General features: G+C 51.3%; 2 protein-coding genes across 3 annotated transcripts; one reads left to right on the top strand and one right to left on the bottom strand.

Annotated features, from left to right (window-relative positions):
* Nucleotides 1-4121: 4121 nt before the first annotated feature.
* Nucleotides 4122-99871, top strand: ARHGEF18 (Rho/Rac guanine nucleotide exchange factor 18; the record flags this gene model as incomplete). 2 transcript variants are annotated; one of them, XM_082651753.1, is made up of 29 exons in its annotated part: nt 4122-4179; nt 21466-21587; nt 27835-28100; nt 29022-29172; nt 29802-29916; nt 30601-30658; nt 30988-31032; nt 31526-31603; nt 32528-32630; nt 32778-32919; nt 73613-73751; nt 75222-75334; nt 75493-75633; nt 76967-77217; nt 77961-78086; nt 79739-79856; nt 80747-80995; nt 82242-82318; nt 83755-83933; nt 84726-84817; nt 92543-92725; nt 93814-93951; nt 94359-94483; nt 95253-95309; nt 95400-95450; nt 95572-96051; nt 96433-96766; nt 97545-97661; nt 97748-99871. In XM_082651753.1, the coding sequence occupies 29 exons, from the start codon at nt 4122-4124 to the stop codon at nt 97900-97902; spliced, it is 4263 nt and encodes a 1420-aa protein (XP_082507879.1). In that variant the 3' UTR covers nt 97903-99871. The 2 variants fall into 2 exon arrangements, with proteins under 2 accessions (XP_082507879.1, XP_082507880.1); XM_082651754.1 differs by lacking the exon at nt 4122-4179 and adding an exon at nt 12893-12968 and having other exon boundaries at nt 95403-95450.
* Nucleotides 99872-101812: 1941 nt separating this feature from the next.
* On the bottom strand, nt 101813-109545 carry PEX11G (peroxisomal biogenesis factor 11 gamma). Its single transcript, XM_082651069.1, has 5 exons — nt 109465-109545; nt 108021-108209; nt 105456-105634; nt 102992-103054; nt 101813-102374 (listed from the first exon to the last, which is right to left on the bottom strand). The coding sequence occupies exons 1-5, from the start codon at nt 109522-109524 to the stop codon at nt 102068-102070; spliced, it is 798 nt and encodes a 265-aa protein (XP_082507195.1). The 5' UTR covers nt 109525-109545; the 3' UTR covers nt 101813-102067.
* Nucleotides 109546-116415: the final 6870 nt, after the last annotated feature.

The following is a 116415-nucleotide window of genomic DNA, read 5'->3' as shown; positions in this document are numbered from 1 at the left end:
TCCAAATCAGAAAAGAAGAAGTAAAGCTGTCACTGTTTGCAGATGACATGATGCTATACATAGAGAATCCTAAGGATGCTACCAGAAAACTACTAGAGCTAATCAGCGAATTTGGTAAAGTAGCAGGATACAAAATTAATGCACAGAAATCTCTTGCATTCCTATACACTAATGATGAAAAATCTGAAAGAGAAATTAAGGAAACACTCCCATTTACCATTGCAACAAAAAGAATAAAATACCTAGGAATAAACCTACCTAAGGAGACAAAAGACATGTATGCAGAAAACTATGACACTGATGAAAGAAATTAAAGATGACGCAAACAGATGGAAAGATATACCATGTTCTTGGACTGGAAGAATCAACATTGTGAAAATGACTATACTACCCAAAGCAATCTACAGATTCAATGCAATCCCTATCAAACTACCAATGGCATTTTTCACAGAACTAGAACAAAAAATTTCACAGTTTGTATGGAAACACAAAAGACCCCGAATAGCAAAAGCAATCCTGAGGAAGAAAAACAGAGCTGGAGGAATCAGGCTCCTGGACTTCGGACTATACTACAAAGCTACAGTAATTAAGACAGTACGGTACTGGCACAAAAACAGAACTATAGATAAATGGAACAGGATAGAAAGCCCAGAGGTAAACCCACATGCAAATGGTCACCTTATTTTTGATAAAGGAGACAAGAATATACGATGGAGAAAAGACAGCCTCTTCAATAAGTGGTGCTGGGAAAACTGGACAGCTACATGGAAAAGAATGACATTAGAACACTCCCTAACACCGTACACAAAAGTAAACTCAAAATGGATTAAAGACCTAAATGTAAGGCCAGACACTATAAAACTCTCAGAGGAAAACATAGGCAGAACACTCTATGACATAAATCACAGCAAGATCCTTTTTTGACCCACCTCCTAGAGAAATGGAAATAAAAACAAAAATAAACAAATGGGACCTAATGAAATTTAAAAGCTTTTGCACAGCAGAGGAAAACATAAACAAGACGACCCTCAGAATGGGAGAAAATATTTGCAAATGAAGCAACTGACAGAGGATTAATCTCCAAAATTTACAAGCAGCTCATGCAGCTCAATAACGAAAAAAGAAACAACCCAACACAAAAATGGGCTGAAGACCTAAATAGACATTTCTCCAAAGAAGATATACAGATTGCCAACAAACATATGAAAGGATGCTCAACGTCACTGATCATTAAAGAAATGCAAATAAAAACTACAATGCGATATCATCTCACACTGGTCAGAATGGCCATCATCAAAAAATCTACAAACAATAAATGCTGGAGAGGGCATGGAGAAAAGGGAACCTTCTTGCACTGTTGGTGGGAATGTAAATTGATACAGCCACTATGGAGAACAGTATGGAGGTTCCTTAAAAAACTAAAAATAGAACTACCATATGACCCAGTAACCCCACTACTGGGAATATACCCTGAGAAAACCGTAATTCAAAAAGAGTCATGTACCACAATGTTCATTGCAGCTCTATTTACAATAGCCAGGACATGGAAGCAATCTAAGTGTCCATCGACAGATGAATGGATGAAGAAGATGTGGTACATATGTACAATGTAATATTACTCAGCCATAAAAAGAAACAAAATTGAGTTATTTGTAGTGAGGTGGATAGACCTAGAGTCTGTCATACAGAGTGAAGTAAGTCAGAAAGAGAAAAACAAATACCATATGCTAACACATATATATGGAACCTAAGAAAAAATTTTAAAAAGGTCATGAAGAACCTAGGGGCGGGCTTCCCTGGTGGCGCAGTGGTTGAGAGTCCGCCTGCCGATGCAGGGGACACGGGTTCGTGCCGCGGTCTGGGAGGATCCCACATGCCACAGAGCGGCTGGGCTTGTAAGCCATGGAAGCGGAGCCTGCGCGTCCGGAGCCTGTGCTCCGCAATGGGAGAGGCCACAACAGTGAGAGGCCCGCGTACCAAAAAAAAAAAGAAGAACCTAGGGGCAAGACAGGAATAAGACACAGACCTACTAGAGCATGGACTTGAGGATATGGGGAGGGAGAAGGGTAAGCTGTGACAAAGTGAGAGAGTGACATGGACATATATACACTACCAAACGTAAAATAGATAGCTAGTGGGAAGTAGCCGCATAGCACAGGGAGATCAGCTAGGTGGTTTGTGACCGCCTGGAGGGGTGGGATAGGGAGGGTGGGAGGGAGGGAGGAGACATGGGCACATATGTATATGTATAACTGATTCACTTTGTTATAAAGCAGAAACTAACACACCATTGTAAAGCAATTATTCTCCAATAAAGATGTTTAAAAAAAAGAAGATGTGGTACATATATACAATGGAATATTACTCAGCCATAAAAGAAACAAAACTGAGTTATTTGTAGTGAGGTGGATGGACCTAGAGTCTGTCATACAGAGTGAAGTTAAGTCAGAAAGAGAAAAACAAGTACTGTATGCTAACACATATATATGGAATCTTAAAAAAAAAAAAGTTCTGAAGAACCTAGGGGCAGGACAGGAATAAAGATGCAGATGTAAAGAATGGACTTGAGGACACAGGGAGGGGGAAGGGTAAGCTGGGATGAAGTGGGAGAGTGGCATGGCCATATAAACACTACCAGATAGCTAGTGGGAAGCAGCCGCATAGCACAGGGAGATCAGCTCCATGCTTTGTGACCACCTAGAGGGGTGGGATAGGGAGGGTGGGAGGGAGATGCAAGAGGGAGGGGATATGGGGTTATATGTGTACATATAGCTGACTCACTTTGTTGTACAGCAGAAACTAACACACCATTGTAAAGCGATTATACTCCAATATAGATGTTTAAAAAAAAAAAGAGAGAGCATAAGTAAGAGAAAAATGTAGCAAAATAATTAGGAAGTGATGAGTTTTTATTTTATTGCAGTAAAACGGCGTGACACAAAATGTACCACTTTAACCATTTTGAAGCGTGCAGTTCAGTGGCATTAAGTACGAGGTGATGGATTTAAGTGGTTATTACTTTTGTTCTGAACAGAATTTATTTAACCATAAATTCATATCATTAAATTTTTATGATGCCTGTCTTTAACGACTTGCTGGCAAAATTCCTAAACATTTAAGAACAGGCTCCTGTGAGCCAGGACAGCTGGCCCCGCATGTCCCGTCACAGGCTCCTTCTAGCCTCAGCATCCAGGTGTGTGTCCCCACGTGAGTGGTTTCCGGGCTCTCCATGACTATGTTGTGTGCGCCTATGCACCCACATGTCTCTGAGTGCAAAAGAGCCTAGGTGTGCCTTGCACGCACCCAGGTGTGTCTGCAGGCAGACCGCTCTGTCTGCACACCCCCATGTCTTCGAGACCCACAGTTATCTACGCACCTGCGAGTTTGGGGGCCCGTGTCTCTCCAAGAGAATCCACTTGCCTGGGTACCCACTCCAGGGGCGTGCGGGAGGCAAGTCTGAGCATCTCTTCGTAACCCCACACCAAACAACATCAGGTTGGCAGTTGAAATCAGCCATGATGGGAGTATTTACACCACAGGGATCTGCAAATGCTCACATCATGGCTCTTTTTGTGTGTGTGGTCAAGAGAGGTGGTTGGTAACCCTTTAACAACACACCATGGGGACCCATGTGCCCCATGTAACCTCGTGTGTGCCCACACACCAGTGCCTGTTCATGGGTGTGCACGAGTGCCTGTGTCTCCGTGAATCCACATGACTGGTGTGTCCCCGTGCATCTCTGTGTGTGTACCCACGTGCTCGGGTGAGGCCCCAGCACCCCGTACCTCTTCGGCAGTTGGTTCCGCAGGAAGTTGTCTGGGTGGGGGGAGGGTTCTGAGGCTCCCCCCCCCCGCCCCGTCCCCTACCCCAGCTCCTCGAGACACCTGCATGCACAGGTCTGGGCGAAAGAGGAGGGCTCCCTCTTCTAAAACCAGTCCTGTGCTGTAGGCAGACCCCGGCCTCAGCCCCCGGCTGGGAGCGGAGGCGTCAGCCAGCCAGGCAGGTGGCGATTGTGGAAGAGGAAGTTAGGGCAGAGTTGGGTCACCCTGCGGTTTACCCTGGGCTCTGGCCCACAGATGCTCCCCGCCCAGGCTCAAAGCCCAAGCCATGGGTCCTGGAGGATGCAGGAGCTTGTAGCCAAGCTGGATACCCACAGCGGTGAGGGCAAGGCTCCATCTGGTGAGTGACCATCACTGGGGAGTGGGGGACAGGTGGACCAACGGGGGCAGAGCGGCAGTGGGGTCTGCGGGGGAGGCCTGAGGGGCCGCAGACAGACCATCCAGGATTTCTGTCCACCTTCCGGTCAGCCTGCTTCCCGAGTGGGCGGGGGGAGGCTGCTTGCCCTTCTGCAAAAGTCTGTGGTCGCAAGAACTTATACCTCAGGGGGGTGGGGTCCACGATGGGCAACAAAGCCAGACAGAAAGATGGAGCCCCTTGTAACCAAAGTCTGCACAGGGAACAAGGGACAGGGGCTGAATGGTGGGGGGGTGGGGTGGGGGGGTTGGTGGATCAGGCTCCCCGTGGCAGAGTCGCCAGGGGCGCTTTGCTTCTCAAACGAGAGATTTGGCGTGAAGAGAGAGGTCCCAGACCTCCCTGAAACAGAATCCGAAGCGTGGCGCTGGGGAGTTTGACATTCAAAACAAATTCCCGCTTAAGACTGAGGTCTGAGAGCCAGTCCTGAGGAGAGCCTCACCCTGATCTTCCAAGCTCATCCAAGAAGGAGGACCCTCCCCCCGGGCAGCCCTGCTGGTTGGAGCCCTCCCGGTGGCCCACCGAGGGGAGTCTCACTCCCCCGGCTGCCTGGGGTGGGGCGAGGTGGAGTGGGGAAGGCTGTGGTTTCTGCAGGGCACACCCAGGCCTGCAGCTTCCTCCCTGCCCTGGGTGCCAACAAGGCCATCAGGCGGGTTTCAGGCACTCTGCGGTCAGGGAGGGTGGCCCAGGAACAGCCAGGAGAGGGTGAATTGGACTGGACGGCTGGGGCCAGGGACGATGGAGCTGGTGGGGTTAGCCTAGGGGGCACATCGGGGAAGGCCCTGAAGCCCGCACTCAAGAGAGTGGACTGTCCACGGAGAATTCCACTGGCTGGGTCACCCGCGGTTCTAAGGAAAGGGTTTGACAACCAGTGACAGCCAAGGGAATGCCGTCCCTACTCCCAGCCCCCTTTGAGCTCCCTGGTCACCACCGCAAGGGAGTCCCTGTGGGAAGGCTTCCCGGCAGAGGCAGGCTTTTCACTGGACCTTGAAGCACCAGTGGAATGTCAACCGCAGACCCATCAGTGTATCTAGTCTGGGACATTCCCCGCATGCGCCCTGGCCCCCCAGCCCCCGACACAGCACTCAATACTGACTTAAACGGCAGAGGAACTCCATCACAAAATCGAATCTTTCTTTGCCTTTAACAGTGAATTCAAATCCTCCCTGGAGCTCCCCTTTTCCCATCAGTTATAGTCTGGGGCAGGTCTCTGACATGTAAGTTTCACATTCCAGGGAGGGGTGTTGGTCAGGACACCACTGTCACCACTCTGGGCTTCCGTTTGTTCCTCTGTAAAAAGGTCGTTGTAGACCTTGCATGTGAAATCATGGCACAGTGCCTGGCATGCAGTAGGTGCTCTGAAACATTGTCAGCCTCGCCTGTTCTCTCTTATTCTGTCTCTGTCCCCAAACCTGGCTTCCCTGAGCAATCCCTGCCCATGCCACAAGTGTGCAACCTCAGGAACTTTCTGTGCCACACCTAGAAAGAGGGACAAATGGTGGGTCTCAATCTCTATGAAGTATGTGGGGTAGACTTGTAAAAAACATGGCGACCATCTCCTTGGACTCTGCTTGAGGTGGGCTCTTCCTCAAGAGGGGTGGGGTTTTAGCATCCACAGAAGCATCGGAACACAGCAGTGAGGTTCATTTTAGAAGAGCCCTTGGGACCACACCCCCATGGAGAAGCAACTGGGTGGAAGGGGATATACTGGGGGTAGGGAGACCCTCTCAGGAGATGAAGGTGGCTGGACCAGGTCAGGGCAAGAAGGATACAGATGCAGTAGGCGGACCAGGGACAGGACTTGGGGACCATTTGGTGGCTCTCGATGGGGTTCAGGCTAAGAGGGAATCCAGGACAAGGTGCTGATTTCCACTCAAATGAGGGGATGGAGGTGATTTGAGAAGAGGCTGTGTTTAAGATGTTTGTTACTTACCCTCCTTGTGTCTCGGTTTCCTCACTTGGACAATGGGAGTGATGGAAGTGTCACTACTACCATCCCACCGTAGAGTGGCTGAGAAGACTAAACGAGCTATTGATGTAAAACTGTTGGACTGGAGCCTGGCACAACACAAGCTCTTGTTAAATGTTGGCTTGGGTTGCTGTTACTTCATCCCTGGCCTTTAGACTGGCATGACCCCCACAGCTGGCCCCCTAGTTGGCACCCCCTCCCCATACCCACCCTCTTAGCCTGTCCCTACACCTGCCCACACGGACTCCAGGCCCACACACTCTTCCAGAATCTCTCCTCTCCACATCAAGAGGTGGAATCAAGGTGGAGTTCCTTGTGCCTGGACTTGGGCAGACCTTCATGGGTCCCTCAACTAATAAAGTCTAGCAGAAGCAATGTGAGATCATAAAGGACAAGGCCACTTATACCTGGCTATCTCTCTCTCTCTCTCTCTCTCTCTCTCTCTCTGTCTCTCTCTCCCCCCGCTTGGGAGCCCTGAGCCTCCAAGTGAGAAATCTGGCTTCCCTGAGGATGACATGCAGAAGAGACTATGAGAAAAGACCACAGAGAGACGAAAAGAGATGCCCATGGAACCCCAGCTCTTTGAGTTTTCCCAACTGTGTGAACAAAGATGCCTTGGCCCCATACAAATACAAAGTTAAAGAAATAGAAAAATAAGGGGCTTCTCTGGTGGCGCAGTGGTTGGGAGTCTGCCTGCCGATGCAGGGGACACGGGTTTGTGCCCCGGTCCGGGAGGATCCCGCATGCCGCGGAGCGGCTGGGCCCGTGAGCCATGGCCGCTGAGCCTGCGCGTCTGGAGCCTGTGCTCCGCAACGGGAGAGGCCGCAACAGTGAGAGGCCCGCGTACCGCAAAAAAAAAAAAAAAAAAAAAAAGAAATAGAAAAATAATTTTTTTGTGATGAGAATGCTTAGGATTTACTCTCTTGACAGCTTCCATGTATAACATACAACAGTGTTCATTATATTTATCATGTTGTACGTTACATCCCTAGTAGTACTGATTTATCTTACAGCTGAAGTTTGTATCTTTTGACTGCCTTCATCCAATTGTTTAGCTCATGACTTGTTGGGTCAGCTGGGTGGTTCTTCTTGCCTCAGCCAATCTCTGCTGGGTTCATCAATGGATTCATGGGACGCTGTCCTGGAGGCTTCCCTGGAATCTGCCCTTTCTAGGGGTCAGGACACCGTTGTGTCAAGAGAGTACCCTTACCAAGGGTACCCTTACCAAGATGGCAGCCCCCATCAACAAGATGGTAAAAGACCTCACTAAAATGGCGGAGACTCTCACCAAGATGACAGATGCCCTCACCAATATGGAGGCTATCCTTGCCAAGATGGCAAATACTTCTATAAAGATAGAACACATTCTGGGACTTCCCTGGTGGTCTAGTGGTTAAGACTTCGCCTTCCGATGCAGGGGGGGTATGGGTTCTATTCCCTGGTCAGGAGCTGAGATCCCACATACCTCGTGGCCAAAAAGCCAAAAACATAGAACAGAAGCAATATTGTAGCAAATTCAATAAAGACTTTAAAAAAAAAAAAATGGTCCAGGGACTTCCCTGGTGGTGCAGTGGTTAACGGTCCACCTGCCAACGCAGAGGACACGGGTTTGATCCTTGGTCCAGGAAGATCCCACATGCCGCAGAGCAGCTAAGCCCGTGCGCCACAACTACTGAAGCCCACACACCTAGAGCCCGTGCTCCTCAACAAGAGAAGCCACTGCAATAAGAAGTGCGCGCACCACAACAAGGAGTAGCCCTCGCTCGCCGTAACTAGAGAAAGCCCGCACGCAGTAACGAAGACCCAAGGCGGTTAAAAATAAATAAAATAAATTTTAAAATAATAATAATAGGGCTTCCCTGGTGGCACAGTGGTTGAGAGTCCGCCTGCCGATGCAGGGGACACGGGTTCGTGCCCCAGTCCGGGAAGATCCCACATGCCGCGGAGCGGCTGGGCCCGTGAGCCATGGCCGCTGAGCCTGCGCGTCTGGAGCCTGTGTTCCGCAACAGGAGAGGCCACAACAGTGAGAGGCCCACGTACCACAAAAAAAAAAAAAAAAAAGAAATAATAATAAAATTTTAAAAAATTAGAAAATTGTCCACATCAAAAAGAGAATCTTTAAGAAAAAAGATGGAACACATTCCATACCTTGCACCTCCATTCAAACTCTCCACCAGCTCTTTCTACTATTACCATCCAGGACCAGAAGACCACCCTTTGGCAGGCCAAGGGGCTATTTACAACTCACAGGAACTAGCGTCAGGTTAGAGGAGGCAGTCCAAGTGGTAAATGCCATCAGAGCCTCCTTCTGGCACAGACACACAGTAAAATCAGAACACTTTAACCTGAGACATTCAAGGTCACTTGGCCCTCTGCCTCTAATGACTCCCACACATGCAAATCCACCCAGCCTTCCTCCCCTCCCCACAACATCACAATCAGCTCGACAGCTCAAGGTGGGAACCACGGGTTCCTAACCTAGTACTCGAGCAACACCATGGTCCACTCTGGCCCTGATGAAATAAGAGAAATTGGGGGGTTAACCACAGTAGAAGTCACCTCCCACGTCTACTCACTACATAGTCAACCCTCCGTATCTACAGGTTCTGCACCTGTGGATTCAATTAACTGCGGATCACGTGCTATGATTATGATCTGCGGTTGGTTGAATCCGTAGATGCGGAGGGCCAGCGATGGGACTTGAAGATCTGAGGATTTGGGTATTCACCGCAGGTCCTGGAACCAATCCCATGCAGGTACTGAGGGATGGCTATATATCAGAACTTTCCACTAAGTGGGTACCCTTGATACTGCCCGTGGAGAGGGTACCTGGAAATATCTCTTCCCCGTGATGTTTTACACCAGACCAACCCATCCCTGTGTCACATTCTGCTGTACTTTTCACTGCAGTATCTGTATCTTCTGTGGGTCTGTTGCTATTGTCGGTTTTTCTTCTGATTTTAGGTCACGAGATTCTATCTTCTGTTGTGCTTCAATCTTGATTGAATGCCTGATAATGTTTATGAAAGACTGTAGATATCATTGGTGGTTCTTTGTGGTGTTATTTCCCTCCAGAGAGGTTTTACTTTTTGCTTCTGGAAGGTAGTGAAAGTAAAGGCAGGTGACTTTAATCAGGGATGAAGCTGACTTGAACCTGGATTTTGGTCTGGGTGAAGGTTGGTCCATTTCTGGTCTCCCCTTGCTCCTAGGGTATAGTCTTTGGTGACCCCAGCCCTCTCCTCTTTGTGAGCCCTGACTTCCAATGTCTATTTCTCCAGCCCCAGAAGATTGCCAGAAGCTACACTCAGTTTCTCAGCCCCTTTCTGGTCTGCTTCACACTTAAGAACTGCATTTAGGGCTTCCCTGGTGGCGCAGTGGTTGGGAGTCCGCCTGCTCAATGCAGGGGACACGGGTTCGTGCCCCGGTCTGGGAAGATCCCACATGCCGCGGAGCGGCTGGGCCCGTGAGCCATGGCCGCTGAGCCTGCGCGTCCGGAGCCTGTGCTCCGCAACGGGAGAGGCCACAGCGGTGAGAGGCCTGCGTACCACAAAAAACAAAAAAAGAACTGCATTTATATCAACGATTCGCTTGTAAGGGAAAAAAAAAAAACACCCAGCATTGCATTATGTCTACCTCACTTCTCTAGGATTCTGACACCTCAAACCTTGGCTGCCAACGCCTTCAAATTGAGGGTGTTTTTTTTTTTCTTCTGATTTTATCCAGATTTTTTAGCTGGATTTACCCTGGTGGAAAGGTGAATCTGCAGTAAGGTAGCCTGCCATCGTTAGAAACAGGTATCCCTGTTGTATTTTTAACACAAGACTTTTATCAAGCCTCCATTGCTAACTGTGCTTGACTCACTGTGTTTCTCTGTTCCTGAGCTCCTGGGTCCCTGTCTTTGTTGTCGTCAGTTTGATGGAGGTCCCTCCTGGCTTCTCACTGCTTTTAATTTCCCTGAAGTTCTCATATCTGCTCTCCACCCAAAGGTCTGGAAGATCCAAGAGGCATCTGTAGTCTGTCCAGGGAAAAGTATGTGGTGGGAGATGAGGAATTAAACCCTGGAGCACAGCAGAGGAGGTGAGTTTTTAAATCTCCCTGAGCTGGTATCTGGATTTCTATGTATGTATGTGGCTGTTTGTGTATAATTGTGTGTGTGTGTGTGAACATATGTCTGACTATTTGCGTGTGTACGTTTGCCATTGTCTACATGCACTGGGAAGTGTATTGGATGGTGTTGGTGTATAGAGTGTGTGTTTTTATATCTTTTTGTGAGTGAAAGAGTTGGAGGCCACCTACTCATAATAGGATGGCGGAAGTGATGAGAGAGGTGCAGATGGGGTCACCAAGGCCAGTGGGGAGACCATGAAGTGGCTAAGGACAGAGCCCTGGGAACACAGAGTTTAAAGGTCAGGCAGAGAAAGGAAGAGGAGCCGAGTCAGGAAGGGATACTGAGAAGGAGCAGACAAAAGAAGAAAAGGCATGAGAGGAATGGATTTCAAGAAGAAAGTGGTCATACTTGTCCAGTAAAGGGGAAACTGAAAAGTGCCCATTAGATTTAGCCCCAGAGAGAGCTAGAAGACTGGAGGGGATGGAAATAAGACTTCAGTGGGGCTTCCCTGGTGGCGCAGTGGTTGGGAGTCCGCCTGCCGATGCAGGGGATACGGGTTCGTGCCCCGGTCCGGGAAGATCCCACATGCCGCGGAGCGGCTGGGCCCGTGAGCCATGGCCGCTGAGCCTGCGCGCCCGGAGCCTGTGCTCCGCAACGGGAGAGACCACAACAGTGAGAGGCCCGCGTACCGCAAAAAAAAAAAAAAAAGACTTCAGTGGATGATGGAGTCGAGTAGGTATGTATAGGTAAAGACAGACTTGTGGCTAACCCTTTGAGAAGGGAGGGTGGAGGATGAGAGGTCACTGAAAAGAGAAGGGACAGCCAGGAATTTTTCAGGCATTAGTGAAAATGCAAGTAAGGAGGCTTCCACCACCAGGCGGCAGCACTTGTACAGATAGGCGCTGGCTGGCACCCACACAGATGCACACAGAGATAAAGACACAAAAGTAGACACAAAGAAACCCAGGCAGATACAAAAACCCCCACAAATACCGGATTCAGATCTCCCCAAGTCCCAGATGAGTCATGTAGACCCAACCCCACAGATACTGATGGGCATTCAGATACACACACACACACACACACACACACACACACACACACACACATACACGATCACAGAGATTTTTAAACTACGAGGATAATATTATTCAGCCATAAAAAAAGGAGGGGAATCTTGCCATCTGTAACAACATGGATAGACTTTGAGGGCATTATGCTAAGTGAAGTAAGTCAGACAGAGAAAGACAGATACTGTGTGATCTCATTTAGATGTGGAATCTAAAAGAAAACACCACCACCAGGGACTTCCCTGGTGGCACAGTGGTTAAGAATCCACCTGCCAATGCAGGGGACACGGGTTCGAGCCCTGATCTGGGAAGATCCCACATGCCACGGAGCAAGCAAGCCCGTGGGCCACAACTACTGAGCCTGCACTCTAGAGTCCGCGAGCCACAACTACTGAGCCCATGCGCCACAACTACTGAAGCCCACGCACCTACAGCCCATGCTCCGCAACAAGAGAAGCCACCGCAATGAGAAGCCCATGCACCACAATGAAGAATAGCCCCCGCTCAGCGCTAGAGAAAGCCCCGCACAGCAACGAAGACCCAACACAGCCAAAAATAAATAAATAAACTAATTAATTAATTAAATTAAAAAAAAACACCACCACCAAACTCATAGAAAAAGAGATCAGATTTGTGGTTATCAGAGGCAGGGGGTGAGGGTGGGGGAATTGGATAAAGAGGGTCAAAATGTATCAACTTCTAGTTATAAGATAAATAAGTCCTGGGGATGTAACGTACAGCATAGTGACTATAGTTAACACTGCTGCATGGTGTGTTTGAAAGTCGCTAAGACAGTAAATCCTAAGAGTTCTCCTCAGAACAACAACAAGAAAACATTATTTTCTCTTTTTTTTTTTTTTTTTTTTGGTATCTGTATGAGATGATGGAAGTTAACTCCACTTACTGTAGTAATCATTTCACCATATATGTAAGTCAAGTCATTATGCTGTACACCTTCATCTTATACGGTGCTGTATGTCAATTATATCGCAATGAAACCGGGAAAAAAAACCCTAAAACGCTTATATACACACCCCCCCCATAGACAAGTTGACACTCAAGACTTGAAAACACACACTCTGTGCTAACACACAAATACACTGTCAAAAGCACAGAGACAATGAAACACACACACACACACAAACACTCAGACATTCACGCATACCCAGGTCCACCTCAGGACCCAGTCTATACTTGTTTTCTGAGGAACCCTCACTGCATCCTTCAGCTCCTCCTGGGAATGTCTTGTCCAGCCAGGGTGAAAAGCCTATAAGGCAGGGGAGGTGGGGGTTAGTACTAAGGACTTGGCCTCCTCCAAGGCTGGAGTCCCTGGGGCCCCCCCTGCCCCAGCCCCAAGCTCCCATCAGCTGATGTATCTGGCAGCCCCTGCAGACAGGCTCCGCCCCTCTTGCTGGCAGCCCCGTCCTGGCAGATATTCCCAGCCGATCGCCTTCTTCATCCTGCTGTTCACTCACATGCTCGCACACGGCCCCCATGGCTAGCTCAGCGCTCAACCACACCTGGCCGGCCCTCTCCAAGCTCTGGCTGAAGCGGTGGGCCTTCAAGAGAGGTAAGGGGGCAGGCAGTGAGCAGTGGGTACCGGCCACCCAGGCAGGGCTCCCTGGACAACCTGCCCAATCATCCCACCCCAAGCCTTTCCTCAGCCCAGGGGCACAGAGTCTGCCTGAACCAGCCCCAAATTTCATGATCTCTGGTTCCCTGGGACCCCAACAGAACATCACAGACTTGTGGGGTCCCTCTTGTCTCGGAGGAAACGTGTCCCCAGGCTCAGCCAGGATCTTGTCTTGGGAGGTAAATCTGTAGAAGGAGAATCCACCCTAGAACCGGGGCAGCCTGGTGGCTTCCTGGGGGCTCCTGACGCGAGTTGTTCCAGGATGGCTGCAGGACAGAGGTTCAGAGAGGCAGCAAAAGGAAGGAGGTTTGAGACTTCCAGAAATTCTGGTAGACACCTCCCTAGAACACACACACACACATACACACACACACACACACACACATTGGCTGGTAGCCCCCGGGTCCCAGGACTTCAGTTTACTACGTGGCAGCTGGAGAGACCCTTGTATCATATCACCCTTGTATCATATCCCCCCCAGGACTTCAGTTTACTACGTGGCAGCTGGAGAGACCCTTGTATCATATCACCCTTGTATCATATCCCCCCCAGGACTTCAGTTTACTACGTGGCAGCTGGAGAGACCCTTGTATCATATCCCCCAAGGTCTGGGTGAATTGCTTTTGCAAAAAGGCATTTCTTAAATCTCGGCAGGAGTTTAGTCCTGGAAGATAGCCAGATGGTGTCCAAGGCCATGGGGCACGGGGGATAGTGTGATAGGAGCCCCCTGTACCCCCTGCATAAGCCGGGTACTTGTTCACGAATGAGTTTCCATGCAGGAGAGCAGTCAATAAGAAGATTCGTTAGCTTGTTCATTACGTACGCTCTGGTTGAGGACCTGTCGTGCGCCAGGCACTGTGCTGGAGGAGACTGGAATATCGAGAATCGGGAGACCTGGAGGCTGGGGCTGGGGAGGGAGACGGTGGCGTGCGGACTGAGATGCAACGGAAGAGCAGTCATAATGGTGGGAATTGCTGCCAGTTACTGAGCCCTTGTGAGGTTCAGCTCAGAACGGAGGACTGATGATCTCAGGGTCACACGGCAAGTACATGCTGAGGGAGCCAGGATTTGAAACCAGGTGTGTCTCGAGGCTACCTCTGTGGTGTGTTCTGACCAGTGAACAAAGCTACCAGTGTGGGCAGCTGGAGGGCTTGGGGAGGGTTTTTTAATCCACCAGTGGATGGTAATGTTAGAGAATTAGGGTATCAGCCTCGGATCCCACCTGGGACCCAGATCCTTACGAAGGTCTACCCACTCTTGGCCGCCCAGCCCCCCCGTCTCCCTGCCCGGGAAGGTTGAAGCTGTGACTTATAGGCCGACAGGTTGGGGATGAGCTGTGGGAACCAGTGGGAACTCTTAAACCCTTTTATGGCTGATGCTGCAGGGGCTGCTGTGGGAAGAGGCTGCCTAGAACTTGAATACAGGCTGGGAGGTGGCTCCTTAGCGAGCAGCATGGGGGTGGGGCGCAGAGAGGGACTCCCTCACCGAGTCCTTCCATTCTCTCGCCTTTCTGTGCCCTTCTTAACCTCTGTAACTGGCTGCCTGGGCACCAGATGGAACCTCCTGGGAAAATAATGGAGTGGATTTGGAGAGGCAGACAAGACTATGGAAGGGGGGTTGGGACCTGCAGGAAGTTCCCTGGGGCAGAGCCCCACTGGCCCTTCCCCTCAGGTGCTCAATTACCCATTTCGGCCATACTTTTTCACTCATTCCCTGGTACATAATAAGTGTATATATAATGTGTGCGTTCTGTGTCTCAACTTGGTGTCCTTCTTGCCTGGCCTCTCTGCCACAATTCTGCCTCTTTCTATCTACGTTTCTCCCCTCTTCATCCCCTCAGAATACCAAGTAATGCATCACTGCCACTGGACACTGACACACCACTTATCCCAGCTATCCACCCATTCATCCATCCCTGCATGCACACATCCATCCATCCATTCGTCCTTCTAACCATCTACTCGTCCATCCATCCAACCACCTACCCATTCATCCGTTCAACCAGACAGACAGTCAACTATCCATCCATGCATCCACGTATCCATGCATCCATCCATCCACCCATCCATCCGTCTAACCACCCAACTATTCATCCATCTAAGTATCTACTCATCCATCCATCTAACCACCCATCCATCCATTTATTTAACCATCCATTCATCCAACCACCCAGCCAGACAACGTTCCCTTCAGCCAGGCAGCCAGCTAGCCAACTATCCAACCACTCGTCCATCTATTCGACAATTCATTCATTCATCCATACCACCGTCCACGCTTCCCTCCAACCATATATTCACCCATCTATCCGTTCATCTGCTCACCACAGGATAGCTCTGTGGTTGTGAGCCCTTGCTTTGGAGCAAGAAATACTTGGGTTCACATCCCAACTCTGACTCTTGCCAATCCAGTACGACCTTGGAGGAGTCAGTACGTCTCTCTGAGCCAGTTTCCCCTTCCATAATGTGGGGACTCAGAGGGTTGTTGTGAGGATAGAAGAATGCAAAGAACACGACAGGCTTAGCACAAGGCAAGGCATATTGGAACTGATCCACACATGTAAGATGTTACCACTTGGGACTCGGGGGTGTAAAAGTGTGTTGGATACAGAACTTGCCTCACGATCTGGAGCGGGGGACAGCAAACCGTTTCTGTAAAAGGCCAGAGAGTAAGTGTCTTCAGATTTGCAGGTCATATGGTCTCTGATACAACTACTGAACTCCGCAGTTGTAGCATGAAAGCAGTCAGACAATACGGACACGAATGGGTGTGGCCGTGTGCTACTAAAACTTTATTTACAAAATCAGGTGTTGAGTCAGATTTGGCCTGGGAAACTCCTGGTCTAGAAGCGAACAAGTAAGCCAGTTAAAGTACAACAGGGAGTAGAAAAGGGGTGCAGACAAATCCAAAGTCCCCTGGCTAAGACGGTCTGCAGAGGATCAGAGAAAAAGTCCTCGGCTGCCAAGGCAGGAAGAGTGGAAAAGGGTGGTGGGAACAGCACAGGGGCACACAGGAGAATACTGAGTTAGGGGCTCAGGTGTGCGTGGGGAGTTGAGAGGGTAGACTGAAAAGGGCTCGAATGTCATTCTAAGGGGAGTCCAGGGGTAAGGACCAGAGGAAGGGGGGGTGACTCTCTGAAATGTCATGCCAAGAAGACATACCAGCTACTGCAACAGAAGAAGCCAATTGTGGTTGGCTATTGTTTGTGCAGGAAAATCCCAACAAGAGTTGTGGTTGTGTAGGAAGAGCTATAATGGAGGCTGACATTAAGATAGTAGCAGAGGCAAAAAGAAAAGAGGATGGAGTAGAGAAATGTCGGGGAGGTGAAATTGACAGGGCTTGGTGTCCTGAGGGGTAGTAAGGAGGCAAGGCTCATCTCCGGGTCTCTGGCAGGGTCACTGGGAAGACTGGGAAGACACTGATATGGGGACACAGAAGGAGGAAGGAAAACAAAGAGTTTGGCCTTGACAGCTTGAGATTGGAGCGCGGGTGGGAGGGTTGGGGTTCAGATTGTGGCTCTAGGATGGGAACTCAGTCTATGACACCAGGATCAGGGCTCAGTCCATGACACCAGGATCAGGAGTCAATCCATGACACCAGGATCAGGGCTCAGTCTATGACACCAGGATCAGGACTCAGTCCATGACACCAGGATCAGGACTCAGTCCATGACACCAGGATCAGGGCTCAGTCCATGACACCAGGATCAGGGCTCAGTCTATGACACCAGGATCAGGGCTCAGTCCATGACACCAGGATCAGGAGTCAATCCATGACACCAGGATCAGGGCTCAGTCCATGACACCAGGATCAGGGCTCAGTCCATGACACCAGGATCAGGAGTCAATCCATGACACCAGGATCAGGGCTCAGTCCATGACACCAGGATCAGGGCTCAGTCCATGACACCAGGATCAGGGCTCAGTCCATGACACCAGGATCAGGGCTCAGTCCATGACACCAGGATCAGGAGTCAGTCCATGACACCAGGATCAGGGCTCAGTCTATGACACCAGGATCAGGACTCAGTCCATGATACCAGGATCAGGGCTCAGTCCATGACACCAGGATCAGGAGTCAGTCCATGACACCAGGATCAGGGCTCAGTCCATGACACCAGGATCAGGGCTCAGTCTATGACACCAGGATCAGGTCTCAGTCCATGACACCAGGATCAGGAGTCAATCCATGACACCAGGATCAGGGCTCAGTCCATGACACCAGGATCAGGGCTCAGTCCATGACACCAGGATCAGGACTCAGTCCATGACACCAGGATCAGGGCTCAGTCCATGACACCAGGATCAGGAGTCAGTCCATGACACCAGGATCAGGGCTCAGTCTATGACACCAGGATCAGGACTCAGTCCATGATACCAGGATCAGGGCTCAGTCTATGACACCAGGATCAGGGCTCAGTCCATGACACCAGGATCAGGGCTCAGTCCATGACACCAGGATCAGGGCTCAGTCCATGACATCAGGATCAGGGCTCAGTCCATGACACCAGGATCAGGAGTCAGTCCATGACACCAGGATCAGGAGTCAGTCCATGACACCAGGATCAGGACTCAGTCCATGACATCAGGATCAGGACTCAGTCCATGACATCAGGATCAGGGCTCAGTCCATGACACCAGGATCAGGGCTCAGTCCATGACACCAGGATCAGGGCTCAGTCCATGACACCAGGATCAGGGCTCAGTCCATGACACCAGGATCAGGAGTCAGTCCATGACACCAGGATCAGGAGTCAGTCCATGACACCAGGATCAGGGCTCAGTCCAAGACACCAGGATCAGGAGTCAGTCCATGACACCAGGATCAGGACTCAGTCCATGACACCAGGATCAGGGCTCAACCCATGACACCAGGATCAGGGCTCAGTCCATGACACCAGGATCAGGAGTCAGTCCATGACACCAGGATCAGGAGTCAGTCCATGACACCAGGATCAGGACTCAGTCCATGACATCAGGATCAGGGCTCAGTCCATGACACCAGGATCAGGGCTCAGTCCATGACACCAGGATCAGGACTCAGTCCATGACACCAGGATCAGGACTCAGTCCATGACACCAGGATCAGGGCTCAGTCCATGACACCAGGATCAGGAGTCAGTACATTACACCAAAGTCAGGGCTCCATCCGTGACATCAGGTTGAGGTTCAGTCTATGACACTGGGGTAGGGGCTCAGTCTGTGACACAAAGTTTGAGGCTCAACGTGTGACACTGAGATCAGAATGGAGCCTGTCATCAGGGTCAAGCCCGGCCTGTTCCTGGGTCAGAAGCTTCCATGCAAAGAATAAACTCAGGCCTGGACTCTCACCTTTAACCTTTGGATCCCAGACTCTGAGGGTCACAGATGCAAGGCATAAGGTTCTGCCTCTGGCCTCTACAGGCTGCAGGAGGCCTCAGGCCTCTGTGAGGTCCCTGCCCAGGGAAGCAGACAGACCCTTCATCCTCTCCTGAGGCCCCCTGGGGCCTCGGCTGAGGGACGGGATGGCTCCTCCAGGCGGCTTCCCCTTCCCTTCTAAGCTCCCATCAGCCTCCAGGACCCAACCCCGCATCTGGCTTTTCTCGTCCTTCACAGCCCGCTTGTCGTGTCCTATATTTCCCTGAGTCATGGAAGCTGCCTCACGGGAGATGCAAGGTTGAATGAGGGCAGCGGAACAGAGGCCCTCAACCAGGTTGGGAGAGTAGCTGGGAAAGTAGTGATGGTTTCTAGAATATTCGCAGCGATGGGAATTCCCTGGCGGTTCGGTGGTTAGGACTTGGTGCTTTCGCTTTCACTGCCAGGTCTGGGTTCCATCCCTGATCAGGGAACTGAGATCCCACAAGCCATGTGTCGTGCAACCACCACCACAATCCATTTTAGAACATTTGCATCACCCCCAAAAGAAATCTGTATCCTTTAGTCATAGCCCAGAGTTTCCCATTTCTCCCCAGCCTTAGACAATCACTCATCTATTTTCTGCCTCTATGGACTTACCTATTCTGAACATTTCATATAAATGGAATCACATAGCATGTGGTCTTTGGTGGCTGACTTCTGTGATGTCACATCATGTCTTTAAGGCTCATTCATGGTATAGCAGGTGTCAGAACTCCATTCCTTCTTTTTTTTTTTTTTTTTTATTTGCTGTGCCGTGCGGCTTGTGGGATCTTAGTTCCCCAACCAGGGATCGAACCCCAGGCCTTTGGCAGTGAAAGTGCAAGTCCTAACCACTGGACAGCCAGGGAACTCCCAGAACTCCATTCCTTATTATGACTGAATAATATTCCACCGTATGGATGGACCACATTTTGTGTATCCATTCATCTGTTTATGGACATTTGGGTTGTTTCCACCTTTTGGTTATTGAGAATAATACTGCCATGAACTGTCATGTACAAGTTTTTTGGGTGGATCTATGTTTTCCATTCTCTTGGGTATAGACCTAGGAGTGGAATGGCTGGGTCGTATGGCAACTCTATGCTTAATTTTTTGAAGAATTGCCAAGATGTTTTCCAGACTCCTTGAGTCTTTTATGCCCATGTGATACCTTTTCATTCATCTGTTTATGAAATGTGTTTATTTCTGCCTTGGCTATTTTCTGCTGTTCTTGCTACCTTCCAAAAGCCCCAGCAATTTTGCATTCACAATTTTGTATTCGTTGTCTTAAAGAAGGCTCCCCAAATTATACACCTGTCAGCACCCCCAAAACTTGGGGCAGTGTTTGTATTTACACAGCTGGGAGGAGAAGGAACAGAAGTGGGTACAGACAGCTCACCCCATGTTGGGATAGAAAAGGACAGCCTCACCCCTTCCCCTCTGCCAGCTGCAATGGTCATAGGCAGAGTGGCCACAAAATAGATCACCCCACCTGTACCCTTTGGAGGGTGACAGTGGGCTACTGGTAATCATTACTTGACTCGGTAGCATAAACTAGGACTGTCCCCAGCGAGCTGAGACATGGGGTCCCCCAGCCACAGGGGACCCAAGCTAAGGAATGGATGAGGACCTAACTGCCACTGTCCAAAGGCATCGCCATCCCTCTCCCCACCCCCACCTTGGCCCTTCCTGAAGCTGCTATCGCTCTTACCGCAAACGTGCTGTTCAAACCTCCATTGGATTCCTCGCCTCCACCTTCACCCACATCCTCCAGCTTCACCTCCAGGCACTCTCCCCTCAGCTCCCTGGTTGCAGCAGGACCCAGGATGTTTTTGCAGGGGGTGTGGAGGAGCGAAGGGAGTCCAGATGCCAAGGCAACGCAGTGCAGTGCAGTACAACACAGTGCAGTGCAATGCAGTGCGCAGGAGAGAGGCACCGTAGATGGGGGGGGGCGTGGACGAAGGTTTCTGGAGCGAATAGGATGAGGTCTTTAGGCAGGCGGCCCTACAACAGGAATGGGGGGCTCTTAGGCAGTGGGTCCTGCAGCGGCAGGGACAAGGCACAGGAGGAAGATCCTGGTGGACACCAGTGGCTGGACCAAGACATTTGACCTTCTTCCTGCAGGCGGTGGGTAACCTCCGTGGGGATTCGGATACGCAGGGGTGACGCGCTCTAGCTGCAGTGTAAGGGGTAGGGGGAGAGAGTCGGGGGTGCCTGTTTCTCCCACGGCAAAAGGCTCCATCCAACACCCAAGATCAAGCCAGGGCACCCTCCTGACCTGGAGGGAAGGAAGGTGACCAAGCACCCCAGGATCGGGCCCTGAAAGGTGGGCACCATCACACCCACCTTCCAGGTGAGGAAACTGAGGCGCAGAGAGGTGACTTCCCCAAAGGTGTGCAGCCATCAGGGGCAGGTCCAGGCAAGGACACAGTCTAGTTGACCCCAAACCCCTTGTTTTCTCCTCTATACCATGCCACCCAGGGGTCCCTGGAACTCAAAGTACAATATAGGGACAGAGACAGCCTGAAGTTCTACCATTAGAGACCCTCTAAAGGTGGGCACTGGGTACTTGCATTTGGTCTTAGGGACCCATGCTAGCAAATGAGGGCTTCTTGCTAGAGCAGGCATGACAAATCGATTTCATCTCATGAGCTAACTCAGATCAGCTGGAGACGGCTTCCCACCATGATGCAGCGGGAAGCGTTCCGAGGGGACCATGGCTCAGGAAGAAAGAGCCCTGGGATTGAATAGAAATGTCTGTCCCAGGCTCAGCATGAGTGGTGTCGTGTATGTTGGCTTAAAAAGGGAACTCCTTGGCGGTCCAGTGGTTAGGACTCACTCTTTCACTGCCGAGGGCCTGGATTCGATCCCCGGTCAGGGAACTAAGAGCCCACAAGCCACAGGGTGTGGCCAAAAAAAAAAAAAAAAAAGATCATGGGGACCCTCCTCCCCTGCCATCCCATTTTACAGATGAGAAAACTGAGGCCCAGATGCAGCACTCAGGCCCTGACTCTTCAGGCCTCCCACTCGGCCATGACACCTTGTCCCTCCTTTCCCCACAGGCTCTGAGCCCAAGCCCTATGTCCAGCCCTTTGACTCTGGAGCTGCAGACTCAACCACCAAGAGCAGCAGTGGACCCTGGAGGCCTGAGGACCCAGACGTCCCCGCCATGGAGGATGAGCAGGCATGTGTCTGACTGCTGAGACGGGCAGGAGCTGATGACGCCTGCAGCAGCAAGTACACACTTTTAGCACCTGCAGGAACACTGTGTGCATAATTTCAGGGAACTCTCCTCAAAACATGGCAGAGTAGTTATTATCCCATTCTACAGAGGAGGAAATGAATGCTTTCTGGAACAAGAAGAGGGAGGGTGGGATGAGTAGAGGGGAGGGTTGATGGATGGATGGAAGGAAGGAAGGATTGACAAAAGAGATGGATGGATGGATGGATGGATGAAAGAATGGAGGGAAGGGAGGGAGGGAGGAGGGAAGGGTGGCTAGATGGGTGCATGGGTGGGTAGAACAATCAATGGAAAAGGAAGAAAAAGCTCCCATGGGCACCTCTGAGCTAGAACAGCCCTGCAGAGTGGTCCTAAATCAGGCTGAGATGGCCAAGCCGTTACGTCCCCACATCAATCAGTCGTGGCCTGTGGACTGCCCAGGAAGGGATGTATGTGACTTCCCAGAAGGAGACTGACAGCTGACAGCCATCTGCTGGCAGCCCTCCTCCAGCATCTGGGGCAGCCCATTCTCACTGAAGTGGGGGGTCTGGGTGGCATTTTATAACACCCACCACACTAAGGAAGGAGGGTCCATTACAGTCAAACCATATGTAGGAAATTCTGTGTATTTGCCTATCATTTTACGGAGGAGCATACTGGGGTCCAAGCAGGAAAAGAATTGGCCTAGGTGTCAGGGAGAATTCAGGGTAAATGAAGACAAGACCAGGACTTAAGTTCAGCTCTGGACCTTCCAGGGCTCTGGACCTCTTGGAATGGGAACTCTGGGCTGCAGGCAATGGGGCAGATAGGATGGCAATGGAGGAAGCGTGTACCTGGAGAAGCAGGGAGCCCTGGGTATATACGGGGAGGCTCTACCCCACCACCACCAAATATGCCCCACCACCCACATCCGTGTCCTTATCTCGTTGGTCACCAGAGCTGGAAGCAGCAGAAGGCAACATCCTTGCCCTTCCTTCCCCAAGCCCTGTGAACACTACATCTGTACAACCCTCAATTCTGTCCATGTCTCTCCTTCCTTCTCCACTGCCCTGGTGGAGGCCACTGTAATTGCTCACCCAGGTGATTTGCACAAGTGTCTTCACTGCTCCAACAGCCCTGCCCCTGTCCAAGCCTATCTGGGCTCTGCATCTTGCATAATCTTTCTGAAGGCAAATCACAGCCCCCTGGCCTCCATACCACCATTGTTTGGAACTTAGAGATTAAATCCTTCCTTGGCCTACCAGGCCTGCTGATCCAACCCCATTCCCTCCCCCACACAAACCCCTTCAGCCATAAGGAAATCTTGCCAGTTTGCGGGGGAAGCACCATGAGCTCTCAAGCCAGCAGGCTTCTGAACATCCTGTTCTCTTAATGCCTGGAATGCCCTCAACCAGAGCCTCTACCTAGCTAATTCCTACTCATTCCTCAGGGCTTCCCTCACTGTCACTTCCTCCAGGAAACCCTCCCTGATTTCTTCCTTCCTTCCTTTCTTTCTTCCCTTCTTCTTCCTTTCTTTCTTTCTTTCCTTCTTTCTGTCTTTTTGTTTTTAAAACATTCAGTAGGACTTTTCATTGAAAAAGATATATATACTGATAAGATGTAAATTATTTTAAAATATATGCAACTTGACCTATATAGCCAGCTCAAGAAATCATTTACATGTCACATAGACACTATTTTATGTGGTTGGAAGTAGGGTTTGGGGGTTTTATTTTGTTACGGAAACTGTCTAAAGATGGTCTAACCTGTCCTAGTTGAGTTGTCCTTCGTAGATTTTGCACACCAACGATTACCCCAGGGTTTGTCCCTTTTTAAAAAAGGAATTTTCTATATGATCTGGCTTAGACTAAATCTTATTTTTCAAACTTAAAAAAATTAAGTTTAAAATAATAATAACAAAAAAGGGATTTTCTAAGGATAACTCCAAACCAGAATTCCTGTCCCTTCAAACAGGGTCAGCTGGCCCCCCTTCAGTTCTTTTCCAGCCCATTTTCTAGAACATTCACTCATCCTTGATTATAATCGCTGGATTTAGTTGTCAGTCTACTCCAATTAGCTCCATCTGGCAGGGTCATCAATTTGCCCAGAGGAAGGGCCCTGACTCCTGAAGTATAAAAACAATAACCATGGTTGCAACAACCAATATCTACTTCCATTGATCGAGGGCTTGCAATGTGTAAGCATCATCTCATTCTACCTGCCCAGCAATCCTACAAGAAGGCAGCATCACGCCCATTTTAGAGATGAGAAGACTGAGGCCCAGAGAGGGTTAGAAACTTGCCTGAGTTCACACTGAGCTAATAAAAGACACGCGAGGGATGCAAACCTTGACTAAGGCCTTTCTATCATTCCAGCCATCTGAAAACTGTCTGTCCCTGTCATTTATTTGCTCTTTTGTTTGAAATCAATTCCCTTTTTACACGATGAAATGGAACCAGAGAAACGATATGCTTGAAGTTGCTTTGGTGTGCTATTTTTTCTTAATATACAAGGAGATAAATAACTATTTACATTTTTAAGAAACGTGGACCCATGTACTATCTCAATCTGCACGCAGCAAGCCCTTTGGTAGAGTGGGATTCCTGGGACATCTCGTCTCTGGGTCTGCCATTGAGGGGGGACCCGTCCCTCAAGGTTCCCCAGGGTTCCGGGAGCAGGAACCTGGATTTACTGTATCCTCTCTGGGGCATCAGGGCCAGCATACAAATGTTTAGGGAGATGCCTCAGTGGGCCGGCTCCCATTTCTGACCCAGGAAATGTTGGAAGAAAGATACAAGTTCCCCAGCAAAGGACAAAGCCCCCTCCCTCCCCCCTCCATCTCTGTACCTGCCACAGCTGCCCACCATCCCCTTCCACCCAAAGCTCTGGCGGGGTTCCCACTTCTGCCTCCTGTGAGGGAGGCCAGATAGGAGAGGGAGTGGGGAGGGCCCGGCCCAGGCCAAGAGGCTGTCCTGATGTATTTATATTTATAGGAGGATGAAAACCAGAGAGGCAAGGAAACTTTTGGGGCCGTGGCAGAGGAGACAGGAGTTGGCAGAGGTTACCAAGGCACCAGGGATGGGATTGGAGTGATCTCGGGAAGGCTGCCGCTGAAGTCATAGGAGAACCAGGGGAACCTGGACCAGCCAGGGCCAGAGGTGTGGGCTTTTTGGACGGAGACTGAAGAAGAGGGACCCTGGTATATGAAAGATACAGGGAGGAAGCAGCAGGCAGAGAAGAAGCAGCCAGGGAGGTTGGGGGGAGAAAGATCAGTGGGTGCAGGTACTTCCCTGGCAGTCCAGTGGTTAAGACTCTGCACTTCCATTGCAGGGGACATGGGTTCGATCCCTGGTCGGGGAACTAAGATCCCACATGCCACGCAGTGCAGTCCCCCCCCATGGCCGGGGTTCAAAAAGCCAATCAGAGAATTGCCGTATGATCCAGCAACCCCACTTCTGCAGATCTACCCAAAAGAGGTGAAAGCAGGGACTCAGACAGACATTGTACATCCCATATTCATAGCAGCATAATCCACAAGAACCAAAAGGTGGAAGCAACCCAAATGTCCATCAAAGACTGAATGGAGAAACAAAATGTAGTTTTGTTTATAGCCATACAATATGGTCCATCCATACAATGGAACGTTAGCCTTTCAAAGGAAGGAAATTCTGACCTATGCTAAAACACAGATGAACTTGAAAACATTACACTAAGTGAAATAAACTAGACACAAGAGGACAAAGATTGTATGATTCCACTTATACGAAGTCCCTAGAATAGGCAAATTCAATAAGACACAGTAGAGTCGAGGTGACCAGGGGCTCAAGGAGGTGAGAATGGGGAGTTACTGTTTAATGGGTACAAACCTTCTCTGGAGGAAGATGAAAAAAAGTTCTGGAGATGGACAGTGGTGACGATTGCACAATAGTGTAAATGTACTTAATGCCACTCAGTTGTACACTCAAAAATGCTTAAAATGGTGAATTCTATGTTATGTATACTTTACTACGATTTTAAAAAAGAAGGAAGGTGTCAAAACTGTAGAAAGCTCCAAGTGGGGGAGGTGAGAGAAAAAGCCAGACCCTGCATAGCTCTTCCACCCTCATTCCACGGCAGGTGTGGACACTGCCACCTGCATCCTGCCAGCCAAGATCTGCAGCCGACCAAGAGCGTGGCTCTTGGCTGGCAGGTGTTTTCCACTTTCAATTGGCTGCTTCTCTGAAAATTCCCCACACCAAGTGTTAGCAGGGACCTTCCTGTTACCCCTCCCCTAGTAAAGACTGGCCATGGCCGGCCAAACGGTCCAGGGATAAATAGGGTTGCAATATTGAGCAGATAAAATTAAAGGATGCGCAGTTAGACTTGAATATTGTGATGTTTGGAATCTACTTACACTAGAAAAAAGATTCGTTGTTTATATGAAATTGGAAGTTCACTGGGCGTCCTGCATTTTATCTGGCAGTCCTATCCTGGGGCCTCTTATAGAGCTCATGAAGGGGGCCAGGTCTGCTCAGTGGGCCCTTCAGGCCACCAATTGGGACAGTCCATCAAGGGCTGCCTGAGCTCACATAGATGTCTGGGGTCACATCTGAGGGCTGGTTTTGCATGGAGCACTTGTAGAGGACTTCCCACCTACCCACAAAACCCTGTCTGAGGACAGTGCTAACAAAGGCCTGGAAAAGGACAGTCCCTGTCCTGCAGATCCTGACAGCCCAAAGGAGGGACATCTTATTTAGACTGGAGGAGTCAGGAAGGCAGCCTGGAGGGCATGCCCAAGTTGGGTTTTGACGGGTGAATAGGAGTTCACCAGGCTGCCTCTTGGTGGCTTGGGAGAAGATGTTCTCCAAGGAAAGGAAAAAAGCAGGTGCTCTGGGGGGGACATAAATGACAAATAGAATGACTGGGAGGGAGAGAGAGGAAAAAGAAATAGAAGAGTAACAAGGGTAAGAAAGAGGATAGAGCTTTGGATCCAGACAGATCTGAGTTTGGGTCTGGCTCTGCGGTTTACTGACTGTGTGGCCCAGGACTGTATGGTCCTTTCTCCTCCCTGAGCCTGTCTCCTGATCTGGAAAGTGGGACAACAGCGCCCCCTGGTGGAGCTTCTGTGGGATTAGGGTTAACACCCGTGTAGTTCTGGGTGCAGATTGGTTGCTGCTTTGGTGGATGTGGCAATCATCGTCCACCCCTGTGTATCTTCCGTGTCCAACAGCGCCTGGCACATCGATGCCTCATGGGTGGGTTGCGACGTGAGGCTGCAGACGGGCCAGAAGCTGGAGGCAGCCTACCCTGGAGCCCTTTGCACTGTGCTCACGAGCTCAGGCTTCTGCTGTCCGGGAGCGGAAGTTATTGCAGGGGATTTAGGAGCGCAGAGGTTCCAGGCTACCCTCTGGTAGGACGGAGCAGGGCCGGAAATAGGGGGAGGCAAGCGAGGTGCGGGGTCCGAAACTGTCATGTCTTAACATTTTGATAATTTGCTCATCACGGAACTCTTTGCACCGTATTGAGTTCTTTTTCTTAATATTATATTAAAGTACGATTTTCTTTATTCTTGAGTTTTGGGGCACCCCCTACAATTTTGTGTCCGAGACGAGTGCCTCACTTGCCTCACCCTAGGCCTGGGAGGGAGACTTAGGGTACAGGAGACCCATGAGTACACACCCTAAGCAGCCCCGGGAAAAGACTAGGAGCCCCTTGGGACTTCCCTGGTAGTTCAGTGGTTAAGACTCCGCGCTTCCACTGCAGGGGGTGCGGGTCTGATCCCGGGTGGGGGAATGAAGATAGCGCATGCCACGCAGTGCAGCCAAAAACAAAAAAGACTACGAGCCCTGACACTGCCTGAAATTCCACCAGTAGCAGTGGCACCAAGGATAATTTACCTCCGTGCAGCGCTTTTGCAAATTGCGTTCACAGGCATGATCTTGCGTGAGGTTTAAAACAAGCTGGGTGAGCCGACAGGACAGAGGTTATTTTGTCTGTTTCATAAAACCATCAGACAGAAATTCAGTAAGGGAGGTGGAATCAGGTCTGCCAGCCCAGATTTCTGGCCCCTTTTGGGGGGATAAAGCCTTGAAGGCCTGGGTTAGACATTACACTGAGGGGACCACCCCCATTCTACCCCACCTGCCACTAGATGGGCGCTGAACCCAGGTTAGACGGGAGGGGGGTGGGCAGGGTCTGCGAGTTGGGGGCCTCTGCTGCCCTCGGTCAATGCCTTTTCCCCATCCGTCTCCAGGAGGATGGAATTCCAGGGCTGCTCGGCAATGGCGAGAGCTCGGAGGACTTCAGCCTGGACTTGGGGGACCTTCAGGGCAGTGAGTATATCCAGGACCTGGGCCTTGAGGTCCCTTCACAAAGCCAGTCTAGGGGGGCCAGGGGCAGTGGGCCCCCTAGCGAAGAAGCCGGAGAAGACTCGCCCTTCTCCAGCCTGGCAGGGTCCCAGGGCCTGCCTCGAAGACGCAGCTGGGAGAGGTCGCGGAGCTGCTCTGAGACCTGGCAGAGGTCAGTCCCGCCCCCTCCCCCAACGCCTTCCGGGACACACCCCCAGGGCGGCCAGGCTACGCTGCCCCCCTGCCTCTCAGTCATCTAGCTCAAGGGCCACCAGAGGTGTCTGCACTGTCAGAAGGCAGCCCCAAAAGCCCTCTCCGGAGATGCAAGCCTGCACGCAGAGCTCACGTGGGCACATGAATCCGTGTGCATGGGTAAGCACGCACACGCTGAAGGAGCGTGCACCAGCCCAGACTGGAACTGCGTGAACCCGGCCGGCAGGCTCACACCTAGATGTGCACACCCGCCCGTGCACCCTGGGCGTACATGCCCACGCTCAACACGCAGGCGTGCATCCTCTCCCTGCTCAAACCCAGGGACGCATGAACATGTCACTTGCACATGCGTGCACAAAGCCACAGATGCACTTGTGATCAAAACACAGATGCGTGCTCAGTGCCACCCACAAACCACAGTGGCAGCCCCAAACAGTAGAGAGGGGTGCTTTAGCTTCCCCCTCCACCCCTCACGGGTCCCCCCAGATAGAAATCCAGTCTGTGTAAAAAAAAAACAGTGGGAGGGAGGACTTCCCTGGTGGTCCAGTGGTTAAGACTCCGAGCTTCCAATCCAGGGGCACGGGTTTGATCCCTGGTCGGGGAACTATGTTAATACCACATGCCACTGGGCCAAAAAAAAGGTAAAAAAACCCAAAACACAAAAAACAGTGGGCTCGCGATGCAAATGGAATTTCAGCATCAAATCCCCCAGCCAGACTCCCCACCCGCCTCTCTGGTACTGGGAGAGCTGGACCCCTCTCTGTGCCCTGTCCCCCCAGAGGGCTACCCACGGGTTCCCTCCAGGCCCCCATGCTTCACATGCTGGAGCTGGGGCAGCAACCAGGTGGAAGAGACCCGACTCCCTCCCTTCCTCCACCAGGCTCAGCCTCGAAGCCTCAGCTGCAAATGAGGGGTCCTGTCTCCCTCGGACACTGGCCAGCCTTGCTCTGAACTTGCCAGGAGAGGGCCTGCAGGCCTGGACCAAAGGGTGTCTGTCTGGGGGCGGAACCCCCCCAGAGGCACCAAACAAGGTGAGTGCAACCTGCAGCCACCCCGGACGATACCACACCTGTGGGCCCAGGCACTGTCTCTGCAGGTTCCAAGGAGTGCCTTGCCCATAGCTGGGGGGACTGCTTTATCATGGCAGGTGTAGCCCGTGACTGGGGAGTCGCTGGGTCCTGAGATCGCAGCCCAGACCTGAAGGTCCTTTGCTGGGCTGGGATCCTTGGCCATAAGTTCACCCCTGGGCTGGGGAGCAGAGTCATGTCTCTGCATCTTTGCAGCTGGAAGGAGGTGCTGCCTGTGACTGGACTTTGGAAGTAGGGAGGGCTCGTCTGAGGTCTGGGATTTTAGCCCAAAACTGGGGAATGCATGCTCGGAGCTGTTGCCTCTGCCTGGGGCATCTTTGCCCATGACCGTGACCTGGGGGGAAATGACTGGCCACGGCTGGAATTTGTGGCTCAGAATTCCAGAGCTGCAGCCCACAGCTGGGGTGGGTATGGCTCCAGCCCTCAGCTGCTGTGGAGTCCCAACACTGTGCTCATGCCCCATGGCTGGGGGCTGCCCCTGTCTGCAGCTGAAGGCTGGAGACCCTCGACCCGGCGAGCCTGCCTGCAGCCTGGGCTGTCTCCAGGCTTAGCGAGATGCTTATTCCCTGCAGGAATGTGACAGCCCCGAAAAAAGAGTGAGGTCACGGTCGGTTCCCGTGTCCTTCGATGAGATCAGCTCCCTGGAAATCTTTCCGGCTTTGGAAGTACCCACTCCAGCGGTTCAAGGTAGCCCAGGCTGGGGGTTTCCTTCATTCAAACCAAGTGGAGTAGGGGGTTTCTGCTGGAGGGTCCCCTGGATGGGGCTGGTGGAGGGGGCTTAGGGTCCCCTGGACAGGAACTGGGCAGAATGCTGAGGGGGTGGGGGGGATTCCTGCATCATATGCCCTTCCCCCACCCCTACCCCCCCCCACCCCCCGCCCCGGGATCCTCCAGCCAAGGTGGACACAACACTGCAATGACCCGCAGGGCTCCCTCTTCTCCCTCTGACTCTGTCTCTTTCTTTATCTCCTTCTTTGTCTCTGAATCTCTATCTGAAGAGCTTGTGTCCCTCTGGTGTCAGACAGACCTACAGGCCAAACCGGAATCTACCACTTTCTAACAAGTCTCTAAGCCTCCTTAACCTTCTCACGGAGAAGGGGACAATTACTGTATCTCCTTAGGGTCGCTTGGAGGGTTCACTGACCGCATATGTGTAAAGCGTTTAGCCAGTCGTAAGCACTCATGACCCGCCGGGGACGCTTCCATCCCTGGCTCTCTGCCCTCTTTTCACCTCTCCTCCCTGAGAGTGGCAAGCCACATCTGGACAGCCTCCATTTCTGCAGGGGTGGGTTCAGGGGGCACCATGCCGGGCTGGTCCTGCCCCAGGGCCCCCTTCACGCCTGTGCCTCTTGGGGTGGGGGCTGATTCCAGGCCTGGATCCACCGGTGCTGGAGTGCATGGAAAAGGACCACGTGGAGCCAGATCATGTGTGAGTGTCCACCTCTGGGTCACGGAGGGACCCCCTGGACAGCCAAGGAGTCAAGGCTTGGGGAGGAGGGAGGCAGGCTTTAGCATCACTGTCTGTACGTGACCAGCCACTGTCCCCCTATAATAATCTCGATCTTCTCTACCACACCATCCTTCTCCCCGGAGAGGGACCCAGACCCCTCAGAAAGGTTCTCAACAGCATGCGGAGGGGCTGGGGACCCAGTTTAGCTGCTGCATCAGCACCCCGGACCGGGTCGGGCAATCACAGCTCGCCTTGGGGAATGTCTGTCATGTGGGGCAGCTGTGGGCTGTTTTTATCTGCCATTGCAGGCTAATTGTCCAGCAGGTGCTTCAAGAACTCCGACAGTACCATGGGTAAGTGGAAAGGGGGCTAGGTGTGAGGAAACAGGTATGTGAGGACAGATGCGGAGGACAGGTGTAGGGGGACAGGTATAGGAGTGAACAGGCATGGTGTGAAGACAAGGAGAAATGGGAGGAACACGGTGACAGGAGAGGTGGGAGGACGCCCAGGTGTGGGAAAGGGCAGGATGCAGAAGCGAGCCGCCACCAGTCCATGCACTACCTTTGTCCAAATGGGAAAAGGTACCTCTTTCCCAAAATACTGCCATCTGTTAGAAAAACGTCCTGACATGCAGATTTTGTTTGACCAAGACCTGTTATCACCCTCTGCTGGAAAACCCATCGCAATGACCATGTAAACAAGCCCACATGTGGAGGGATGGTGGGATCTCAGACATGGCACGGGGGGGCACACCTATCCACAGGAGCCCAGAGGGAGAGGGGCACGAGAGGGGGCATCTGCGGGAGGAAGGAAGGGCTGTTGTGTCTGTCCCCTCTGATCTTGCAGGGCCCGGGAGAGGGCTCGCTTGTCCATCAGCTCCGGAGGAGCCCACTCAAACCTCACCTGGTTTGAGTTCCTGTCCGAGTGAGTACGCAGAGCTGCTGGCGGGCTGCCACTGGATTCCCACAAGAGGTTACTGTGGGCCCTGAGCTGGGGGCCCTGTCCTCTCACTGGAACCGTCAGGGCAATCAATGGTAGGGGTGGTAGGGGGGCTCCTCATATGCCCTGGGAGGGCAGAGGAGAGCTTCTTGGAGGAGGTGACAGCTTGAGCTGGATTCCGATGGAACAGTAGGAGTTCACCCATACGAAGAAATGAGGATGGGGAAAAGAAATCGGTGCCTTCCTCAGGAACGGTGTCGGGGTGGGGCTGGGAGGAGGGGAGGGAGGGGGGAGTCAGCAGAGGCCAGAACACACCTGGGAAACACAGGAGCACAGCTCTGTGGTGAGCGATGATGGTGAGCACTGAGGGGTACAGACTGGAGGTACGGACTCTCCCTCCAGGGACTAGATTCTGCGGGGGCTGGGTTTCTTTGTCAATGACTTAATACATATTTATTAAATGAGGGTGTGCCAGCCATCCAGGAGAGGCACGATCTGGGGCTGGAGCATTGGATGGGAAGAGGGAAGCCGGGTTTGACAGATATCCCACAGGAAGAATGGGCAGGATTTTAGGCTGATGGAGATAGGAAGGGGGCATGAATCAGAGGGAGGAGACTGCGATGGACAGGGCCCATCAAGGGACCTCAAGTTGGAGACCATGTCACCTTCCCCTCTGCAAACCTGGTCCCCAAGGTTCCTGAAATTTGCAAACCTCTGTAAATGTTTGTTCAGTGAATGAGTGAGTGAGAGAAGGAGGGAGAGAGTTAGGGACCACAACAGGGGTGAAACAGGATGAAGGGGCCTCAGGGAGACAGATTCCGGGTGGATCCCAGAAGCGACCTGCAGGACTGGCTCAGAAGGGCCTTCTGGGTCTGCTGCGCTCTCCTCACTAAATTTTCTGCCCCTCAGGAGCGAAGACAGAGCGGGGAAGATGGAGAGAAGTGACAGGAGTGCCAGGGTGAAGCGCAGACTGAGTTCCCTCCGATGTCGAGTCACCAGGCAGAAGGAGAAGGTCAGGGGGCCGTGCCGGGGGTGGGGGTGGGGGGAATCCCCCTCTGCCTTCTGCTGCTTGTCAGGGTGCGCCTGGCTCCAGATCTCTATGCTTCGAGGCGAGACTGGATGCACAGGGCATTCTAAGGCCCACCTCTGTCCCCAACAGGGGAAGAGCCCAGTGCTTCTGAAAGACAAAGGACAGGATGCTCGAGAGCAGAAAGAATGTGTCAATGGGCACCAGCTGGCTCAAGGAACCTTCTCTGGCCACTCCAGCTGCCCGCTGTGTGGCAAACCTTTTCTGAACTCTGGTAAGTCTGCTGGCCCAGCCCATCCCCCTGGATGGCAGCCACTTCCTCTCCTTCACTTCCCCTAAATCATTCTCACGGTATCCTTCTCTCTTTGCATCCTCGTCCTATTTCACCCTTTCTAAGCTCGAACCAACCCTGGCTTCCTGGATGTTCACCAGGAATCCATCCCTAAGAGCAGGGACCATTTGGTTAGCTTGGGCGCCCCCCTCCCCGCCGCTGCCAAATTCCCTTTGAGTCTCAGCTTTCGTCGTTGCAAAAATCCTTTGGCAAAATCCAGACTCGGGCAGTATATTAGTTAGCTAGGGCTGCGTAACAAAGTAACACCATCTGGTTGGCTTAAACCACAGAAATGCATTGTCTCACAGTTCTGAAGAAGTTCGACATCAAGGTGTCAGCAGGGCCAGGCTTCCTCTGAAGGTGCTAGGGAAGGGTCCACCCCAGGTGTCTCTCCTGGCTTCTGGGATTCTGGTGGCTTGTGCCAGCAGAACTATAATCTTCACACGGCATTGTCCCTGGATGCCTGTCTACGTCTGAAATTCTCCCTTTCCTAAGGACGTCAGTCACATTGTATTAGGGGCTGACCCTACCGTAGTATGACCTCATTGAACTAAATAAAATGGCAATGACCCTATTTCCAAATAAGACCACCTTCTGATGTACTGAGGGGGGTTAGGACTATAACGTATGAATTGGGGTCGGTGGGGGGAGGCACGATCAGCCCGTAACAGGCAATTTCCTGCCTCCCGGGGCTGTCTGGGGGGTAATGGTGTCTGCTCAGGAAAAAGTACTGGGTTCCAGAGGCCTTGGAGGGAGATGACTCTGGCCTTTTCTGAGATTTAGCGTATCACCTTTTTGAAAACAAATCGGGCTTTGTAAGGGAGAGAGAAGAGGCACCGGCAACTGCTTGTTAGTTGCAAATTCAGGCTAGTGCAGGGTTCCTCAGCCTTGGCCCAATGGCTATTTGAGGCCTAGTAATTCTTTGCTGGGGGAAGGGGGAGCTATTTTGTGCATTGGAGGACGTTGACCGGCATCCCTGGTCTCCACCTACTAGACACTTATTACCCCCCCATCCCATGAGTCATGACAACCAAAAATGTCTCTAGATGTGGCCAAGTGTCCCCTGGGGGCTAGGATTGTCCCCAGTGAGAATCACTGCAGAGGGCCGTAGAGAACCGGCCCCAGGATGGGCTGTGCCGTGAGAGCTGTCCCTCCACCTGCAGGGCAGCTGCCTCCCTGTGACCTGAGCCACAGGTTTTGCATTTCCTCCTTGCCCGGCCCCACACATGGGCATCTTCCTTCTTCCTGATTCCTCCCTCTTTCCGGAGCACTGTTTTTGCTGGTGGTGGGACTGTTGCCTGCTCTTCTCAGGGGTGTCCCCTTCGGAGCTTTCTCTGCATTGGAAGATTTCCAACCCGCTTCCTGACACATGGCCTCAGTTTTCAGCTGAGGCCACCTGGGCTTTGCCAAGTCTTCAGCATCTTAAAGTCCTTTTAAGCAGCAGGTGACTTCCTGTTTCTGTTGACTTCCTAATCTCTTCTTCTGGGGGTCGGGGGTGAGGTCTGCTGGATACAGGGACTTCCCTGGAGGGCCAGGATCAAGCCCCCACGGAGCTGTATCTGAGGCATCAAATTCAAGGGGCAAGTGGGAGGTTGGCAGGAGGAAGAATGAGGTCAAAGATCCGGGACTGGGCCATGGACAGTACAGAAATGCATCCACGCTATAATGACAGGGTTGAGTATTTTGCAGCACGTTCTCAAAGCTGAAAATATTTACCTTACGGTTCTTTATAGCCAAAGTTTGCCGATCCCCGAGCTAGCTTTCCCAGCAGCAAGGAAGACCCAGGGAAGTGACTTACAGTAGCCAACAGATCAATGAACCCCTTACACATCTGACCTTGAAGATGAGGGTTCCAACAGGGACTCATTTCCTGAAGGTCACTTTACAATCACAGAAGACTTTGTACAAATAGAGAGTAACATTACTATACTGAGCAGATACAATATCCCAAACACCAAGTCCTTTAAACAGATTTCCTCATTAATCTTCGCAACTCTGTAAGATAGGCACTAGTATTCCCCCTTTCTACAGATGAGGAATCTGAGGCCCAGAGGAGTTAAGTTCTTGCCAAAGGTCACACAGCAGGGTCTGAACTCAGAGCCTGAGCCCCTGATCACCAATCCACTGCCACATGACGCCATTTAATATTTTTTTAACTTTTTTTTTTGATGTGGACCGTTTTTAAAGTTTTTATTGAATTTGTTACAATGTTGCTTCTGTTTTATGTTTTGGTTTTTTGGCCGCGAGGCATGTGGGATCTTAGCTCCCCGACCAGGGATCAACCCCGCACCCCCTGCAATGGAAGAGGAAGTCTTAACCACTGGAGCGCCAGAGAAGTCCCTATTTTTTGTTTAATAAAATTAATTTTTAATTCTTTTAGTTGTACCAAAGGCAAAATTTTATAGTTTAAAGGAAAATTAAATTACAGATACATGAAAACCAAAAGTTTAATATACCAAAGACACTCTGTTGTTTGATGCGCTTAATGTCAATATTTGGGGCAATTTTTAAGGTTTTCCCACCAAAAAACGGCATTAATAATAGCTCTGTACAATAATATTTAGAGTAATAGGAAGATGAAAACACTTTCATACCATATTTTTGCCAGCTGTTCTAAAGACAGCAAACACGTGCTCAGTTGGTTTTCCTTCGCTTTGAAATAAGCTACCGGTAATTCTAAACCAGGCAAAAATGTATTGTTGCTGGATGGAATACAAGCGGTCATCCTTGCAAAAATGTTTTGCAATGAGTCCTTGGCTTCTATGAAAGCCCTAAAATAGTAAACGAGAGACTAGAGTTTATTTTCAGATTCTGTGACTGGCTTCCAATAATCTTTTATCAGTAGACTTACAGGCAAAATACCAGGTACAAAGGATCAGATTCCATTCTTTGGTATAAGCATGAAACTGTTGTGGATTGCTGTCCGTGGCTAGCATAAAGCAACGAATTACCACACGTAGAATGCAATGCAAGGCAGGCAGGAGGGATAACTTAAATGTTTTGTTACTTCAAAAAGACCAGACCTGGGACTTGTAAGTGGAATCTTTTGCTGCATTTTGGCATTGTACCCTAACTTAGGATATACAACTATCTATCTGAGGACTCCCCTAACCCTCCAGTGGGCGGCAGATCCCTTTTCTCCCCGAAACTTTTCATTTTATTTTTTTAACTTTTTTTATTTTTCTTAATTTTTTTTTTTTTTTTTTTTGGCTGCGCTGGGTGTTCATTGCTGCGTGCGGGGTTTCTCTAGTTGCAGTGAGCAGGGTCTACTCTTCGTTGCGGTGCGCAGGCTTCATTGCGGTGGCTTCTTTTGTTGCGGAGCACGGGCTCTAGAGCACGTGGGCTTCCGTAGTTGTGGCTCGTGGGCTCTAGAGCGCAGGCTCAGTAGTTGTGGTGCTCGGGCTTAGTTGCTCCGCGGCATGTGGGATCTTCCCGGACCACGGCTCGAACCCGTGTCCCCAGCATTGGCAGGCAGATTCTTAACCACTGCGCCACCAGGGAAGTACTTTCATTTTAGATTTACAGAAAAGTGCAGAGAGAGCCCCCTTACGTGGTTCACCTAGCTTCCCCTCATGTTAATATCTTATATGACCACAATATGTTTGTCACAATTTAGGAACCAACATTGGTACAGTACTATTAACCAAACTCCAGACTTAATTCAGATTTCACCAGTTTGGGGTTTTTTTTTTCCATTAGTGTTCCCCTTCTGTTTCAGGATCCAATTCAGATACTACATTATCTTCAATCACCCTGTCTTCCCAGTCTCTCTGGTCTTTGAGGGTTTTTCTCCATCTCTTCTTATTGTTCATGACCTTGACAGTCTTGAGAAATGTTACCCAGGTGTCTTGTACGATGTCCCTTAATCTGGGTTTGTCTGATGTTTTCTTATAATTAGAAAGGGGTTATGGATTTGGGGAACCTTCCCGGCTGATCAGATCGGGGGGACGTGCTATTGACATGACATCTGTGGAGATGTTCACCTTTAACACCTGGTTAAGGTAACATTTGCCGGGTTACTATTTTTCCCGTTTCCCTACTCTCTTCTTTGGAAGCGAGTCCCTCAATCCAGCCTACTCTCAGGATGGCAGGAGTCAAGTTCCACCTCCTGGAAACATCATTTGACTTTCGGGACAACCCTTTGAGGTCAGGGAAGATTGGAGCTCGTGTCACAGAAAGGATGTGGCTAGCACTCAGCGTGGCGCCTGGTACATACAGGCAATGGTAGCACCTACTGACATCATCATTATTTCTTGTTGTTGAGGAGGCAAAGCTAGCATCTAAATCACAGACCCTAACCCTGGGCTCTGACCACAGCCCCACACCTGTCTAAGGAAGCATGTGAGGCCAGAAAGGCTGTGTCTCGCTCCCAGCAGGCGGAGAGCAGGCACTGCCCAGGTATAATTCGTCACAAGCCTACCTCCCATCGCAGGTATTCAAAGCCAGATGTTACTGACTTAAGGAAACAGCCCCACAGTAAGTTAAACAGAACAGTGAATGAGTCACGCTCCAGGTAATTATGGAAGGTGCGTCTCCAGGGTAAAGCTGAGATGCTTTACCTAGAGACCAACCCCACTGATGGAACACAATTCCAGACAGTCCTGTTCCTGGCCTTGACCTCTGAGGTCCCTCCGGGGTCTGACCCCGCCTACCCCTCCACCCTTCTCTCCCACTACTCAGCCACCGGGATTGCCCGCCGCCGCCACCCTGAAGTCTTGTGGCTGCCTGTGCCCATCACCTGCACCTTGCTCATTCAGCACTGTTCCTGGAACTCCCTCTGCCACATAACTCTTACTCACTCTCTAAAACAAAGCGAAGGGCCACCTCCCCAGGAAGCTGGCATTAGGTGACTGTAGGTTCTGAGCGTCTCTGAGGCCAATTGCTGTCAGCCAAGGGCCATTTTGTCCCCCTAAAGAACATTTGGCAATATCTGGAGACATTTTTGGCTGTCAGGATTAGCAGTGCTATTTGCATCTAATGGGAAGAGACCAGGGTTGCTCAATACCCTCTGATGCACAGAAGCCCCTGACGACAGAGAATTATCCAGCCCCCATTGTCATTAGTACCAAGACTGGGAAATGCAGCTATAGACATATAGCTCCTTAGCTCTTAGCAGAGTCCCTGGCCCATGATAAGGACTCAAAAAAATGCAGAAAATGGTTGGATGGATAAAAGGAGGACAAGAGATACCTCTCCTTCCTGACAGGCCCCTTGGAAAGGTTTTAGGGGAGAACTTTGTCAACCTGAAGGTTTCTATAACCCAGGGGGCTATAGAAATAAGGCTCATGCCATTCTTCCTGCTTAGAATCGTCAATGGCTCCCCATTGCCTTTCGGATAAAGTCCAAAAGTCATAGCAATTCAGAGAGTGAACATTTACAGATCCATCGAGACCTCTGGGCTTCTGACCTCAGTTGGGGTGGGGTATCTGATGGCCTCAACTGGGGTGGGTTTTTTGCACTTCTGGGCTCCCCAACTCCCTGGACATGCTCCCTCTCTTGATCATGAAGCCTAAACTTAAAGTGAAGGCAGGTCACTTGGGAACTTTGCCACCCAGTTTCTGAACTGAGAGCTCTCAACCACAGATTGTGTGTGTTTTGAGGTGAGTTTGGTTTGACCTGGTTGAACAACTTGGGCCTTAGGTGAAAGGTGCTTGGCTTCTCTCCTGGTTCCTGCCCACCCCCTCCACTTATGGGGGACCTGGGTTAGACAAGAAGCCTCAGGACCCGGATGGCTGATGGCACCTGAGGGGTGCTGACACTTGGAGAGACATCTGGCGTGGCTACAGGTGTCTAAAAACATCTGTGTGGGGGTGTCTGGCATGTGTTTCAGACTCTGAACACCTGTTTGGGGGTATCTGATAGCATCTGTGTTGGAGGGTGTCTGAAAGTGTCCATGTGCGGTATGTTTCTGGGTGTTTCTGGGTGTCTGAAAGCCTGTTTGGGGGTGTCTGATGGCTCCTGGATGAAGGTGTCCGGTACTTTTGAGATATTTGGCGTGTTTTTCAGATTTTGAATAGTTTGGGGGCATTTAACAGACCTACGTGGGTGTCTGACCTATTTGAGGGTGCCTGAAAGCGAGTATCTGATGGCATCTGCCTGGGTGTCTGGTATGTGTTTGGGGTATCTGGTGGTACCTATACTGGGGTGTCTGGGACCACTTGAGAGATATATGACTCATTTTTCCAAGATCTGTAATCTTCATTTCCTGTAATCTATGCTGCCACGTCTTCACAGGAGACAGCCCTGTTCTCTCCATTTCTCGTACTCTCCCCTCTCAAACTTCTCGTCCCCGGACTCATCCCCCTTAGATGTCCCCAAGCTTCCACTGTACCCCAACTCCCGCATCCAGACACCCCCAACTCCCCAAGCCGCCCCCCCCCAGTACCGCTATCTTCTCCCAGGAAACCCCTCCCAGTTCCGCTAATCACCCAGGCCCCCGTTGACCCCACAAAACGCCCCTCAACCCCGCTGATCTCTCCTTAAGATCCCCTCTAAGCGCCCCCCAGTCCCACAGATACCCCAGCGCCCCACTGACCCCCTCCCCAAAAAAGCCCCCCACCCCGCGGATTTCCCCTCAGGATCGCCCGTAGCCCCCTTGCTCCACTAACCCGCCCTTCAAGGATCACTCTCACCCTCCTCGCAAATACTCTTCAGTCCCCTCGCCCCGCGTAAACCCGAGCGAACGACCCCTGCCTGAGGCCACAGGTACAGCTTCAACCCAAGTCCTTAGTTACCCGGACCCACCGATCCTCGCGGCCACGCCCCCTTCCGGGCCCACACCCTCTAGTCCGCCCTCCGGGGCGGAGCAGCGCGTGCGCACCTCGCCCGCGCGGCTTCCCGCTTCCGGCTCCGGGCTGAGGGCGGCAGTGGATCCCGGGAGGCCGGGCGGCAGAGGCGGCCGGGACACTAACGAAGCTGCGGGCGGCGAGTGACCAGCGGGGGACCGAGGTGAGGCCGGCGGGGCGGGGCTGAGGAGAATGGGGTTCGGGCCCCGAGGAGGCGCCGTCGGGGCCCGGGGGCGGCGTCGGGCGCTAGACCCCCGGGGCTGCCTGGGCTTCGGGCCCGGCCCCCATGGGCTCGTCCAAACTGGCGGGCGGGTCCTGCAGTGCAGGCTGCCCCTTTCGTGCATGTGGGCTGTGTTTGGCGAATGCAGAGTGCAGACGATGCCCGCCGGTTCTGTCCGAGCCCCAGCGCTTGGGCGGTGCAACCTCCGTGGTTCAGCCGGGAAAGGACACGGGTTCTAGGTTCTGGAGCTCCCCGGGGCAGGACCTGGGATGTGGCGATAACCATAAAAATACCCAGCACCGGGGGGACTTGAAGCCTCCGAGCAGCACTTATTCCGCGGAGCAGACGTCCTCCTGACAATTGATCGTTGGGGTAACAAAAACATACGAAGTGTGTGTGCTTTGGGTCTTTCTTAGTTCTCTCTCCAGTTTCTCTCTTGTGGGAGAATTTAGATGGTGCGGTGCAGGAATGAGAGGCCCTTTGGTCCTTGCACGGTTTGTTGTAGCTGTCCTCTTGTCTTTTCTACCTGGCGCTCTGTTGAGATCGAAGCGGTAGAAGAGATGGCTGGCCCAAGGGGTCAAAAGTGTTCGCGAAGTTTTACCACAGAAGCGAAGAACACAGCTTTTCCCCCTTTTGCCTCCGTTCGGGGAGAGTGGAACTCCAGCCAGGAGCGAGGAAGGGCGGGTCCCTTCTTGTTGACCAGAGAGAGTTCAGGACAGGTGAACAGCCCTATGGCCAAGGGCGATCTGGGGATGATTTTGCAGGTATCCGGGTGAATGAGTAATTCTGGAGCTGTACGGAGAGGTGTCCAGAGCCCAGGCTTGAGTGTCAAATCAGATCTGGGTTCTGGTGCCAGTTTCCACCACTAAGTCTCAGTCTCCCCACCTTTAAACCGGGAATAAGGATTGGTTGGGGATTTGATGGGGTCATATGTGTAAGGTGCATGGCACAGCGCCTAGCATATGGTGAATGCTCAATAAATGTTATATACTCCGTGCATATGGTATGCCCCCAGGCCTGTATTTTAATTTTAATTTTTTTTGAAGTACAGTTGATTTACAAAGTTGTGTTAGTTTCAAGTGTACAGCAGAGTGACTCAGTTATGTATATTCTTTTTCAGATTCTTTTCCATTATAGGTTATTACAAGATATTGAGTATAGTTCCCTGTGCTATACAGTAAGTCCTTGTTGTTTACCTGCTTCATATATAAACAGGTAAACAACAGGTGTGTATATGTTAATCCCAAATTCCTGGTTTATCCCCCACCCCCGCCATCCCCTTTGGTAATCATAAGTTTGTTTCCTATGTCTGTGAGTCTACTTCTGCCTCCTAGATAAGTTCATTTGTATCATTTTTTTTAGATTCCACATATAAATGATATGCGATATTTGTCTTTTTTTAAATTTTTATTTATTATTTATTTTTGGCTGTGTTGGGTCTTCGTTGCTGCGCACGGGCTTTCTCTAGTTGCGGCGAGCAGGCGCTACTCGTCATTGCAGTGCACGGGCTTCATTGTGGTGGCTTCTCTTGTTGCAGAGCATGGACTCTAGGCGCACGGGCTCAATAGTTGTGGCGCACGGGCTCAGTAGTTGTGGCACACGGGCTCAGTTGCTCAGCGGCATGTGGGATCTTCCCGGACCAGGGTTCGAACCCGTGTCCCCTGCATTGGCAGGCGGATTCTTAACCACTGTGCCACCAGGGAAGCCCTGTCTTTCTCTTTCTGACTTACTTCACTTAAATATGATATTCTCTAGGTCCATCCCTGTTGCTGCAAATGGCATTATTTCTTCCTTCCTTCCTTCCTTCCTTCCTTCCATCCCAGGCCTGTATTTTTAAGTTGACATTCCAAGTAATAAAGAGTCTGGAAAGTTTGAGCATCTCGGTTGTTTGGACTGGGTCAGAGTTTTATGCTTTATCAGTAGCTTGCTAGCTCTATGGCTCAAGCCCTTTTGAGTGGGAAAGAAAAAAAAAAAAAACGTTGCTCTAAATCCAGTAAGAGCATACAGCCGGCGGGCATACTAAATTTAATTCTTGTAAATTTAACTTGTTTGGGGTTTGTATCGCTTATGTCCCTTTTCAGTGGCATACCTGAGAGAAAGGAGAAAGGGATTCTTTGGTTCCTTTCTTTCTCTTTTTTCCTTCAGTCGACTTGAGAATGCCCCCACGCTGAAAGTTGTGGTGGCATGTACGTTGTTCCTGGCAGAAACTGTGGTATAATTTTCATTCTTGTCACACAGTAACGATTACAGCTGGCTGCAGGGCCCGTTGCCCATGTCACCAGCGCCCGGGACTAGGGCTGTAGTCACCAGCTGTGCCTCCCTGGGTGTTTACCTTCCACGTGTTTAGCATATTTCTGATCCTTGTGTCAAGGTCCCCTTCATTTTTCTTCACTCATCCTGGGTCCTGTTTCCATTTCCTCAAATTCCATCGATGACTTTTTAAACACTTTCATCTAAACATTTTCATCGGGACTCTCTTAAATCATTTGAAGGCCAGAGGTGTTTGTTACGTCCAGCCCAATCACTGTTTCTTTGTTAGTTAAACTTTACTTTTCCCCTGAAAGTGGCGAAGAGCCGCTCTGTTCTGAAAACCCTCTCTCCAGGTGCAAAACAATTCCAGTCACAGTTCTGGAGCGGCCCGATAGGAATTTTTTTGGAGGAGGAATGTGGCTGACGGGGGAGGGGCAGAGTGATTAAAATAGTGTCCTTGTGGAAGTCTCAGGGAAAGGACCCCTGCAGTTATGCTCATTTTTTGTGTGGTTAAAATTGCCTTGGGTGTAAACTAAATTCTACTGGCGTTTCTCTGCTTTTGTTCTTAGGTAGATTCATAGTTTCCACCGAGATTAAAGTAGTGTTTGGTTACGTTCAAAGTAGCAAATACACAGCCGACTTGCCATCGTGTCTTGAAAAAATAATGTTCTAAAGGTTTAATTTAGAGTATTTACGGTTAATGCATTGTGGGTGGTTACATTTTATTTTATTTTGTTTTCATTTTTTTTTAATGGCTGCGTTTGTTGTTGCACGGGAGCTTTCTCTAGTTGCAGCAAGCAGGGGCTACTCATTGCGATGGCTTCTCGTGTTACGGATCACGGGCTCTAGGTGCACCAGCTTCAGTAGTTGAAGCATGCAGACTCAGTAGTTGCGCTGCATGGGCTCAGTAGTTGTGGCGCATGGGCTCAGTAGTTGTGGCGCACGGGCCTAGTTGCTTCGCGGCATGTGAGATTTTCCCAGAGCAGGGATCAAACCCGTGTCCCCTGCATTGGCAGGCGGATTCTTAACCACTGTGCCACCAGGGAAACCCTTGACCTGTTTTAGACTTCAGACCTCCAGAACCAAAAGAGAATAGATTTCTGTTGTTCTCAGCCAGCGTTTGTGGTAGTTTGTTACAGAAGCAATAGGAAAATCGTGCACCTGGTTTTCCTTCTCATTTGACTTGGGAGCCTCCTATGCACACCCCTGCGCCATCTCATTTCCCTTTCCGTCTGTCCTTCTACCACGGAAGCTTCTAACATTCCAGGCTTTTTAACATTCCCCAGCAAGCCGCTGTCACCCCACCTTCGCTGACCTGCCCTGCAGCCCCTTCTCTGCACACATAGCCGTGAGCACCGTGAACACAGAGGTGGCAGCAGGGAGCTCAGATCTGCTTCGGTGATATTGGAGGTGCAACTAAAACTCTCTAATCCTCAGTTTCCTGTCTATCAAATTAGAAACATAATACCACTCCTTATTTCCTAGGGTTGTCATTGCGTGTGGAGTGCTTCTGCAGTGTTTGCGTGTGTTCGTTCATTCCTTTATTAATTCATTCAGCAGATTATTACCTGGCACCCTCTGTGAACCAGGTCCTAGGGTTACAACAGCAAACACAACTTTGCTTTTTTTTTTTAAATAACTTCTTTCATAACAAATATATATCTACATATATATACATATATATATATATATATATAGTATTTTTCTTAAACGAAGTACAACCACAGTGGTCTCCTCCAGAAATCCGAGGCCCAATTATAAGTCACACCTGGTAAATCAGTGCTTCTAAATTTGTCACCAGGTTCCCCCTGCACCCCCTCCCCGCTTATGATCAGGAAGCTAAAACCTTCCTTGTGGTGTTTCTCCCTCTTCTAGAATATTCCCAGAGCTCTGATCAAAGGGGAAGGCCCCCAGCTTCCCCACCTGCTGGGGAGAGCTCTGCCATCCACAGGGTCAGCCATTCTGCTGCTGCTTTTTTTAATTGGGATATTATAATTCATATACCATAGCATTCACCCTTTTAAAGTGTATGAGTCAGTGGTTTTTAATATAGTCACAGAGTTGTGCAACCATCACCACTAATTCCAGAACATTCTCATCACTGGAAAAGGAAATCTCCTACTCATTAGCAGTCACCCCCCATTTCCCTGTCCCCAGGCACAAATCTGTTTCCTGTCTCTATGGATTTTGCCTGGACAACTGATCTCTAGTCAGTAAGCAGAGGGAATTCTCTGGTGGTCCAGTGGTTAAGACTCCGCGCTTCCACTGCAGGGGCGCGGGTTCCATCCCTGGTAGGGGAACTAAGATCCCACATGCCGCAAGGCAAGGCCAAAAGATAAACAAACAAACAAACGAAAAGCAGAAACGGAGTTGAGGTGAAATCTGAAGGCCTTCTAGATGGTAAAACTAAACACTGTCCCCGGAGATTTTTAAAAACTGGCGTTGCTTTCCGTTGGTCTGGAAGTTTCGCCTTGTAGATGGGCGTGGATGGGGGGCTTCTGGGACACTGTGTGTTTGGTTTTGACCACGATCATAATGAAAACTACCATTTTACACAGTGATGCCATAAGCATGCGCACACGTGCACACACACACACACACACACACACACACACACACCCCCCATGGGATCCAAAGTTTTACTCTGGTAGTTTCTATTCTATTTTATTATAAGCTGTCTTCCCAACTCATGAATGGGCCTGGTCCTCAACTGGTCCTCAATGTCAGAATGCCACACCGGGGTCCCAGTGCACCAGACGCTAAAAAAATGTTTAGAAAAGGATGAAGCACTTGGTGACACAATAACTCTGACTTTTGAGGAACTGTATTAGTTTCCTAGGGTTACTGTAACAAATGACTACAAAATGGGTGGTTTAAAGTGACAGAAATATATTCTTTCGTGGTTCTGAAGGCCAGAAGTCTGAAATCAAGGTGTGTGCAGGGCCATTCTTCTTCAGAAGGCTTTAGGGAAGGATCCTTTCTTTTGATGGACTCTTTCAGCTTCTAGAGGTGGCCAGAGGTGATCTTTGGCTTTGGCCAGCTTTTTTTTTTTTTTTAATTGAAATATAGTTGATTTACAATGTTGTATTAATTTCTACTGTACAGGAAAGTGATTCAGTTATACATATATATACATTCTTTTTCATATTCTTTTCCATATGGTTTATCACAGGATATTGGATATAGTTCCCTGTGCTATACAGTAGGACCTTGTTGTTTATCCATCCTTCTGCCTCCATCTGTTTTTAAAAAATAAATTTATTTTATTTATTTTTATTTTTGGCTGTGTTGGGTCTTCATTGCTGCGTGCGGTTTTTCTCTAGTTGCGGTGAGCAGGGGCTACTTTTCATTGCAGCGCTTTGAAATTGCGGTGGCTTCTCTTTTTTTTTTTTTTTTTTTTTTGAGGTACGCGGGCCTCTCACTGTTGTGGCCTCTCCCATTGTGGAGCACAGGCTCCAGACGCGCAGCCTCAGCAGCCATGGCGCGCAGGCTCAGCGGCCATGGCTCACAGGCCTAGCTGCTCCGCATCATGTGGGATCTTCCTGGACCGGGGCACAAACCCGTGTCCCCTGCATTGGCAGGCGGACTCTCAACCACTGCGCCACCAGGGAAGCCCCGCGGTAGCTTCTCTTGTTGCAGAGCACAGGCTCTAGGCACATGGGCTCAGTAGTTGTGACTCGCAGGCTCAGTAGTTGTGACTCGCAGGCTCAGTAGTTGTGACTCGCAGGCTCAGTAGTTGTGGCGCCCGGGCTTATTTGCTCCGCAGCATATGGAATCTTCCCGGACCAGGGCTCGAACCCGTGTCCCCTGCATTGGCAGGCAGATTCTTAACCACTGCGCCACCAGAGAAGCCCCTGCCTCCATCTTCACATGGCCTTCTCCTCTCTGTGTGTCTGTCTGTCTCTGTATCGGTGTGTCTCTCTGCGTCCAAATCTCCCTCTTCTTTCCCTTATAAAGACACCGTCCTTTGGATCTAGGAGGGCCCACCCTAAATCCAGGATGAGCTCATCTTGAGATCCTTGACTTGATTACATCTGCAAAGACCCCGTTTCCAAATAAGGCCACATTCTGAGGTTCCGGGTGGACATGAATCTGGGGGGGACCCTATTCCACGCCCCTCAGGAACTTTCTATTTCCAGTGACGTGTAAATGAGAACAAGTTTACAGGGGTTATTAGTACTTCATTCTTACACTCTTTAGAACACATTGTAATTTTCAGGTATTTTAAAGCTAAGTGTTGAACTTCGGCTCACTCTCAGGAACCCAGTAAGTAAGAAGAGGAAAGAGGAGATCTTCAGGAAAACTAGTTCCTTGTTGGCAGCTTCTAAATCTGAATCTGCTGTGAATATAATTTGCTACAAAGTATAAAGAGGTGCCTGATATGTTACAGTGGGTCAAAATGTTTGGCTAGTTGCCTGTACTCTGAATAACTCCTCCTTCTCTGTGCGTTCAAATACCACCCTCATCAAATACACAACTCTTGTACCTTAGAGAGGGAGAAGAATGTTCCGTCTGCCTAGCCCTGCACCTAGCTTACATAAGTACATGAAAGTGTTCTCTTCCTGACCTTGAGACATGAGATATATTCAAATATATTCGAGCTCACACCGTGGCAGCACTAAAAGGAATACTAATGAAGGTTTTGCAAGGTTCTGGAATTTTCCTAATATAGGAGCTGGTTAGAGCTGGCATTCTTAGGACGGTGAGGATCTTGAGATGGTCAGAAACCCACCTCGTACCTGTTTGCTGCCAGCATGGGCTATTTCAGGGCTCTGGAATTTAGTAATGACTCCACACAGTTAAGCCACTTTGCTGCTTCCCTTGTTCCATTCCCTTGTGTGTGTCGGGGATTAAAAATGGGAGCTTCCCATGCCCCGTGAGCCCTGCTGGGTGCATCTTGATTGTTGGGAATAGGCCCTTGTTTCCAAAACAAACCAACTAGATACAGTAGACCAGGGCTCAGCAGACTTTTTCTGTAAAGAGCCCGATAGTATATACTATAGTCTGCAGGTCACACAGCCTCGGTCACAGCTACCCAAATTGCTAAGGCAGCCCCAGACTACGTGGAAATAAGTGGGCATGGCTGGGAGTCAGTAAAACTTTATTTACAAAAACAGGTGGCTGGCCCGCAGGCCAGAGTCTGCCACCCACTACAGTAGACTCATGACTTTTCCTGTTCTCTTTCTAGGCCCGTGACTCTGATCTTGTAAATTTGGCGAGGGACACAGGTGCAGGGGGGACAGGAGTTCCTCGCAGGTGTGAGTTTACACTGAGAACTCCCCATGGAGGGTCTCGCTAAGCCTCACCTACCCCTCAGACCATTTTGGTTGTCCTGTGACAGAAATGCAGCACCCTTGAATAATTTCCCAGGCCATTGCAAGCAAACAGGTTTTGTTTTTTTTTTCCTGGCATTGTAGGTGCAAGTTTTTCTTTCCTCCCTTCCGCCTTTAACAGAATGCTTTTTATCTGCTGAAAGAGAAACCCACTGGCCACTGTCAAGTGTTTGATTTCCTCTGCCCTCCTTCCAGCCACCTCTGCTAACATTTGCTCTGTGTTTCCTGCATTGAAGGTTTTGAAAATAGTAATAATATATAATAAGGCCAGTTGGGGTTTTCTGGAAGATTTCAGATGTGTAGTAGCTACACCTGAATTAATCTTTTCAAAATCATCTGTTTTCATTGACAGGTTTTTCAGTCATGTCATTTTGATTTCTGGACAGTCAGCTGAATTAACATAATTGTTTAAAACACGCCAGTGATGAAAAGCCGGCTGCCCTTCTTGGCGGGGCCTGAGGGGGTGGAATGGTTTTGCTGGGCCCAGTACAAGCATCTGGCCTCGTACTCAGAGGGACGAGAAATACTTACCCACGAGGCATATGCTCCCTGTGGATGAGACTGAAGGTGCCTCCTTCCTGACACCAGAAAGTAGTGTGAAATGGAGCAAAGGGGAGTGGATAAGCTCTGGGACAAGCCTGGACAGCGCAGGGGTGTCTTCCTCATGTTCTTTCCCAGCTGTGTTCTTACCAAAGTGTCAAGGTCATACCTCTGTCCTCCCGACCAGATTTGCCCTTTTTCAACCTCATGTTGGAAGGCCATTTCCGTTGGTGGTCAATGTCATCCTTTAGGTGTGATTCTTACTGGTTTACTCTTTTTTTTTTTTAATCACTATAGAATTTCTTTTTAATTGAAGTATAGTTAATTTACAATATTGTGTTAGCTCCAGGTGTACAGCAAAGTGATTCAGAAATATGTGTGTGTGTGTGTGTGTGTGTGTGTGTGTGTGTGTGTGTGTGTGTGTATTCTTTTTCAGATTCTTTTCCATTATGGGTTATTACAAGATATCGTATAGTTCCCGGTGCTATACAGTAGGTCCTTGTTGTTTACCTGTTTTACATATAGTAGTGTGTATATGTTAATCCCAAACTTCTAATTTATTTCTCCTTCCCCCCCACTCTCCCCTTTGGTAACCATAAGTTTGTTTTCTATGTCTGTGAGTCTGTTTCTGTTTTGTAAATTAGATCACTTGTATCATTTTTTTAGATTCCACGTATAAACAATATCATATGATATTTGTCTTTCTCTCTCTGGCTTCCTTCACTTAGTATGATAATCTCTAGGTCCATCCATGTTGCTGCAAATGGCATTATTTCATTCTTTTTTATGACTGAGTAATATTCCATTACTTATTATATATACCATTACGTATACCACATCTTCTTTATCCATTCGTCTGTTGATGGGCAGTTGGGTTGCCATGTCCTGGCTATTGTAAATAGTGCTGCTGTGAACATTGGGGTGCATGCATCTTTTCGAATTAGACTTTTCTCTGGATATATGCCCAGGAGTGGGATTGATGGATCATATGGTAACTACTAGTTTACTCCTGGTAAAAAGTTCCAGGGACACCCCCGCCTCCCTGCTCCCCACCATGCAGTGGTTAAACTTGTTCATCAGAATGCCTCACAACACTAAACGGAGCGATTTTTTCCGCTTATTTCCATGAACCATCCTTGCCAAATGCTAAGGGAGCTCTGAGGAGTGAGCACCACAGGGTGCCTTCCAGGCCACTTACAGAACACCGTGGGGGTCCCTGGGTGTCGGAACCAGTTCCTCGACGAAGCTCTCAGGGTCCCAACCATCACGCAGGACAGCTGTCAGTAGAGAAGGAGGAATGAAGCTCTTAAGTGCTGTTTGAGTGTCTCCTGCAGCTCTAGTTTTGCTTTTTTTTTTTTTTTAAGAAAACATTTTAACCATTTTTAAGTATAGATTTACATTGCTGTACACCCATCCCCTCCACCCATCTCCTGGACTTTCTCATCTTCCCAAATTCTGTCCCCATGAAACACTGACTCCCCAGGCCCCTGTCCCCCACCATTCTACTTTCTGCCTCTAAGAATTTGACTACACTGAGTCCCTCGTATACATAAAATCATGCAGTATTTGTCCTTTTGTGACCGGCTTATTTCACGGAGCATGATGTCCTCACCCAGGTGTAGCAGGTGTGAGCATTTCCTTCCTTTTTAAGGCTGGATACCATTACATTTTACGGATATATCACATTTTGTTTATCCATTCATCTGTCAACGGACACTTGGGTTGCTTCCACCTTTTGAGTGTTGTGAATCATGCTGCTATGAACATGGGTGTGCAAGTATCTGTTTGAGTCCCTGCTTTCAGTTCTTTCGGGTCCATACCCAGAAGTGGAGTTGTGGGATCATATGGTGATTCTGTGTTTGACTTTTCTGGGGAACTGCCACGCTTTTCCGCGGCAGCCGCACCGTCTTGCATTCCCACCGGCAACACGTGAGGATTCTAGTTCCTCTACAGCCTCACCAACCCTTGTTATTTTCCATCGTACCATCCTAGTGCATGTGAGGTGGCATCTCATTGTGGTTTTGATTTGCATTTTCCCAGCAGTAAGGATGTTGAGCATCTTTGCACGTGCTTATCGGCCACGTCTGTATCTCCTTTAGAGAAATGTCTATTCCCGCCCATTTTTGAATCAGATTGTTTGTTTTTTTAATCGTTAAGTGGTAAGACTTCTCTACACTCATTGCATCTGACACCAGAGGGTTGTAAGAACTTAAAAGCAAGTCTTAGATACCCATGACCTCTGACATCTCCAGGCATTCCACCAGAAGACTGGTGTCTGGTAAGTATGGTCCCAGGCCTGGGAAGGAAGCAGAAGAATTGGCCCAGGGCAGTCGCCCAACTAGAGACCAGCCAACCCGCTGTCATCCCCCTGTCCCCCAGAAGAGTAGGTTATCAGAGCTGAAGTCATGAGCCTGAAAGCCAGCGTGAATCATTAGGAAGAAATGGTGTCACATCAGCCTCATTTCCTCTTCTGGCAGGTGACCGTCTAGTCAGTAGACCAGGAAAACGGGGTGGAACGTGGGGAGATGGGAAGCGTCAGATCGGGTCCTGGACATCATTCTTGGGGGCAGAAGTGAGAAGCACACAGAGATGTTAAGATAATTCTGAGCTAATCACCATTTAGCCAGGCTTATAACTAGTTGGATGAAAGTTCCCAAACGGCATTAATTAGTGAGTTAATTAGAGGGAGATGCCCCCCCGGGTTCCGTCCTCTGCTCTGTCCACCAGCCATTTACCATGTAATTTTTTTTTTTTAATTTATTTTGGCTGTGTCTGGTCTTCGTTGCGGCATGCAGGCTTTTAGTTCCCTGACCAGGGATCAACCCCACGTCCCCTGCATTGGAAGGCAGATTCTTTACCACTGGACCACCAGGGAAGTCCTTACCATGTCATTTAGAAAAGCAAAGATGTGGAAAGTTTGCTTATCAAAGCTGGAGGGGTGGCCTCCATCTCTGTGTCATAGAATCGGGGCCCCCAAATCTCAGCGACTGAAATAGTTAGCTGAAGCCAGCAAGGTGGGCTTCGGGGCAAGGAATGTTTCGGTTCCCATGCCTGTATCTAACTCGGCATTTCCTGGCCTGGACGCCATGGACATTGGGGGCCAGCTGATTCTCCGTGGTTGGGATGCTGAACAGCATCCTTGGTGGTGACCCACTCGATGTCAGGAGCACCCCCCATAACCCCTGGTAGTAATGATCAAAAATGTGTCCAGATGCTGCTGAATGTCTCCCAGGGATCTGAATCAACCACTGGTCTCAGTAAGCAACTATGGAAATATAGGATGGGAAAGGAGGACTGAATGACAGCCTGTGAGAAAACAACCTAGAGATTTCGGTTGGTTCTGAGTTTCCCAGTGGTTCTGAGATGAACTACTCCTCACCCCCCTTTCCTGTTCTGGTACTACTTGCAACAAAGCAGGGCCCCTCAGGGCTGTAATTTCCGTGTCTTGTCCCGTTCAGTCTCCAGGCAGCTCTGCAAAGCAGTCTCCCTAGCCCTGGAATCTCGTAAACTCCTTGGCTTCGGGTACCGTCCTCTGCCCAAATCTCCATCCCTCTTCTAGACCTGTCTCCTGAGCGCCCCACTCCTGTGTCTAGCTGCCACCTGCCATCACCCCGAGTCCTCCCAAGCAGCTTGGGTCAAACCCGCCACTGCTCCCCCCGACTCCGGCCCTAAGTCTGCCCTGCCTGTCCCCGACCCCCAGGTCAGTGGTCCTGGCACCCTCCACCCTCGGCCCCTTCCAGTCTGCTGCCCGCTTGCATCCGCTACTTCCAGAGGCAAATCTGAACTAATAACCTCATGCATAAACCTTTCTGTAGCTTCAGTTTCAAGGATAAAGTATAACCCCCAGGGGCCCCCTAAGGCCCACCACAGAACCGTTGCGCACAAGGCATCCCCTCCCCGACTGCCCCTCCACCCCACTTTGTTTCTCCTCGTTTCTCCTCTTCTAAACCACAGACCAGGCATCTCCCTTACTTGCCTGCCTCTCTCTCTCCCTCCCTCGAACAAATATTTATTGGGCATCCACCCTGCACCAGGCCCTGTGCCTATAACCGACAACACAGAGATCCCCACCTGCGTGGAGTTTCCTAAGTAAAACATGAGAATGCAGTGCCCTCCTCATTATTTGTGGATTCTGTATTCACGAACTCGCCTACTGGCTAAAGTTTCTCTGTAATCCCCCCAAGTCAGTGCTCACAGAGCTTCCTCCGCCATTCAACAGCGCTCCGGGCTGAGGTTGAACTGCACACTCGGCCTTCCCGCCTTCCCCTTCCCGCCTTCTGCTGTCTCAGCTTGTTCTGTAAACAAGCATCCTTTTTGTGGTGTATTTAGTGCCACATTTTCTGCATTCTTGTGCTTTCTGTTGGCAATTGCGCTGTTTTGAAAATGGCCCCCAAGCCTAGGGCTGAAGCACTGTCTAGTGTCCTAAGCCCAGGGAGGCCGCTACGCTCCCTCTTGGGGAAAACACGTGTGTTCCACGAGCTCTGTGAGTTACAGAGCTGTTGGCCACGAGTTCAGTGTTAATGAGTCAGAGATATATATTCAGTAAGTCGCCTTTCAACAGAAACACACATCACACGAGGTTCTGTATTAATGGCTTGATGAAAATATGACCAGAGGCTCTTGGAATCTAACCCCAGATTTACCCTAGAAGCAGCGGCTCGGTAACCACTAACTCAGTGTTCGCAACAACTTTATAGACGTAACCAGTGCACGAGTGGGTGCAGAAACCTCCCAGATTGGGCCTCCTTGACCTTCCCCTTCACTTCTGCCCTGCAGGTGTGTCTTCTCTCCAACCACGTTTGTCCCCTGCACCCCAGGGGCATCTGCAGCCTGGGATCCCCAGCCACTGTACAGGGAACTCCTCATCCCCAACCTGTCTCGGGAGCACACCCTTGCCCTGAATTGGAGGCCCTGCCATGCCTGCTGCAGGACAGGCATCTGTCTCCGAGTCTTACTCTCCCGACCCTTGCTCCTCCAAGCCCCTTTTCACTCAGGACTCCTCATTTCAAGGAGCCACCCCAGCTTTTCCCCATGCTCTGGACCAGCCAGCTGGGGTGTACAGGTGTGGGACATGAATGAGTCACACGGGGGATCTGGGGCAGAGCCTGCCCTGGTGGTCCTTACCTTGTCAGTACGGGTTTTCTGAACTCCACACACTGCACGATGGGTGGCTGCCCGTGGGAGGACCGAGCCCAACCCAAGGCCTCACCTCCAGCCTGTGAGCACTCAGAGATGATCAACTCATCACGAAAGGCCAGCATTTATTTCTAAAAGCCATATGCCTTCAGTAGTTAGCTTAAAGTGGATAAATGTACTTTTATTTGCCTGTCTTTTGGTGTAGATCCAACAGCCTTTCCACCGATGGAAATTTGTCATGTTTCTTGAAACCAGACCTATGGTAGAGACTCTGCTCTCTAATTTCCACTTAATCAGAAATTTAAAGAAACCTCCGGCCATCCAACTGCTGAATCCTTTGAAATAATTTTAGATTTACGAAGGGTTAAAAAAAAAAGATCATGCAGGTATTCCCTGGCAGTCCAGTGGTTGGGACTTGATGCTTTCACTGCTGGGACCCAGGTTCGATCCCTGGTCAGGGAACTAGGATCCTGTAAGCCACATGGCACAGCCGAAAAGAAAAAAGATGGTGCAGAGAGTTCCCATATACCCTGCACCCAGCTTCCTAGCGTTAACTTTCTTTGTTTTAATTATAAATGTCATATGACCATTGCAGAAAATTTGGAAAATAGAAAAATGGGGGAAAACACCCAAAATCCCTTGCAGCTACAGTTAATTTTCATTTTGTTGTATCACCTCCCAGGATTTTCTTTCTTTACCCCTGTTTTCCTGCAGGGTTGTCCTTGTCGGTACAGTCATTGGAAAAAGCAGTTTGGTGATGCATATCTAAAATCATAAAGCATTTCTAACCTTTGCCTCCGCAATTCTGTCCCTTTGAGACGTGTGTGTGTGTGTGTGTGTGTGTGTGTGTGTGTGTGTGTGTGTGATTGGAATGCATACATCTGACAACAGGGAAATGATTAAAGCAATACTTAAAAAGACCATAGCAGCATGCAAAACGTGGAACGTTGGTATATTCACCGTGATGACAGCTGTCATCGTATACACCCAGGCAAATAAAGATCGGGGCACAGTGACATTTGTAAATGATGGCAAGAATATTGGCCAATTTTCCTTTTCTTTTAATTTTTCCTTTAAAAAAATTTTTAAGTTCACTCCTGTACTAATAATTGAGGGATCAAATTCAGGTAACAGTGACATAGGTGACATTTTTTCATGAGCCCTTACCAGTGTTTCATAAGGGCCGTTTCTTATCAGCCAGGAATCTTTGCAGGTGAAGAGTTTGTACCACATTTGTTCTTCAGGACCATAACATGCAGCTGGCTAGATTTATGCCCAAGAATGTTCCGCTTTGTTCTTTTTTTTTTTGCCCCTCAGATGACTCACCACTAGCAGTTTACCTCAGTTAGTTCTTACCTTTATTAAAGAAGAATAATTTAAAAAAACACCATCTTGGCATTAGATATTAATCAGAGTTGTGCCTTATTTATCGATGGACTAATTAAGCCAGTGCCCACCCGCCCCCCCCCAAAAAAAAACCTTTGAGGTTAAGGTTTATTAAGAACGCTCGCTAAGGGCTTCCCTGGTGGCGCAGTGGTTGGGAGTCCGCCTGCCAGTGTGGGGGACGTGGGTTCGAGCCCTGGTCCGGGAAGATCCCACATGCCACGGAGCAACTGAGCCCGTGCGCCACTACTGAGCCTGCGCTCTACAGCCCTCAGGCCATAGCTACTGAGGCCCGTGCGGCTGGAGCCCAAGCTCTGCAGCGGGAGAGGCCACCGCAGTGAGAGGCCCATGCACTGCAGTGAGGAGTGGCCCCTGCTCACCGCAGCTAGAGAAAGCCGCACGCAGCAGCGAAGACCCAATGCAGCCAAAAATAAATAATGAATAAATAAATAAATTTATTTTTAAAAAAAGAACACTCACTAAGAATTCACTCCTAGGCAGTACACCAGCTACTTAATTGACATCTAGTGATTTGGGCACTAAAATTAGCTCTCTGCCTGACTGTCCCATGCCAACCTCATTTTTTCCCTTATGCAAAATCAGAGTAATATTTTTCTACACATCTTGTCACCGAAATTATGCTAGACTGCTTGAGGTATCATGGGGACGGATTGGCCCATTTCTGCCGGGATAAAGGTCTCACATGAATAGTTCCAGTCAGCGTATATTTTGTGCCGCGAAGTGTCCCTGACTCTTAGATGTCCCGGAAGAAAAAGCAGCTTCGAACAGTTTTCATGGAGGGGTGTGGTTTCTCCCCACGCATCTGAGTTTTTCCTTAGTGTGCCGTCAGAACTGTTTAATCAGAGGTCACCTCGCAGTGTGGAAAGGTTCGGAAGAGCCTTTTGCGTCTCTCAGGATTCTGGGGCTGGGGGAGCCCGAGGGAGACCAGGTGCTGATCTGGGCGGTTAGAGATGAGACCACTCACGGCCCCGCCCTCATCTTTCCCCTGACAAGCTAGAGGCCACCTGGCCCATCACCCCGCTTCCAGTTGGGTGGTGGGGTTCCGTCTGGCCTGCTTGCAGACACAGAACTTTAAAACCTGCCAGGCGGGACTTCCCTGGCGGTCCAGTGGTTAGGACTCTGAGCTTTCACTGCCGAAGGCCCGGGGTCGATCCCTGGTCGGGAACTAAGATCCCACAAGCCACACAGTGTGGCCTAAATAAATAAATAGATAAAAATAAAAATAAATAAACTCTGCTAGGAAAGCCCACCCTCTGGGGCCAAGGGCAGTTGTGTGTGCCCAGTTCCCAAGGGTGGGAGTGTCTCTGGGCACCGTGCAGAGGAGGAGAGCTGTCCTCATGAAGTCAGCCAGGGTAGCAAGAGGGCCACGGAGACCCCAGGAGAAGAGTGGGCTTGGGCAGGGGGAGGTCAACTTTCAGGGCACACAGGACAGGACAGGTCCTGTCGGGGTGATGCTGGCTCAGTAAACGACAGGTCTGGGGGTGAGAAAGTGCACCTGGGGTGGGGGGCGCGGTGGGCAGGGAGTTCATCAAGAGAGGAGCCGTGAGGGTTGACAGACCCTCATTTCGTTCCCCCACCTTCCAGCAGAGCCCAGTCTGTTCCGTGGAGATTTTTTTGTTTCTTAAGTGGAAAGGTGACAAGTTGTCTTTAAAGTGAAATAGCCAAGGACGGGCTCGCACCCGACCCCTGCAGGCCTCACCCTTGGGTGTCTGCCCTTGACCTTCCTGGCAGGGACCAGGTCTTCCTGTGTACCTGTGCCATGCGCATAGAGATGGCCGGTGATGTCACTCAGAGATGAGTGACACCCGACCCTCACCCTGACGAGGTCAAGGTTTGGTGGGGCCTGAGGCAATGAGATGAAAGCAGTGTGTGTGGGGGGGGTGGGGGGCAGGTAACGGAAGCGCACTGCAAGGCCTAGACCACGGGGGTGGGGAGCAGGGCAGGGCAACCCAGAGGGACTCTGACCTGGCCCCAAAGCTGGCCGAGCAAAGGGGCACCTGGGCCAGGGCCTCCAGGGCTCCCCAGTGCTGCATGACAGCACAGTTGTGGTACAGGGTGCAATTGGTGGCAAGAGGTGAGGCCTGGGAGGGGCCTGAACCCTGGAGAGTCCGGCACAAGCAGGCCAGGGAGTTAGGACTTTATACCGAAGCCATCCATGGGGACGCTGATCAGGTGTGTGGGAAGCTGCACAGGCAGCAGGTGGGGAGGGACCGGGGTGGCAAGTCTGGATGGGCAGTCAGCCAAGGAGGTCACAGCCTTGGCTCAACGGCCAGGACTTGTCCCGCTGGCACAGAGGGAGGGCCCTGCACAGAGGGGAGGAGGCTCCCGGAGAGCACGGGGTGGGGGGGTGGAAGGAGCCCCAGGGACAATGCAGGGAGAGAATGAGTGTGGGCGGAGGGGAAGCCACCTCTCCTGGGAAGTGTGTCAAGTCCAAGTTCCCTGGTGGGGGGAGGCCATGTGCTCCCAGCTCACCACAGTGCTCAGCAGAGCTCTTTTTTTTTTTTTTTAAATTATTTTTTGGAGTATAGTTGATTTACAACATTGTGTTAGTTTCTGCTCTACAGCAAAGTGAATCAGTTATACATATACCTATATCCACTCTTTTTTAGATTGTTTTCCCACATGGGTCATTACAGAGTACTGAGTAGAGTTCCCTGTGCTATACAGTAGGTCCTTATTAGTTATCTATTTTATATATAGTAGTGTGTCTATGTCAATCCCAATCTCCCAATTTATCCCTTCCCCCTGCCGCCAGAAGAGCTCTTTTGAGTGGATCTAAAGTATCTGAGAATCCAGACCCTCGACCCTGCTTGCAGAGCGCGACCCACTAAGCTCCCCAGCAGCTGGGGATAGAGTGGTCGACCAGACAGTGGCCTGCTCTCAGGAAGCTTCCAGACAGTCTGTGCTATGGTGGGGGAAGATGGACTGTGGAAACGAGGGGTGGGGGACCCAGCTGCTAAGAATTTATCCCAGGAGAGTATCCATTGCTGATGAAGTATGTCACGCAGATGTCCATCACAGTTTAATTTACAACCACGGGAAACGCTGGAAATACCCCAAGAACACGACATTAGAGGAATGGTCGTGTTTAATAAGTGATTTTACAGCCATTGCAAAAGGTTTCCTTAAGAAAGCTGCTGTAAAAGCTTTACACAATATATTTGACAGGCTGGCAGAATGTTTATGACACATCTTAAGCAGAAAGGCAGGATGTAAAATTAAGTTTGGGCAGGAGCTCACCCATGTATTAGGTCAAACCGTGCGAAATGGTCATTTTTGTAGGTCAGAAATGGTTGATGGTTGGCGACCGTGTGACCTCATTGAAATGAACGGAAATAAGAATGGAAAGGAATGTGCTAAAACAGGAGCAGTGGTTCTGTTTGGTTTGTGAAATCCCAGGCGGTTGCTATTTAATTATTATGGAAAACTAGAAATCCCTCGTCTGCGTTAACGTCACCTGTTACATAGGGGACCCCCCCAGGAGAGCCCACTTCCACGCCCGCCCATGAGCCAGCCGTTCACGGGGACCACCATCCTGGACTTCCTTTCCTCCAAGCATCACCCCCATCCTTCGGCCCCTTCCTCTCAAGTCACGGCTGGGACCCCTGGGTAGTTCTATAAACTCTCCAGGGCATACCCCACTCAGCCCGAGTTGGCCCTCATGGGGGCCTCAGTCCGCCTACATCCGACCCTCCATGGTACTTATTAGAACACCGCTTTCTAGGTGCCGCTTCCAGCCAATGAACTCACTGAACTTGGCCCAGGCCCTAGATAAACTCCAGGGCAGGCTTGGCCGGCCAGCAGTTTGGCCCTCCTAGCTCTGGTTATCGCACTGATACTGCTGTGACCTAAGATGGCCCAGCCCTGTGTGCAGCACACTGTTGGTTTATTGAGCCTGCCTTCAGGCACCGAAAACCCCTTTGGTTTTCTCACCTGTGCTGCTGCTACAGGTGGGAACCTCCCATGCCCCCCATCTTGGCTGAATCTCTTGATATTTCCTCCATAGTAGCCTATCAAGATGGTTTTGTGTTTGGGAACTCCTGGCGGTCCAGTGGTCAGGACTCAGCACTTCCACCGCAGGGGGCCCAGGTTCCATCAGCGGTCGGGGATCCCGCATGCCACGTGGGGCGGCCCCCCCCCCAAAAAAAGCTTTGTGTTAATTCATCTCTCTGTCTTTATTTCCAAACAAAATCTGGGGCAGCTTCTCTGCTCCATGTCATCTGTGAATTTGATAAGCAAGCCTCCTATGGTCTCATCTCAGGCAAGACCAAGGACAGAGCCCTTTGGCATTCCACTAGAGACCCTCTTTCTACGTAACAAGCTTGAGTGTGGATGCCCAATAAATTTTAAAGTCGCGCAACCTGCACTCATCAGTTCTTGATACCCCCTGGAATTTACAAGGATGTCATGAGGGATTCAGCCAGCACCTAGCTGATACCCCAGGGGCCCGTATCCACTCTGTCTTCCCACTGTGCACAGAGCCACGAGGATTAGCGACCCATTTGCTGTAGTGGCTATAAACACCTTCACTCTGTCTACTCTCCTGTAGGGCTGCAAAGCACACCTCTCAGAGTTTAGTCTTGATTTGTTCCAGGAAACGGGAAACCCAGGATTCACGGCCTATTTCCCATCCCCACAGCCCATAAGCCATTTTTGCCAGAGATTAACATCGAGTTTGTACGATTAACTTCCTTCCTCCTTTCCAATCAGGATCGCTTTGCCCTTCTGTTGTTTTCTGTCACTCTGCGCTCCCCGGCTCCCCAAAGGCACTCCACACAGGCTCAGCCAACTGTCTCCGTGACGCAAACGTTGTCCGATCTGGCGACTTTAGTTGGCGCCATCTGTGTCCCTGGACAGCCGTGTGCCAGGTACTGAGGAGTTGAGGTCAGCTACATGTCCCTCGTCCTGCACTGAGCTTCGACGCCATCCTCAGCGTGCTTTCTCTGATCCTTCTTGGTCCAAGTGCCATCTCACCAGCAGAGGAGACAGAAGGAAACCACGGTTAAGCAGTCTTGTTTTAGGGAGTTCCCTGGTGGCCTAGTGGCTAGGATCGCAGGCTTTCACTGCTGTGGCCCGGGTTCAATCCCTGAACTGAGATCCCACAAGCCACGCGGTGTGGCCCCAAAAAATGGGGGGGAGGGGGGAGTCATTTGTGTCATATTTTAGATTCCACATGTAAGTGATATCACATGGTGTTTGTCTTTCTCTGTCTGACTTACTTCGCTTAGTATGATAATCTCTAGGTCCATCCATGTTGCTGCAAATGGCATTATTTCATTATTTTTAAATGACTGAGAAATAGTCCACTGTATATGTATACCACATCTTCTTTATCCATTCATCTGTCGATGGACATTTAGGTTGTTTCCATGTCTTGGCTATTGTGAATAGTGCTGCTGTCAACCTAGGGGCGCATGTATATTTTCAAAACATAGTTTTGTCTGTGTATATGCCCAGGACTGTAACTGTTGGATCACATGACAACTCTGTTTTTAGTTTTTTGAGGAACCTCCACACTGTTTTCCATAGTGGCTGCACCAATTTACATTCCCACCAACTGTGTAAGAAGGTTCCCTTTTCTGTACACCCTCTCCAGCATTTATTATTTGTAGGCTTTTTAATGATGGCCATTCTGACCTGTGTGAGGTGGTACCCCATTGTAGTTTTGATTTGCATTTCGCTAATAATGAGCAACGTTGAGCATCTTTCCATGTGCCTGTTGACCATCTGTATGTCTTTGGAGAAATGTTTATTTTGGTCTTCTGCCCATTTTTTGATTGGGTTTTTTTGGGGTTTTTGTTATTGAATTGTGTGAGCTGTTTGTATATTTTGGAAATTAAGCCCTTATCAGTCACATCATTTGCAAATATTTTCTCGCACTTCGTAGGCTGTCTTTTCGTTTTCTTTATGGTTTCCTTTGCTGTGCAAAAGCTTTATCATCTTAACCATCGTAAGTGCACAGCCCGGTGGCATTAAGCACATTCACATTGTTGTGCAAGCATCCCCACCATCATCTCCAGAACTTTCTCACCTTCCCAAACGGAAACTCTGTCCCCATGAAACACTGACTCCTCATACCCCACCCTCAGCCCCTGACACTCACCATCTACTTCCTGTCTCTGTGGATGTGACTCATTTAGGGACCTTACATGAGTGGAATCACACAGTATTTGTGCTTTTGTGTCTGACTTACTTCACTGAGGATAATGTCCTCAAGGTTCATCCATGTTGTAGCAGGTGTCAGAATCTCCTTCCTTTTTAGGGCTGAATAATATTCCAGTGTTACGAAAGGACCACATTTTGTTTATCCATTCATCCATTGAAGGACACTTGGGTTGCTTCCACCTCAGCATTATTGTGAATAATGCTGCTGTGAACATGGGTGTCCCTAAATATTTTCGATTATTTGTCACTTCCCTCCCTCTGTCCCAAGAGGGGCCTGGCCCATTCCTGCCCTTTTGAAACATAACTCGGAGCACCCGCACACACATACCTTTTCAAATGTTATTCTTTTGTTTTTAACAAGGCTCAGTTCCTCCCGAACTTAACTTTTTTTTAAAAAAAGGAAACTTTCATTTGAGAATAGTTTTCAGTTTATGAAAAACTTGCAAAGAGAGTACGGAGTTTCCTTATACCCCCACCCCCGCCACGTAGTTTCCCCTGATGTTCACATTACTGTTGACTAAACTCTGTACTTTATTCAGGTTTCACCAGGTTTTCTGTGCCAAGGTCCAGCCCAGGAGCCCACATTGCGCTTAGCGGATTTCACTTTTGAGCTACTTCCCTGATGTTGTCATCCTTTGCAGTTAAGCATCGTCCAATTCTAATAACCAGCCTTTGAAAATCTGAACTTGGTGGTCTTCCATGGCAGCCCCTCATCCTCCTCCTTCAGATCCTGCCCGCTTTCCTTACTCCTCATGATTCTTCATCAAATCATGTTCCAAATTTTTTATTTTATTGAAGTGTAGTTGATTTACAACGTTGTGTTAATTTTTGCTGTACAGCAAAGTGACTTAGTTATATATATATATATGTATATATATATATATTCTTTTTTTTTTTTTTTTTTTTGCGGTACGCAGGCCTCTCACTGTTGTGGCCTCTCCCATTGCGGAGCACAGGCTCCAGACGCGCAGGCTCAGCGGCCATGGCTCACGGGCCCAGCCGCTCCGCAGCATGTGGGATCTTCCCAGACCGGGGCACAAACCCGTGTCCCCTGCATCAGCAGGCGGACTCTCAACCACTGCGCCACCAGGGAAACCCTTCTTTTTATATTCTTTTCCATTATGGTTTATTAGGGTATTGAATATAGTTCCCTGTGCTGCACAGTAGGACCTTGTTGTTTATCCATCCTGTATATACTAGTTTGCATCTGCTAATCCCAAACTCCCAATCCATCCCTCCCCCACCCCCACCCCCCAGTCTGTTCTCTATGTCTGTGAGTCTGTTTTTGTTTCGTAGGTATGTTCATTTGTGTCGTATTTTAGATTCCACCTGTAAGTGATATCATATGGTATTTGTCTTTCTCTGTCTGACTTACTTCGCTTAGTATGATAATCTCTAGGTCCATCCATGTTGCTGCAAATGGCATTATGTCATTCTTTTTTTATGGCTGAGTAATATTCTATTGTGTATATGTACCACATCTTCTTTATCCATTCCTCTGTCAATGGACATACTGGTTGCTTCCATGTCTTGGCTATTGTGAACAGTGCTGCTACGAACATTGGGGTGCATGTATCTTTTTGAATTATAGTTTTGTCTGGGTTCATTTTCCAAATTTTTAAGACCCCCCCTTCCCCCTTTAATCTCAGATATCAGGTCTTTGAAATAAACCCCTCTTTTCTTCTTCTTCTCAAAAGTAAACTCTTAACACAAAACCAAACAAAGGAGGAATTATCTATAATCACAATAGGCAGGCATCTACTCATTATAAAACAGTACTGCATTTTGGTACCAACATATTCATAGATGTCATTGGAGAAAAGGAAAATGCCATTCAGCTGATGAACCTCCAGGTTATCTGCCAACCAACCCATTTCAGAGAGAAGAAGCTCCTTGGCCATTCATTTTTGTTATTGTTTGTTTCTGTTTTAATTTTAAGGTACATATGCTTCCTAAGTTGCAGGCCCCGTTCAGTAACGTAACATTCACAAATGTCAGGTGTACCCAGCGAAATGTCATTTCAGACCTGAGCTTTCCAAAAATCTTTTACTCAGATTAATTTTCAGCAAGATACACACGCATAAAAGATCACGCAGTTCCCTTTTCTCTAGACACAGGCAGACAGTGAGTTGGGCACAGTTTCTTAGCTAAGCAGACAAGGTACAGTTGCACCCCCCCATATCCACAGGTTCCACATCCTTGATTCAGCCAACCAAGGATCAAAAATACTCCAGAAACTTCCAGAAAGCAAAACTTGAATTTGCTGCGCTCACAGCCAACTATTTACCTAGCATTTACATTGTATTAGGTGTGATTAAGTAACCTTGAGATGATTTAAAGTATACCTGAGGGTGTGCATAGGCTCTATGCAGATTCAGCTGACCCCTGAACAGTGCGGGGGTGGGGGGGGTAGGGGCGCTGACCCTCTGTGCAGTCGAAAATCTGAGTATAACTTTATAGTTGGCCCTTTATATCTGTGGCTCCACATCCTCAGATTCAGCCAACCACGGATTGTATAGAACTATAGCGCATATTTAGTGGGGGAAAAAAATCCGCTATAAGTGGCCCTGCACAGTTCAAACCCGTGTTGTTCAAGGGTCAGCTGTATTGATACTTTGCCATTTCATGTGAGGGACTTGAGCATCCTGGGATTTGGGGTTTTGGCATCCTTAGAGGCCCTGGAACCAATCCCCTCCGGATACCGAGGGCTGACTGTATTTAGCATTCATGCTAATAACAAAGTAGATTTTTCTTTTTTTTTAAATTTATTTATTTATTTTTTTTAATTTATTTTTGGCTGCGTTGGGTCTTCGTTGCTGCATGCGGGCTTTCTCTAGTTGCGGCGAGCAGGGGCTACTCTTCGTTGCAGGGCACAGGCTTCTCATTATGGTGGCTTCTCGTTGCGGTGCACAGGCTCTAGGTGTGCGGACTTCAGTAGTTGTGGCACGTGGGCGCAATAGTTGTGGCTCGCGGGCTCAGTAGTTGTGGCTCGCGGGCTCTAGAGCACAGGCTCAGTAGTTATGGTGCATGGGCTTAGTTGCTGCACGGCATGTGGGAACTTCCCAGACCAGGACTTGAATCCATGTCCCTTGCATTGGCAGGCAGATTCTTAACCACTGCGCCACCAGGGAAGTCCCCAAAGTGAATTTTTTCTATGCCTTGCGGTGATGTTGGGGATTTACTCAATAAGGGCAGATTCTCCCATGAGGTCAGGGACAGGCAGGGATGGCTGGCCTAGGGCCATCTGGCAGCTCTCTCAGCCAGGTATAATTTCTTACCATCCACACCTTTGTGCATTTCTCTTTTACGTGGTGGCCCCTGGCAGAGGCTTCTGCATGAAGTCCCCAGGTTTCCAGCCAGGACAAAGTCTTGCGTTTGGCCACTCTTAGTGGAGCAGCCCCACATCCTGTTGGGTGGCTCTTTTTTTGGCCACACTGCAAAGCTTGTGGGATCTTAGTTCCCCAACCAGGCATCAAACCCATGCCCCCTGCGGTGGAAGCACCGAGTCCTCACCGCTGGATCACCAGGGAAGTCCCTCTCATTACTTTTTATACTCTCACAGTCTCTTCTCCCAAATTATGGTGACTCGCCATGAGGTCCTCGGGCATGTCTCGTTTTCATTGTAACCCTCTCTGAATGTCTCCAAGCCTGCTTTCTTATAAAGCACTATTCCCAGAGCCTCCTCCTTGACCATCAGAACTGCTCTCTGAGGTCTCAGTTGAGTGTCCATCACCTTCTGCAGGAATTCTTCTTAAGAGGCTGTGCCCTTTGGCCTTCCCTCTAAGAGATGAAGGGAGGGAAGAAAGAGGAAGTCTGCTTGTTCTTTCTGCTGAGGTGTCCAGTGAGTGATAAGAGAAGCTCTGGAATTAAATGAGTTCGCAGGAAACACGGCTTTATTCACTGTGTTCTGGTCTGAATTGTGTTCCCCCAAATTCCCATGTTGCATCCCTAACCCCCCAGTGTGATGGTAATAGGAGATGGGGCCTTTGCAAGGTGATTGGAGTAGATGAGGTCATGAGGGTGGGGCCCCCATGATGGGATTAGTGCCCTTATAAGAAAAAACCCTAGATAGCTTGTTCACACTCTCTCTACCATGTAAGGAGCCAGCAAGAAGGTGGCCATCTGAAGCCAGGGAGCAAGCCCTCAGCAAAGGCCGAATCTACTGGCACCTTAGTCTTGGACTTCCCAGCCTCCAGGACTGTAAGACATAAATTTCTATTGTTTAAGCCACCCGATCTGTTATTTTATTATGGCAGCCAGAGCTGTTTACGACTTTGGGCATGAGTGTTCTTTCTTTTTTTTTGTTGGTGGTGATGCTTTTGTTTGTTTCACACTTTTTCTTTTGAAATCATTACAAATTCACAGGAAATTGCAAAGGTGGTACAGAGAGGTCACGTGTACCCCTCGTGCAGTTTCCCCCACTGGTTACTTCTTTGTAACTACAATATAATAGGATGTCAAAACGAGGAAATTGTCATCTGGACAATATGTGAGTCTGGTCCAATGCCATTTTATTACATGTGTAGATTCCCACAGCCACCACTTCCCTCAAGATCCAGGACTGTTCCATCACCACAGATTGCCCTTGAACTTCTGCATTATATTCTCACCCACTCTTCATGCGCCCGCCTCCCCCTCCACTGATAACTCCAGCAACCACAAATCTTTTCTCCATCTCTATAATTTTGTCATTTCAAGAATGCTACATAGGGAATTCCCTGGTGGTCCAGTGGTTAGGACTCCGCACTTCCCTTGCTGGGGGCCTGGATTTGATCCCTGGTCTGGGAACTAAGATCCCGCAAGCCACTCGGTGCAGCCAAAAAAAAAAAAAAGAATGTTACATAAATGGAATCATATGGTGACCTTTTGAGATTGTCTTTTATCTCAGTATAACGCCCATGAGATCTACCCAGGTTGCTGTGTGTTATCAACAGTTCCTTTTCCTTGCCAAGGAGTATTCCGTGGCATGGGTGGACCGCAGTTTGTCTGACCATTTACTCAGTGAGGGACATCTGTGTTGTTTCCTGTTTTGGCCTCAAAGCAGCTGCGAACAGTCATGTAAAGGTTTTTGTCTGGACCTGAGTTTTGCATTTCTCTGAGATAAATACACAAGAATGCAGTTGTTTAGTTTTCTTTACAAACCACCCAACTGTTTTCCAGAGCGGCTGCACCCTTTTACATTCCCACCAGCAATGTATGAGTGATCCAGTTTCTCCACATCCTCACCAGCATTTAGCATCATCACCGTTTTTTATTTTAGCCATTCTGGTAGTGACGGCTCACGGTGGTTTTGCATTTCTCTGATGGCTAAATGATGTTGAACATCATTTCACGTGCTTTTTTACCGTATGTATATCTTATTCGGTGAAATGTAGTCTTCATCTCTTATGCTCATTTTCTGAATGGGTTATTTGTATTTTTACTGTTGGATTTTGAGAGCACGTCATACATTCTAAATGCTAGTCTTTCGTCAGATAGGCAGTTTGCAAAATATTTCCTCCCACTCTGTAGCCTATCTTTTCATCCTTTTAACAGATCTCCCACAAGCAAATGTTTTTCATTATGACGAAGTCAATTTAAAGATATATTTTTCTTTTGTGGATCAGGCTTCTGGTGTCATAGCAAAGAACTCTTTCACCCATCCAAGCCCCAGTTCCTGAAGATTTTCTCCTATGTTAGCTCTGAAAAGTCTTATAGTTCTACATTTTCTGTTTAAATCTGTGGTCCATTTTGAATTCTTGTTTGTGAAAAGCATGAAGGTTAGGTTGAGGTTCATTTTTATGCCCACGGACATGGCCATTGGTTCTTTCTGCGTTAACTTCCGGAATTATCCATAGAATAATACGAACTATTTTGTAGAATAGTGATTTGCAAGCATATCGCTTGATGGTATAACCCACATGTCCTGCATGATATTTACGCCAAAAATATATTTGCTACCATATTATCCTTTTGCTATACATGAGGGATTTTTCAACACAGATCTCTAGATCACTCATTATTAAACATTAATTCTCAACGTATAAATCTTCATTCCAGAAGCAATTAACTGTGGGTGGTAGCAGTACAGGTTATTTCTACTTTTATACGGTTCTGTGATTTTTAAGTCTTCTGCACACACAGTCAGGAAGATCCCACAATTCTTTTTTAAGTGGTGTTTGCTGGGTTTGACGTAATTTGGGAGTGGGTGGGGGGCTTGTGTATTTTTTTTAATTTCAGGTTCACAAAGAGTATTCTTTCTGGCTCACACTTCTAAGCCCCAATATGCCTTTTTTTTTTCTTTTTTTCTTTTTTTTTCCTCTCTCTTTGTCCTCTGAGGCATGGGGTTAAGGTTTGGGGTTTGGGGGTTTTTTTTCCCCCTCCTGTATTTTTCTTTTTTTTCTTTTTTATGCTGTCTTGCTTTTGTAACATCCAACTGAAGCAGGGCAGAGAAATCAATGAGTTGTCTTGGCATTGATTTAGTCTATTCCCAGGTGGCTGCCAAGCTGGGAACTGTGAACTGAAAACTTCATTTGGTATCAGATTTTCTTAATTGTCTCTCGAACACTCGCCCGCAGCCCGTGCTTGCTAGAACTCTCCAGAGACAGGTGGCACTCGCAGCCTGAGAGAAAAGTCTTCGAAGACACAAAGAATGGGGGCAGGGAGGGGGGCCTAGGACCTCACCAAATATGAGAAAAGGGGCAGCTGTTTCGAAGCCAAGCCTTTGAAACTGCCGGGCGGCTGGTGGTTTTTTCGTTTGTTTTTTTGTTTTTAATATTTATTTATTTGTTTGTTTGTTTATTCTGGCTGCTCCGGGTCTTAGTTGCGGCATGCGGACTTCTTAGTTGTGGCATGCGGGATCTTTAGTTGCGGCACGCAGGATCTAGTTCCCCAACCAGGGATCGAACCCAGGACGCCTGCATTGGGAGCACTGGACTGCCAGGGAAGTCCCCTGCGTGGCCTTTTGCAGAAAACCGCAGGGACCTCTGTGCCCGGGCCCAGCTGCCTCCCAAAGATGTTTCCAGTTACTTTCCCATCGAGCAGCAGGGGGAATCTGCCATTTAGAATATAGAATTCTTTTTTAAAAAATTGAAGTACAGTTGATTGACAGTGTTGTGTTAGTCTCAGGTGTACAGCAAAGTGATTCAGTTATACGTATATATATCTATATGTTCTTTTTCAGATTTTTTTTCCATTACTGGTTATTATAAGATATTGAGTATAGTTCCCTGTGCTATACAGTAGGTCCTTGTTGGTTAGAATATAAAATTCTTGCTTGGAAGTTGGTGTTTCTAGAAGCCAGTATGCTTCTAGATTATAAAGGACAGTTTAAGCCCAATTAAGATGGTCACTTGATACGTCATAATGAGTTTCCTTGAAAAATGACTTTCAACAGGTTCTTAACTATCAAGTCTTGTTCATGGACTTCCCTCGTGGGTCCTTACGTTCCCCCAAGGGCTGATGGGGTTGTGCTTGTGTATCAGAGGATTTATAGACTGCAGGTCACTCGGGAGCCTAAGTACGCTAGAAATTAGCCCCTATTAACCTGAACTTTGTGGCGTGGGGTCTGTTGTCCAAGTAAAATCCCAAAGTGGAATCATCGTAGCTGTCACACCAGCTTAGTCATCTGATTTGCTCACAGAGACCACTCTTCAAGAAACCGAGGCAAAACAGGTTTAAAAAAAAAAAAATCATGAGAACAGGCTGCTGTCTGTTTGTGGCTGAGAACGGGTGTGTTTTTTCCTCTGGGCCAAGAACTTTTTCCATTTTCACCGTTCACTTCTCATTGTCATTCCTGGCTCTCCTCTGGGTCCCCTCTGTGGTGGACCGGTTGCCGCAGCGGGCCAGGAGCATGCCGATCGATGGTACCTCTCAGCGGTGGGCAGGCGGTGCTAATTAAGCTCCGAATCGGGTTCGATGGCTGTGCACACAGCACAGCCCAGATCCCAGCGACCCACCACCCACTGTCTGCCCCACCATGGCTGTCTGGTTTAGGAAAACACGAGGGCAGGATAAATACAGATTCCTGTCTGCCTCAGAGCCAGGGGCAGCATGACTAAGTCATACTGGGTGTGAAACCTACAAATCACTGGGCTTGTTCTCCCGCAGAAAGGTAGCCCTTCTTCACAGGAGTTTATCCGCTGAACAGCTTTAACTGAGATGTAATTCACATATCATACAGCGCACCCATTTCAGTGTCCAGTGCAGTGGCTTTTAGTGTATTCAGAGTCACGGCAATCCATTTATTTTATTTTGTTTTATTTTATTTTATTTATTTTTGGCCATGCTGCACAGCTTGGGGGATCTTAGTTCCCCAACCAGGGGTCGCACCCAGGCCCTCAGCAGTGAGAGTGCCGAATTCTAACCACTGGACTGCCAGGGAATTCCCCCCCCCTTTTTTTTTCTGCAATCAATCTTAGAAGCCCCAAGAGAAGCCCCATACCCATTAGCTGTCACCCTCCAATCTCCCCAAGTCCTAGGCACCTACCTATTGATCTACTTTCCGTCATTGTGGATTTACCTGTTCTGCCTGTTTCCTATAGATGGACTCCTACACTGCATGGGCTTGTGTGCCTGACCACTTTCACTCAGCAGGATATTTCCCGGGTCCATCCACATGGGAGCATGTTTCAGCATCTCATTTCTTCTTTAGATGAGCACTGTTCCATTGTATGGATGCAGGATTCTGTCTCTGCAAATTCACCTACTGGCTAAAATGTATTTGTAACCCTCCAATCAGTACTTGTGGGGTGTTTTCACAGTCACGTGCAGACACTTGCGGGGAAAAGTGTGAATCACTAAGGCGCACGTTCCCAGCTGAGGTTGAACAGGCCGTGCCCAGCATTCTTGCTTCAGCTCATACTGCAAACACGTGTCCTTTCTGCAGTGTATTTGGTGCCACATGTTTTGCCCTTTTTTTTGGTGGGGGGGAGCTTTTTGTTGGTGATTTGGCAAAGGGGCCCCCAAGCATAGTGCTGAAGTGCTGTCTAGTGGTCTTAAGCACAAGAAGGCTACAGTGGACCTTACAGAGAAAATCTGTGTCAGGCCAGCTTCGTTCAGACACACGTTCGATGTTAATGAATCAGCAGTATATGTTAACTAACGCATTTTTCAATAGAAACACACATAAAACAAGGTTACGGGATGAATGGTTGGCAAAAGTGCAGCCAGAAGCTCCCATAGGAGCCGTGGTTCCGTATTAGCTAATTCAGTCCCTACCACGAATAACAAGAATTGACTGTAACGTTTTATTCCGGAGTAGTTCAAGACTTACAAGAAGTTGTAAAAATAGACTTCCTGTGTACCCTCCACCAGGCATCCCCCACTCCTGACATCTCATGTAACCACAGTCCAGTGGCAAAACCAAGACATTGATACAATGTTATCAGCTCAGGGACAGACCCTATTCGGGTTTTGCTCGTTGTTACCTGCACTCTTGTGAGGGAAAGGGGAGTGTATATATCTATGAAATGTTTTCCAGGTGTACATGTGAGGAACCAGTACCACAGTCAAGAGGCAGGACTATTCCATCACCCTAAATAAACAATGATTTCTTTTTTAAAAAACGGTGGTAGGGCTTCCCTGGTGGTACAGTGGTTGAGAATCTGCCTGCTAATGCAGGGGACACGGGTTCGAGCCCTGGTCTGGGAGGATCCCACATGCCGCGGGGCAACTAGGCCCATGAGCCACAACTACTGAGCCTGCGCGTCTGGAGCCTGTGCTCCGCAACAAGAGAGGCCGCGATAGTGAGAGGCCCGTGCACCACAATGAAGAGCGGCCCCCGCTTGCCACAACTAGAGAAAGCCTCCGCACAGGAATGAAGACCCAACACAGCCAAAAATAAATAACTAAACAAATGTGGGGTTTTGATTCAGAAAAAAAAAAACCAAAAACAGTAAAATATACATAAACATAAAACTGACCAGTTTAACCAGAGTACAATCCAGTGGCATTAAGTACATTCGCAGTGTTGGGCAACCACTACCATCATCCAGCTTCAAAACTCTCTTCATTTTCCCCAATTGATACTCTGTCCATGTTAAGCAAAACTCCCCATTCCCCTTCCTCAGCCCCTGGGAACCCCCCATTCTCATTTTTCTCTCTATGAACCTGACTCCTTTTGGGACCTCCTAGAAGTGGAATCCGAGGGTATTTGTCGTTTTTGTGTCTGACTTATTTCACTGAGCACCATGTCCTCACGTTTCGTCCATGTTGTAGCAAGTGTCAGAATTTCGTTCCTTTTTGTGGCTAAATAAAATCCCGTGAAACAGTGCTTTCTTGGCACCTGTTTCGTGGGAGGCACTGTCCTCCATTCTACTGGGGAGGCAGACAGTGATCAGAATAAGTAAATTATATCATACGTTTAGTTCATCATTCTTTTAGCTGGAATTCTACCCCTTGTACCCTTTTGAGTCCAGTTGTACCTGGGGCCCCTAATCATGGCCCCCAAGACATGAAAACCTCAAAGTGTCTTAATCATCCAAGGAAGATCTAATTCCATTTATCGTAGATTCAGCATTACCGATCATTTTCTAAAAAGTCTCTGGAACCAGTGGTTCTGAGAGGGTGTTTAGGGTGACTTTTCCTCCCGTGGGCTGTTGGATTAAAGCAGAATCCATCCGACTTCAGGCAGGACCTCGGATCACAGGAACAATCTGTCAGCCGCACCAGGATGCCGGGCAAAGTCTTCATTTTAGCATTTGTCCCGTATTTGTACATCCAGATCATAATTGCCTGGGTGGAGTTCACTGGGCGTAGAAATGCCAGGAAGTGCCTGCCCTGGACCGTGGAGGCCTCGATTTATGATTTTCACCATTGCAAACGAGTTGGTATGTGAGCGAACAACCTTGTCACCTTTGTCTACTATGATAATAGCCGTTGTTAGCTATTTATGATCATGACGTCAGGATGTTTGAGGTCACTGACCAAATGGCATCACGTAGTCTCCGTGCTGCTCAGAACCAGAGTCCCAACTACTTTCCTTGTGTGACATAGAGAAACTGGTGGGTGGGTGCATTGGGGACCCAGGAGCTGGGTCAGGAAGGCCACTGGACAGATTTCTTTTTTTTTTTTTTTTGGCCATGCTGCTCAGCATGCGGGATCTTAGTTCCCTGACCAGGGATGGAACCCATGTCCTCTACATTGGGAGTGCGGAGTCTTAACCACTGGACCACCAGGGAAGTCCCCAGATTTCTTTTTAAGGCTGCTGTTTGTCTTAGAGCAAAGCTTTCAAATGTGGCTTTCACCCTGAGAATAAATAGATTAGCCAAGCGGCCCGTCACAACTAGGCTTGACTTAAATGGTCGACTTGTCAAATAGGAGGAGGAAAAAAAAAACAGCTTCATTAATGACAGCCTGGCTTTCAAAGAGCTGCATCTTTCCATCGATGGGGAAGGATCAGTGGGTACAATACATCTGAACATTCCAACTCTTTTTTTTTCTTTTCAATACATATTTTTTAATTAAAAAAGGTAAAAATTACATTCACATTCTTTAAACACTTATTCTCATATCACATTATTTTTTTAAAATAATTTGACTCTTTGTCTCTTGCTTGTGTTCAACATCCTTTCTATTCAATATCCAGTCTGATGCTAGATTTCTGTTTTTGTTGTTGTTTGTTTTTGTTTTTGTTATGTGTGTGTATGTATGTGTTTGGTTGTATGTGTCCAAAATCCAGTACAGTCATGTACTTCAAGTATAATTATAATAGATCAATACTTGTCTGTAGATTATGACCTTAATAGAACATACGAATTCTTGCTAGTACCGAGTATGAAAAAAATTGCAGATTTGAATCAGGTAGTCCTGTGAGTGATGTCATGGGCTTTCATTTATCAAATATAAGTGGCACTGGACATTGTACATATCTTCTTAATTCTCACTGTCCTTATTTATCAAGGTGAAGATAAGATTGCATACCTTGATATTTATTGAGAGGATCGAATGAATTAACATATAACATATGGGAAGAACATATTCAAGTATATGATCTACTGGAGGTAGTTGGCATCAACAGTAATATCCCAACTCTTAACTAGCAGATGAGGGCAGACAACCCTTCGGGGCTCCTGTCGTGTGTTAGGTTGGTTTACGATCACCTTATAATATAGGATCAGGGCCTCTCATCAACCTTGGGAGTCAAATTCTATCAGAGCAATTAGGAACAGTGGCGCGTGCGGCCAAACACCAGAGACCCCATGGTCTCTGCATCTCAGAATCATCCTGACAGCCGGTCTCAGATTAATTACAATCTGAGATGTGTGTGATGTCGGCACAAGCTCCCAATCCGTGATCTTAAGACTCTTTGCGGTGGATGTAAACCGCCCTTTGCTTTTTACCCCCTACCAAGACGGAGGGGTACGGGGTGGAGGAGTTGTCGTGTTGTTCCTTTTTTACCTGAGGAGAAAATACTGTGCGATTTCCACACTAAACGGTCACAGCGGGGACCAACTTCCTGCCGTCCATACCCGAGGCTTCAGCCAATACAATACGAGAAGCAGCTTTCCATTTCTAGAAGGATCACCCCCGGGGCTATAAAAACGGCAAAGCCCGGCCAGGTCTCGGCGCCCCCAGCGTGACCATGGGGAACGCACACTCCAAGAGCAGCGACGGGGCCAGCTCGCTCCACAGCCGCCCCGAGCTCTCGTTCTACAGCTCTTTTCCCAGGAAATGGAGCGAGAACGTCTTCCTGGATAACGAGCTGCTGACCTCCAAGATTCTGTCCGTGCTGCGGCCCCAGTCAGAGAGGGGCCTCCGGACGGGCCACCTCCGCTACCCTGCCCACTTCCTCAGCACCAACTCTGTCTTTGCCTCCGTCGCAGCATCCCTGAAGGAGCACCCGAGGGCCACCCTCCTGTCCGATGGCAGCCCGGGCCTGGCCAGGAATGTCGGCATGACGGTCTCGCAGAAGGGGGGTCCACAGCCAGCACCCAGCCCGGCGGGAACGGGGACGAGACTTGGGTGAGTCGGGTAGCCCCTCTGCCAGGGGCTGGCGAAGGGAGGGAGCAGGGGTGGCATTCCTCAGGGACCCCGAGGGTAGCCTCTCCGGAAGGAGACCCTGGGGGGGCGGTTAGGGAGAGCCCCACCAAGCGGTGAGATTGCTGTTAACACCTGCTTTGGAGAGTCACTCCTTTTCCTTTATCAAAAATGATGTGTTCTGGGGGTCCTCGGCCATTTGGAGCCAGTTTGCTTCCTGCTCTTGAAGGACCCTTGGACAGGGCTCCTCTGTGTCCTCCAGACGAGGCTGGAAGTCCACTGAGGTTGCCGCAAAGTCTGTGTCCTGTTATTCATGCCTTAATCTGGTTTTCCTAGGACTTTGAGGTGGTTCTTGTAATATTGCATTCAGCAGCGTTCAGGTAGAAAACCTCATGTAAAAAAGAAAAAAAAAATGTCACTGCAGTGATCCTTGGATGAGTCGGTGGGGAGAGGAGCTGATTTTCTTTTTCCTCTAGAAAGGATTCTCCCTCCAATCTCAAGTGGGAATGAGGCTGTGTCCACCCTACTCTGGCCAGAAAGAATTCCAGGGGTTCCTGAGGGCTCCGGTGGCCAGGAAAGGAAGCATATAATGAATGCGCCCTTAGAATGTACTTGAACATTAGATTAAAGTTAGTTTTGATGGCAGACATAGGGAACAAACTAGTGGTTGCCAGTGGGGAGAGGGAAGGGGAGAGGGACAAGATAGCGGCAGGGGATTAAGAGGCACAAACTACTATGTATAAAATAGATAGGGATTCCCTGGTGGCACAGTGGTTAAGAATTTGCCTGCCAGTGCAGGGGACATGGGTTCGAGCCCTGGTCCGGGAAGATCCCTCATGCTGTGGAGCAGCTGAGCCCATGCGCCACAACTACTGAGCCTGCGCTCTAGAGCCCATGAGCCACAACTACTGAAGCCCTCATGTCTAGAGCCCATGCTTCGCAACAGAGAAGCCACCACAATGAGAAGCCCAAGCACTGCAACGAAGAGTAGCCCCTGCTCGCCGCAACTAGTGAAAGCCCACGCGCAGCAACAGACTCAACGCAGCCAAAAATAAATAAATTAAATAAATAAATTTATTTTAAAAAATAAAATAGATAAACTGCACGGGTGTATTATACAACACGGAATATCGCCACTGTTTTTTAATAAGTGTAAATGGAGTATAACCTTTAAAAATTGTGAATCACTATGTTATACACCTGTAACTAATATAATATTGTACATCAACTGTACTCCCCCCAAAAAACAGGCAGTTTTGATGGAAGACCTGATGTCACATTGACAGATAGTCTCCTAATTTTCAAAATGATCTGTGAGTTAAGGCTTACGTTGATAGCCAGAAAGTTCTCAAATAGTATCTAATCAGATTGAGTAATGACGTGAGTTGCCTTTGTAGAATGTGTGTGTGTGTGATGCAATTTTTTTAAATGACTGGTTTTATGATTTCCATTTAGACCAGTCACAGGAGAGATGGATGAAACCGACACAGTGTCTCTGAAGTTCAAGCAGGCAGCCGATGACTCTCTTTCACTTACGTCTTTGAACGCTGACTCCGTCTTTATAGAAGGTACCGTCACCTCGATTCTTTCTCGGGTGTCAGGTGGTCTCCATTCACTGGGAGGCGCCGAGACCCACATCCGGGCGTCCAGGCGGCACGGGCAGGGGCAGCCCCAAGCCTGCCAAGGCCCCGGGCCCCTGAGCAGCGGCCTCCTATCCTTCCCTCAGACCCCTACACTGCCTCGCTGAGGCGTGAGATCGAAGCAGATGCCCACGAGTTCGAGGCTGAGTCCTGGAGCCTCTCCGTGGACCCCGCATATGTGAAGAAACAGAAGAGGGAGGTGGTGAAAAGGCAGGATGTGCTCTATGGTAAGGAGGCCTGCCACGCCAGCCCTTCACTTCCTACCCCTCCTCCCTCTTCTTCTTCTTGATTTTTTTTTTTTAATTTATTAATTCCATCTGGGAGCCAGGGCTCCACTGCTGACCCTCCCTGAGACTGTGTGGCCCACTCCACCTACTGCCCCAGGGTAGCCCTGCCTTCCGGGCCGGGAAGGAGGTGGCCGGACGGGGCTTTGTGAGAACCAGTCCCCGAGGACAGGAATGGCCGAATGCCCAGTCCTGACTTGTCCTTACCTTGCTGGTGACCCCAGGAGAGAAGACCTCCTGGGCCCATCCCAGCCATCGCTGGTGACCACAGACAGGCCCGGGCGTGGTGGAGGTTTTGGAGGCAGGTCCCTCTCTGCATGTGACTGTAGTGCTGCTCCGGGGTGGGCGCCCCTTCCCACCGGCTGTTGGAAAACCTGGCCGTGGGCAGCCGCTGTCCTTAGATGGGGTGTTGCAGTCACCGTGGAAACCACATCTCCCAGGCACCACCCATCCCTGGGCTGGGTGCCCCCCTTCGGTCCCTCCAGGCCCCCAGCACTGCTCAGTGGTGTCCACTCACCAGTGGACACTCAACTGCCTTCCACGTTTTGCACACTGAGCTCCCTGCCAGGGCCAGAGCAGGTTGGGGTGTGGGTGGAGAGGAGAGCCTGAGCCCGGCCAGGAGTCCTGCCTAGAGGGTGGGGGGGGCAGTGCAGTCCGTCGCTTCCCTCTGGGCAGCCCTGTGTCACGCTGTCTCCACTGCTGGGCAAGTGCAGAGTCCTTCCAGCCCTGTGGCTGGCGACCCTGGCCCCGGCCGGCGCCACTGACTTCTGTTTCATCTCTAACAACTTCAAGGCCTTGACTTAAACGGCAGAGGAGCTCCATCACAAAATAGAATCTTTCTTTGCCTTTAACAGTGAATTAAAATCCTCCCTGGAGCTCCACTTTTCCCATCAGTTATAGTCTGGGGCAGGTCTCTGACATGCAAGTTTCACATCTCAGGGAGGGGTGTTGGTCAGAACAGTCTTCTTGTTTCAAACAGCCTGGAAACGTCTTCGGTTAATATTAGGCAGGAACCCCTCCTGTGCATTTGAGGTCCCAGCGCACATCCGGGTCCTCTCTTTCCTGATATCCTTCCACCCCTCGCTGTCCCCTTAAGCTGGGCCCCCAGCACTGCTGGGCCGGGGAGGACAGGAAGCCCGGCCCCTGGGCTGTGAGACCACCAGGGCGAGGGCTTCGCGGAAGCCTGAGAAGCCGGCCTGGCCCATCGCGGGACAAGGGAGAGCCGAGCCGGGGCGTTGGCCCCGCACCACTAAGTCCCGCGTCCCTGTCCCTGCAGAGCTGATGCAGACGGAGGCCCACCATGTGCGGACGCTCAAGATCATGCTGAAGGTCTACTCCAGGGCCCTGCGGGAGGAGCTGCAGTTCAGCCCCAAGACCGTCAGCCTCCTCTTCCCGGGCGCAGACGACCTGCTGGAGGTGCACGGCCACTTCCTGTCTCGGCTGAAGGAGCGCCGTCAGGAGTCCCTGGAGGAGGGCAGTGACCGCAACTACATCGTCCAGAAGATCGGGGACCTCCTGGTACAGCAGGTGGGCGCGACCAGGGCGGTTCAGGGCCTGGACCAGCCCCTGCCCCGTCTCTTTCCTTCCAATGCAGAAAGAACATGCCCCCCACTTACTGGGAGCCCCAGCCCCCGAGGACTTCAGTCCCGGCCCCTTAACAGCCGCGCATCCTGCCACCAGCCTAGAAACACAGAGACCTAAACGGCGAACGCACTCGTCTAGACACTACCCAGTGGGTGTTCTGGGCTTTTGTTTGGTTGGTTGGCTGGCTTTCATTTTTTTTTGGTCTCGACGGCTGTTTGGTTTTCGGACCAGAGCCATCCATGGTCGGGCCGTTGACCCTGAGCTGACTTCTGAGTGGACTTCTGGGCCGAGACCGAGATTGACAGAGGGGACGCAGGACCCCTCGTCTGCCCTCGGAGTGCCCGGAGCATCCCAAGTCAGCTAACTAGGATTCACGAGAAGACGCCGTTCGCTTTTGAATTTTTCTAACATTCTTCCACTTAAATTTCTTTTTCCTTCTCGGATTTCGGGATGTTTTACAAGCACCCGTGACGTGTAGACGTTTTCTCCTTTTCCCCCTTGGTACCTTGTGCCGAGACACCACGTACTGAAGCATTTCTCTGTTTGGGTGCCAGCGAGCCAGACAAGAAAGTGAAATCCCAAGTCAAGTCAATCTGCGTTTCAGCAGAGTCAGGCGAATGAGGTGAAAACGTTCCCTGGCAGTTTCTGTGTTTCCTTCTGGTAACGCCTCCACGGCCTCTCTTCAGTTTTCAGGTGAAAATGGGGAGAGAATGAAAGAAAAATACGGCGTCTTCTGTAGCGGCCACAACGAGGCCGTCAGTCACTACAAGTTGCTGCTGCAGCAAAACAAGAAATTTCAAAACTTGATCAAGGTAAAAAAAAAAAAAAAGGGGGTATTTATTTTTAATTAAAAACATATCCTCAGGGCTTCCCTGGCAGTCCAGTGGTTAAGAATCCACGCTTCCAATGCAGGGGGCGCGGATTTGATCCCTGCTCAGGGAACTGAGATACCACGTGCTGCACGGTACGGCCAAAAAATTTTTAAATTTAAAAAAAAAAGAAGTATCCTCTTTGCAATAGGTTGTTCCCCTCCCCCTCCCCCTCCCCCTCCCCCCGAACTGTAGGCTTTTGGAGAGGTTGGGATTATACACAACTTGTTATAAGGCAGTGAATTTTCAAGGTTCTGTCTCATTTTTAACCACAAACTCATTCAGAACACAGTGGTGAAAGCTCTGGAGAGTCCCCAGGTGTAAAGCAAAGCAGACCTAGGGTTTTGTTCCTGCCGCAGCAGGGTGGCCCCTGAAATGCCCCTCAATGGATGACCATGGGTCCTCAGACCGTTGAGCGGCCATGAGTGTCCTCGCAAGGGGCCGCCCTGCCCCAGGAGCCGGCCCTCCAGAGCCACCCGCTCTGCCTCGGATTCTCCAGCAGATGCAAGTCCTGCCTTCCTCTAAGCCTTTGTCCTTTCATCACCTCCTCCCCTGTCTGGTCCCCATGCATCCCCCGCAGCCCATGGAATGACCCACACCTGTCTTCTTTCTGCCCGACAGTGTGCAAGTGCTCAGGGCCCAGGAGCTGAGTCAGTAGTCGTGCAAGACCCCATCCCCCCGCATCCTGGGAGGCACTCCTGGGTCAAGACTGCCGGGCGCCTGCACCCCACAACAGCTCCACACCTGCAGCCTGTACCCCAAGGACTCTAACCTGAAGTGATATCCAGCAACTAAAGGTCTAGAGTTAAGGATGCAGGGTTGTTAAATTTCACCCCAGGGAACTTCCCTGGCGGTCCAGTGGTTAAGACCCCGCGCTTCCACTGCAGGGGGCACGGGTTCGATCCCTGGTCAGGGAACTAAGATCTTGCACGCCACGAGGTGTGGCCAAAAAAAAAATTTTTTTTTTAAACTTTCACTGCATTATCATGGCAGTGGATAGATGTGAAAAGGAGAGGGTTGTTTGGGGGCCTAAGTCTAGTGGTTAGGACTTGGCACTTTCACTGCCGCGGGCCCAGGTTCAGTCCCTGGTCAGGGAACTAAGATCCCACAAGCCACATGACATGGCTGGGAAAAAAAAGTGACTTCAGGTGACCACTTCTTAGGCTCTTAGCCAGAAGCGTGCACCAGCAGCCGCCAGGGAGCCAGTTCAGAGAGCACCGGCCCAGCCGCGTCTGGAGGGTCCCGACGGCCGTCAGCAGGGTTAGGGTCTGCGCATGTGCGTGTGCACGTGGGCAGCTCTCCAGGAGATTCCCACAACCACCCCCCACTCACTCCCCCACCCCCCGGCTGGTTTCTTCCTAATGGGTTCTGCGGGGGCCCACATTTTATAGCAGGTGAGGCTGCCTCTGCCTTTGTGGCCTTTCTGTATACAGCAGGCAGTCCCTGCTTTCAAGTACCTGCAAAGCGGCAAGGAAAAGGTCCCCGTAAGCCGAAAAGGGACCGTGAACTGGATATCGCTCGATGTCCGACCGTGAACTGATGTGGCGGGAGATGAGACACCCACGCAGCATGCCTTTGTTTTCTCCGTTTCATAGAGGATCGGCAACTTCTCCATCGTGAGACGGCTCGGCGTGCAGGAATGTATCCTTCTGGTCACCCAGCGCATAACCAAGTACCCCGTGCTGGTGGAGCGTATCATTCAGAACACGGAAGGTACGGTAGCTCTCCTGTCTTGCCCTTAGGTGCTTGGTGGGGAGGAGGGTCTCTGTCTCCCCACCCCCTATTCTAATAGTGGGTTAGATAATCCACTCTGCGATCTGTCCCTGGTTCTCCGGATTCAGCTGGGCTCAGCAGTCACTAACTGAGCTGCCACCTTGCAGAATCCACTGTGCTGGGTGCTAGGGTTTCCGACCAGGGTGCCTGGTCTCGCCTGCCGTTACCCCCCCAGTCCCCGCACAGTCTGGGCTGGAGCAGCCCTCAGTCAGTATTGGAGAGTGGATGAAAAGACACAGGCAGTGCCCTTGCTAAGGTCACCCCTGGGTGACCCACACAGGCCCAGAGGTGACCTCCGTGTCACGTGCCTGGTCATGGAGGGCAGAGAGGAAGGGCACGTAGCCCAGCCGGGGGTTCCCGGAGGCCAGGGCAGTGCTGACCGCACCTCCCTTATCTCCAGGGGACTTGGGTGGTGGGAGAATGCACAGAGTTCCCCTGCCGTGAAAGCAGAGCCCCTGGAGTGGGAGGAGCCAGCCCTTGGTGATGGCCGGAGCTGGAGGGAGTCTTTTATGGAGAGCTGGAGGGCAGGGGGGAGTCTGTTTACCGAGGAATGGCCGGCGGAGTTATGCAGGGGCTGTTCTTGCCACTTGACTGGCACCTCAGCTTCTGCATTCGACAGAAGCTCTGTCTTGGTGAAAACCAAACGCTGGGCTGTCACGTTTAGTTTGGAGAAGCATTTACATCTCAGGAAATTCGAGTTGGAAGGTGATTCTTGAGGGTCCGCTGAGCAGTGGCCTCGGGACACACCTCCTCGACCCCATAGCCTGTCCGCCTCCATCGTGTTCGTGGACGCAGACCCAGGAAAGCGCTAACTCTGCTGTGTGTGGCAGCTGACTCCGAGGACCACAAAGACCTGACCCAGGCCCTGAACCTCATCAAAGGCATCATCTCGCAAGTGGACGCCAGGGTCAGCGAGTGTGAGAAAGGCCAGCGCCTCAGGGAGATCGCGGGGAAGATGGACCTCAAGTCCTCCAGCAAGCTCAAGAACGGGCTGACCTTCCGCAAGGAGGACATGCTGCAGCGGCAGCTCCACCTGGAGGGCACGCTGTGCTGGAAGACCACGTCCGGGCGCCTAAAAGGTAAAGTCCCGCTCCAGTCACCTGCTGGATGCCATCTTGGGTTGGTGGATGCCATCTTGGATCAGTGGCACCTCCTTGGATGAATGAGCACCATTTTGGATTGATGGGCACCAGCTGGCACAGAGCCACTGCAGCCTGGCTGCTTCGCGGCTGAAGGGAGGTTACCTGCTGAGTCAGGTCGAGCACAGAAGTAGAGCAGGAACGAGGGGAAGGTGGTCCTGCCAGCACGCTCTGTGTCCGGTGGTTGAGATGGTGTGGTGCACACAGGGAAGGCCACCGGGTGAAGAGGGCACACTGAGTCCTTGCCTCCTGAACAGAAAGCCGGGGTATCAGGACACCCCAGATTTAGCAGAGGCCCCAGGGTTCTAAACAACAGTCACAGGCCCCAGTCGGGGTAGAGGATGCCACCTGGGCCACGGACCTCTGTGGCCCCCAGCGTCCCACCCGCTGTTCGGGGTGAGCTCCACGCCCTACTTGCAAGATCCGTGGTGTGGTTCCAGACCAGAGAGCGCCCGGGGCTCATCCCTGAGCTTCCTGTCCGTTTCACGAGCCTCTAGAAACATCCTAACCTGTCCACTGGCATCAGCCTCTTTAAAGATCTCTGGGGGGGTGTCGCAGTAGCCACCCGACAGGATGTGCTTGTTCGTAATTTGAGCAGGCGAGCAGCCAAAAGATACAGTCCGCAGTTGAGCGCCCCCTGCGCGCCAGGCGCGAGGCGGGCGGCAGAGGCCCTGCCCACGCGGGGCTCCAGTCGGTGGGCGGAAGGAGAGAGGCAAACACAAAAACAGCGGAAAGCACAGTAAGTGCTTTAGAGGAGCCCAGCAGGCTGCAGCGAGAGAGAGTCCCACGAGGAGAGGGTGTCTCATGGGAATGGGGTGTCTGAACAAGCTCCCCGAGGAGGAGGTATTTTCGTTTCCCGCAGCGCGAGCGCTCCTGTTGGAAACACAGCTCGGGATTTGCACCCACGTGCACCAGCTCTGCCGGGCGGGTCACCGCACCATGTCCCTACAGGGACAAGACTCCGAGCCTGCCACCACCAGGAAGCTCGGGCATGCGGGCACGAGAGTTTTGCTACGGCAGGAAGCAGGACGCGAGCGTCCAGGGGCTCGGCGTTAAAAGCTGAAACCAGGAGGGTGATGGGGTGGGGTCAGGTTGAAGGGCGCCCGCGGGCTGTGGCGCCGGCCTGGGATTCCACGTCTGCCCGGCGGGACCCTGTAAGATGTGTCCTTCTGCGTTCTCCCCTTAGATGTCCTTGCTGTCCTGTTGACGGACGTGCTTCTCCTGCTACAAGAAAAGGATCAAAAATACGTCTTTGCTTCCGTGGTACGTGTCCCGTCCCTTCGCAGAAAGGGCTGCTCGAAAGCTGTCTGCACGGGCCGGGGATGGGGGGACTGAATGGGCTCCTGTCCAGTGGCCTGAGGCGGCTTCAGGGTCATGCCAACATCTTGCCCAGTTCCGCCCGGGCTCTGTGCTTCCGTGGCCCTTCCCCTCACAGGCGCCCGGGCTCTCACAGGCCCGGGCAACCTCGCCGGGAGAACCTGTCCCTCCTTCCCGGGGAGCTAGCGCATCGCTGAGGATGCGCACTCAGGCAGCCACTGCCCTGGGAGCTATGACCACGTCGGCCCCACGGCATGCTGGTCCCAGCACAGCCGCGTCACGGGAGCCAAGCTGGCCGGGAGCTCCGTGCGGACGGACGGCTCGGAGTCAGGCTGGGATCCCACCCATCCCACCCGGCCCACGTCCACTGGGGACACCACCTCCGCCTCTGCTCGCCTGGGTGACCCGTGGGTGCCTGCCGCGGGGGTGCTCAGCGAACCCATTAGCCTCTGGGTTCACCTGGAGAGGAAGGTGGCCTCTGTCACTCAACTCCAGAGTCCCACCCCTTTCCCAGGGACTTAAACTAGCTTCTCAAGAAGTTTCCAGAAATAGGTCACGCTGTCTTGCCAAACGGTGGTCTTGCCCTGACGCCAGCCCACCTCGTGTGCTGTGTGTTCACTCACGAGGGTGATGCGACATCTATGATCTGCTGTGCTGCCTGCTACCCATGGCCTCCCCGCTCGCCCTCTGTGTGTGTGTGTGTGTGTGTGTGTGTCTGTGTGTCTGTGTGTCTGTGTGTGTGTGTGTGTCTGTGTCTGTGTCTGTGTCTGTGTCTGTGTCCTGATTGCCTCTCCTCAGAAAGACACCAGTCCTGTTGGGTCAGGGCCCACCCTCATGACCTCGCTTTAACTTAACCACCTCTTTAAAGACCCTGTCTCCAAATACCGTCACATTCTGAGGTTAGGACCTCGGCATCTGGATTTAGTGGGGAATGGGGGGAAATGCAGTATAGCCCATAACAACCAGTTAAAATTGCGCATTTTACTGGTCGGTCAGAGCATTATCTCTTGTCGGACACACCACAGATTGGGAATACTGGCTGGCTCTGGGTGTTTGGGGCACACGGTTGGGAGGAGGATTTATTTGTCATCCCAGACTGCCTGCTCTTGTATCTTCTGAGTTTTATACAGTGTACGTGCGTTAGCAATTATAAAACATTTTTTAAGCACGTTGAACAAGCACATGAAAAGGATGTGAGGATATCATCGCGATAGTGTCCGTTTCCCCCAGGTGGCAAAATCTTTCTGCTTTGAATTGTTGGAGGATAAGCAGGGTGCACGCCTCCCCCGTTCCCCCCCAAGTCCCCTTCCCCGCCGGCTCATGGCTCCACGGCTGTAGGCCAGGTACAGAGTGACCCTCCCCGCCCCGTCCCACCTGTGCAGGACTCCAAGCGCCCCATCATCTCGCTGCAAAAGCTCATCGTGAGGGAGGTGGCCAACGAGGAGAAAGCCATGTTTCTGATCAGCGCCTCCCTGCACGGGCCCGAGATGTACGAGATCTACACCAGCTCCAAGGAGGACAGGAACACCTGGATGGCTCACATCCGAAGGGCCGTGGAGAGGTGAGAGGGACCCGGGTGGGCCTTCCCTCCACTGACGGCTGTGCCCCTGGCTTTGGTGGCTGGCTAGTCAGCAGAGACCTTGGAGCGCCTGCGAGGGTGCCGGGGGTCGCAGGCGGAAGACCCCTTCGCTTTTCCCCTCCCTGTCATTCCACCTCAGTGCTCTGTCCATCCCCTCATCTAAGGGCAGACAGAAGACGCCATTCAGCCCCTTCTGACAACAGCTAAAAAGGCCCAGATGTCTGTGGCTGGAGGATGCGGGGCCCGCAGCTCTGTATTGGTGGGCTGTCTACCTGACACAGGGGGCTGTCCTTCCTCCTCGGGCCAGGGGACCCCTCAGGACCCCAACCCTGTGGCTTTGAGTGATGCCTGGCTCCTGCCACCGACAGACGGTGGTCCGGCCCCCACCCCAAGCCTGCTGCTCCCTCCCTTTATGCCCAGAAGCTTCTCAAAGCTTTAGTCTTCTTCGAGCCCCCTCAGTCCTCAACTTGGACTCTGCTGGCCTTGCAGCGTCCCGTAGCTGGGAGGTCCCCAGGGAAGGAACTGCTCTGTCTCCTCCACCCCCCACACCCTGCAAGACATTTGAAACCTGTGGCCGGTTACGTCCTGACACTTTGAGACTGGATGCTTGCCGACGGCTGTGTTTCTGTCCTGCACGGTTGACCATTAACAAACTAAATCTCTCAGCACATCAGAGATGCTCTTTGCAGCCGGACCTGCAGGCAGACCTCAGTGCTGTTTCAGAGGCAGCCAGTCCACGGAGCGTGCTCGCCCATCTGTCCCCTCTCCCTGCAGCTGCCCGGATGAGGAGGAGGGCCCCTACAGCGAGGCCGAGGAGGAGAGGAAGATGGTCGAGGCCCGCGCCGTGAGGCTGAGGGACTTCCAAGGTAAGGGCGGGGTGGGGGGATGGGGTCAGTGTGACCTCGTCTGGTGACTTGGCCCCGAGAGCCCTCCTGGGCCCGGCAGTGGCCTTTCTGTTCTATCCCATCAGAACTGGCCATGGAGCGAACCGCCGCCCAAGTGACCAGGAGTTTGGCTGTGGGCTATCCCATGTCCTGCGGTTCTCTGGGCCGTTTGCCCTGGGGTAGCGCTCTTCCAGAGGGCGTGTGGGAAAGGGGAGTGGGGCGCTAGGGTTGCTCCCTTGGTCCTCGCTCAAGAAGGGCTCAATAATTCACATACATTACCAGTCACCCATTTAAAGTATGCCATGCAGTGGATTTTAGTGGATACCAAAAGGATGTGCAACCATCACAGTCAATTTTAGGCTGTTTCCATCACCCCAGAAAGAAACGCCATCCCCATTAGCAGTCACTCCCGTTCTTTCCCCATCTCCAGCAGCTGGGAACTTCTGTCCTACTGTCTATCTGTCTATGAACTTACTTACTCCAGACACCTCGTATAAATGGGGATAGTTGTCGCTTTGTGACTGGCTTAGTTTACCAAGCGTGATGTTTTCAAGGTTCATCCCTGTGGCAGAATCTCTTTCCTTTTTAAGGCTGAATAATATTCCATTGTATGGATGGACCACATCGTGCTTATTCTGCTCCCCGGTTTTTAACAGAGTCCTGTGAGATTTCAGCAAGGTCATTGCCAAGAATCCATCTCAGTACTTTGTGGTCTCAGGCAACTCCCCTCCTCTCTCTCACTCACTGTGATATTTATGTTTAACATAGGTAACATTTGAGCAGTAAGCGCATAAAATTAGGCAGTATGTATTTTATTTCTTTTTGTGGGGAGAGGTGCAAGTTTGAAGGTATTAAGGAATAAAAATGTCCAAAAGAAATCAGAGAAATCCCACTGACCCCTGAAAGTATAATGTTAACATAGTATTCATTTCATCCTGTTCTAAATTTGTTTTTTAACATCTTCATTGGAGTATAATTGCTTTACAATGTTGTGTTAGTTTCTGCTGTACAACAAAGTGAATCAGCTCTATGTATACATATATCCCCATATCCCCTCCCTCTTGCATCTCCCTCCCACCCTCCCTATCCCACCCCTCTAGGTGGTCACAAAGCACGAGCTAATCTCCCTGTGCTATGCACCTGCTTCCCACTAGCTGTCCATTTTACATTTGGTAGTTTTATATATGTCAATGCCACTCTCTGACTTCATCCCAGCTTACCCTTCCCCCTCCCCATGTCCTCAAGTCTATTCTGTGCATCTGCGTCTTTATTCCTGTCCTGCCCCTAGGTTCTTCATGACCTTTTTTTTGTTTTCTTAAATTCCATATATATGTGTTAGCATAGGGTATTTGTTTTTCTCTTTCTGACTTACTTCACTCTGTACGACAGACTCTAGGTCCATCCACCTCACTACAGATAACTCAATTTCGTTTCTTTTTATGGCTGAGTAATATTCCATTGTATATATGTGCCAATCTTCTTTATCCATTCATCTGTCAATGGACACTTAGGTTGCTTCCGTGTCCTGGCTATTGTAAATAGAACTGCAATGAACATTGTGGTACATGACTCTTTGAATTATGGTTTTCTCAGGGTATATGCCCAGTAGTGGGATTGCAGGGTCATATGGTAGTTCTATTTTTAGCTTTTTAAGGAACCTCCATACTGTTCTCCATAGTGACTCTATCAATTTACATTCCCATCAACAGTGCAGGAGGGTTCCCTTTTCTCCACACCCTCTCCAGCATTTATTGTTTGTAGATTTTTTGATGGTGGCCATTCTGACAGGTGTGAGATGATACCTCATTGTAGTTTCGATTTGCGTTTCTTTAATGATTAGTGATGTTGAGCATCCTTTCATGTGTTCATTGGCAATCTGTATATCTTCTTTGGAGAAATGTCTATTTAGGTCTTCTGCCCATTTTTGGATTGGGTTGTTTGGTTTTTTTTGATATTGAGCTGCACAACCTGCTTGTATATTTTGGAGATTAATTCTTTGTCATTTGCTTCATTTGCAAATATTTTTTCCCATTCTGAGGGTTGTCTTTTCATCTTGTTTATGGTATCCTTTGCTGTGCAAAAGCTTTGAAGTTTCATTATGTCCCATTTGTTTATTTTTGTTTTTGTTTCCATTACTCTAGGAGGTGGGTCAAAAAGGATCTTGCTGTGATTTATGTCATAGAGTGTTCTGCTTATGCTTTCCTCTAAGAGTTTTATAGTGTCTGGCCTTACATTTAGGTCTGTAATCCATTTTGAGTTTATCTTTGTGTATGGTGTTAGGAGGTGTTCTAATTTCATTCTTTTACATGTAGCTGTCCAGTTTTCCCAGCACCACTTATTGAAGAGGCTGTCTTTTCTCCACTGTATATTCTTGCCTCCTTTATCAAAGATAAGGTGACCATTTGTGTGTGGGTTTATCTCTGGGCTTTCTATCCTGTTCCATTGATCTATAGTTCTGTTTTTGTGCCAGTACCATACTGTCTTGATTACTGTAGCTTTGTAGTATAGTCTGAAGTCAGGGAGCCTGATTCCTCTAGCTCCATTTTTCTTTCTCAAGATTACTTTGGCTATTCGGGGTCTTTTGTGTTTCCATACAAATTGTGAAATTTTTTGTTCTAGTTCTGTGAAAAATGCCATTGGTAGTTTGATAGGGATTGCATTGAATCTGTAGATTGCTTTGGGTAATATAGTCATTTTCACAATGTTGATTCTTCCAGTCCAAGAATATGGTGTGTCTCTCCATCTGTTTGTATCATCTTTAATTTCTTTCATCAGTATCGTATAGTTTACTGCATACAAGCCTTTTGTCTCCTTAGGTAGGTTTATTCCTAGGTATTTTATTCTGTTTGCTGCAATGGTAAATGGGAGTGTTTCCTTAATTTCTCTTTCGGATTTTTCATCATTAGTGTATAGGAATGCAAGAGATTTCTGTGCATTAATTTTGTATCCTGCTACTTTACCAAATTCATTGATTAGCTCTAGTAGTTTTCTAGTAGCATCTTTAGGACTCTCTATGTATAGTATCATGTCAGCGGCAAACAGTGACAGTTTTACTTCTTCTTTTCGATTTGGATTCTTTTTATTTCTTTTTCTTTGATTGTTGTGGCTAAAACTTCCAAAACTACATTGAATAATCATCATGAAAGTGGGCAACCTTGTCTTGTTCCTGATCTTAGAGGAGGAAATGGTTTCAGTTTTTCACCATTGAGAACGATGCTGGCTGTTGGTTTGTCATATATGGCCTTTATTATGTTGAGGTAGGTTCCCTCTGTGCCTACTGTATGGAGAGTTTTTATCATAAATGGGTACTGAATTTTGTCGAAAGCTTTTTCTGCATCCATGGAGATGATCATATGATTTTTATCCTTCAGTTTGTTAATATGGTGTATCACAATGATTGTTTTGCATATATTGAAGAATCCTTGCATTCCTGGGATAAATCCCACTTGATCATGATTTAATGTGCTGTTGGATTCTGTTTGCTAGTATTTTGTTGAGGATTTTTGCATCTATATTCATCAGTGATATTGGCCTGTAGTTTTCTTTTTTTGTGACATCTTTGTCTGGTTTTGGTATCAGGGTGATGGTGGCCTCGTAGAATGAGATTGGGAGTGTTCCTCCCTCTGCTATATTTTGGAAGAGTTTGACAAGGACAGGCGTTAGCTCTTCTCTATATGTTTGATAGAATCTGCCTGTGAAGCCATCTGGTCCTGGGCTTTTGTTTGTTGGAAGATTTTTAATCACAGTTTCAATTTCAGTGCTTGTGATTAGTCTGTTTAGTCTGTTTATATTTTCTATTCCTGGTTCAGTCTGGAAGGTTGTGCTTTTCTAAGAATTTGTCCGTTTCTTCCAGGTTGTGCATTTTATTTGCATATAGTTGCTTGTAGTAGTAATCTCTCATGATCCTTTGTATTTCTGCAATGTCAGTTGTTACATGTCCTTTTTCATTTCTAATTCTATTGATTTGAGTCTTCTCTTTTTTCTTGATGAATCTGGCTAATGATTTGTCAATTTTGTTTATCTTCTCAATGAACCAGGTTTTAGTTTTATTGATCTTTGCTATTGTTTCCTTAATTTCTTTTTCATTTATTTCCTATCTGATCTTTATGATTTCTTTCCTTCTGCTAACTTTGGGGATTTTTTGTTCTTCTTTGTCTAATTGCTTTAGGTGTAAGGTTAGGTTGTTTATTTGAGATTTTTCTTGTTTCTCGACGTAGGATTGTATTGCTATAAACTTCCCTCTTAGAACTGCTTTTGCTGTGTCCCATAGGTTTTGGGTCGTCATGTTTTCATTGTCATTTGTTTCTAGGTATTTTTTGATTTCCTCTTTGATTTCTTCAGTGATCTCTTGGTTATTATTTTTTTTTCCTTGGTTATTTAGTAGTGTATTGTTTAGCCTCCATGTGTTTGTATTTTTTTAGAGTTTTTTTCCTGTAATTGATATCTAGTCTCATAGCATTGTGGTTGGAAAAGATAACTAATAAAATTTCAATTTTCTTAAATTTACCAAGGCTTGTTTTGTGACCCAAGATATGATCTATCCTGGAGAATGTTCCATGAGCACTTGAGAAGAAAGTGTATTCTGTTGTTTTTGGATGGAATGCCCTATAAATATCAATTAAGTCCATCTTGTCTAATGTTTCATTATTAAAACATCTTGTGTTTCCTTATTTATTTTCATTTTGGATGATCTGTCCATTGGTGAAAGGGGGGTGCTAAAGTCCTCTACTATGATTGTGTTACTGTCAGTTTCCCTTTTTATGGCTGTTAGCATTGTCCTTATGTATTGACGTGCTCCTATGTTGGGTACCTAAATATTTATAATTGTTATATCTTCTTCTTGGATTGATCCCTTGATCATTATGTAGTGTCCTTCTTTGTCTCTTGTAATAGTCCTTATTTTAAAGTCTATTTTGTCTGACATGAGAATTGCTACTCCAGCTTTCTTTTGGTTTCCATTTGCGTGGAATATCTTTTTCCATCCCCTCACTTTCAGTCTGTATGTGTCCTTAGGTCTGAAGTGGGTCTCTTCTGGACAGCATATATACAGGTCTTGTTTTTGTATCCATTCAGCCAGTCTGTGTCTTTTGGTTGGCACATTTAATCCATTTACATTTAAGGTGATTATCGATATGTATGTTCCTATTACCATTTTCTTAATTGTTTTGGGTTTGTTTTTGTAGGTCTTTTCCTTCTCTTATGTTTCCTGCCTAGAGAAGTTCCTTTAGCATTTGTTGTAAAGCTGGTTTGGTGGTGCTGAATTCTCTTAACTTTTGCTTGTCTGTAAAGGTTTTAATTTCTCCGTCGAACCTGAATGAGATCCTTGTTGGGTAGAGTAATCTTGGTTGCAGATTTTTCCCTTTCATCACTTTAAATATGTCCTGCCACTCCCTTCTGGCTTGCAGAGTTTCTGCTGAAAGATCAGCTGTTAACCTTATGGGGATTCCCTTGTATGTTGTTGCTTCTCCCTTGCTGCTTTTAATATTTTTTCTTTGTATTTAATTTTTGATAGTTTGATTAATATGTGTCTTGGCATGTTTCTCCTTGGATTTATCCTGTATGGGACTCTCTGTGCTTCCTGGACTTGATTGACTATTTCCTTTCCCATGTTAGGGAAGTTTTCAACTATAATCTCTTCAAATATTTTCTCAGTCCCTTTTTTTTCTCTTCTTCTTCTGGGACCCCTATAATTCGCATGTTGTTGGGTTTAATGTTGTCCCAGAGGTCTCTGAGACTGTCCTCAATTCTTTTCATTCTTTTTTGTTTATTCTGCTGTGTGGTAGTTATTTCCACTATTTTATCTTCCAGGTCACTTATCTGTTCTTCTGCCTCAGTTATTCTGCTATTGAACCCTTCTACAGTATTTTTAATTTCATTTATTGTGTTGTTCATCATTGTTTGTTTGCTCTTTGGTTCTTCTAGGTTCTTGTTAAACGTTTCTTGTATTTTTTCCATTCTATTTCCAAGATTTTGGATCATCTTTACTATCATTACTCTGAATTCTTTTTCAAGTAGACTGTCTATTTCCTCTTCATTTGTTTGGTCTGGTGCGTTTTTACCTTGCTCCTTCATCTGCTGTGTGTTTCTCTGTCTTCTCATTTTGTTTAACTTACTGTGTTTGGGGTCTACTTTTCCCAGGCTGCAGGTTCGTAGTTCCCGTTGTTTTTGGTGTCTTCCCCCAGTGGGTGAGGTTGGTTCACTGGCTTGTGTAGGCTTCCTGGTGGAGGGGACTGGTGCCTACCTGTGTTCTGGTGGGTGGGCCTGGATCTTGTCTTTCTGGTGGGCAGGGCCGCATCTGGTGGTGTGTGTTGGGGTGTCTGTGAACTTATTATGATTTTAGGCAGCCTCTCTGCTAATGGGTGGGGTTGTGTTCCTGTCTTGCTAGTTGTTTGGCATGGGGCGCCCAGCGCTAGAGCTTGCTGGCCATCGGGTGGAGCTGGCCGAGTCTTAGCGTTGAGACGGAAATCTCTGGGAGAGCTCTTGCCAATTGATATTACGTGGAGCCAGGAGGTCTCTGGTGGTCCAATGTCCTGAACTCAGCTCTCCCACCTCAGAGGCTCAGGCCTGACACCAGGCTGGAGCACCAAGACCCTGTCAGCCACACGGCAAATAGAGGTAGAAGACCAACATCCACTCAGCCTCAGGGCTGTTCCAATGTTGTCAGGGCTCCGCCGGTCCGTCTGCGCTGGTTCACCTCCTCCCCAGTGTGTCCCGTTCTAACTCTTATTTCTGTCAGAGGGTAATAAAATACATGCCCTGCACAGATGCATCTCCACGGATACCACAGAATCATACAGGAACGTCTCCTCATCACCCACTCCCGACAAGAGTCTTAGTGAATTAGAAATAGATGTTTCCTTCACCAAGATCTCCTTTATTATCTTGGACCAAAAGCCAATCTCGTCTTTTACACTGGACCGTCAGGGACACTCCCATCAAAGTCAGGAGCGAGGCAGGGCCCCCCACCCCCCCACTCTCACCATTAGTATCTTCCTCCTGGACGTTCCAGCCAGGGTAGTAAGGGAAGAAGCAGAAGTAAGAGATCACGAGTGGTAGGGAGGTGGCAGAATTATTTTTTGCAGGTGACATGATTATCTGCCTAGGAAATCCTGTAGAATCAACTGGAAAACTATTTGAAATGTAAGAGAGCTCAATAATTTAGCTGAACGGGATGTGTATATTTATACTAGCAATCACCAGTGAGAAAGTCTAGTAAAATAAGTCGTAGTCATGGCAACAAAAAAGAGGTATAGGGACTTCCCTGGTGGTCCAGTGGTTAAGACTCCCTGCTTCCATTGCAGGGGGCCCGGGTTCAACCCCTGGTCAGGGAACTAAGATCCCGCATGCCTCGTGGTGCGGCCAAAAAAAAAAAAGTATAAAACCCAGAGACTTGTAAGAAGATTAGAAAACTAAGTCTCATAAGGCTCTCAGTTTGTCCCAAACTAATAAAAATCAGCCCGTTATGGTCCTCCCCCATCCCCCCACCGTGTCTGATTTTTATAATTGAGGGAAGTAAGCTGGAGACAGGGCCACACCCTTGCCTGCTGGTCGGGAATGTTGGACGAAGGGAGAGGTCCAGCTCCGGACAGGGTGTGGGTCAGCAGGGTTCCCAGAGGCCCGCCTGGCCCTGTGAGGCATCCTTATACCAGCTCCTGGGGGAAACTACCGCAGAGGAGGCCGAACCCCACACCCATTGCCACTTTGCAGAGCGACTTAACATTAAAGACCAGCAGATCGCCCAGAGCCTCAGCGAGAAGCAGCACATCTACCTGGAGATGGCTGAGATGAGCGGCCTCGAGGACCTCGCCCCGGCTCGGCTCCTCTTCCGGGGAGGGGACCCCCCCGAGAACCTGCAGGGGGAGCTGATTCTCAAGTCGGCCATGAGTGAGAGTAAGTAGCCACCAGCCCTCGCTGAGCGTCGGCCCGCCCTCCCTGTGCTGCCTGGTGGGCTCCTGGGAGACCCCAGGCTGGGCACACAGCCCCGTGGGGCCCACAGGCCACCCTGTCCGGGCACGATTCTGCCTGCCTCTATTCTGCTTAGAGCTGGAAGGTCCTTGGACCCAGTCGGGTGCAGACCCCTCTCTGCAGATTTACAGTACCATCTCCTATTCACTCAACAAACACTCCCGGTGCTGGACCCGGGGGTCTCAAATTGACTGAGACGGTTCCTCTTTTCTGATGAGTGGGTCACTGATGCTGTCCCCAGAAAAATACACACATACACATTTGGTGGGTTGTTTCAGGGGCTCCTGGCCGCACAGCCACGGGAGGGCACTGGCCGGTAAGCAGCCTGCTTCCAGGAGCTGACAGGGTCCTTGCGGAGCTCCTAGAAACTTCCACGCAGCTGCTGAGCCCCATGCTAGGCCAGGGCATGTGCTCCTGCTGGGCAGTCAGGCAGGAGGGCCAGCACTGTTCTTTCAACGTCAGGCGAGACAGACACAGCCCTGCCCTCCAGAATTTTCCATCGGAGTGAAAAGGCCAGAGGGGTCCCGCTTGGACGGTGCCCCTGCTCAGCCTTGCTCCCTCCGGCCATGCCTCCCATGTCTCCAGTCACCACTGTTCTTGGGCTCCCGAGACCCTCTCATGTCCTGTGCCTCGGCCTAGAATAGTCTCCCCACCTCCTCACCTGGCCAAAGCCCGTCTGTCCTCGAGCACCTTATGTGACCAGCCCTGCTCCCCCAAGGCCACCTCCCATGGCCCCTGACCTTCTGTATGGCTGTCAGCACACAGGCAGTGGCCACACCGAGTTCCCTCCTAGGCCCAGCGCAGCCCCAGGCTCAGGGCCCGGAGCGCCCCAAGGTCCGGCCTCGTGTAGATACAGATGGGCACATCCTGGGTGCAGTACCTGTGTAGGGGGTGCACAGAGTCAGAGGGGGTGACCGACACCCTGCGAGGCCGTGGCCCGGGTCTCTGCACCCTGCTCTGATGCCCACGGCAGGGCCGCGGGTGACTTGGTTCCCCTCCATCTCCTTCCACAGTCGAGGACATCCAGAGCCTGATCTGCAGGCGGCTGGGCAGCACCAACGGCCAGGTGGATGACGGGGGTGGCTCCTTGTCCCCAGCTCGGAGGGTGGAGGCCTCCGGGGGCTACGACAGCGCCGGCAGCCCCGGCAAGAGTGAGTGGCGCCGCCTCCTCTCGGGGCTGGGGCTTCTCGGGACCCCAGGAGGTCGGCGGGTGCGGGAGGATGTGCAGTTTCTTAAAACGTTCCCTTCACAAAGCATTCTTGGCAAAGCCCAGGTGTTTGCTGTTCAGCATCTCTGCTGCTGATTCCCCTCAACCTTCTGTAAACTCTCCGGGGTCAGGGTTCTGGAACTTTCCAGGGGTGGTGAGTCACATTCTGACAGCAGCACCCAGGCCAGTTCCTGCTGCTGGTCTCTGAGCCCCAGATGCCGCCCTTTCTGCCCAGGTCGGAAGGCAGCAGCCCGGCCACGATTCCTACCCAGGCTGGGGGCGGGGTGGGGAACAGGGCATGCAGACCCCTCGGGACCCGCGGCATCTCATGCGCCTGGCTTGGGGTTTCAGATGGCAGTTCTCAGAAGAACGTCTGCAGCAGCAACCCCAGCCTCCGAGACTGGCAGGGCGCCGCGGGCAGCCCGGACTCGAGGCCCGGCGACACCCCGGGGGCCTCCGAGGAAGCACCGCAGGCGGTACGCTGCCTCCTTGGGATGTTCCCGAGCTCCATACAGAGTCGGCCCCAGTGCTTTTAATTATCGTCAGTGAGGGGGAACAGCCTGTGCTTGGCTTGTCTGGTTTTTCCGTCTCAGGGCAAATAGTGAGCAGCGTCGTCCCGGTTGACGGTGACTAATAGTTAATGTGCAGATTGACATGTGGCCAGGTGACCCTCCTGGTTCCTCCTGCAGGCCCCGGCAAGGGCGGGGTGGGAGGCAGGAGAGGGGCGGGCTCAGGGCGGCGGCCTCAGCAACAGGTGAGAGCCACCGTCTGGGGACCACGAGCTTTCAGTCTGCACAGGTGTCCTGCCCCGCCCCCCCCGCCCCCCCCCCCCGGCCGGGTACCGAGGTCACTGGCTGTTCCGTCCTTTGACTCAGAAGGCCCACCCTTGCCAAGCGCTGGGGTCAGAGTTGGAGGCTGGCTGCCTCTGGCCACCTCTGAGGTCTGAGGCCTGGGCTCTTCTGACAACCACCCCCTGCCAGCCCACCCCCCGCAGCCAGGCTAAGAGCCTCCCACACGGCGGGCCCAGCCCGCCCGCCCGCCCGCCCGCCACCCTCGCACCTCCCGGAGGCCACCCTGCGCCCACCCTGCGCCCTCAGTTTCCAGACACCAAGGCTGGCACACGTCAGACGAGCAGGCGGGGGCCTGTCCCATGCTAAGGGGATGCCTTAGCTATAATACGCGTGTCCCGCTCGAGTTGGATTGGCCCTTAGAAGCTCTCTGAGCTGTGATGCCGTGTTTCCACAGGCGGAGGCACCAGGTGCTGAGCCCAGCCCCCGGCTGCCCGCCCTCCTGGAGCCGGAGGTAAGCGCGGGCTTGTGCGTCCCCCCAGGGCCGGCACGCACGCCCGGCGGGGCTTCCTGCAGAGCGCCAACGTCCCTCTCCTTTTCTCAGCAGCTCGTCCGGCGGATCCAGACACTGTCCCAGCTGCTCCTCAGCCTCCAGGTACGTGGCTTTTGGGGAGCGTGGCAGGCTGCACGTGCCCTTCTCCGGCTTGAGGCTGTGGTCTGGGGGAAGGCCGGGCTCTTCCTGAAGCCGGCCGCTCACCGGCCCTCCCCTCCCCCAGGCGGTCATCGCCCAGCAGGACAGCTACGTGGAGACGCAGAGGGCGGCCCTCCAGGAGCGGGAGAAGCAGTTCCGGCTGCAGTCGACGCGCGGGAACCTGCTGCTGGAGCAGGAGCGGCAGCGCAACTTCGAGAAGCAGCGGGAGGAGCTGGCGGGCGTGCAGAAGCTGCAGGGCCAGCTGCGGCTGGAGCAGCAGCGCTGGGAGCGCGAGCGGGAGCGCGAGCGCCAGGAGCTGGGCCTGGCCTCGGCGCGGCTGCAGCAGCGCGAGAGCGAGGCGCTGCGGCTGCAGGAGCAGCTGAGCCAGGAGCGCGAAGAGCTGGAGCGCCAGCGCCAGGCCTACCAGCACGACCTGGAGCGGCTGCGCGAAGCCCAGCGCGCCGTGGAGCGGGAGCGCGAGCGGCTGGAACTGCTGCGCAGAGTGAAGAAGCAGAACACGGTGTCCGGGGCGGCCGGGGCGCTGCCGCCCGAGGTGCTTGCGGAGGTGAGCGCCGGGGGTGCGCCCTGGGCCCGCGCGGGCGCGGGCGTGTCTGTGAGTTGTGAGTGCATGAGCACATGCGTGGGTGTGTATGTATTTTGGGGGCAGGCGGTAAATGGTAGCTCCGTCGGACCAGCGTCAGTCTCTACCCAGACCTGACCCTCCCAGCTAAGAAGCTTCCGTTAAGCCACCCCTCACCCGGGAGTTGGGCGGGCAGGCAGGCCAGGTCCAACCATCTCCAAAAACCCCGCCCCACCCGGGAGCCGGCAGAGTGCGGGACGAGGCTGGCCCGCAGCGCCATGCAAATCTGCGGGGCGTGGCTCCTTGTCGGGACACGGAAGGGCTGCCCGAAGGAACCAGCATTGGTGTCTTCTGGCGCTCTTTCAGGCCCAGCCCCCCAGCCACACTCCCAGCTTCAACGGGGAAGGGCTGGAAGGGTCCGCGGCCCTGACTAAAGCGCCACGGCCCCGGGTGAGCTCGCTGCTCTCTGGTGCCGGGCCTGAGTACGCAGAGCGCCCCGAGGTGAGCCGCAGGGACAGCACCCCGGCTGAGGGTCGGCCAGCCAAGAGCGACGTGCCCATCCAGCTGCTCAGCGCCACTAACCAGATCCAGAGGCAGGCGGCCGTGCAGCAGCAGATCCCCACCAAGCTGGCCGCCTCCACCAAGGGCGGCAAGGACAAGGGCGGCAAGAGCCGGGGCTCCCACCGTTCGGAGAGCTCAGGTGAGTCGGGGCCTCCTGGCAGCCCCCTCCCTACCTTGCCCAGGGCCTGCCTGGCCCCTCGCCTTCGGAGGGGGCATCGGGAGGAAACCCCAAGGCACAACTGGTGAGGCAGCTGAGGCTGCTCCCTCCCCCCCAACACGTGGAGGTCTTTCATCTCAAAGAGCAAAAAAATGGAAACATCAAACCTCAGCTCTGTTCCCGCCTTGGCCCTCAAACTGGGATCAGGGACAAGGGACCGCGCTGGTGATTCAGAAACGAGCCTTGGAAACCTTTGCGCAGTTAGTCGCCCCGGGCGGGAAGTCGGGCAGGAAGTTGCACAGTGATCAATGCTACCGCTGCCCCACCGAGCCCCGCCCTGCGCTGGTCCAGGTGCTGCCAGCTCTGCTGGCGTCCTTGCTCCACCGACGGCGTGCTCAGCCCTTGCACCAGAGCACCCTGCAGCCAGCTGGCCCTGGTAGGGAAGGCCCAGGGGGAGAGTCCCTGGGACGTTCCTGGGGAGCAGGTCCTGTGTCCCAGGACCACTGGGCAGCAGGGTCACAGGGCCTCTCGTCCAAAGGTTGAATGACTCCAGGGCCTTCTGTGGTTGGGCAGGGGTGTCTGCCCTGGATTTTGTCACTGAATTTGGGGCCTAACGTCTGAGTGGGGTCTATTCCTGGGAACGGGCGCTGGGGAAAGTGTGGGCGAGAAGTGGGATGAGGCCCTGGCCCAGGTCCGCAGAGCGCTCCTGTGCCTGGAGCGAGGCCGAGCACCCCAGCTGGCACCTTCCTCCCGCTTCCAGCCTCATTTGACCTGAAGCAGCCACTGCTTCTCAACAAGTTCATGGGCAAAGAGGAGAACGCCTCTCGAGGCCGCCGCTCGCTGAGTCCCGTCCCGCGCAGCTCCACACCGCCCCCAGGTGAGCCGGCCTGCACCCCACCCCCACCCCCTGGCACCCTCAGTGCCTGGCAGCTCCTGACACCCACAGCCCCCTCTCTCTTCCAGACTCCTGCCTCCCAGCCCCATGCCCGGTCCCGGCTGATGTCCCCAACGAGTACTTCACCCTCAAGGCCTGGGGGGCATCCTTCCCACCCGTGGCCCTGTTCTCCACACCACTCGACAAGGAAGAAGCCAGCAAGGAAGATGTCATCTTCTTCTAGGGGGCGTGGCTCAGGGTGCAGACCCCTTCCTGCGCTCTCTGGGGACGCGCCCCGCGGCCCTCTCCCCTTCCCAAGTAGACCTCTGCCAACCACCACCAGGCCGGGGCAGCGTTGGCCTGCCATCTTGAGGTTCTGTAGGATTAGCAGTGGTGCCTGGGCAACTTTGTAAACTTATTTTTTCTAATACAAAAAGGAGAGTTTTTAACGGAAGGTTGAACCAAAGCTAACCCATGGAGCTGTCATCGTAGCACCCCAGTTGGGTAGAGGAGAGACCAACTCCAGGCTGTGTTTGCAAGGTAGTGACCAACTGTGGTGGTTCCACCTAGAGCATGACAACAGGCCAGACCCTGGCCTGAGGAGATGCTGGCCCAGGCTGGGCTCCATGGCCACCAGGAGACCCTGGAACGAGTCATTATGGCACCAGAAGGGGCCCAGTGGTGTTGGCTCTGTCCACAGAATCAGGCAGAATTGACTTCCAGGAGTGGGTTCATGGTGAACCTCCAGGCCAAGACATGAGCCCAGCCAGGGGTGGCACACAGCTCTCCCGGGACAGGGCCACAGGGCTGGGCAGCCAGAGAGGTTGGCTGATGGCTTGCCTGGCGGGTCCTACAGGTGCAGAAACTCGTCCTGAAAGGGGCTGACCTGGAAGGGGCTGACCGTAGCTCACTTTAACGTGGTGGAGGTTTTTAAAACCTGCTCTTGTCAGACTCGGTGCTTTCCCAAGGCGCCTCACCAAGGCAGCGTGGTTCTGCGGGCCTCTCGAACACCAGGCGCCCAGGAAGCCAAGTCCAGAGCTTCAGCCAGGGCTGGCACGCACCCGAGGGTCCCAGCCCCGGGTGGAGGGTCCTCCATCCCCATGAGATGGGCCAGTTGTTCCAGGGCTGCTGGGGGGGAGCCCCTAGGGCTGGTGTCCCGAGCCGACGGGCAGATGCTGGGACAAAGGGCAGTGGGGTGGAACGCTGGAGGGACCCATGTGGCCTGGGTGGTGACTGTTGCCAGCAAGTGCACAGACGGCCGCCTCGCGGGCACCTCAAGTCCAGTGAGCTGTCGCAGCTTATTGTCAGCAAACACCCAGGAGGAGGGAGAAGGCCGCCGGTCCAGCCTCGAGGCGAGGCTGTAGGTGTCGGGGATGGCATCGCACGTCCACGAACAGTCCCAGGGTGGTACCTGGGTCAGACCCACATTCCAGCTTTGGCCAAGTGCAGGCTTGGGTGCCAGGCGGGAGGGCGGGGCATTCCAGCCTTTTCCTGCACCCCAGGCTCCCCAGTGGAACCCACAGCCCGAAGCATTGGCGGGAAGACTGAGTCCTGACGGAACAGGAGCCCGGGCACCCGGGGCGAGGTGACACAGCCAGCAGTGACAAGGAACTGACAGTGGTTCCGGACCTCTCCAGAGCTGTTTCCTGCCCCCACCTCGCCCTTGCCCGAGGGCCTGCGGCACCAGCGAGCAGCAAGGAGCAGCAGCCTCCCCGCCCCAGGACACGTGCCACGTCTGTAATCAGTGTTTGTGTTTTGTACTGAGACGCATCAGAGCACTTTAGAAAAGTTGACTTTTAAGTTCCTGTCCTGTTGTGAAGAGGACATTGCTGGGCCGCGAGCGCCACCCACAGATCCGCTGTGACGCTGTGACCCTCCCAGAGGATTCCTCGGGCGATCAGCAGCTCGAGCCCGCGTGGATCTCAGCAGAGGAGATTTCCGGGTGGTACCAGCAGCTGGGCAGCACCGTGGGCACATCTCACCAGGACCCCGAGGTCACTCCCCGGTAGGGTCCAGTCTTATTTGTAAAGTTAGGGGTCGAGCAGATGTTCCTATTTCTGTGGGATCTGTGCACGTTAATCGTGACCATGACCTTAGTTCACCCGACAATTATTTTTACAATGATGGCAGCATTTCCTCACTGTGATATATGTCGGAACCGCCCTAGAACTTAAGACCTGATTCTAGCAATAAACGTGTCTGAGATGAGCTGACCGGAGTGGCGGTTCTTTGGAGCTTTGTTTTAGGATCACCTGCCCAAAGGCTGGTGCTGCAGCGTGCTCTCGGGGCGGGGCGGCGGGGAGGAGAGGAGCCTCGGACCCTCTGCTGCACTAGGAGGCCTGAACACCAGGCCCAGGGCCTGCCTGTGATGCCCTGTGCCTCCCATGTGGGCCCAGGACACCACAGCAGTGCTCTCTGCCGCTGTCACCTCTCCTGCCGGGTGCACTGCTCCCCCTGCCCCGAGGCTGGGGTGGGGAATGTAGGGAGGTGGAGACACCTCCCAGGCAAGTGACAGCACCTTCCCCCCGCTGGGCACCAGCTCAAACCAGTGGTTGGATGGACTGCACAGAGAGAGCCCAGGCCAGGTAGCCTGCTCTGTTCCCGGTGAGGAAGCCCCAGACAGACAGTGATTCCATCTGGACAAAGTTGGAGGCAGTGCCAGTGCCAAGGTGGCTACAGTGGCCCCAGGGGGAGCGCTGACGAAGCCAGGGTGCGGAGAATGCCGCCAGGTCCTCCGGCCCTGGCCGGTCCCCTCCCACTTAGGCCGCCCCTGTGGTCCTGGGGCGTCAGCCTCCTCGACAAGGCGGGGCCCCTCAGCCTCCCTGCTCCCTGACGGAACACGCGCTCCCCGAGTCCCGCGCCAGGGCCGGTCCCCTGGAATTGTCTTGCTTCACCCCAACCTGCAGCTGAGCTGCCAGCCCAGGGAAGGGCACGGGGCAGGGTGTGGCCACACGACAGTTGGAGCCGGCTCCTGGTCACCAGCCCACCCAGCTATGCCTGAGGCCGTCAGCTGCGTCCCCGCCCCGCTGCCCAGGCTGCCCAGGCCCGAGGGGGATGCCAGCCTCCTGGGGCACCTGTGACCTGCCGTGTTACACGTCCAGGTGTTCACGTGGTCCCCTGACAAACACGCTGCCTTCCAGGTGTTAACTCACCGAGTCTCCCGACAGGTAGGCAGGTGCCGCTCTGACCCCCACCCTAATGTCGCTGGTGCCTCTGGGTGCTGGGAAGGCAGAGCGTGCCCCCCCTTTACCAGAGGGAAGAGGGACCCCCTCCCTCCTCCTCCTCCCTCCCCTAGCCCAGAGGGAGCCCCCCCGTTGGATGGGGCCTGGTGGGGTCCCTGCAGCCACCCCAGCTTTTCCTGGCCACGTACCTTCTTTGTAAAAGAACAAAATGTGGTTGAAAGCACGTGAGGCTTTAGGGACTGTAAACGCCGCCGGTGCGTTGGGTCTCCCCGGTGCTTCTGAGTTGTGAGGGAGAGCGCCATTCCCTCCGCTTTCCCGCCAGGACTCGGATGTGGAGGGTCACAGGCAAGAGCCGGGGCAGATGTGGGCCACCCACCACCCGCCGAGGCCACCCGAGGCCACATGTGTGTGGCCTCTCAAACGTCAGACTGGAAAACAAGCTCGTCCTGTCCTGCCTGCCGTGCTCTCCACGAGCTGGGAGACAGGCGCCTCGGGCGTCTCCAGAGATGCTCGGAGCCCACGAAATGCTCAGACCAGCCCTGAACGGACAACGGCAGCTCTGGGTCCAAGCGGTGGCTGTGAGATGCTTCGGCCATGACAGGCACCCCGTGATGCCCAGGAGCACGAGACCCGGGCACAGCCTGGTGGAGGCGGCATCCACGCCCGGGGTGCCCGAGCCCGCGGGGAGGGAGGACCGCCCTCCATGGCTGAGGGCCGCTCAGGGTCGGCGGGCCGCGCTTGGCAGCGTCGGAGGGGACCACCGGCCAAGGATGCTGCAAAGGCGGGCGGGGAAGTGTGGTTTCCCACTGCGGCTCCAGCCTGCAGGAGGCTGAACCCAGGCCCACAGGGGCACCTGCACACCCTCCCTAAAATAAGGCCCAGGGGCACCCCCGCCCGCCCGGGAGAGAGGGCGTGTGAGTGAGCAGACAGGAGGGACCGGGGCGTTAGGAATAAGCTCTCACATCTGGCCTCGCAGCAGCACCACCGCCTTTAATTGATTCTCATTTCACTTTCTTCAGGCCCACCTGGCGCTCGCCATCCCAACCCAGCTCCCCTGCTCGCCTTTTGGGTACAGGACTCCGGCCTGCGGGTGCCTGTTCCACTGCACCGAGTCTCGGGGTCTACCCACTCCGCCCACACACACCCGCCCCTCTGGGGGCTCGTGCCCCAGGCTGCTCTGCGCATCCTCTGGCCGCGCCTCCCCACACCTGGCCTTGATCTGCTCAATTAAAGACCTGGCCCCTCCCCGGCGATCGCTGCTCCGTGGGAAGGGCCGCCGTCAGGGTTCCGGCTCCCCGGTCCGTCAGGGGCGGCGTAGGCCTGGCCGCCGGCCCCGACTGCCTGGTACATGCTGAGGAGCGAGGAGATGGTGCCCAGGAGGCCCACCAGCCACGGGGGGAAGCGGCCGGCCCACAGGATGCCCGGGGGCAGCCAGTGCACCGCGTTGGCCAGGTCAGCCAGGTTGCTCAGCAGGGTCAGCGCCTCCGACCGGATCTGGGCCTCCATGTCCCTCCGCTTGCCCTGGGGCAGCCGGCTGTGGGAGCAGAGTTGGGGGGTGCTCAGGGAAGGCCCGGGCGCCCCCCGCCCACCCACAAGGGCAGGGCAAGGAGTGCTGGGGAGGGAAGAGGACTGGCAGGGCTGCGTCCAGGTCACACTCGCCAGAGGTTGCCCACGGCGGGAGCGAGAGTCTCAGGTCCACACCTCCGTCCTCCTGAGCCCGTGGAGCTGGGCAGGGGTGTGGGCAGCTTCTGGGCTTGTGCTGGGAGTGGCCCTACCCCGTGTTCTCTCCCAGGATGAGATAGTGACTGACCTTGGTCCTCAGCAAACGGACTCCATCTCCCATCATCCTCCCTGATGGGGGCACGGCCGTGAAGGCTCAGCCCTGGAGTCCTGGCTCTGCCACTTCCTGCCTAGGGGGCCTGCAGCTAGCCTCAGTTTCCCCATCTGTAAAAGTGCTACATCCACCCGGAGGCAGCAGCGAGGCCCCTCGATGTGGCACACATCATGCCCCCCCCAACAACGGGGCCTGCACAGGGCGGGGCTCATCGCTGGTGACTCTGAGCACCTCCCTGGCTTGGGGAGACCCTTTGGGGTACCCGGACTGCAGGAAGAAGTCGGCCTGTCTCCTGGGCAAAGCCCTGGACGTCGTACCTGGTGAGGGCTGCCAGGGGGCTCCTCAGCCTCTGTCTCAGCTTCAGGACCATCCACAGGGACCTGCAACACCACAGAGGACGGGGTTGGAGAAGCTGGGTGGGGTGCGCAGGGGCCTGAGGGGAGGCCCCGCCTGCCACTGTGGCCACAGGTTCCCTGTAAAGTTTGCCAGCCTCGCCAGTGGATGGCTCCATCTGTCCTGCGCCCTTCTGGCGCGCCAGAGCAGCCGTGCCTCGGAAGCTCCTGGGGACTCATCCCTAAGGCAGGCCCCCCCACCTATTGGGCTGCAGGTTTGGGAGTGTCCGGTGCTTCTGACCTGGCCAGTCAGGCTCCAGCCCGGCCTCTGTGAACCACTGGCCCCAGGACCACAGCTCAAAAGAACATTGTGCCATGTGCAGGGTTGATGGCCCAGCTGGGAAGCCACCCCTCTGTGGATGAGGACACCGAGGCTGGCCCACAGCCGGCCTGGGGAAGCTGTTCCCCTCCCTGCGCCTCGGCTGGCTCACCAGGGAAATGGGGTCCAGATGGGCGCCAGGCCTGCCCCCCCCCACACACACACACCCTGGACACTGGCCAGACCTGTCTGAGGTGAAACTAGATGACCTTTTGGGCCCCGAGGGCTGGTGTCTGCAGACTGAGGAAGCGGCCATCAGATGGGCATCCTCTAGAGCTCCCTGGGGACTCGGGGGCCCTGGTGGTGTCCAACCAGGCTGCTCTGCACAGCCCTTGCACCCTGCAGCCCGGGCTGTGGGGCGTGCAGGGACGTGAATGTGCCGAGTGCCACCAGTTGGAAAGCTGGCCTCAGCCAGGCTTCCTGACTCAGAGGTCCGTCCAGGGCGGTCACATCTTCCCAGCCACTGTGCACCCATCCAGTTGACACGTTCCCTGAGGGGATGGGACAGAGGGCAGCGCCTTCAGTGAGGTCAGTGGCTCTGCGTCAGAGCCACCGGGGGACTCAGGCAAAATGATGCTCCTGGGCCCCCAGACCTGAAGAATCAGAACCTCTGGGAGCCTGGGCCAGGCACCTACATTTCAACAACCTCCCACATGACTCTCCGGCACCCTGGGGTCTTAGGAACCCCCGGTCATCATGAGCACCCACGAAATGCTTCCCAAGCCCCACACCCTTGCTCACATCGCATACAGAGAAATGAGGGGAAAACTAGAAGCTCTAAAAATGCATGGACTAACAGGCAGAGCATATTCATCCTAAAAATGGGATGTTTAGGGCAGTGAAAATATTCTGTATGATACGTCACTGGTGGATACAACTCACAGAACGGGCAACACAGGGCGTGAACCCTGATGTAAACCATGGACGTGGGGTGATTACGCTGTGCCAGCGTCGGTTCATCGATTGTAACAAACGCCGTGCTCTGGTGCCGTGTGGATGGTAGGGGACGCTGTGTGTGTGTGTAGGGGGTACGTACATGGGAACTCTCTACTTCCGGCTCCGTTCTGCTGTGAACCTAAAACTGCCCCCAAGAAAAAGTCTATTTAAAAAAATTAAGGGAACCAAGGCTGCCCCTTCAGTCTCTTGGGGCCGGAGGTCACAAGGCAGCCTGAGGAGACGCTGCAGCCTCAGAGCAGCCATAGCCCAGCCCAGGCTGCCCAATCACGCGAGGAAGGCCAATGCCCAGAGGGACGGGCCAGCTCCACGACAGCCAGGCTGCCCAATCACACGAGGAAGGCCAATGCCCAGAGGGACGGGCCAGCTCCACGACAGCCATTGTGGCTGCGAGGGGAGCTTACATCAAAAAGCTTCCCTGGTGGCGCAGTGGTTAAGAATCCACCTGCCAATGCAGGGGGCACGGGTTCGAGCCCTGGTCCGGGAAGATCCCACAGGCCCCGAGGCAACTAAGACCGTGCGCCACAACTGCTGAGCCTGCGCTCCAGAGCCCGCGAGCCACAACTACTGAAGCCCACACGCCTAGAGCCCGAGCTCCGCAACAAGAGAAGCCACCGCAATGAGAAGCCCGTGCACCGCAACGAAGAGTAGCCCCTGCTCGCCGCAACTAGAGAAAGCCCGCGCACAACAAAGACCTAACACAGCCAAATAAATAAATAAAATTGTAAAAAATCAAAAAACAAAATACAGATGGAGGACGGGGCCACAAGCCGAGGAATGCAGGCAGCCTCTAGAAGCTGGAAAAGGCCAGGAAACAGGTTCCCCTCTGGAGCCTCCAGAAAGGAACTCAGCCCTGCCCACACCTTGATTTTAGCCCAGTGAGACCCATTTTGGACTTCCGACCTCCAGAACTGTTAAGATGATCAATTTGTGTTGCTTGAAGCCGCCGAGTTTGTGGAAATCTGTTTCAGCGGCAATAGGGGACGGAGACAGTGAGGTGGTGAGGAGGAAAAGCAGAGGAGGCAAAGACCCCCGCGCCTCCAGCCTGTCTTCCCGTCAGCCTGGGGATCTCGGGTGTTCCCTTCCAGCCCCCTGGCGGGCGGCCCCGCTGCTTACCTAGCAATCCCCAGGAGCAGGGAGAGGCCCCAGAGGGCTGTGCTCAGTGTTAACCACGGCGCAGACTCCACGTGGAGGATTTTGGCGTCGGCAGCCCAGGCGATGTGCTCACAGGGGTAGTAGAGCTGGTCAGCCAGGTTGCCCAGGACAGACACGCAGCGGACAAAGATGGCCTCCTCCTGCAGGACCGGGAGAGATGCGGGGGATGGACCTAGGATCAGACCTACCCACTGCCCATGTTAGGCGCCCAGGCCATGCCAGGTGGCAGTCACAGGGCAATGTCCAGGCCTGGCAGGCTGGCCTGTAGCTGGCACTGCAGGAGAACAAAGGCCTGATTTCTCAGCAGTGTGGTCAACATTGCCCAGCGGAGTGGCGGGTCTGAACTCAGCCGCTCAGTGGAATCCCCCAAGGAGTTTCAAAAACGCCACACCCAGCCCCCAGCCCCAGGGATTCTGCCTCACCAAGGCTGGGGTGGGCCCCAGCACCAGGAAATTTTTTTAAGTCCCCGGGTGATTCCCATGTAGGACAACTTGGGACACCCTGCATCAGAGCCTTCCTAGCTCCTGTGCGTGGGTGTCTGGTACAGGACCCTGCGAGGGGAGCAGGGGAGGCAGCCCCACAGGGAGCCCTGAGCAGGCAGATCAGGGTGGCCGGGTGGGCTGCCACACACCCGGTGCCAACTTCCAGCAGGCACTACACTGCAAGGCTTGGGTCAGCTCCCCCAAAGCAGAAAGGGGTCACCACCCCTGCAAACAGGCAAACTGAGGCTCTTAGAGGAAGCTGCCAGCTGCCCCATCTCATACAGGGATGGGCCTCAGGCTGTTGAGTTGCAAATCCCATGCCCTCCAACCCTGAGTCCTGAACCCCTGCTTGCCCAGCGAGGCAGGGCCAGTTGAGGCTGCCGGAGCCTCTACCCTGGGCTCCGCCCCTCAGGGTCCGGCCCCCTCAAGGCCTCCAAGCTGGCCGGGTCGCCAGCCAAGTCCTTCACTTCTCTACCTTTAACCTCGTCATCCTCACTGCCTGCCATACCCTCTGCCTCTTCTCTGTCGTCCCAGGAACCCCGCCCTCCCAACCAAGGCCCCACCAATGCTCGCTGCCCGCCTCCTTCCTACTGGCCAGCTGTGATCCTGCCTCCCTCTGGGTTCTGAATCCCACTCCAGCTCCGCCATCCTGTCTGGGGCCTTCTGGGGTGTTCTGGCACACTTCACCCCTCCGTGAGGACGGGGCCTCCCACCCCGACCCCAACGTGCTCATTCCGCTGGTGTTTCCTGAGAAGCAGCAAGGTCCGGGCCCTACGCTGGGGAGGAGATTCTCACCGGGGCGGGAGGTGGGAGCAGGGGTGGGGACCAACAAAAGAGGTTCTTGTTCTGGCCAAGGGACCTAGGAGATGCAGGGAGCCCCCCACCCCTTGCCTGGGGACTCAGGGGAGTCCTCACAGAGGAGATGGGGGGGATGCACAGGAAGCTGAAGAGATGGGTGTCAAAGCAGGAGGAAAGTCCAGGGAAACACTTGAGATTGGGGATGATCAGGCCACGGGCACTGGGGCAGAATGGGGGAGCATCTGAGTAAGTGAGTCAGAGAGGAGACCCTTGGAGAGCAGGGGCAGGGCAGCCCAGGAAGGGGGCATGACTCAGCCAGGCTGGCCCAGGGCAGCTTCTCAGCCCATCCCCTGGGGGGCACAAGATCGTACCACCACCCAGATGAGGAACACTGCTCTAGATCCACTGGTGAAATGATGCGGTTCTGTTGTAGTAACGGCAAGACGTAACTAATCTACGTGTCCAACAGGGGATCAGTTCAGTAAATCACCATCTGGCTATACATGTGTACTACGTGGCCATAAAGAAGGAAGAAGCTTCTTTTGTTTTTTGTTTTTGTTTTTGGCTGCACCACGTGGCTTGCTAGGATCTCAGTTCCCCGACCAGGGATGGAACCTGGGCCCTCGGCAGTGAAAGCATGGAGTCCTAACCTCTGGACTGCCAGGGAATTCCTGGAAGGAGCTTCTTTTGGATTGATATGGAATGACCTCCAAGTTGTACTGTTACGTGAAAAAAGCAAGTGGCAGAAGAGTGTAAATGGCATGCAACTATTTATGTAAGCAATGTGTATTTGCCTGTGCAGGTGCAGGAGACCTGATAAAGGAAACACAAGAAGCTGACAACAGTGGCTGCCTCTGAGGAGGAAAATTGGCGGCCAGAGGGTCAGGAAGGAGAGAGACTTTTTAATTACGTAGTCTTTAGGGATGTGCAAACGTATGAGCTAATTTTTTTAATTAAAATTGAAATGAGAACATCGGATTGTCTCCAAAAGTAGTAAAATTGGGGACTTCCCTGGTGGTCCAGTGGTCAAGACTCCACACTTCCAATGCAGGGGGCGCAGGTTCCATCCCTGGTCAGGGAGCTAAGATCCCACATGCTGTGCAGTGTGGCCAAAAAAAAAAAAAAAAAAGTAAAATTGAAAAAAGTAGTAAACTGCCCACATGATTGCCTTTATAAAGACCAGTCCATAAGACGCTGACTTCCCGGGGTCCACACCTCCTCCCTTCAGCCCAATGCGCCCTGTTACCTCTGCCCCCAGGCCGTACTGCTTGGTGTAGACAAACATGGCCACGTCATCAAAGAGTCGCAGGACGGTCCTGCAGTGGCTGAGTTGGGAGGACAGTGCCAGCAGGCGTGTCCCCACTTCTGACCTGGCAGGACATTGTTCCACCAGGACCCCGCCCACCAGCTGGCAGCAGTACCCCAGCGTTCGCATCTGTGGGAAACCAGAAGCAGTCAGCATGGCCCTGGGGCAGGACTGAGCTGGATCACCCCTGACCTGGCCGTGGACCCCATAAGATCAAGTGGGAGGACGAGTCTCCATCAACAAACTTCCAGTAAAAGCCAAAAGTTGAAAAGGATACTTGTAGGTGGGATAAATGGAGACACATGACATCATTGTCCAAAAGGCACTGGGAAACTAAGAGTATTGGCTCATGTCACTGAATGGCACAGTCTTTGGAGACATATGTGATGGGGACAAGAAAAAGAAACCCCCATTTCCCACCTCCTGGATCCTCCTTTTCCCAGCATGTAGGAGGGCTAGGTGGAAATGTATTGAATATATTTGCATCTACCTGGCTGCACGAAATTCTGTGGCTGGGCTGTGGATTGGGAAGGTGACCAGGCCTCAACCCAGTGGACAAAAGGATCATTTGTTTTTATTACTTTACTGAGAAGGAACCCAGTGGTGATTTGGGAATCAGTGGGTGATTTGGGGCATGGCGAACTGGGTCTGCATCACCACCCTTATATCTTTGTATCATCTGCTTTTCAGAAGATACTTTTTCCTGTTGTTTTATATATTAATTTTACTTGTCATTCCTTTTCAGCACCTTTGTAATGGCAAAAACGCTGCAATTTAAATGTCCAGCTTGGGGGCGTTTGTTAGAACCTGAACACCCGATCATACGGGATTTGGTTGGAACCTGAATGCCCAGCTACTGGTACATTCCCTAGTACAACCTGAATGCCTACCTGTAAGAGACTGATTGGGACAAGCTCAGAGTCTGACCTCAGGGGCCTGGAAGGAACAATCTACCCAACCAGAGGGGATGTGGTGAGATCCTACACATCCAGCCATAGGGAAAGCCCTGCAAAATCTTAAATTCCCGTGTGAGATTGTTTGGGACAACTCAGGGACCAACTACAGTGGCCTAGTCCGATCCTACATGTCCAGCCAGAGGGGGCCCTGCAACATCCTAAATCCTCATACGATATTGTTTGCGACCCAACGACCAGGTACAGTGATCCGGCCGGATCCCAATGCGCAGACGTGAGGATTTAGTTGGTACTGTAACTGTTCAGTCACGATGGAGTGGCCGGAACAACCTACATGTCCACTACTCGGGGACAGGGCCTCTGCCCTGGGGGATCGTGAGTGACCCCGCTCCCTCTCTGGCCTCAGTGTCCGGGTCTCGGGGCTTTGGCCCGACTCCGAGACCTCTGGTCGCGCTCCACCCCAGCCTCACCAGGCGGTCGCGGCCCCTATAGGACTCCAGCGCCGACGCCAGACCGCTCAGGGCCACCATGGCGATCCGCCGTGACGTCACCTCGACGTCAGCGCGCCGCGCCAGGGGGCGGGCCCGGCACCAGGCTGCGCGCTCCCGGGAACGGTCTGCGCAGGCGCGGCTGCGACTGTTTGTGGGGCACTTGACCGTTTGTCTGCTGCTGGGAGGGACAGAGTTTGCAGCCTTGGGGCCGCCACGTGTGCGCTCCCCAGGGCCTGTGCACCCAGGTGGATCCTCGGAGTTAGCTACCCGTGTTTTCAAAGGTAACCAACTGCCCCCACACACAAAAATATTCCAAGCAAAACACCAACCTGTTTGCCGTGGTCCAAGAAGGGAGTTCTCTAATTTTTCTGCGTCACCCTTTCTGTATTGTCTTCTTGTCTGTAGGGAGCATGGATGGCTGTTGTCATATCATGTAAGGCATTTTTAGAAAGTCAAGGAAACTTGGGGGAATTCCCTGGCGGTCCAGTGGTTAGGACGCTGTGCTTCCACTGCAGGGGGCGCAGGTTCAGTCCCTGGGACTAAGATCATGCATGCATGAATGCATAAATAAATAAACTCTTCCCCTTTAAAAAAAAAAAAAGTCAAGGAAACGCATAGAACCGTTCTAGAAGAATAGACGAGAATCTGATAACTGGAATTGCACCAGAGAGGATAACTGGGCGGCTGGTATTGACAAATAAAAACGCACACCGTGAGAGCTGTGAGTTTCGGGGGTTTTTTGTTTGCTTTTTGTTATTTATTTATTTATTTATTTTTGGCTGTGTTGTGTCTTCGTTTCTGCGCGAGGGCTTTCTCTAGTCGCGGCGAGTGGGGGCCACTCTTCATCGCGGTGCGCAGGCCTCTCATTCTCGCGGCCTCTCTTGTTGGGGAGCACAGGCTCCAGACGCGCAGGCTCAGTAGTTGTGGCTCACGGGCCTAGCTGCTCCGCGGCATGTGGGATCTTCCCAGACCAGGGCTCGAACCCGTGTCCCCTGCACTGGCAGGCAGATTCTCAACCACTACACCACCAGGGAAGCCCGAGTTTCCGTTTTATTGAGGGATTTACTGAGGACTGTAGCCCTAGACACAGCCTCAGACAGCTCTGAGGAAAAGGTGGGGGGAAGGTCAGTATATGTGTGATTTTGGAGAAGGGTATGTGTAATCACACATCTCAGGAGAAGGTAGCTTCTGGTCACAAGGAACAAATACTGCAGTTAATGATTTTAGTGCTTTTCTTAGTTTGGAAAGATGCAAGAATCCAGGCTCATAAAAAATTTGTCCTGAAAATATCTATCTGAAGTCCTGCCAGTTTTTCCCCGAGCAGAAAGAGCCTCATTCCTGATCTTCGGCCCTGAACTCCTGTCAGGGTTTGATGAAGGTCAGTGACTGCAGTTGCCAATGACTCAGTCCTTGTAGAGCCAGACAGTGAGCAACATTCTTTGGTTGTCACTGGGAAGAGATTAAAATGTTCACCTTTGCACTGTTTTGTAGCTTTTGAATTTTGTGCAGTCTCTATGGACTAGCCGGTCAAAAAAATCAAAGACATTTTCTCAAAAAGTTAGCATAGCCTGTTTCCTTTTTTTGTTTTGTTTTGTTAAATTGAGGTGAAATTCACATAACAAAAAGTTCACCATTTTAAGATATACAATTCAGTGACTTCCCTGGTGGCATTGTGGTTAAGACTCTGCACTCCCGGGCCTTCCCTGGTGGTGCAGTGGTTAAGAATCCGCCTGCCAATGCAGGGGACACGGGTTCGATCCCTGGTCCGGGAAGATCCCACATGCTGCAGAGCAACTAAACCCGTGTGCCACAACTACTGAGCCTGCGCTTTAGAGCCCGCAAGCCGCAACTACTGAAGCCCGCTCGCCTAGAGCCCGCGCTCCGCAACAAGAGAAGCCACCACAATGAGAAGCCTGCGCACCACAACAAAGAGCAGCCCCGGCTCTCAGCAACTAGAGAAAACCCGCGTGCAGCAGCAAAGACCCAATGCAGCCAAAAATTAAATAAATGAATAAATAAATTTATTAAAAAATTTTTAAAAAAGACTCCGCACTCCCAATGCAGGTGGTCCAGTTTCAATCCCTGGTCAGGGAACTAAATCCCACATGTGTGCTGCAACTAAGAGTTCACATGCCACAACTAAGGAGCCTGCAAGCCGCAACTAAGGAGCCCGCCTGCTGCAACTAAGACCCGAAGCCACCAAATAAAAATAAATAAATAAATATTTTTTAAAAAGATGTACAATTCAGTGGCATTTAGTACACTCACGTGTTGTACAGACATCCCTCCTTTAGAGTTTTAAAATGTTTTCATCACCCTCAAAGGAAACTTTGTCACTCTTTCGAGCAGTCACTCTATTCCTCCTCTCCCTAACCCCTAGCAACCACCATCTGCTTTCTGTGTCTATGGACTTACCTGTTCTGGATATTTCATATAAATAGAATCATACCATATGTGAACATTTGTGTCTGGCTTCTTTCACTGACCCTGTTTTCGAGGTTCATCCACGTTGTGCATGTCTCAGTACTTCATTCCTTTTGTGGCTGAATAATATTCCATGCTCTGGCTCCGTCACATTTTGTTTATCTGCTCATCGGTTGATGGACACTTGGGTTGTCTCTACCTTTTGACTCTTGTGAATAGTGCTGCTATGAACGTGGTGTACGTGTACTCGTTCTAGTCCCTGCTTTCAACTCCTTTGGGCATATACCTAGGAGCAGAATTGCCGGATTATACGGTAACAATGTCTGACTTTTTGAGAAGCCACCAGACTGTTTTCTACAGTGGCTGCACCATTTTACATTCCCACCAGCAATGCAGAAGGGTTCCAGTTTCTCCACATTCATGCCAACACTTGGACTATTAATTTTAATAATACATTTTAACCCAGCATATCCAAAAATATTGCCATGCCAGCATGGGCTCAGTCCGGACTAACGTACGTACGCTTTACCACCTACTCCCCCCACCTCCATCCTCTTCTCATAGTACATCAGCTTTCTTCTTCCTCTTCCCAGTCAGCTGAGGAAATGCCTCTGCATACTTTCCTCCTTTGAAAGATTGCGTCTGCTCTCCTATTTTTCCTGAGCCTAAAATAATCAATAGAGGTCAGGGAAAGATAAGCTGGCTTACCAGTAAGGAGACACACATGGCACGTCTCCTACTAGCTGGGAAGTGGTATCTCACCGTGGTTTTGTTTTGCATGTCCCTAATCACTAACGATCTTGACTGATCTCCTTTAAAAACACAAAAATTTCCTCTTGATTTCGACTCCTATCACTCTCCCAGCCTCATTCACTCCTATCCAACCACATTGCCCTCCTCCTGTTCCCTGAAGTTGCGGCCCATACCTGACTCGGGACCTCTGCATGTGCTGTTCGCTCTGCCTGGAAAGCTCTCCCTCCAGATACCCACATGGCTCCTTCCCTCACCTCCTCCTCATGTTTATTCAAATGCCATCCTCTCACGGGACCTCCCCTGCACACCCTCCTGGGCACTTCCTGCCCACATTTCTTGCTGGCTTATTTTTCTTCTTAGTTGGTAACACTACCTAACATAACTGTCTATGTTGCTGCTTAACCTAGTCCTCTAGTTATTTGCCTGGTTGTCTAGTTATTTGTCTCTCCTCAACAGAATGTGAACTCCACCAGGGCAGGGCTTTGGATCTGTCTTGGTCACAGCTAGATCCCCACAGCGTGGCACAAAATAGCTTCTCAATAAGCAGTGTTGCCTGTGGGGCTCAGCGCCCTGTCAAAAGCTCACTGTTTCTGCTCCATCCGCACTGTCCTGGGAGATCCTATCCACTCCCACGATTTCCCTAGCCGCCTCTTTGCTGGTCTCTCCTCCCATCTCTCTCCAATCCTGCCCTGTCTACTGCTCCCACCTGCCCCCTGGACAGTTCCCCTGCAAGTCCTACAAGCCCCCTCACACTCAGCTACTCCCAGACTGACATCAGACTGACAGCAGCGGCATCTTGCTCTTCTGTACTCCCATCTCGAGGCTCCCCTGCCCATCACCCAGGCACAGCCCTGGATATCACTCTCACCTTTTTACCTCAGTATGCCCCTCCCATGTCCCAACAGCCACCAAAATATCCCCGGAATCCATCTACTTTTTCCCAGCCCACATCCTCCTCCATAGGCAGCCCCCATTCTCTCTTACCTGGACCCCGAGCCCCAGCCTCCTTCCGAGGGCCTGACTTCCCCAAGACATCCAAGAGACTCTTTAAGCCTCACATTCGAGCACAGCCCTCCTTGCTTAAGACTTGGGTGCGGGTGTCTGTGTGCTCCCCAACCCCCTAACTGGGGACACTGCTCCATCAGCAGAAAAAATCCAGGGACTTCCCTGGCGGTCCAGTGGTTAGGACTCCACGCTTCCACTGCAGGGGGCCCGGGTTCAATCGCTGGTCGAGGAACTAAGATCCCGCAAGTCGCATGGTACAGCCAAAAAAATTAAAACAAAAACTATATACACACACATACAAAAAGCAGAAAACGTCCAAGCCAAGCCCAAGGCCCACAGAGGGAAGGGGGCCCCTTGGGCTGTGGAGCGGCTCCATGAGTGACTGGATCCCTTCTCTTGAGCCTGTACTGTCCCCACGGACCTTGTAAAAACACAAGGCATTTCTCTGATGCCTGCTGTGCACCAGGCTCCGTTCTAGGCACCAAGGAGACAGCGGTGAGTCTTGTGGGCAGGGCCCCGCCCTCCCAGTGTCTGCCACCATCGGGTTAGGGCTGAGCTTGACCTTTGGGAAAGAGACAGGAACCGGCCTGGCATTCACAGCCGGCCTTGTGGTTGCTAGGGCCTGGCCTGGCGATCACAGCATTTCACAGAACGCCCACATTGGACAAGGCCACTCTGTGACCGTGGTTGAACAAGACAAAACAAGCCCACTCCCTCATGGTGTCTGAACACAGACAAAACATGAACATTGTCCAACTCACAACAGCAACGACATTTCCTGGCTAATCTAAATGACTTCTGTGTCTTTGCCAGTCGCTGCTTTAATCTTACTTCATTCCTTAGACTTTGTGATCCAAATTATTGTTTCTCTGTAAGGGTGTTACCTCTCCCCCTTGCTTCCTGACAGCATCCAGGATCTACAAACTCCTGGGTCCTCCTTTTCCCAGCAGGCAGGGAAAATGTATATTTGCATCAACCTGGCTGGGCCAAAGCCCTCAGCAGAGCCCTGGGCTAGGGAGCAGGTAATGGGACCTCGACCCAGTGGACAACACAACACTTTGCTTGAATTTAGTGAAAAGGAACCCACTGAGTACATAAGTCCTGGAGCTCAAATTCAAAGTACAGGGACGACAGACCAGAGGACTGTATTATAAACATTAAACCCGCCAAGAGACCAGATGTTAATTGTTGCAGACACTAGAAAGAAGTGATAGTTATGTGACACCATAGAGATGTTGGCTAAGGCTACAGTAGCAACCATGTTGCAATAGAAATGTATCAAAAATCGGTATGTTGTATACCTTAAACTCACACAGCGTTATGTCAACTATATGGAAAGGAAAGAAGAAAGAAAGAGAGAGGGAGAGAGGAAGGAAGGAAAGGAGGGAGGGAGGAAGGAAGGGAGGGAGGGAGGGAGGAAAGAAGGGAGAGGAGAGGGAGGGTGGGAGGGAGGGAGGGAGGGAGGAAGGGAAGATCCCATTCAGTAGGTGATTTAGGGCACCATGAACTGGGACAGGTTCACCACCCTTACATTTTTATTTCATCTGTTTGTTAGTTGTTTTTTTTTTTTAAGAAATTGCTTTCTCCTTTAAAAAATTTTTTTGTATTGTGGTACAATATACATAAAACTGACCACTTTAAACATCTTTAATTGCTTAGTGGCGTTAAGTACATTCACACTGTCGTGCAGCCATCCCCACCGTCCATCTCCAGAACGCTCTCATCTCCCCAAACTGAACCTCTGTCCCCATTAAGCATCAACTTCCCATCTCCCCGCCCCCCTTCCCTGTCCTGATGTTTTTATATATTATTTTTATTTGTCGGAACATCTCAAAAAAAGGAAGTCAAATTTCCAACCGGTAAAAGAATCCAACACAGAGCAAAGCCCCGCTTACCGAAACCTCCCAGGAAGCACCTAAGACGAGCCCAAGTCTGATAGGTCCATAGAGTACGCCCTCCCCGCTGCAACAGGTAACAAGCCCTATGTGTTCAAATACCTGTGTGTTCCTGGTGGTCTTGGGGCTGGAGGTGGAGAGCACAGATGTCTCTAAGGCTACATTGCAGGTATATGAGCCCTGGAGTGGCATTAAGCGGTACAGTGACTCAGACGGTTCGGCCTATCCTGTGCAGAAGAGTGTTAGATAGCAGACAGGGAGGAAAACCTGGGGAAATGGGGATAATGGACATCAGCGGCCTCTGACATCAAATCCTCCACGCTGAAGTGGTTGCCGCGTTAAAACCTTTGATATGTGTTTTCTAAAGAAATTGACATGAGCAAATAGCTGTGGGCTGAAGTGATCCAGGAGGGCCTCCCACAAGAGAAGAGGCTAAGCCAGGGGTGCTGGTGGCATCCAAGGGTCTGGTCTCTAAGGTGCAGAGAGGAGAGTGAGGGAAACACCTCAGCTCTGAGCAAAGGCCAGAAAGTCGCAGTCGGCTAAGTGGGGTGCTGGGAGCCCGGAGCTAAAAGCCCAGAGAAATGAGTAGAAGGTGTGTAAACCTCAAACAGCTTGAGGACAGAAAGAATAGTCAGGACCTGGGACAACTGCAGAGGGCAGGAAAACCAGTGAGGCGGTGTGTGGCAGAGATGGGACAGTGGCCAGGGTTGGGCAGAGAGACGGAAGTGGGTTCCCAGACATGAAGGAGCGGAGAGCCATGGCCTCGACAACTGACTGCGAGTGAGGAGAGTGGGTTCTGGCAGCAAACTGTCAAGTGCAGTGGTTAATTCTACAGCTCTTCCCGTTTCTCTGC

Source organism: Grampus griseus (assembly GCF_964374135.1).
Source record: "Grampus griseus genome assembly, chromosome: 3".
In the NCBI taxonomy this organism is placed as follows: domain Eukaryota; kingdom Metazoa; phylum Chordata; class Mammalia; order Artiodactyla; family Delphinidae; genus Grampus; species Grampus griseus.
Note: the sequence above shows the minus strand (reverse complement) of the source record. Positions and strands in the feature narration are given on the sequence as shown.

What these genes read in the sequence shown, in the direction of transcription:
- PEX11G (XM_082651069.1), bottom strand. Translation starts at nt 109,524, where the DNA reads ATGGTGGCCCTGAGCGGTCTGGCGTCGGCGCTGGAGTCCTATAGGGGC. An exon ending in ATAGGGGCCGCGACCGCCTG is followed by an intron (nt 108,210 to 109,464) that starts GTGAGGCTGGGG and finishes GGTTTCCCACAG; the next exon opens with ATGCGAACGCTGGGGTACTG. An exon ending in CCCCTGGCAGCCCTCACCAG is followed by an intron (nt 102,375 to 102,991) that starts GTACGACGTCCA and finishes CTGCTCCCACAG; the next exon opens with CCGGCTGCCCCAGGGCAAGC.